This window comes from Lepisosteus platostomus, chromosome 5 (genome assembly GCF_059453375.1).
Source record: "Lepisosteus platostomus isolate fLepPlt1 chromosome 5, fLepPlt1.hap1, whole genome shotgun sequence".
NCBI lineage: Eukaryota > Metazoa > Chordata > Actinopteri > Semionotiformes > Lepisosteidae > Lepisosteus > Lepisosteus platostomus.
Window position 1 is genome coordinate 46792011 of NC_142615.1, and position 136752 is coordinate 46928762.

At 42.8% G+C, this 136752-nt stretch overlaps 1 protein-coding gene, 13 non-coding genes and 11 pseudogenes across 15 annotated transcripts; 10 read left to right on the forward strand and 15 right to left on the reverse strand.

The window, feature by feature from the left end:
- The first annotated feature begins 339 nt into the window (after window positions 1-339).
- On the forward strand, window positions 340-458 carry LOC148667521 (5S ribosomal RNA). The gene has a single exon (XR_015937410.1). It is a non-coding gene; the product is annotated as a 5S ribosomal RNA (ribosomal RNA).
- A 537-nt stretch (window positions 459-995) lies between these two features.
- Window positions 996-1114, forward strand: LOC148667522 (5S ribosomal RNA; annotated as a pseudogene).
- Window positions 1115-2164: 1050 nt separating this feature from the next.
- LOC148667523 (5S ribosomal RNA) lies at window positions 2165-2273 on the forward strand (annotated as a pseudogene).
- A 537-nt stretch (window positions 2274-2810) lies between these two features.
- Window positions 2811-2929, forward strand: LOC148667524 (5S ribosomal RNA; annotated as a pseudogene).
- A 20963-nt stretch (window positions 2930-23892) lies between these two features.
- Window positions 23893-24011, reverse strand: LOC148667525 (5S ribosomal RNA; annotated as a pseudogene).
- A 537-nt stretch (window positions 24012-24548) lies between these two features.
- Window positions 24549-24667, reverse strand: LOC148667526 (5S ribosomal RNA; annotated as a pseudogene).
- A 535-nt stretch (window positions 24668-25202) lies between these two features.
- LOC148667527 (5S ribosomal RNA) lies at window positions 25203-25321 on the reverse strand (annotated as a pseudogene).
- Window positions 25322-25856: 535 nt separating this feature from the next.
- On the reverse strand, window positions 25857-25975 carry LOC148667528 (5S ribosomal RNA; annotated as a pseudogene).
- Window positions 25976-26512: 537 nt separating this feature from the next.
- LOC148667529 (5S ribosomal RNA) lies at window positions 26513-26631 on the reverse strand (annotated as a pseudogene).
- Window positions 26632-27168: 537 nt separating this feature from the next.
- LOC148667530 (5S ribosomal RNA) lies at window positions 27169-27287 on the reverse strand. Its single transcript, XR_015937411.1, has one exon. It is a non-coding gene; the product is annotated as a 5S ribosomal RNA (ribosomal RNA).
- A 537-nt stretch (window positions 27288-27824) lies between these two features.
- LOC148667531 (5S ribosomal RNA) lies at window positions 27825-27943 on the reverse strand (annotated as a pseudogene).
- A 535-nt stretch (window positions 27944-28478) lies between these two features.
- LOC148667532 (5S ribosomal RNA) lies at window positions 28479-28597 on the reverse strand (annotated as a pseudogene).
- A 535-nt stretch (window positions 28598-29132) lies between these two features.
- LOC148667533 (5S ribosomal RNA) lies at window positions 29133-29251 on the reverse strand (annotated as a pseudogene).
- Window positions 29252-30755: 1504 nt separating this feature from the next.
- On the forward strand, window positions 30756-30920 carry LOC148667534 (U1 spliceosomal RNA). Its single transcript, XR_015937182.1, has one exon. It is a non-coding gene; the product is annotated as a U1 spliceosomal RNA (small nuclear RNA).
- Window positions 30921-31542: 622 nt separating this feature from the next.
- On the reverse strand, window positions 31543-31661 carry LOC148667535 (5S ribosomal RNA). Its single transcript, XR_015938851.1, has one exon. It is a non-coding gene; the product is annotated as a 5S ribosomal RNA (ribosomal RNA).
- A 2335-nt stretch (window positions 31662-33996) lies between these two features.
- On the reverse strand, window positions 33997-34167 carry LOC148667536 (U1 spliceosomal RNA). Its single transcript, XR_015937477.1, has one exon. It is a non-coding gene; the product is annotated as a U1 spliceosomal RNA (small nuclear RNA).
- A 6478-nt stretch (window positions 34168-40645) lies between these two features.
- trnaa-ugc (transfer RNA alanine (anticodon UGC)) lies at window positions 40646-40717 on the forward strand. The gene has a single exon. It is a non-coding gene; the product is annotated as a tRNA-Ala (tRNA).
- A 2968-nt stretch (window positions 40718-43685) lies between these two features.
- Window positions 43686-43757, forward strand: trnat-cgu (transfer RNA threonine (anticodon CGU)). The gene has a single exon. It is a non-coding gene; the product is annotated as a tRNA-Thr (tRNA).
- A 12874-nt stretch (window positions 43758-56631) lies between these two features.
- On the forward strand, window positions 56632-56703 carry trnam-cau (transfer RNA methionine (anticodon CAU)). The gene has a single exon. It is a non-coding gene; the product is annotated as a tRNA-Met (tRNA).
- Window positions 56704-67622: 10919 nt separating this feature from the next.
- On the reverse strand, window positions 67623-67695 carry trnak-uuu (transfer RNA lysine (anticodon UUU)). The gene has a single exon. It is a non-coding gene; the product is annotated as a tRNA-Lys (tRNA).
- Window positions 67696-72887: 5192 nt separating this feature from the next.
- Window positions 72888-72959, reverse strand: trnam-cau (transfer RNA methionine (anticodon CAU)). The gene has a single exon. It is a non-coding gene; the product is annotated as a tRNA-Met (tRNA).
- Window positions 72960-76032: 3073 nt separating this feature from the next.
- trnak-uuu (transfer RNA lysine (anticodon UUU)) lies at window positions 76033-76105 on the forward strand. The gene has a single exon. It is a non-coding gene; the product is annotated as a tRNA-Lys (tRNA).
- Window positions 76106-103838: 27733 nt separating this feature from the next.
- On the forward strand, window positions 103839-118077 carry LOC148667543 (uncharacterized). Of its 2 annotated transcripts, none has more exons than XM_088632623.1 (3): window positions 103839-104899; window positions 107497-107624; window positions 117409-118077. In XM_088632623.1, exons 1-3 carry the CDS (start codon window positions 104530-104532, stop codon window positions 117466-117468), a joined length of 558 nt encoding a protein of 185 aa, XP_088488749.1. In that variant the 5' UTR covers window positions 103839-104529; the 3' UTR covers window positions 117469-118077. The 2 variants fall into 2 exon arrangements, 1 of the variants encoding a protein (XP_088488749.1); XR_015936939.1 differs by lacking the exon at window positions 117409-118077 and adding an exon at window positions 115161-115409 and having other exon boundaries at window positions 103853-104899.
- Window positions 118078-135203: 17126 nt separating this feature from the next.
- trnak-uuu (transfer RNA lysine (anticodon UUU)) lies at window positions 135204-135276 on the reverse strand. Its single transcript has one exon. It is a non-coding gene; the product is annotated as a tRNA-Lys (tRNA).
- A 1091-nt stretch (window positions 135277-136367) lies between these two features.
- On the reverse strand, window positions 136368-136439 carry trnaa-ugc (transfer RNA alanine (anticodon UGC)). Its single transcript has one exon. It is a non-coding gene; the product is annotated as a tRNA-Ala (tRNA).
- Between the last annotated feature and the right edge of the window lie 313 nt (window positions 136440-136752).

Below are 136752 nucleotides of genomic sequence, written 5' to 3' on the forward strand. Positions count from 1 at the left end.
AAAGAGACACAGCGCTTCGGCTGTGGAGACTTGTTCGGCTGGCGTTCGGAGAGTCGCGTTTTTCAGAATTGTATTGAGATCGTTTTCCACAGAGCTCAGATGTCAAAGCACAGCAGCAGCTCTCCACAGCGATCCTCTATAGCGCCCTTTCTCCCGCAGCTCCGTCCTCATTGGAAGGAAGCAAGAGTGAAAGGCTGAAGTGAAATAGAGCGGGGACGAAGGCAGTGAAGAGAGAGAACGTGGGAAGAAGAGAAAAATGCAAGGGAAAAAAAGCAGCGTCGTTAAAGAGGTGACGGAGCTGTCCTCTCAATAAGAAGGGTGCCAGCGAGCCTTGCTCTCGCTTACGGCCACACCCCCTTGAGCACGCCTGATCTCGTCTGATCTCGGAAGCTAAACAGGGATGGGCCTGGTTAGTACTTGGATGGGAGACCGCCTGGGAATACCAGGTGCTGTAAGCTTTTAAGCGCAGGAGGCGCCCTATCCCCGCTCGCTCGCTCATTCCCCTGTTCACACGTGCAGTGCGGCTTGTCCGTCTGTTTATTTGTCAGCTTTGGCGTGACACGGGTGCTTGTGTATTAGCGTGAGCGTTTTTTATTCTGCTCAGGAACAGTTTTACAAGTCCGCAAAGGATCGAGGAAAGGTTTATCGCCAGCTGAAAAGAGACACAGCGCTTCGGCTGTGGAGACTTGTTCGGCTGGCGTTCGGAGAGTCGCGTTTTTCAGAATTGTATTGAGATCGTTTTCCACAGAGCTCAGATGTCAAAGCACAGCAGCAGCTCTCCACAGCGATCCTCTATAGCGCCCTTTCTCCCGCAGCTCCGTCCTCATTGTTAAAAAGCAAGAGTGAAAGGCTGAAGTGAAATAGAGTGGGGACGAAGGCAGTGAAGAGAGAGAACGTGGGAAGAAGAGAAAAACGCAAGGGAAAAAAAGCAGCGTCGTAAAAGAGGTGACGGAGCTGTCCTCTCAATAAGAAGGGTGCCAGTGAGCCTTGCTCTCGCTTACGGCCACATCCTCTTGAGCACGCCTGATCTCGTCTGATCTCGGAAGCTAAACAGCGATGGGCCTGGTTAGTACTTGGATGGGAGACCGCCTGGGAATACGAGGTGCTGTAAGCTTTTAAGCGCAGGAGGCGCCCTATCCCCGCTCGCTCGCTCATTCCCCTGTTCACACGTGCAGTGCGGCTTGTCCGTCTGTTTATTTGTCAGCTTTGGCGAGACACGGGTGCTTGTGTATTAGCGTGAGCGTTTTTTATTCTGATCAGGAACAGTTTAACAAGTCCGCAAAGGATCGAGGAAAGGTTTATCGCCAGCTGAAAAGAGACACAGCGCTTCGGCTGTGGAGACTGTCGTGGAAATTTAACTATCAAGGAAGCCACAAGAGAGAGTTCTCACCTGAGTAAGGTCTTTATTTCAATATTGCAATATTGGGAGCCCTGCTGGCACTTCGCAAAGTGCAACCAGAGACTCAATTTGTTACAAGCAGTACAGGGTTTTTATAAGACGTTGCGCTGTAAAAAAGTTCAGCACTTGGTCCCTTCTAAAACTTCCCCTTTCTCTAAGAGAAAACAGATTACATCATAGAGCGAGAGAAGAAAAACTAGATTTGTTATTCAAAGCTTATCAGTTACTTTCAGCTAATTCTAATGACCCAGACAGCATATATTGTTTTGGTACATTGTCTTCTAAACTAACCTAAACAGTGTACTTTGTTGACGAACTGTTTTCTAAAATTCTGCACGTACTGTAGCATAGCAGTTATATCCTTGAAATATTATCTAAAAGCACCAATATATTTTTTTTGCAAAGCTCTCTACATTTTTAAGAATCAATTAACTCATTAGATTTCCACTACAAGACTTGTTCGGCTGGCGTTCGGAGAGTCACGTTTTTCAGAATTGTATTGAGATCGTTTTCCACAGAGCTCAGATGTCAAAGCACAGCAGCAGCTCTCCACAGCGATCCTCTATAGCGCCCTTTCTCCCGCAGCTCCGTCCTCATTGGAAGGAAGCAAGAGTGAAAGGCTGAAGTGAAATAGAGCGGGGACGAAGGCAGTGAAGAGAGAGAATGTGGGAAGAAGAGAAAAACGCAAGGGAAAAAAAGCAGCGTCGTAAAAGAGGTGACGGAGCTGTCCTCTCAATAAGAAGGGTGCCAGTGAGCCTTGCTCTTGCTTACGGCCACACCCCCTTGAGCACGCCTGATCTTGGAAGCTAAACAGGGATGGGCCTGGTTAGTACTTGGATGGGAGACCGCCTGGGAATACCAGGTGCTGTAAGATTTTAAGCGCAGGAGGCGCCCTATCCCCGCTCGCTCGCTCATTCCCCTGTTCACACGTGCAGTGCGGCTTGTCCGTCTGTTTATTTGACAGCTTTGGCGAGACACGGGTGCTTGTGTATTAGCGTGAGCGTTTTTTATTCTGATCAGGAACAGTTTTACAAGTCCGCAAAGGATCGAGGAAAGGTTTATCGCCAGCTGAAAAGAGACACAGCGCTTCGGCTGTGGAGACTTGTTCGGCTGGCGTTCGGAGAGTCGCGTTTTTCAGAATTGTATTGAGATCGTTTTCCACAGAGCTCAGATGTCAAAGCACAGCAGCAGCTCTCCACAGCGATCCTCTATAGCGCCCTTTCTCCCGCAGCTCCGTCCTCATTGGAAAAAAGCAAGAGTGAAAGGCTGAAGTGAAATAGAGTGGGGACGAAGGCAGTGAAGAGAGAGAACGTGGGAAGAAGAGAAAAACGCAAGGGAAAAAAAGCAGCGTCGTAAAAGAGGTGACGGAGCTGTCCTCTCAATAAGAAGGGTGCCAGTGAGCCTTGCTCTCGCTTACGGCCACATCCCCTTGAGCACGCCTGATCTCGTCTGATCTCGGAAGCTAAACAGCGATGGGCCTGGTTAGTACTTGGATGGGAGACCGCCTGGGAATACGAGGTGCTGTAAGCTTTTAAGCGCAGGAGGCGCCCTATCCCCGCTCGCTCGCTCATTCCCCTGTTCACACGTGCAGTGCGGCTTGTCCGTCTGTTTATTTGTCAGCTTTGGCGAGACACGGGTGCTTGTGTATTAGCGTGAGCGTTTTTTATTCTGATCATGAACAGTTTAACAAGTCCGCAAAGGATCGAGGAAAGGTTTATCGCCAGCTGAAAAGAGACACAGCGCTTCGGCTGTGGAGACTTTATTAATAAGGCCCCTCAGTAGTTGAGATCTCTGTTATACCCATCTAGAAACATGCAATCAGCATGTTATTGCTGAAGCAATAGTCACAACATTATTCCACACCTGGGTGAGATGCGGGTTATGATGACAGTCATGCTTTCTACACCTTATACTGAGCTCAGAAATGGACCAAGCGGACATCTCACGAGTAGATCCCTCCGCGTATAAGAAAGGCAACTTGTCTCAGCAAAAATACCACGGATTCACATCCAAAATATGATAAAAAGGCAAAAACCCCACACTTGGAATGCAAACGTACCCTAAAAAGGAAACACGGTTTTAAAACGAACTTGATTTTCCCCTGGAGAAACCTTTTTATGGACACACATCGCATCTATTACACATGTAGAACTAAATATAAAGATAAAACTTAATATAAGAAGTCATGACATATCACACACGACGAAGTCTGGTCCAGAATAAACAGTTTACACTGACCCACCTTTATTTACCCTGGTCACTCACTTCTATTAACTGTTTAACTGGGTAACAAATTAATATTTGTTTCAATTTGGGATCTACACCTGGGAGCCCTGAAATGTTGGCCAGAGGGGAGAAGCTGATATTCAGACGTGAGAATATATTAAAAAAAAGGATCTGATGTTGTTTTTCACCTGTCTAATCAAAGCTTGTTCAAAAATTATCTGATTATAGGACACACGAGTGTATAATCACACTCATTCCACTTTTTAACCCCGTATATATGCACAATATGAAACGTATATACACTAAATCTCACGTGTGACTCCCATAATATACATTTCTTTACGAAAATTAGGAACACTTACTACAATTATCAACCCCCCATGACGAGGCAATATTTCATACCTTTGTTTCTTTGTGGGTTCAAAGTTCTGTCCTGTCGTTTCACACGTAATGTTTTGGTAGTTATCTCAATTTTCCTTTGCAATTATCTCCAAGATCATCATCAACTTTTTGTAAAACGCTATGCACAACTGATATTTAAAGAAAGTCCTGTACCAAAACGTCTTCGTAGGGAAAGACAACTTTTTTTTCCTTACGTTAGTCGCTACACGGTTACTCAGAAAATCCATTCACCGCCTTTAAAAAAAAAGTTTCGTTTTTGATTGTGGTTCACTGACATTTCTGTCACAATTCTGAGGGACCCCAAATAAAATTCACTTGCCGGTATAAAGACGCCGGCGAGGATAAGACGGGTATCGAGCCACCTGCGTATCTAGCGGACGTTTAAAATAAAAAAAAATGGCGTGTAATGTTGCGAAGGGCTACTGTTTTTTTTATAGTTTGTCGATTGTAAGGGACGTGGGCCGCGACAGAAATACTGGACGGGGTGGGAAAAGGTTTATTGATGGTTTATTGTACCGCAACGGTCACAATTGACTCACCAGCAAAGATGGCGCCGAGGCCACATCGACTCCCTCCCGCCCTGCCTCGCACCGACGCTCGAGCTGCGGAGCGCGACGCCAAACCGCCGGTCCACGGGCGCGGGCGCCGGACATAGACGTCATAAACCCTTCCGAGGCGCAGGAATTATAGATCACTGTAGTTTCTTCTGGACCCGGGTTAGGGACAGTGTGCCCTCCATGAGAGTCTTCTGAGGAAGCCAGTGTCTCATGGGTGTCCAGGCTTGGTACCATCTGTCCATCACAGGACACAGACACACACACTCACACACCCTGGACAGGACACCAGTCCATCACAGGACACACACACACTCACTCACACACCCTGGACAGGACACCAGTCCATCACAGGACATACACACACCCTAGATAGGACACCAGTCCATCACAGGACACACACATACTCACACACCCTGGACAGGACACCAGTCACTCACAGGAGACACACACACTCACACACCCTGAACAGGACACCAGTCCCTCACAGGACACACACACACAACCTGGATAGGACACCAGTCCCTCACAGGACACTCAGACACACACACTCACACACCCTGGACAGGAACCAGTCCATCACATGACAAACACACACTCACTCACATACCCTGGACAGGACAGCACTCCATCATAGGACACACACACACCAGGGCCAGTTTTCGCAGAAGCCAATTAGCCCAAAAGCCTGTCTTTGGACCCGAAGAACACAGGGAGAACATGCAGACTCCACACAGACAGTCCCCCCCCCCCCCCCGGGTCCAGACCCGAGCCCGGAGCCCCCCCGCGCTGAACCCCTCCATACAGACGGCCGCACACAGCTCCGTTGTTCCCGATTCCCGAGGTGATCTGTTAAAAGAAGCCGGTGTGTTGCCTCCAGGTGACATTTCCTACTGGAGTCAGGACAGGAGGCTCTTCTGTACACAGAAGGGGGTGGGGGTGGGGAACAAGCCGCCCAGCCCTGTGGTTGAAGCCGATACCCCGGCTTCTCTCCAGACACAGCTGGGTGAGCTCCTCCAGTCAGTACAGGGGGCTCTACTGTACACAGAGGGTGGCGGGGGTGTGGAACAACTCCTTTGATCGGGGCCTTGGGGCATTCTTGTTGTGAAAGGCGCTATATAAAAAACTGAATTGAAATTGAATCTTACAGGTTTGGGTTTTTCGGAGATCTTGTCAGAGATCTTGTCTGACGTGCCATTTCAAAAACATAACGACACTCCTCACGTCCGAGCGCCGCCGGTCTGTGACGTAACATATGCTTACACAACCATGACGGTTTCATCATGGACAGCACGAAAGCCCGAAAAGTGGTTGACGTTTTAATTTGGCAACGCCACGATGGATCCCAGTTTTTTTTTTTATTTTGGGGGCCAAAGAGGACAAAAAAGGAAACGTCTGGAGGTGGATCGATGGTCATCTCTGCGGTTGTTCTGATGTTCTGAAAAAACAAAACAAAAAAAAAAACGGCTCGCTTGCCCGGTCGTGTAGTGTTTCCACACCCCACGCAAATCAACTTCTCTTCGCCCCCGGGGGCTCGTCGCCCGCCGCACCCCTCTCACGTGATAGGGGCTTCCCCCGGCTGTGACGTACTTACCCCACCCCCTTTTCCGCCAACGTCATACCGAAGGTCGCGCTTCGGGCCGCGGCGATGTTGACGGACTGTCTTGTAGCGTGAGAAGGGTTTAAATTTCGACTTAAGGAGTTGGCCATCGTTATATTTCGCGAGGTATCATACGGGGGGAAAAAGAACATTTATATTTATCAACCTACTAGTAATACTGGGTGGATGTCACGTTCCCCAAAGTTCAGTGCCTCTCTCTAATAAAGTAGAAACGCGACATTAAACTGAGTTCGAAACGGGAGAAATCACTAGGACACGATACAACTGACGTCCGGAAAAGAAAAAAAGAACTCCTATTCCCATTTGTAATGACCCTGTCGTGTTTTTCCCGGTGTGCGCTTATCTTTCGGAGACCGTTTCTCTCTGGTGTTGTTTTGCTGTTGCCGAGGTGACCCTTCTGTGTGGAGTCTGCGTGTTCTCTCCAGCGGGTCGTTTCCTCCACTGCAGGGGCTGGTCGAACCGGGGTCTCCCAATCGTCACAGAAGTGTGTGTCGTTTTGGGTGGTGGTGGGGGGGTGCATCGGGGATACTGCACCCCGAGGGGGTGACCTCTCACCTTACTCCGGACGAAGGGAGAAGACCTGTACCTTCACGAGTCCGGGTTGTGAAAACTTCTTCTGGCAGTTCAAAACGTTTCGAAGGGACTACAGCGCTACCCTGTTTTCCATTTGTATCGTGTATTATTAGACAGTCATAAGTATCTGTACTGATCACAGAGTCCCCCTCTCACTGCCAGGACTGAAGCCCAGTGCAGCACGAATAATAATAATAATTAATAAGTCTGGACTCTCCACTCAGAGCTCCTCCCAGGTCAGGGGGATCCCCTCCAGCCCCCCCAGTATGCAGCCCCTACCTGGATGATGCTACAGTCCGCTCAGCACACAGCAGCTCTCAGTGGGGAGGAGAGCAGAGGGATGGAGCCAGTTCAGAGAGGGGGGTGATAAGGAGGCCATGATGGGTCAAGACCAGGGGGGGAATCAGGCCAGGACACTGGGGTAACACCCCTACTCTTCTCCAGAAACACCCCGGGATTGTTAACGAGCACAGAGAGTCAGGACCTCGGTTTTACGTCTCATCCGAAGGACGGCGCCTGTTTACAGTCCAGTGTCCCCCGTCATTATACTGGGGCATCAGGACCCACACAGACTGCAGGGTGAGAGCGCCCCCTGCTGGCCCCACTCACACCTCTCCCAGCAGCAACCTTAGGGGGGGGGGGAGGGAAAAAAACAAAAGCTAAACAGATTTTTTTTAAAAAAAATTTATTGATGCTTAACAAAAGGTCATCAGTCCAGTCTGGGGCCCCTCAGCTTCAGTCCAGTCTGGGGCCCCTCAGCTTCAGTCCAGTGCAGTCTGGGGTCCCTCAGCTTCAGTCCAGACTGGGGTCCCTCAGCATCGGTCCAGCACAGTTTGGGGTCCCTCAGCTTCGGTCCAGCACAGACTGGGGTCCCTCAGCTTCGGTCCAGACTGGGGTCCCTAAGCTTCGGTCCAGCACAGTCTGGGGTCCCTCAGCTTCGGTATAGCACAGCCTGAGGTCCCTCAGCTTTGGTCCAGTCCAGTCTGGGGCCTCTCAGCTCCAGTCTAGTCCAGTCTGGGGCCCCTCAGCTCCAGTCCAGTCCAGTCTGGTGTCCCTCAGCTTCAGACCAGCACAGTCTGGGGTCCCTCAACTTCGGTCCAGCACAGTCTGGTGTCCCTCAGCTTCGGCCCAGCACAGACTGGGGTCCCTCAGCTTCGGTCCAGCATAGACTGGGGTCCCTCAGCTTCGGTCCAGCACAGTCTGATGTCCCTCAGCTTCAGTCCAGACTGGGGTCCCTCAGCTTCGGTCCAGCACAGTCTGGTGTCCCTCAGCTCCTGTCCAGTCCAGTCTGGGGTCCCTCAGCTTCGGTCCAGCACAGTCTGGGGTCCCTCAGCTTCGGTCCAGTCTGGTGTCTCTCAGCTCCGGTCCAGTCCAGTCTGGTGTCCCTAGGCTGCAGTCCAGTCGTCTGGTGTCCCTCAGCTCCGGTCCAGTCCAATTCAGTCCAGTCCAGTCCAGTCCAGATCTTAGCAGGCATAGAACCAGGAAAGGAACCTGGAAAGAATATTGTTATTGCAGGTGTGAGGGACACAGACACAGACGTCACCATGACATCAAACAGCAAGAGGAGACTCCTCCTTGAATCACAGACACGACCGGGCGGCGCCCCCCTGTCTGCTCACCTGCACCTCCTCTTCCTCTTCTTGTCCTTCCCGGCAGCCTGCTCCTCCTCTCCCTCGCTCTTCCTCTCCTGAGCTACGGTCTCCGCCGCCTCCATCGGCTCGTCCTGATCTTCTGTCTCCACTGACACGCAGCTCAGGGACTTCAAAAAGACGCATCGGCGCTTCTGAAGCAGAGACAGGAGAGTCACGTTAAGAGTCGGACTGGACACTCCAGTACATGAACACTGCACTGAGAGAGAGAGGGGTTGATACAGACACACTGACTGGACACTCCAGGACATGAACACTGCACTGAGAGAGAGAGGGGTTCATACAGACACACTGACTGGACACTCCAGGACATGAACACTGCACTGAGAGAGAGAGGGGTTCATACAGACACACTGACTGGACACTCCAGTACATGAACACTGCACTGAGAGAGAGAGGGGTTCATACAGACACACTGACTGGACACTGGACAGGAGTAAAGAGAGGATCAGAGCATTACCCACCTTCTTTTTCTTCTGTCTCACAGGAGGTGGTGATTGGACCTCCTCCAGCTGGAGTCCGTGGAGGGAGAGAGGGGGCAGGAGAGGGACAGCACAGGGAGAGAAAGAGAGAGACAGGTGAGTCAAGTGTCCCAAGAGCACAGAGACTCTGCTGAGATCACACTCGCAGTGAGTGAGCCTGGGTGTAGCCCACTAATACTGACCCACTGGACACCACAGGACAGAGAGGAGGAGGAGGAGAGAGACACACTGCCTGGACACCACAGGACAGAGAGGAGGAGAGAGACACACTGAGGACAGAGAGGAGGAGGAGAGAGACACTGACAGACAGTGCTGAAAGAGAGAGAGACAGAGAGGCAGGGACAGGCAGACAGCAGGCCGAGAGAGACACTGACAGACAGGGCTGAAAGAGAGAGAGACAATTAGACCCAGGGACAGACAAGACGGCAAAACGCCACCACAGACAGGACAGGGGGCAGGGTGGGACCAGCACTGACCTCCTTCCTCTCTCCTGCCGGTAGAGCTGTCTCCACCTCCTCTTCCTCCTGCAAGTCAAGAGACAGGCTGAGAGAGTGACGGGCTGGCGGGACATCGGCGAACAGAGAAGGCAGAGAGCAGAGGAGACAGGCCCAGCTGGGACAACGCAGGACAGACAGAGAGACAGACAGGGAGACACACGGAGAGACACAGGGAGACAGGCCCAGCTGGGACAACGCAGGACAGACAGAGAGCAGGGAGACACAAGGAGAGACACAGGGAGAGAGACCCATTTGGGATAACGCAGGACAGACAGAGAGCAGGGAGACACATGGAGAGAGAGAGGAGGGAGGGAGACACAGCTGGGACAACGCAGGACAGACAGAGAGACAGGCAGGGAGACACACGGAGAGACACAGGGAGAGAGACCCAGCTGGGACAACGCAGGACAGACAGAGAGCAGGGAGACACACGGAGAGACACAGGGAGACAGGCCCAGCTGGGACAACGCAGGACAGACAGAGAGCAGGGAGACACACGGAGAGACACAGGGAGAGAGACCCAGCTGGGACAACGCAGGACAGACAGAGAGCAGGGAGACATGGAGAGACTCAGACAGAAGGACAGAAAGACAGAAAGAGAGAAGTACAGACGGACAAAAAGACAGAGAAAAGGACAGATGGACTGATGGACAGAAAGGCAGAGAAAAGGACAGAAAGACAGATGGACAGATGGACAGAGAAAAGAACAGAATGACAGAGGGACAGATGGACAGAGGGACAGATGGACTGAAGGATAGATGGACAGAAGGACAGATGGACAGACAGACGGACAGACGGACAGACTCTGCCCCACTTGCCTCGTCAGACATCTCAGCCTCTCTCCTTGCCCTCCGCACTGGGGAGCCCCAGGCGGGGCCTGGCGGGGCCGGGCGAGCAATGGGGGGCAGGACGGGCGGGGGCAGGGGCAGGGGCACCGCCCCGGGCAGCAGGGGGGGCTCGAGGGGCATGGCGGGGAGGAAGGGGGGGCGGCGGGGCGGCGGGGCGGGGCGGTCAGGGGCCTGAGGGGGCCGGAGGGGGGGGCCGGGGCCGGGGAGCGGAGGGGGCTCTCGGGCAAGGAGGGGGGGGACACCGAGCCGAACGAGCTGGGCGAGCCCGAGCGGGACGAGCCGGGCGACCCCGGGAGCTCCAGCTGCAGCTCGGCCGCCCTCTCAAGCTTCTAGACGAGCTCGGGGAAACACGAAGACACCACGGGATTCTGTCCAGCATGGAGAGGGGGAGACACAACGCAGGGGGGATGAGGAGCAGAGACTACGCCTGGACAGGTGAGTGTGTACAGTGTGTCCAGTAAGAGTCTGGACAGGTGAGTGTGTACAGTGTGTCCAGTAAGAGTCTGGACAGGTGAGTGTGTCCAGTGTGTCCAGTGAGAGTGTGGACAGGTGAGTGTGTACAGTGTGTCCAGTAAGAGTCTGGACAGGTGAGTGTGGACAGTGTGTCCAATAAGAGCCCAGACAGGTGAGTGTGGACAGTGTGTCCAGTGAGAGTCTGGACAGGTGGGTGTGTACAGTGTGTCCAATAAGAGCCCAGACAGGTGAGTGTGGACAGTGTGTCCAGTGAGAGTCTGGACAGGTGGTTGTGTACAGTGTGTCCAGTAAGAGTCTGGACAGGTGGATGTGTACAGTGTGTCCAGTAAGAGTCCGGACAGGCGAGTGTGTCCAGTGTGTCCAGTAAGAGTCCGGACAGGCGAGTGTGTCCAGTGTGTCCAGAAAGAGTGTGGACAGGTGTGTCCAACAGTAAGAAGCTGTCTTACCCTGTAACCTAGCTCAGGGGTGTTAGGGGGTGCTCTGTCTCCTCCCCAGATCTCACCTTCAGCTCTGGTGAAATGACGGACCACTAGGAGACGCTGGAAACGAGGACACAAGACAGAGGTTAGGTCCACAGAGCTCACTCAATCACTACAGCAAGCAGAGACCTCTCGGCCATCAGGACTGTGGGGGTCAGATTTGGGAGCTGTAGGGTATCGGGAGTTTAGGGGTCAGTGTGGGGAGCTGTAGGGTATTGGGAGTTTAGGGGTCAGTGTGGGGAGCTGTAGGGTATCGGGAGTTTAGGGGTCAGTGTGGGGAGCTGTAGGGTATCGGGAGTTTAGGGGTCAGTGGGGGAGCTGTAGGGTATCGGGAGTTTAGGGGTCAGTGTGGGGAGCTGTAGGGTATCGGGAGTTTAGGGGTCAGAGTGTGGAGCCGTAGGGTATCGGGAGTTTAGGGGTCAGTGTGGGGAGCTGTAGGGTATTGGGAGTTTAGGGGCCAGAGTGGGGAGCTGTAGGGTATCGGGAGTTTAGGGGTCAGTGGGGGGAGCTGTAGGGTATCGGGAGTTTAGGGGTCAGTGGGGGAGCTGTAGGGTAGATGTGGTGCACCGGGCCCACCACAGGGCGGCCGGTCCAGTCTCGCGGAAGGCGACCGGGTCAGACTTACGGAAAAGCACCGGGACTTGGGCCAGGACCTCTCCCGCTGCCAGTCCGGGTTCGGCCTGACCGGTGTGACCTGTGAAGACGCCAAACAGCCCATCTCCGAGACAGCTCTGACCAAATAGCCCAGCCCAGTCGTGTCGAGACTAGGGGCCTTGGGCAGTCTCTACAGTGTGTCCAGTGAGAGTTTGGACAGGTGAGTCTCTACAGTGTGTCCAGTGAGAGTGTGGACAGGTGAGTGTGTACAGTGTGTCCAGTGAGAGTCTGGACAGGTGAGTCTGACCAGTGTGTCCAGTAAGAGTCTGGACAGGTGAGTCTCTACAGTGTGTCCAGTAAGAGTCTGGACAGGTGAGTGTGTACAGTGTGTCCAGTAAGAGTCTGGACAGGTGAGTCTCTACAGTGTGTCCAGTGAGAGTCTGGACAGGTGGGTGTGTACAGTGTGTCCAGTAAGAGTCTGGACAGGTGAGTCTCTACAGTGTGTCCAGTGAGAGTCCGGACAGGTGAGTCTCTACAGTGTGTCCAGGAAGAGTGTAGGACTTCCAGAGGCAATCTGTGCTCTCAGAAGGCCATAATGGACCTGCAGCTTGGTTTTCCTCGGACCCGCAACCCTGTCTCTTGAGCCGAGGCGTGTCCTCAGTCAAGATCACCACTGGAAGTGTCTCTCCTCGTCTGGAGGTGTTACCTTGAGACCTGGTCTGTCAAGCGCTTTGCGCTGCTATGTGTGTGAAAGGTGCTCTATCAGTGAAGTTTATTATTATTAATATAATACATTATTATTATAAGTTGCTGCTGAGAGAGGTGTGAGTGGGGCCAGCAGGGGGCGCTCTCAACCTGCGGTCTGTGTGGGTCCTGATGCCCCAGTGTAGTGACAGGGGACACTGGACTGTAAACAGCCGCCATCCTTCGGATGAGACGTCAAACCAAGGTCCTGACTCTCTGTGCTCATTAACAATCCCGGGGTGTTTCTGGAGAAGAGTAGGGGTGTTACCCCAGTATCCTGGCCTGATTCCCCCCCTGGTCTTGACCCATCATGGCCTCCTAATCACCCCCCTCTCTGAACTGGCTCCATCCCTCTGCTCTCCTCCCCACTGGATCCCCCTGACCTGGGAAGAGCTCTGAGTGGAGAGTCCAGACTTATTAATTATTATTATTATCCGTGCTGCACTGGGCTTCAGTCCTGGCAGTGAGAGGGGGACTCTGTGATCAGTACAGATACATATGACTGTATAATAATACACGATAGAAATGGAAAACAGGGTAGCGCTGTAGTCTCTTCGAAACGTTTTGAACTGCCAGAAGAAGTTTTCACAACCCGGACTCGTGAAGGTACAGGTCTTCTCCCATCGTCCGGAGCAAGGTGTATGGTGTCCTGGTGATTTCTCCCGTTTTGAACGGAGTTTAATGTTAAGTTTGTAATTTATTAGAGAGAGGCACTGAACATCCTGTGATGGACTGGTGTCCTGTCCGGGGTGTGTGAGTGTGTGTGTGTCCTGTGATGGACTGCTGTCCTGTCCAGGAGGTGTGAGTGTGTGTGTGTCCTGTGATGGACTGGTGGATCACAATATTAATTCTCCTCCTTGATTCCCTCCTTCATCGCCAGAGTGAAAGCGGGACACGGCAGTAAAAGCTCAGCCCTGCGGGTGGTGGTCCTCTCGGCCACACGGGGGCGCTGTGGCTCCACGGGGGGGTTATGTTCAAGTCCCGCTGGGAATCGCACCGACGCGGCGGAGTTCGTGAACGTCCCAGACACCAAGAAAACGAGAGAGAGAAAAAAGGTCGTTTTCGGGGTTCAAGAAGCAACCCCGAGATTCAGGGAGTTTTCCCGCTGAGCTTACTCTGCCGAAAACACGCAGGTTTTATTTTTTTCCCGTGCCCCCCCTCACACAGGCCGTTTCTGTAGCGTGAAGTTGTGTTTTTTTGCACGGCAGTCGGTGAGGGGCGAAATTGTATTTATTTTTTTCCCACGGTCTGAAACAGAAACGGCCGGGTGGTGTTGTAGAGAGGTCGACGTGCCTGGTTTTCCTCGTCTCCGAAGCCCGTTTTTTTGGGGGGGGGTCGTGAGGTCCCACGCAGCGCTCGGAAAAGAAAATGCCGTCTCTTTTCCCCGCAGGACGGGGGGGAACCCGTGTTTTTTGGACGTGGCGTGGCCCGAAATTTCCGCCCTTGGCCGCTAGAGGGGTGTGGAGGTTGGTCTTTCTTTGACTTGGGGGTAGGGGGGGTACTAATTTCACTGAACCCCACCCCACGGAAACCCGTGTTGGACGTGGGGGTGCTGAATGCGCCCTCGACGTGATTTTGTCTTTAAATTCAAGTGCAGCTTTTGTAACCTTTGGGCCGGAAACAGCTGGACCCGTTTCCCCTGCCTGTCCGAGGTGGCGAATACCGGGGTCGTACAGGGACACCCGGCTGGCCGCTGAGAGTTGGAAAAATAAAATGTCCACCCAAAAAAAAAACAACAACCGTGAAAAATGTCGGCCATTTTTGTTTCGCGGCCGAGCCGTGAGCGCGTCGGGGGCGACGTCACGGAGGCGTCACAATGAGCCGCCTGACGTCACAGAGCGGCGGATTCTAGCGGGGGGCGGCGCCGGAGCCCCATGAGCTCAGAGGAGTGAAGAGAGAAGAGGAGGAAAGCGCTATATAGTCCTTTCTAAACACGTGTTTCTTCCAATAAAGTTACTTCGACTTCAATCATTAGTTTCAGCTTCAGAATCGCTCTTCAGTATCCCCGTGAAATCGGTAAGTCAGTCAAAAGTGCCGCTGGCGAGAAATAACAAAATAAGTGGAGAAATAAATTGTTTTTTTACCGTTACTCCACTCTTATGGGTGTGATCGTGCTGTAAAAAGATATTGAGAGGAGGTGCACCTCTACATAGAGAGTGGCGGGGGTGTGGAACAAGCTGCCCAGCCCTGTGGTTGAAGCCGATACCCTGGCTTCTCTCCAGACACAGCTGGGTGAGCTCCTCCAGTCAGGACAGGAGGCTCTTCTGTACACAGAGGGGGGCGGGGGTGGGGAACAAGCCGCCCAGCTGTGTGGCTCCGCCCCCTCCCCTCCCCACTGTGACTCTGCTTGTCTCGGCAGGACGATGCACCGACAGAGATGCCGCATGGCCGTGCGCGGTCGCAGCAGGACGAGGGCCTGGCGAGGCGTCGTAAGTCCACCCCTCCCGCCCGCCGTCCAGCGTCCAGCATCCAGCCCTCCTCCAACTGACCTCTCCGCCCCCAGTAGCGCTCGCTGTATTATAATAACAATAATAATAATAAACTTCACTGATAGGGCACCTTTCACACACATAGCAGCGCAAAGCGCTTGACAGACCAGGTCTCACGGTAACACCTCCAGACGAGGAGAGACACTTCCAGTGGTGATCTTGACTGAGGACACGCCCTCGGCTCAAGAGACAGGGTCACGTGTCCAGTATGGCCTTCTGAGAGCACAGATTGCCTCTGGATGACCCAGACTCTTCCTGGACACACTGTACACACTCACCTGTCCAGACTCTCACTAGACACACTGTAGAGACTCACCTGTCCAGACTCTTACTGGACACACTGTACACACTCACCTGTCCAGACTCTTACTGGACACACTGGTCAGACTCACCTGTCCAGACTCTCACTGGACACATTGTAGAGACTCACCTGTCCAGACTCTTACTGGACACACTGGTCAGACTCACCTGTCCAGACTCTCACTGGACACACTGTACACACTCACCTGTCCACACTCTCACTGGGCACACTGTAGAGACTGCCCAAGGCCCCTAGTCTCGACACGACTGGGCTGGGCTATTTGGTCAGAGCTGTCTCGGAGATGGGCTGTTTGGTGTCTTCACAGGTCACACCGGTCAGGCCGAACCCGGACTGGCAGCGGGAGAGGTCCCGGCCCAAGTCCCGGTGCTTTTCCGTAAGTCTGACCCGGTCGCCTTCCGCGAGACTGGACCGGCCGCCCTGTGGTGGGCCCGGTGCCCCACATCTACCCTACAGCTCCCCCCACTGACCCCTAAACTCCCGATACCCTACAGCTCCCCTCACTGACCCCTAAACTCCCGATACCCTACAGCTCCCCCACTGACCCCTAAACTCCCAATACCCTACAGCTCCCCCCACTGACCCCTAAACTCCCGATACCCTACAGCTCCCCCCACTGACCCCTAAACTCCCGATACCCTACAGCTCCACACTCTGACCCCTAAACTCCCGATACCCTACAGCTCCCCTCACTGACCCCTAAACTCCCGATACCCTACAGCTCCCCACACTGACCCCTAAACTCCCGATACCCTACAGCTCCACACTCTGACCCCTAAACTCCCGATACCCTACAGCTCCCCCCACTGACCCCTAAACTCCTGATACCCTACAGCTCCCCCACTGACCCCTAAACTCCCGATACCCTACAGCTCCCCCCACTGACCCCTAAACTCCCGATACCCTACAGCTCCCCACTCTGACCCCTAAACTCCCGATACCCTACAGCTCCCCACACTGACCCCTAAACTCCCGATACCCTACAGCTCCCCCCACTGACCCCTAAACTCCCGATACCCTACAGCTCCCCACACTGACCCCTAAACTCCCGATACCCTACAGCTCCACACTCTGACCCCTAAACTCCCGATACCCTACAGCTCCCCACTCTGACCCCCACAGTCCTGATGGCCGAGAGGTCTCTGCTTGCTGTAGTGATTGAGTGAGCTCTGTGGACCTAACCTCTGTCTTGTGTCCTCGTTTCCAGCATCTCCTAGTGGTCCGTCATTTCACCAGAGCTGAAGGTGAGATCTGGGGAGGAGACAGAGCACCCCCTAACACCCCTGAGCTAGGTTACAGGGTAAGACAGCTTCTTACTGTTGGACACACCTGTCCACACTCTTTCTGGACACACTGGACACACTCGCCTGTCCGGACTCTTACTGGACACACTGTACACACCCACCTGTCCAGACTCTTACTGGACACACTGTACACAACCACCTGTCCAGACTCTCACTGGACACACTGTCCACACTCACCTGTCTGGGCTCTTATTGGACACACTGTACACACCCACCTGTCCAGACTCTCACTGGACACACTGTCCACACTCACCTGTCTGGGCTCTTATTGGACACACTGTCCACACTCACCTGTCCAGACTCTCACTGGACACACTGTACACACTCACCTGTCCACACTCTCACTGGACACACTGGACACACTCACCTGTCCAGACTCTTACTGGACACACTGTACACACTCACCTGTCCAGACTCTTACTGGACACACTGTACACACTCACCTGTCCAGTGCGGAGGGCAAGGAGAGAGGCTGAGATGTCTGACGAGGCAAGTGGGGCAGAGTCTGTCCGTCTGTCTGTCCATCTGTCCTTCTGTCCGTCTATCCTTCAGTCCATCTGTCCCTCTGTCCATCTGTCCCTCTGTCCTTCTGTTCTTTTCTCTGTCCATCTGTCTTTCTGTCCTTTTCTCTGCCTTTCTGTCCATCAGTCCATCTGTCCTTTTCTCTGTCTTTTTGTCCGTCTGTACTTCTCTCTTTCTGTCTTTCTGTCCTTCTGTCTGAGTCTCTCCATGTCTCCCTGCTCTCTGTCTGTCCTGCGTTGTCCCAGCTGGGCCTGTCTCCCTGTGTCTCTCCGTGTGTCTCCCTGCTCTCTGTCTGTCCTGCGTTGTCCCAGCTGGGCCTGTCTCCCTGTGTCTCTCCGTGTGTCTCCCTGCTCTCTGTCTGTCCTGCGTTGTCCCAGCTGGGCCTGTCTCCCTGTGTCTCTCCGTGTGTCTCCCTGCTCTCTGTCTGTCCTGCGTTGTCCCAGCTGGGTCTCTCTCCCTGTGTCTCTCCGTGTGTCTCCCTGCCTGTCTCTCTGTCTGTCCTGCGTTGTCCCAGCTGGGCCTGTCTCCCTGTGTCTCTCCGTGTGTCTCCCTGCTCTCTGTCTGTCCTGCGTTGTCCCAGCTGGGTCTCTCTCCCTGTGTCTCTCCGTGTGTCTCCCTGTCTGTCTCTCTGTCTGTCCTGCGTTGTCCCAGCTGGGCCTGTCTCCTCTGCTCTTTGCCTTCAGCTCTGTTCGCCGATGTCCCGCCAGCCCGTCACTCTCTCAGCCTGTCTCTTGACTTGCAGGAGGAAGAGGAGGTATAGACAGCTCTTCCGGCAGGAGAGAGTAAGGAGGTCAGTGCTGGTCCCACCCTGCCCCCTGTCCTGTCTGTGGTGGAGTTTTGCCGTCTTGTCTGTCCCTGGGTCTCAGTGTCTCTCTCTCTTTCAGCCCTGTCTGTCAGTGTCTCTCTCGGCCTGCTGTCTGCCTGTCCCTGCCTCTCTGTCTCTCTCTCTTTCAGCCCTGTCTGTCAGTGTCTCTCTCCTCCTCCTCTCTGTCCTCAGTGTGTCTCTCTCCTCCTCTCTGTCCTGTGGTGTCCAGGTGGTGTGTCTTTCTCCTCCTCCTCCTGTCTGTCATGTGGTGTCCAGTGGGTCAGTATTAGTGGGCTACACCCAGGCTCACTCACTGCGAGTGTGATCTCAGCAGAGTCTCTGTGCTCTTGGGACACTTGACTCACCTGTCTCTCTCTTTCTCTCCCTGTGCTGTCCCTCTCCTGCCCCCTCTCTCCCTCCACGGACTCCAGCTGGAGGAGGTCCAATCACCACCTCCTGTGAGACAGAAGAAAAAGAAGGTGGGTAATGCTCTGATCCTCTCTTTACTCCTGTCCAGTGTCAAGTCAGTGTCCAGTCAGTGTGTCTGTATGAACCCCTCTCTCTCTCAGTGCAGTGTTCATGTACTGGAGTGTCCAGTCAGTGTGTCTGTATGAACCCCTCTCTCTCTCAGTGCAGTGTTCATGTCCTGGAGTGTCCAGTCATGTGTCTGTATGAACCCCTCTCTCTCTCTCAGTGCAGTGTTCATGTCCTGGAGTGTCCAGTCATGTGTCTGTATGAACCCCTCTCTCTCTCTCAGTGCAGTGTTCATGTCCTGGAGTGTCCAGTCAGTGTGTCTGTATGAACCCCTCTCTCTCTCAGTGCAGTGTTCATGTCCTGGAGTGTCCAGTCAGTGTGTCTGTATGAACCCCTCTCTCTCTCAGTGCAGTGTTCATGTCCTGGAGTGTCTAGTCAGTGTGTCTGTATCAACCCCTCTCTCTCTCAGTGCAGTGTTCATGTACTGGAGTGTCCAGTCAGTGTGTCTGTATGAACCCCTCTCTCTCTCAGTGCAGTGTTCATGTCCTGGAGTGTCTAGTCAGTGTGTCTGTATCAACCCCTCTCTCTCTCAGTGCAGTGTTCATGTACTGGAGTGTCCAGTCCGACTCTTAACGTGACTCTCCTGTCTCTGCTTCAGAAGCGCCGATGCGTCTTTTTAAAGTCCCTGAGCTGCGTGTCAGTGGAGACAGAAGATCAGGACGAGCCGATGGAGGCGGCGGAGACCGTAGCTCAGGAGAGGAAGAGCGAGGGAGAGGAGGAGCAGGCTGCCGGGAAGGACAAGAAGAGGAAGAGGAGGTGCAGGTGAGCAGACAGGGGGGCGCCGCCCGGTCGTGTCTGTGATTCAAGGAGGAGTCTCCTCTTGCTGTTTGATGTCATGGTGACGTCTGTGTCTGTGTCCCTCACACCTGCAATAACAATATCTTTCCAGGTTCCTTTCCTGGTTCTGTGCCTGCTAAGATCTGGACTGGACTGGACTGGACTGAATTGGACTGGACCGGAGCTGAGAGACACCAGACTGGACCGAAGCTGAGGGACCCCAGACTGTGCTGGACCGAAGCTGAGGGACCCCAGTCTATGCTGGACCGAAGCTGAGGGACCCCAGTCTGTGCTGGGCCGAAGCTGAGGGACCCAAGACTGTGCTGGTCTGAAGCTGAGGGACCCCAGACTGGACAGCACTGGAGCTGAGGGACACCAGACTGGACTGGACTGGAGCTGAGGGGCCCCAGACTGGACTAGACTGGAGCTGAGAGGCCCCAGACTGGACTGGACCAAAGCTGAGGGACCTCAGGCTGTGCTGTACCGAAGCTGAGGGACACCAGACTGTGCCGGACCGAAGCTTAGGGACCCCAGTCTGGACCGAAGCTGAGGGACCCCAGTCTGTGCTGGACCGAAGCTGAGGGACCTCAGACTGGACCGAAGCTGAGGGACCCCAGTCTGTGCTGGACCGAAGCTGAGGGACCCCAGACTGTGCTGGACCGATGCTGAAGGACCCCAGTCTGGACTGAAGCTGAGGGACCCCAGACTGCACTGGACTGAAGCTGAGGGGCCCCAGACTGGTCTGAACTGAAGCTGAGGGGCCCCAGACTGGACTGATGACCTTTTGTTAAGCATCAATAAATTTTTTTTAAAAAAAATCTGTTTAGCTTTTGGTTTTTTCCCTCCCCCCCCCCCAAGGTTGCTGCTGGGAGAGGTGTGAGTGGGGCCAGCAGGGGGCGCTCTCACCCTGCAGTCTGTGTGGGTCCTGATTCCCCAGTATAGTGACGGGGGACACTGGACTGTAAACAGGCGCCGTCCTTCGGATGAGACGTAAAACCGAGGTCCTGACTCTCTGTGCTCGTTAACAATCCCGGGGTGTTTCTGGAGAAGAGTAGGGGTGTTACCCCAGTGTCCTGGCCTGATTCCCCCCCTGGTCTTGACCCATCATGGCCTCCTTATCACCCCCCTCTCTGAACTGGCTCCATCCCTCTGCTCTCCTCCCCACTGAGAGCTGCTGTGTGCTGAGCGGACTGGAGCATCATCCAGGTAGGGGCTGCACACTGGGGGGGCTGGAGGGGATCCCCCTGACCTGGGAGGAGCTCTGAGTGGAGAGTCCAGACTTATTAATTATTATTATTATTCGTGCTGCACTGGTCTTCAGTCCTGGCAGTGAGAGGGGGACTCATACTCATACTCATACTTATGACTGTCTAATAATACACGATACAAATGGAAAGCAGGGTAGCGCTGTAGTCCCTTCGAAACGTTTTGAACTGCCAGAAGAAGTTTTCACAACCCGGACTCGTGAAGGTACAGGTCTTCTCCCTTTGTCCGGAGTAAGGTGAGAGGTCACCCCCTCGGGGCGCAGTATCCCCGATGCACCCCCCCACCACCACCCAAAACGACACACACTTCTGTGACGATTGGGAGACCCCGGTTCGACCAGCCCCTGCGGTGGAGGAAACGACCCGCTGGAGAGAACACGCAGACTCCACACAGAAGGGTCACCTCGGCATTTATTCCAACAGCAAAACAACACCAGAGAGAAACGGTCTCCGAAAGATAAGCGCACACCGGGAAAAACACGATGGGGTCATTACAAATGGGAATAGGAGTTCTTTTTTTTAATGTCGCGTTTCTACTTTATTAGAGAGAGGCACTGAACTTTGGGGAACGTGACATCCACCCAGTATTACTAGTAGGTTGATAAATATAAATGTTCTTTTTCCCCCCGTATGATACCTCGCGAAATATAACGATGGCCAACTCCTTAAGTTGAAATTTAAACCCTTCTCACGCTACAAGACAGTCCGTCAACATCGCCGCGGCCCGAAGCGCGACCTTCGGTATGACGTTGGCCGAAGGGGGTGGGGTAAGTACGTCACAGCCGGGGGAAGCCCCTATCACGTGAGAGGGGTGCGGCGGGCGACGAGCCCCAGGGGGCGAAGAGAAGTTGATTTGCGTGGGGTGTGGAAACACTACACGACCGGGCAAGCGAGCCGTTTTTTTTTTTTGTTTTGTTTTTTCCAGAACATCAGAACAACCGCAGAGATGACCATCGATCCACCTCCAGACGTTTCCTTTTTTGTCCTCTTTGGCCCCCAAAATAAAAAAAAAACTGGGATCCATCGTGGCGTTGCCAAATTAAAACGTCAACCATTTTTCGGGCTTTCGTGCTGTCCATGATGAAACCGTCATGGTTGTGTAAGCATACGTTACGTCACAGACAGGCGGCGCTCGGACGTGAGGAGTGTCGTTATGTTTTTGAAATGGCATGTCAGACAAGATCTCTGACAAGATCTCCGAAAAACCCAAACCTGTAAGATTCAATTTCAATTCAGTTTTTTTATATAGCGCCTTTACAACAAGAATGCCCCAAGGCCCCGAACAAAGGAGTTGTTCCACACCCCCGCCACCCTCTGTGTACAGAAGAGCCTCCTGTCCTGACTCCAGTAGGAAATGTCACCTGGAGGCAACACACCGGCTTCTTTTAACAGATCACCTCGGGAATCGGGAACAACGGAGCTGTGTGCGGACGTCTGTACGGAGGGGTTCAGCGCGGGGGGGCTCCGGGCTCGGGTCTGGACCCGGGGGGACTGTCTGTGTGGAGTCTGCATGTTCTCCCTGTGTTCTTCGGGTCCAAAGACAGGCTTTTGGGCTAATTGGCTTCTGGGAAAACTGGCCCTGGTGTGTGTGTGTTCTGTGATGGAGTGCTGTCCTGTCCAGGGTGTGTGAGTGAGTGTGTGTTTGTCATGTGATGGACTGGTTCCTGTCCAGGTTGTGTGAGTGTGTGTGTCTGAGTGTCCTGTGAGGGACTGGTGTCCTATCCAGGTTGTGTGTGTGTGTCCTGTGAGGGACTGGTGTCCTGTCCAGGGTGTGTGAGTGTGTGTGTGTCCTGTGATGGACTGGTGTCCTATCTACGGTGTGTGTATGTCCTGTGATGGACTGGTGTCCTGTCCAGGGTGTGTGAGTGAGTGTGTGTGTCTGTGTGTCCTGTGATGGACAGATGGTACCAAGCCTGGACACCCATGAGACACTGGCTTCCTCAGAAGACTCTCACGGAGGGCACACTGTCCCTAACCCGGGTCCAGAAGAAACTACCGTGATCTATAATTCCTGCGCCTCGGAAGGGTTTATGACGTCTATGTCCGGCGCCCGCGCCCGTGGACCGGCGGTTTGGCGTCGCGCTCCGCAGCTCGAGCTTCGGTGCGAGGCAGGGCGGGAGGGAGTCGATGTGGCCTCGGCGCCATCTTTGCTGGTGAGTCAATTGTGACCGTTGCGGTACAACAAACCATCAATCAAGCTTTTCCCACCCCGTCCAGTATTTCTGTCGCGGCCCACGTCCCTTACAATCGACAAACTATAAAAAAAACAGTAGCCCTTCGCAACATTACACGCCATTTTTTTATTTTAAACGTCCGCTAGATACGCAGGTGGCTCGATACCTGTCTTATCCTCGCCGGCGTCTTTATACCGGCAAGTGAATTTTATTTGGGGTCCCTCAGAATTGTGACAGAAATGTCAGTGAACCACAATAAAAAACGAAACTTTTTTTTTAAAGGCGGTGAATGGATTTTTTGAGTAACCGTGTAGCGACTAACGTAAGGAAAAAAAAGTTGTCTTTCCCTACGAAGACGTTTTGGTACAGGACTTTCTTTAAATATCAGTTGTGCATAGCGTTTTACAAAAAGTTGATGATGATCTTGGAGATAATTGCAAAGGAAAATTGAGATAACTACCAAAACATTACGTGTGAAACGACAGGACAGAACTTTGAACCCACAAAGAAACAAAGGTATGAAATATTGCCTCGTCATGGGGGGTTGATAATTGTAGTAAGTGTTCCTAATTTTCGTAAAGAAATGTATATTATGTGACTCACACGTGAGATTTAGTGTATATACGTTTCATATTGTGCATATATACGGGGGTGGGGTTTTTGCCTTTTTATCATATTTTGGATGTGAATCCGTGGTATTTTTGCTGAGACAAGTTGCCTTTCTTATACGCGGAGGAATCTGCTCGTGAGATGTCCGCTTGGTCCATTTCTGAGCTCAGTATAAGGTGTAGAAAGCATGACTGTCATCATAACCCGCATCTCACCCAGGTGTGGAATAATGTTGTGACTATTGCTTCAGCAATAACATGCTGATTGCATGTTTCTAGATGGGTATAACAGAGATCTCAACTACTGAGGGGCCTTATTAATAAAGTCTCCACAGCCGAAGCGCTGTGTCTCTTTTCAGCTGGCGATAAACCTTTCCTCGATCCTTTGCGGACTTGTAAAACTGTTCATGATCAGAATAAAAAACGCTCACGCTAATACACAAGCACCCGTGTCTCGCCAAAGCTGACAAATAAACAGAAGGACAAGCCGCACTGCACGTGTGAACAGGGGAATGAGCGAGCGAGCGGGGATAGGGCGCCTCCTGCGCTTAAAAGCTTACAGCACCTGGTATTCCCAGGCGGTATCCCATCCAAGTACTAACCAGGCCCATCCCTGTTTAGCTTCCGAGATCAGACAAGATCAGGCGTGCTCAAGGGGGTGTGGCCGTAAGCGAGAGCAAGGCTCGCTGGCACCCTTCTTATTGAGAGGACAGCTCCGTCACCTCTTTTACGACGCTGCTTTTTTTCCCTTGCGTTTTTCTCTTCTTCCCACGTTCTCTCTCTTCACTGCCTTCGTCCCCGCTCTATTTCACTTCAGCCTTTCACTCTTGCTTCCTTCCAATGAGGACGGAGCTGCGGGAGAAAGGGCGCTATAGAGGATCGCTGTGGAGAGCTGCTGCTGTGCTTTGACATCTGAGCTCTGTGGAAAACGATCTCAATACAATTCTGAAAAACGCGACTCTCCGAACGCCAGCCGAACAAGTCTCCACAGCCGAAGCGCTGTGTCTCTTTTCAGCTGGCGATAAACCTTTCCTCGATCCTTTGCGGACTTGTAAAACTGTTCCTGATCAGAATAAAAAACGCTCACGCTAATACACAAGCAACCGTGTCTCGCCAAAGCTGACAAATAAACAGACGGACAAGCCGCACTGCACGTGTGAACAGGGGAATGAGCGAGCGAGCGGGGATAGGGCGCCTCCTGCGCTTAAAAGCTTACAGCACCTGGTATTCCCAGGCGGTCTCCCATCCAAGTACTAACCAGGCCCATCCCTGTTTAGCTTCCAAAATCAGACGAAATCAGGCATGCTCAAGGGGGTGTGGCCATAAGCGAGAGCAAGGCTCGCTGGCACCCTTCTTATTGAGAGGACAGCTCCGTCACCTCTTTTACGACGCTGCTTTTTTTCCCTTGCGTTTTTCTCTTCTTCCCACGTTCTCTCTCTTCACTGCCTTCGTCCCCGCTCTATTTCACTTCAGCCTTTCACTCTTGCTTCCTTCCAATGAGGACGGAGCTGCGGGAGAAAGGGCGCTATAGAGGATCGCTGTGGAGAGCTGCTGCTGTGCTTTGACATCTGAGCTCTGTGGAAAACGATCTCAATACAATTCTGAAAAACGCGACTCTCCGAACGCCAGCCGAACAAGTCTCCACAGCCGAAGCGCTGTGTCTCTTCAGCTGGCGATAAACCTTTCCTCGATCCTTTGCGGACTTGTAAAACTGTTCCTGATCAGAATAAAAAACGCTCACGCTAATACACAAGCACCCGTGTCTCGCCAAAGCTGACAAATAAACAGACGGACAAGCCGCACTGCACGTGTGAACAGGGGAATGAGCGAGCGAGCGGGGATAGGGCGCCTCCTGCGCTTAAAAGCTTACAGCACCTGGTATTCCCAGGCGGTCTCCCATCCAAGTACTAACCAGGCCCATCCCTGTTTAGCTTCCAAAATCAGACGAAATCAGGCATGCTCAAGGGGGTGTGGCCATAAGCGAGAGCAAGGCTCGCTGGCACCCTTCTTATTGAGAGGACAGCTCCGTCACCTCTTTTACGACGCTGCTTTTTTTCCCTTGCGTTTTTCTCTTCTTCCCACGTTCTCTCTCTTCACTGCCTTCGTCCCCGCTCTATTTCACTTCAGCCTTTCACTCTTGCTTCCTTCCAATGAGGACGGAGCTGCGGGAGAAAGGGCGCTATAGAGGATCGCTGTGGAGAGCTGCTGCTGTGCTTTGACATCTGAGCTCTGTGGAAAACGATCTCAATACAATTCTGAAAAACGCGACTCTCCGAACGCCAGCCGAACAAGTCTCCACAGCCGAAGCGCTGTGTCTCTTCAGCTGGCGATAAACCTTTCCTCGATCCTTTGCGGACTTGTAAAACTGTTCCTGATCAGAATAAAAAACGCTCACGCTAATACACAAGCACCCGTGTCTCGCCAAAGCTGACAAATAAACAGACGGACAAGCCGCACTGCACGTGTGAACAGGGGAATGAGCGAGCGAGCGGGGATAGGGCGCCTCCTGCGCTTAAAAGCTGACAGCACCTGGTATTCCCAGGCGGTCTCCCATCCAAGTACTAACCAGAACCATCCCTGTTTGGCTTCCGAGATCAGACGAGATCAGGTGTGCTCAAGGGGGTGTGGCCGTAAGCGAGAGCAAGTCTCGCTGGCACCCTTCTTATTGAGAGGACAGCTCCGTCACCTCTTTTACGACGCTGCTTTTTTTCCCTTGCGTTTTTCTCTTCTTCCCACGTTCTCTCTCTTCACTGCCTTCGTCCCCGCTCTATTTCACTTCAGCCTTTCACTCTTGCTTCCTTCCAATGAGGACGGAGCTGCGGGAGAAAGGGCGCTATAGAGGATCGCTGTGGAGAGCTGCTGCTGTGCTTTGACATCTGAGCTCTGTGGAAAACGATCTCAATACAATTCTGAAAAACGCGACTCTCCGAACGCCAGCCGAACAAGTCTCCACAGCCGAAGCGCTGTGTCTCTTTTCAGCTGGCGATAAACCTTTCCTCGATCCTTTGCGGTCTTGTTAAACTGTTCATGATCAGAATAAAAAACGCTCACGCTAATACACAAGCACCCGTGTCTCGCCAAAGCTGACAAATAAACAGACGGACAAGCCGCACTGCACGTGTGAACAGGGGAATGAGCGAGCGAGCGGGGATAGGGCGCCTCCTGCGCTTAAAAGCTTACAGCACTTGGTATTCCCAGGCGGTCTCCCATTCAAGTACTAACCAGGCCCATCCCTGTTTAGCTTCCGAGATCAGACGAGATCAGGCGTGCTCAAGGGGGTGTGGCCGTAAGCAAGAGCAAGGCTCGCTGGCACCCTTCTTATTGAGAGGACAGCTCCGTCACCTCTTTTACGACGCTGCTTTTTTTCCCTTGCGTTTTTCTCTTCTTCCCACGTTCTCTCTCTTCACTGCCTTCGTCCCCGCTCTATTTCACTTCAGCCTTTCACTCTTGCTTCCTTCCAATGAGGACGGAGCTGCGGGAGAAAGGGCGCTATAGAGGATCGCTGTGGAGAGCTGCTGCTGTGCTTTGACATCTGAGCTCTGTGGAAAACGATCTCAATACAATTCTGAAAAACGCGACTCTCCGAACGCCAGCCGAACAAGTCTCCGCAGCCGAAGCGCTGTGTCTCTTTTCAGCTGGCGATAAACCTTTCCTCGATCCTTTGCGGACTTGTAAAACTGTTCCTGATCAGAATAAAAAACGCTCACGCTAATACACAAGCACTCGTGTCTCGCCAAAGCTGACAAATAAACAGACGGACAAGCCGCACTGCACGTGTGAACAGGGGAATGAGCGAGCGAGCGGGGATAGGGCGCCTCCTGCGCTTAAAAGCTTACAGCACCTGGTATTCCCAGGCGGTCTCCCATCCAAGTACTAACCAGGCCCATCCCTGTTTAGCTTCCGAGATCAGACGAGATCAGGCGTGCTCAAGGGGGTGTGGCCGTAAGCAAGAGCAAGGCTCGCTGGCACCCTTCTTATTGAGAGGACAGCTCCGTCACCTCTTTTACGACGCTGCTTTTTTTCCCTTGCGTTTTTCTCTTCTTCCCACGTTCTCTCTCTTCACTGCCTTCGTCCCCGCTCTATTTCACTTCAGCCTTTCACTCTTGCTTCCTTCCAATGAGGACGGAGCTGCGGGAGAAAGGGCGCTATAGAGGATCGCTGTGGAGAGCTGCTGCTGTGCTTTGACATCTGAGCTCTGTGGAAAACGATCTCAATACAATTCTGAAAAACGCGACTCTCCGAACGCCAGCCGAACAAGTCTCCACAGCCGAAGCGCTGTGTCTCTTTTCAGCTGGCGATAAACCTTTCCTCGATCCTTTGCGGACTTGTAAAACTGTTCCTGATCAGAATAAAAAACGCTCACGCTAATACACAAGCACCCGTGTCTCGCCAAAGCTGACAAATAAACAGACGGACAAGCCGCACTGCACGTGTGAACAGGGGAATGAGCGAGCGAGCGGGGATAGGGCGCCTCCTGCGGTTAAAAGCTTACAGCACCTGGTATTCCCAGGCGGTCTCCCATCCAAGTACTAACCAGGCCCATCCCTGTTTAGCTTCCAAGATCAGACGATATCAGGCGTGCGCAAGGGGGTGTGGCCGTAAGCGAGAGCAAGTCTCGCTGGCACCCTTCTTATTGAGAGGACAGCTCCTTCACCTCTTTTACGAAGCTGCTTTTTTTCCCTTGCGTTTTTCTCTTCTTCCCACGTTCTCTCTCTTCACTGCCTTCGTCCCCGCTCTATTTCACTTCAGCCTTTCACTCTTGCTTCCTTCCAATGAGGACGGAGCTGCGGGAGAAAGGGCGCTATAGAGGATCGCTGTGGAGAGCTGCTGCTGTGCTTTGAGATCTGAGCTCTGTGGAAAACGATCTCAATACAATTCTGAAAAACGCGACTCTCCGAACGCCAGCCGAACAAGTCTCCACAGCCGAAGCGCTGTCTCTTTTCAGCTGGCGATAAACCTTTCCTCGATCCTTTGCGGACTTGTTAAACTGTTCATGATCAGAATAAAAAACGCTCACGCTAATACACAAGCACCCGTGTCTCGCCAAAGCTGACAAATAAACAGACGGACAAGCCGCACTGCACGTGTGAACAGGGGAATGAGCGAGCGAGCGGGGATAGGGCGCCTCCTGCGCTTAAAAGCTTACAGCACCTGGTATTCCCAGGCGGTCTCCCATCCAAGTACTAACCAGGCCCATCCCTGTTTAGCTTTCGAGATCAGACGAGATCAGGCGTGCTCAAGGGGGTGTGGCCGTAAGCAAGAGCAAGGCTCGCTGGCACCCTTCTTATTGAGAGGACAGCTCCGTCACCTCTTTTACGACGCTGCTTTTTTTCCCTTGCGTTTTTCTCTTCTTCCCACGTTCTCTCTCTTCACTGCCTTCGTCCCCGCTCTATTTCACTTCAGCCTTTCACTCTTGCTTCCTTCCAATGAGGACGGAGCAGCGGGAGAAAGGGCGCTATAGAGGATCGCTGTGGAGAGCTGCTGCTGTGCTTTGACATCTGAGCTCTGTGGAAAACGATCTCAATACAATTCTGAAAAACGCGACTCTCCGAACTCCAGCCGAACAAGTCTCCACAGCCGAAGCGCTGTCTCTTTTCAGCTGGCGATAAACCTTTCCTCGATCCTTTGCGGACTTGTTAAACTGTTCATGATCAGAATAAAAAACGCTCACGCTAATACACAAGCACCCGTGTCTCGCCAAAGCTGACAAATAAACAGACGGACAAGCCGCACTGCACGTGTGAACAGGAGAATGAGCGAGCGAGCGGGGATAGGGCGCCTCCTGCGCTTAAAAGCTTACAGCACCTTGTATTCCCAGGCGGTCTCCCATCCAAGTACTAACCAGGCCCATCCCTGTTTAACTCCCGAGATCAGACGAGATCAGGCGTGCTCAAGGGGGTGTGGCCGTAAGCGAGAGCAAGGCTCGCTGGCACCCTTCTTATTGAGAGGACAGCTCCGTCACCTCTTTTACGACGCTGCTTTTTTCCCTTGTGTTTTTCTCTTCTTTCCACGTTCTCTCTCTTCACTGCCTTCGTCCCCGCTCTATTTCACTTCAGCCTTTCACTCTTGCTTCCTTCCAATGAGGACGGAGCTGCGGGAGAAAGGGCGCTATAGAGGATCGCTGTGGAGAGCTGCTGCTGTGCTTTGACATCTGAGCTCTGTGGAAAACGATCTCAATACAATTCTGAAAAACGCGACTCTCCGAACGCCAGCCGAACAAGTCTCCACAGCCGAAGCGCTGTGTCTCTTTTCAGCTGGCGATAAACCTTTCCTCGATCCTTTGCGGACTTGTAAAACTGTTCCTGATCAGAATAAAAAACGCTCACGCTAATACACAAGCACCCGTGTCTCGCCAAAGCTGACAAATAAACAGACGGACAAGCCGCACTGCACGTGTGAACAGGGGAATGAGCAAGCGAGCGGGGATAGGGCGCCTCCTGCGCTTAAAAGCTTTTTGAATTCTGAGTACGTACGGGATCCTCGGCCTTGCGCTTATAACAAAGTCCAAGTCCCTTTGCAGACAACAGCAGTTGTCACATGATTGTCTCTGAGGATGTGCGACAATGGCCAAGGAGAGCCCCGATCTGAGCTTGCTCTCACTTTTTGACCAAGACACAGATGTGTGCTGATTGGTTGAGAGTTTGGCGGGCATTGGAGACCCACGTGGTATTACCACACCCTGCCAGTCCCTGATTGGTTGATCAAGGTGAGATATGAGTCACTTACTCTTGACACTTAGGAATGCAGTCCAGATGTCCATTTGGCACTCCCTAGACAGATAGGCGCCAATGGATGACCATTGATCATGATAGCCAGGCTTAGCTAAGTGCATCCCCATCTGGGAGCTGTCCCTTATCAAAAGAAAACATCTTAAATCAGCCTGCATGAATACTTTCTCTGTGGCTGCACCACAGAGATGGAAGGTGAGATGGGGCCTCATTTAGGACAGCATACCACCGCTTAATTCTGTCTTATTAACAAGCATTGCCACTACAACGGCATCTCTCCTGTCAAACTTCCTCCTGACTTGTTTGACAGAATCTGGCCCATGGTGAACAGTGGGAAAGACGCCCTGTGGAGAGTGAGGAACATGGGGCTGTTCAAAGGCATCGAGGTCCCAGTCAAGGCAGCAGGTAGCCTGGCCCTGTTCATCACCCAAGAGAACTATTACCTCAGAGATCTGTGGAGAGAAAGGAGGGAAGAAGCAGAAAATCTGTGGGAAATAGAGAGCATAGGTCAATATCTCAAGAAACTGTGAAAAACATTATCATGTTTAAGTAAAGAATGTGATTTACACCAGAAAAAAAGAAATTGTTGCTATGTAACTGGTACCGTGTCAAAATGTAATGAGATGTGATCATATATACTGTTTTAAGTATGTATATTAATGTAAAGCTTTCTAATTTGTGATGTCCTGTATTTTTTTGTGAAAAGAAAATAAAGTTCTTAAAAAATCGATTCACCCAGGGCGAGGCTCGGCCATTGCACTCCGGCTGTGCTGACCCCTGCGAATTCCCCAAATGTGGGAATCTCGACTGCATAATTTCTGGTAGTGGGGGACTGCGTTCGCGCTCTCCCCTGATGTGCTTGGTCCAATATCGGATACGGAAGAGTTACGACACCACGTGCTGCGATAGGATCCCAGTTCGAAAGGAGTCGATGCCACTGCTGGTTCCCGGTTTCTTTTAGTTAGAGGTCCGGAGAAACATTTCAAGCTGGTTACACTACTCCTTCCGGACATTCATTCCCTTTTCAAAGTCAGTCGTTTTGCTGTAGTCTGCATTATTTAGGCTGATTATCGAGGTTAGCCTTTATTTGGTCATGGGGGCCTCGGTACTGTATGCTAATTCTCAAGACAGTTTCACCCGTTTTCTGATTGCTAGGTTCTGTACCAGTGCAGACATGTCAAACAGTGAATGGCTGTACCTCTATTGTATCCGTGTTCAATGAATGAAATCAGTAATAAATGAATATATGTATAGTTATACGATAAACAAGTGGTTTATCGACTCATCTTCATTTGCAGATTTAGAGGCAGCTTCGATATTCGTTTTACAAACTTTTTTTTTTTATATGGGTCACACACATGCCATAGCAACAAAACATCTCTAGAGATGAGGCTATAGATCACCTTTCCATCCTCCAGGTTTTCCTCCCAAAGCCTACGGCACCAACGGCGACCCCTGCTGGCCGAGAGAGCAAAAGCTTGCAGCACCTGGTATTCCCAGGAAGTCTCCCATCCAAGTATTAACCAGGCCCAACCCTGCTTAGCTTCCAAGATCAGATGAGATTGGGCACATTCAGGGTGGTGTGGCCACAAGCGAAAACCATGGCGCCTAACTTGCTACTTGAAGCTGTGTGTGGCTGGGGCTCTGTGCCCCCCGAGTTGGACTGAAGGATCGTTCGTGTGCAACTCTTTGGAAAGGAGCCTCTTTCCAAATTGCATTGCGTACCTGGATGTTGGCGAATGTGTTCCCTTGTGTTGGCTTGTCCTGCACTGGAGGAGAACAAACAAACTGCACGGAGGAGCACAAGGCAAGTCTTCACAAGACAAAAACCTCCAGTGCACAGCACTCTGAAAACATTTCTGGGCTGTCGCGTGTTTATTTCAGCACATAAAGCACACCAGTCCAACACGTCGGCCGGGCGCGCGGCGCCTCCGCCCTCTTGTGGCTTGCGGCGTCAGAGCAAGAGGCTCCTTCTCGCTGCCTTTCCGCTGTGTTGCAGAGCCCCGAGAGGGAACCTGGAGCGCACACTTTGTGGGGGGCGCTCTGCCCCCGGTCTCTTGCGCGAGTACTAAATCTCACGGCGCCAGCCAGCGGCCAGGAGACAAATACAATATCGCGGGACAGGGGGGCCTCGTCATTGATTGTTACATATGAGACGGGGATTAGGAGGAGACCCCGACTGATTGGTAAAGGGGAACACTAAAAGACCGACAAATGACTCGTTCCCACCGGAGCTGAATGTACCTGCATGTGTCGTGTCGTCTACTTCCCCCGCCCCGCTGTGTTTGCTGTATTGTCTTTGAAGCCGGCCCCCGAGACGAGACGGGCTGTTCCTGTGCCCCAATTAACACTTTACAGGTGCCATTCCCCGGCATTGTGGCCATTGTCGGTGGTCACACGCGATAAGATGAGGTGGAGAAGAGCGGGGCATGCCCAGCGCGAGACATTCAAGGAGGGGGCTGTGCGAGGTGAGGTGCGACACCCCGGAGCCCCGACGCTGCTAATGCGGAGCACTTGTTGAACTGGCATTGAAAGGACGTGTGCGCACGGAGCGAGCCTTCCCTGCGGCGGAGCGTGGAAACTTTCTCCCCGCGCTACAGGAGTTGTGTGCGCTGCAGCGGTGCCGAGAGAACAGCACAGAAGACAGCAGGCTCTGGAGAGCGGGTAAGAGATGGAGCCTTGTGGGCAGGCGAGCAGGCCCGTTTTTTGGAAATTGCTGAAAAGGCTCCGGTGTTTGTTCGGTGTATGGCAGGTGCACGACGCGAGCTTGCGTAGCGATCTGCCGGTCTGGTGTTATGCAAATGAGGCCAAATTGCGTCCCGGGAAATGCTGCGAATGTGCATTGGTGACTGCAGATGTGTAGGAAACGGCGCGCTCGTTTTCTCGTTTTGCCCACCCAAATTGAGCACGGATACAATAGAGGTACAGCCATTCACTGTTTGACATGTGTGCACTGGAGGTTTTTGTCTTGTGAAGACTTGCCTTGTGCTCCTCCGAGCAGTTTGTTTGTTCTCCTCCAGTGCGGGACAAGCCAACACAAGGGAGCACATTCGCCAACATCCAGGTACGCAATGCAATTTGGAAAGCAGCTCCTTTCCAAAGAGTTGTACACGAACGATACTTCAGTCAAGCTCGGGGGGCACGGAACCCCAGCCACACACAGCTTCAAGTAGCGAGTCAGGTGCTATTACTTTCGCCTGCGGCCACACCACCCTGAACGCGTCTGATCTCTGAAGCCAAGTAGGGTCAGGCCTGGTTAGTGCTTGCATGGGAGACTGCCTGGGAATACCAGGTGCTGCAAGCTTTTGCTCTCTCTCGGCCAGCAGGGGTCACCGTTGGTGCCTTAGGCTTTGGGAAGAAAACCTGGAGGATGGAAAGGTGATCTATAGCCTCATTTCTAGAGATGTTTTGTTGCTATGGCATGAGTGTGACCCATATAAAAAAAAACCCATTTGTAAAACGAATATCGAATCTGCCTCTAAATCTGCAAATGAAGATGAGTCGATAAACCACTTGTTTTTCGTATAACTATACATATATTCATTTATTACTGATTTCATTAATTGAGCAGGGATACAATAGAGGTACAGCCATTCACTGTTTGACATGTCTGCTCTGGTACAGAACCTAGCAATCAGAAAACGGGTGAAACTGTCTTGAGAATTAGCATACAGTACCGAGGCCCCCATGACCAAATAAAGGCTAACCTCGATAATCAGCCTAAATAATGCAGACTACAGCAAAACGACTGACTTTGAAAAGGGAATGAATGTCTGGAAGGAGTAGTGCAACGAGCTTGAAATGCTTCTCCGGACCTCTAATTAAAAGAAACCGAGAACCAGCAGTGGAATTGACTCCCTTCGAACTGGGATCGTATCGCAGCTCATGGTGTCGTAACTCTTCCGTATCCGATATTGGACCAAGCACATCAGGGGAGAGCGCGAACGCAGTCCCCCACTACCAGAAATTATGCAGTCGAGATTCCCACATTTGGGGAATTCGCAGGGGTCAGCACAGCCGGAGTGCAATGGCCGAGCCTCGCCCTGGGTGAACCGATTTCGATTTTTATTAACTTTATTTTCTTTTCACAAAAAAAATACAGGACATCACAAATTAGAAAGCTTTACATTAATATACATACTTAAAACAGTATATATGATCACATCTCATTACATTTTGACACGGTACCAGTTAAATAGCAACAATTTCTTTTTTTCTGGTTCAAATCACATTCTTTACTTAAACATGATAATGTTTTTCACAGTTTCTTGAGATATTGACCTATGCTCTCTATTTCCCACAGATTTTCTGCTTCGTAGCTTCGTAGCAATATCTGGGACAGACTTCCCCCCTGAGGGTAGCGGCCTGTACATTATTTCCCTTCTGAGTCTTTCCTGCTTCCCACCCCATAGAAATTGAAACATCAATCTCCTCAGCGCCGCCGCAACACAGTGTTGGATTGGGAAGGTAGAAGCCAGAAAATTCAAGACAGGCAAGAGCTCGGCTTTGATGACCAGCACCTTCCCTGTCATGGTGAGGTCTCGGTCCTTCCATTGCATCAGTTTTTTGTTTAAGATTGGCAAATTGTTCTGCCAATTTACTGTTCCTATCTCTTCTCCAAAATACACCCCCAGGACCTTAATTCTCTTCTCTTGCAGCCTGAGATCATGTCCTTCTTTTGGCTCCCTCCAGTTCTGATAAAAAATCTCACTCTTAGATTTGTTAATTTTTGCAGAGGAAGCCAAAGAGAACTGATCACAACACTGCAGTGCTCTGCTAATTGAGGCATTGTCAGAGAGGAGGAGGGTGACGTCATCCATGTATAGAGACGTCTTTACCTCCGTTTCTTTCACAGCGCCGTGCACCTTTTCATTGCTCTCGCTTTCAGAGCCTCCGCACGGCACACGAAAAAAAATCAATATCAGGACGCGCATTGAAGTGAAAGCAGGAAACATGCACTGTGCAGATCCCTCCACATTAAGAGGTGAGTGGGTCTGTTTGATGCACAAAGAATGCTTTGAAAAGCGTCAAAAGCAAGTCATTCCAAGTTGGTCGTTTGTGTTTTCCATTCACATGCGAAATGCTGAAATGATCTCTCGGCTCCTCGGTTTTCATTTCTGCTCCATAAAGGAATCACAGCACGCGTCGGCTTCCAGCATGGTGGGTCGGGATATGATGCCGGGGGTCGGAGAGAGCGATGTCTTCCTCGTTAGTATAGTGGTGATTATCCCCACCTGTCACGCGGGAGACCGGGGTACATCAGGACGCGCATTGAAGTGAAAGCAGGAAGCGCTGCGACATGCACTGTGCACACTAAGAGGTGAGTGGGTCTGTTCATTGGTGTATTGGAGTAATTTTTTTTACAGCAGCTGCATCCGGAAAATTGTGCTTTTTACTTTTTATTTGTACAACAAAAATACATACAATACAAACAAGAGCACATATAACGTATCAAGAAAATCGCCAGGGGTTCATGCTATAATACAATTACATTTTATGAAACACGATTGCACAAGGTAAATAAGAAAAGGTCCGCACACCCAGTGGGCAGTGATTCGTCGAATATACTATATATCACATCTTTGAAAAAATAAAACATTTCCCTGGGTCGCACCAAACAAATTTATATTTCTAAATATCACAACATGATCGAATTTAAGTCATTTTAATAACAATGAATAGTCACCTATGCATTGCAATATAAACATTTATATTGATTTAAATCGCGTTTAAATCGCCTTTATTTAAAACCCATAAATAAAGCTGATAGTGTTTAGACTTTTAATTATTTAAAACTGTATTATAGCAGCACAATGCACAATGCAACGTAAATCGCTATCTTTGTCTTCTGCGTAATAATGTTCACCTCTCTGTCCAGCAAATTAACAATAGTAATAATAATGAACTTTATTGTATATGGCGCCTTTAAAGGTGGCTCCTCAAAGCGCTTTACAGGATAAAAACAATAACAACATTACTGTTAGGCTGGGCAAACGATTTTTTTTTTAAAGAAATACAAAATGAGATATAATGATGTGTTCCGGCTTAGACATTAACGAAGAGCATAACAAAGGTCATAAAGGTCATAAACTATATTAATTTTGGAACATCAACATATTATGTAAACTGTATGTTGCTGTTATTGGTATTTTAAAGAAAAAAATACTGTAAAATCCTGGGTTCAGTACAATGATTCAGGCATTCATGTGAAGGACAACAGAGCTTTCACTGGCTCAAAAAGACAAAAAGAATAACGGACACAGCGCGAGCCTGCATTCTCTCCTCAGCCGTCCACACCACACTTTTCCCTGGGTCAGATTTTAAATAAAACTTCACTTGCACCAAACAAATTACCACACACTGAACACTGAACATGTTAACCCAAATATGTCTCACAATACTTTTATGGTACATTACTTTGCTAAAATGTATTTAAAAATAAAAACGATTACAAACGCCAGCAGAGAGAGAGACACACACACAGTTCTTCATTGTCAAAAAGTAATTGTTTTTTACATTTTCAGCACCCAGACAAACGCAAACGCGTTATTAATGAAATGTTTTTATTCATTCTTAATCAAACTCACAAGTTGTCATCTGCTGTTGAAGCTCTGTGAGACTAGACTCACACATGGCTAGACTTGACTCGGCTCTGGCTTTCCCATCTATACCGATGCACTGCAAGTACAACCCCCCTCTCTGCGGGAGTGCTGGCTGTGACGAATTAAACCTGTTTCACAGGTATTTTCAAAGTAGAAGGGGGCGAGATTTCCAGCAAAAGACACCTCCCCCCCTTCAAAACCCAGTAAGTACAGTACTTACTAGTTAAGAAAGCTAGGCTCCTCAATGAAATCGCTTTAACATGCTAATGCATTGGTGTATTGGAGTAAGTAAAAAGACAAGGGACATTCTTCCTCCCCCTACATTCTCAGAGTAGAATAGAATTTTCCTTTGACAAAACAAGGCTCGCCAGATAATGTGAATCGAAACCTGTTTTTCTAGCTTTTAAAGTCGTGCAATGTGTAAGCAGGAACACATCATTATTTCTTACATATGAAAAATACATAATATAGCTCCCAAACAAACACAAACGTGTTTTTAATAAAATGCTTTTGTTCACTCATAATCTGACAATTTCAGGAAGACTAAGGAAGGACTAAGGAAATTGTCATCTGTTGTTGAAGCTCTGTGAGCTCGGTGACTTTGAGACCACTTGTTATCCCAGGTTGTTTGAATCGCCACAATTCAGATAGAGAAAAAAGAGCTGACTGACAAGATTTAAGATGTGGCTGTCAATGTTGGATTAAAAAAAACACGTTGCCCGATGTTAGTTGCATTGATTGAAAAATAATTTTAGTTCGAGAGACTGGATAAGTAATTCAAGTGTTTTTTTTAACTTCCTGAAAAACAAGTAATAAAACTAAATTCAATTTAAAGGTCTTTATTAACATGACAGATGGGTGCAATCAGTGTTGGGTATTTACTTTGTAATCTGTATTGCTTGGTGATGCCACTTTTAAAGGTGATATATAAAATCAAGGCTTTAACTTGCTTTAACTCTGTGTCCGTCCTATCTGAGACCGAAAGTATTACAATATGTATCTTTATAGCAGGTGGTGTACAGCTTTTTAGTATAGATTACACTTTTCTAAAATGTATTTAAAAAATAAAAACGATTACAATCTAATCTTTCCACGTTTGATCCCAAGATCCCAAGAAAAATAAATCTAAATGGGGAGAAAGCTATGCTGAAAGTTTATTAAGATACTTAGAAGACTACACAGCCCAATTTATGTTGCATTTGTCTGATTGTGAGGCGAAACAGCCCTACACAGCCCTGTCGCAGTACACAAATATAATCATATCGTTATTAATTTCTTTAGATACGCAATTCCATATTATATTAGCAGAAAAGCTTAAAACTGCCACTATTTCACATGTTAGTTAAAGACTTCGATGCTTAAAATGTTTAGGGAGAAATCGAATTTTCTTTAAAGTACTGATTCCTGGAATCTGACTGGCTGACAGCCTTCTGAAGTAGTTCCATAATATCTGGTATACGGAAAAGAAAGTGCTGAGAAAAAAAGCCTGGATTCTCATGTATCTGATACAAGTATCTTTTAATACAGTCTTTGATGTGCTCTTGAGGATCCTTGTGATATTTTGAGCCCTGGTTGAATGATAAGTGTTGCAGTTTAAATAATTTTCGTAGTTAGAAATTATGAAACGCTCTGTTAAAAGCAAGGGAGTTTTTATGTCCGTTGCAGTAAAAGAAAATGCCTGACAAAGTAGGGCTTGGACAGATTCCAAGTGCTTGTACAAATGTGCTTAAGAAATTATCCACGAAATGCTGTGGTGTTTGTCAAAGAAAAAACTAAAAGTATTTTCGTTTAAAATGACGGTTAGAAAGAATGTGGACCAGCATAATACTTTGAGTTTACAGCTTGTCCAAAGTCATTCATTATTAATACTATTAGTAATATCTTCGGTAAAGGCTTTGATGCATAAATATTTCTGATAAAGGTAGGTTGTGTACTTTTGTCCAACTTTTGTCCAAGCTCAAATGCTGTACATGAGAGGTTCCAGCATGACCTCAAATGACGCAATACACTGCGTGATACTGCATGATACTGCGTTTTAATGTGACACGCCCACCGGGGTATACCACGAAATACCCCACCCATTTTGAATGGCTGCATCTGTGTATACGTCGCTGCGACGTATTATCAACATCTAATTGCAACCGTAAAATCGACAACATTAATAAACGCATATATAACGTCGAAAACACATCTAACACAGTGCCTGAGGCTTTTTACTGTATATATCGTGGGTGCTGCAACTAGGAGTATACAGCCATCTGCACAGTGTACGAAGTAAATTATTTACGTAGTAATTAATTAATTTACTATATTTATTACTGTATTTTCTATATTTATTACTATATGTACTATATTTATTTTACACGTGTAAATAAATTAATGTTTGGCCATTGACAAAGTACAACTATTTTTTTATTACAAGTTAAGTAAATCCTTTTGCCCAAAACTGAAGGGGCGACACTCCTCCCTCCCCCCGTGACACCAGGCCTGTCCCCATCCTATTCCATAATGTCATTATATATAATACCTTACAACAGTGACCGTTTCCTTACTAACTGCATGCGTTAAAATTGCACATCAGCTCATAGTACGGGGCACATAGCTGCGATGTATTATCAATGTTAAATTTCAACCATAATATCGACAACATTAATAAACGCATACGTTGTGGTATATTTTCCGGTTATATACCACAATGCATTGCTAGTATTCGTTGGTCACCATTTTGGACACGTTTTTCAATCGTAGAAGAAATCCGCAAATATCTCAGCAATCCTCTTTTGACGAGTAAGTATAAATAATAATAATAATACTATCTGAATACATACAGATCTTACTTAATATTATTTTGATTAAAATAGTACGTTAATAAGCAAAAAATGGCACATAAAAATAGTGTGAAGGGGAAGATGACACAAAATCGTTTTGCCGTTTCTCTAATTATTCTTATTCTATGTTGTACTTTCAAACTTTGGGTACTCTTTAATTAGGACAGACTTTATTGCTCAACTGCTATGATGCAAGCCAAATTTTATACGTTTATTATAGCTTTGAGCTTAGTTAACCTTAATGGTTCATTTTTGAGATTATACTAAAGAAGATATTAATCATCATTTATTTGGGTAGTAATATTATATAATTTTCTCCTAGCTGCGGTGCTGAAGTCCCACCCTACCTTTAAAGAAATAAAGGAACACACAATGTGTTACTTGAAGAATGCATATGCAAGGCAGGGGGCCAGGAGATCTGGACACTGAAAATAATAGGTTTCTGGTTCTAACTGTTAGGACAATTAGACAGGGTTTGCAAATGGTGGACAAAAATCGTCTTAACTTTCATTGTAATATTTTTTTTCTTGGAAATATAGAAGTTGTACATTTTAAAATCTGTATTGTAATGTATAATAGGCCTCTACCCATATACGTATAATAGTCCTCTAAAATTATCCGTATAATAGACTTCTAACCATATACGTATAATAGACCTCTAAAGTTATCCGTATAATAGACCTCTAACCATATACGTATAATAGTCCTCTAAAGTTATCCTGAACTCCAATCATATATGTATAATAGTGCTCTAAATTTATCCGTATAATAGAACTCCAACCATTTATGTATAATGAACACCTTATCATAGACGTATAACAATAGACATATATTAGAATTTCATTCTAGACGAATTGCGGACCACATTTAGACGTCTAAGGTATGCGTTTAATAGACGTATATTATACGTCTTTTGCCCACTGGGCCGTCATCCATGTGACTGGACTAAAAATAACTGATTCATTTTTAACCGGTCTCTGGAAGCTTAGATGTGACTATTTTTCCTTCCTTATTTCTTCATTCCCATGAATTTACTCTGTATTAGAGGAAACGCGAAAGTGGGAAACTGCAGACATTCTTCGTGAGTGGTGGATTGTGGTCAGTGAGCATCTGCACATCTCTAAGTCAGTTCCACAAGCTGTTCTGTTGGGGATGTAGCTCAATGGTAGAGTGCATGCTTTGCATGTATGAGGTCCTGTGTTCAATCCCTGGCATCTCCAAGTGTTTCATATTACTGTGCTCACATCGCAATCTTCTGTTGTGTGAGAACTCCTTGTCTGTGTTTATAGACAGCTAGGTTTACACAATTAAATTTAGACACACTCGAAGTGCTACAGTGTTCTCTCCTGTTTTAAATGTAACTCCAAAACATTTCGTTCTGTTCTTCACACTTGTCATGGCTTTTGCAGAAAACACCCTTTGAATTTCTTGAGAGATCATTCAGCGAGTGAGTCCTTCCTCTGGACTCCGCACTAAGCTGAAAGCTGCACAAACTCCTCATTGCATGTCCTGTACTCTTACAAGCGCTCTCGTGTAGATGTGGAGCACAGTTATAAGGACACTTTGAACTTTTTCCGTTTGAAACGGAAAATGCAAATGATCATGAAAAGTATTGATCGTATAAAATATCCATGGTACAACTCGAGAAAGAACTGAAGGACTACACAACAACTTTTGATGATTACAAGTTACTTTAAGAAATACAACCATCCGCACATGGGCTTGGATCCTGAACGCTTAAGTTGAAAGAGCAAAAGCGAAGGATGACCTGTAAACTCTCTTCATTGTCTTAAAGTTTATAAAATAAAACAATATCTTACTTAATAATTTCTTACTGTTTATAGACGATTTATTGAATTTTTGCAAAATCTCATTTACAAACTTTTTTCTGTTAAATTGTTATTCACATACTCGAATGTAGATAAACGTTATTGTCTTCCGGGTGTGTGCCCATTTCTCAAAAAAAATATTTGTTAGTCTGTTGGGAGGCTGCACAAGGTGTTTAGAGATAGAACATCTAAAAGGCTTTCTAAGCTTAACATCAAGGCAGTTTTCTCAACAGAAATGCTCTTTGGCACTTTCAGCTTTACTTTGGGAACATTGCCGAGATCACTTCTGAGCCAATGCACGTGATAGTGTGCCGGCAAGTACATTTAATATTGGCTGTGTTAGCGAGCTGCTTTTCCCTTTGAAACTTTTACTTCTTCATGCTGAATCATTGGCAGGGGTAAAGCTAATTAAATCTTTTCGCATAGCGCTCCATCAGAAAATACTTTCTCCTTGGTCAAAACGGGCACAGAAAGTTTTATAAGGGCAGCCTGTTTTGCACCATCTAAATAACCGACAGTATGCGAATAAGCTTTTTAATAACAGTATTTACAATATAACCCATGTTCAAAAATGCTTTTAGCTTCTTTTAGTCTAAGAAACAGGGGTGTTTTAGCGGATTGTGGTCTTCAATTAGTAAACGCTGAAGTGTTTCCCCGCTTGTGAACAGATCTGGCTCCATTTAAACAGAATCCTGCTCAGCTCCTGCTTTCACTGCAACTTTTGAATTGAGCCCAAAGCGATAAGCAAGCTGAATTATCAAAGCTCATTAGGTACTAGAGATCATGGTATGTTATCAGGTAAATGCAGTCCCATGTATCCTCCGTAATTTCGAGTAAATACCAAAACACACCATCCACGACCCACAGCGGGAATAAGCAGGACTTGGTTGTTCAGAGCGTGAGGCAACTATCGCCAAGAGGGGGGTTTGATCCTCGCTCTCGCTACTATTTGAAATGCCAAAGACGCGTAATAGAGATTTTTGCAGATGTTTTTTTATGCTCCACTATACATTACAATAATGAAAACAAATCAATTAGAAATATGCAATACAACGTCGGTTCCCGAAAATAAAATCTGTTTTACACAGACATCATTGCTTTTGAGATAATCCAGATTGTGAAGACAACTGCGCCCTAGCTCTGGAAAATATTACTCAAAGGTTGGAAAGTACAACACGTTTGTACGTTTGACGTTTACAACATGTAACATGGCACTTCTCCAGCAAAGCAACTCAGGTTGGTGAACTACTGGTGTATTCAATACACCTCCATTCATCCATCACTTGTCAGGATGGTTGAGTGTTCTAAAGCACCATTCAAAGCGCTTTACAGGTAATGGGGACTCCCCTCCACCACCACCAAAGCACCATGATCAAAGACTTGTGTTTTTCTAGCTCTCACGGGTATTCTTGTCTCCAGATCGAGGTGTGGGTTCAAATCCCACTCCTACCAGTTGCTTGTCAGGATGGTTGAGTGTTCTAACGCACCCTGATTAAGGACTTCTGTTTTTCTAGCTCTCATGGGTATTCTTGTCTCTAGATCGAGGTTTTGGTTCAAATCCCACTCCTACCAGCTACTCTTTTTCCCTGTTACATTTTCCCATCTTGATGTGCTTGCTGACAATGACAGGAGGAGGAAAATGGAGAAACTGCTTAGCAGACATGATGGGCAGGAAGATTCATGAACTATTAGATGTGATTAGCAGAAAGTCAACTATAAATAGACTTTGTGCATTAAGAACTGTTTGTGTTGCCTGTAATCTAGGTAAGATTTTCGGTAAGGTATGCATTCAAATGTGAAAGACTATAATAATATAAAACCAGGAGAAGACTTATTAAAACATACTGTTTTCCTTGCGGTTTCTAATGTATTTTATTAAATGGGGGCTTTGTGAAATCAACTTTTAGCCTCTTGGAATGCAGTCACTCTCCCCGGTCTAAATACCATTATGTAAAATTAGGAAGCAGCAGTATTTTGATAAAGTGCGGTGTTCCTTTATCACAGTAACACAACAGTAAACAGTAAACGCTCAGGTGTTTATAATTACTCGGGAGCAGATCACCCTCAATCTAGAAAAAACCTTTCACAGCGATATTTGAATCGAGCCCCATAGCGTTAAGAAAGCTAAATTACACAAAGCTCATATGACATTGGGAGTCACTGTACCCTATCACGTCCTGCTTGCACTGTCCTACTAAAAGATTAGAGGGATCAGAAAGGACACAAACAACCCATGAATCAACGATTTTGAACTTAAGGGTCGCAAGCTCTACCGACTGCGCCTCTTGTTCCTCTATTACAACAGTAAAATTACTAGGGTTGATTCAACATATAGTAAGCTGACCCAGTTCCCAGCGACGGCACGGTGGCCAAGTGGTAAGGCGTCGGTCTCGTAAACCGAAGATCGCGGGTCCGAATCCCGTCTGTGCCTCTTTCATTCACCGTCACGTTCCTTTATCTAAGTCTACAAGTAACATGGAAACGTCTCCTCTTGTTACTCTTTCTGTGGAAGCGCACAGTTTCCTGTTAAAGCCAGAACGTATTGCGGAAGTCTAATATATGAAATTTGTTAAGAACTTGATTGTCTTTTCACAGAGAAAAACGAGAAAACCTTTTTTTCAGAAGTGGGATTCGAACAAAAAACCCGAGGGGAAACTGTGACCTGAACGTAACGCCTTAGACCCCCAGCCAACTCGCCTGTGGCTTTTATATTGAATTATATGTAATTTATTTATTTATTTCTACTCGTTGATAAGAAAAAAAGTGAAATCATGTAATTTTTTTTCATGTAGAAAACTAGCACAAGCAAATGTAAAGTTCAGAGCAGCGCTCAATAAAAACGATCAGAAACCGAAAGCGCGAATTATGCAGATCAGTACATTCCCATACCAGTTGTTCTGCAGAAGAAATAAGAATAGCCGAACTCAAAGAGGTTGTATTGCATATTTCTAATTGGTTTATTTTCCTGATTGCAATGTATTGTGAAGCATAAAAGCCAGCTGCATCAATCTCTATTACGCGTCATTTCTAAAGGCGTTTCAAATAGCAGCCAGTGCAGTATTAATGCTTTTGGAGCATGTATTACATTGTAAATAATCTTATTTAAATAAGTTTAAATTTGCACACTGTTATTTAGACAGCGCAAACCTGTCTGACTTCATACAACTTTCTGTGCCCGCTGAGTAGATCTTAAAGCAGCTGCAGCCAAAGTACCCGTAATGGCAACACAGTGCTTTGAGTTCGGCTTTTCTTATTTCTTCTGCAGAACCACCGGCATCGGAATATACTGATCCGCATAAGAAGCGCTTTCGGCTTTGATGGTTTTTATTGAGCGCTGCTCTTAACTTTACATTTGCTCAGGCTAGTTTTCCCCATGAAAAAAATACATTTCCCAAATTACACGATTTCACTTTTTTTTCCTATCAACAAGTAGAAATAAATAAAACATATAATGCAATATAAGAGCCACAGACAGGCTGCCTGGTGGTCTAAGGCGTTGCATTGAGGTCGCAGTTTCCCCTGGAGACGTTTGTTCAAATCTTACTTCCGACAAAGAGCCTCTCTCGTTAGAGTAGAAACGACAGAATCTCTAAGTAGAAAACATTTCCACAACATCTCGCATTTCACGTGTTTAATGTTATTTGTCTTAGTGGCTGTTTCGGTGAATGATGGCTCTCTTTTCTTGCAGGGTGACGGCAAACTTCTTCAGAGAGGGAGTCTCCCACGCACGGCTTTTCTTTATCAGGACCGAAGGTAACAGAGACAGACTTCAAACTCAAATGAATTACTTCTTGAGCATTTATGACCGGTAAAAAGCTGAGAGCAGAAGAAAACGTCATTGGAAATGAAGAAATGTCTGCTGACAGTAATCAGAGCTCACGCTCAACTGCGGACAACCGCTCCTTGTTAGTACAGTGTTGAGTACCCCCGCTTGTCGAGCGGAAGACCGGGGTAAGTTTCGGTGACAGGGTGCTGGTTTAATTTTTTAACAACCTGACTTCAGTTAAAAACTGTGTACTATTTACTAAGTTTCAGACTACTTATTGCGGTAGAATATGGAGATCATATCTAGCTCTGAGCTCAACTGCAACAAGAAGTCGTGCTTAACAAAGTCAGAGCCCAGCTGAACGTGTGCTCAGTGTAGTGCCCAGGACTCAGGAGCATTGTTGTGGTTCTAATTAGCACGAACTGCAGGGGCTCTGAATCAGAGCATTTCAATTTATCTGTTCAGTAAATTAAAATGCAAGACACCTTAAAATGGGATTATTACTTTGTCTCTGTCCCGTTTGTATATAATCGAATGTTTAAAAGATACCAGTAAGGACACACAACTACTAATGGGATACTTATTGGAAATAATCCCAAAACAAGCACGTGCGGCAGCTGGTAAACCCCTGTAATAATATTTGCAGTGACAAAACACTTTGAAGATTTGCAATCTATTTAAATATGGATTTACTAAATTTCAGTTCTCCGGCATAACTGAACTCTCACTGTCGCATACTAAAGGCTTTACATGCATTAGCTGTGATACAGATTCTAATAAACACAGAATGAAACTTAGTTTTGTTCCTCATGGTGATCCTCTTGTAGATCCAAATGAAATGTTTAATATGATCCCCCAAGAAAAAAAAGGAGTCCATTTCCGAATAATTGATACCCCATCAAACATTTTTTAATATCCCTGCAAGTTTATACAGAGAATGCTGGTTCGCGGCTTAAATTCAAATTAAAAAAAAGGAAACGAGTTGGAAACTATGTCAATCTGGGATTTAAATCACCCAGAACATTTCACTACATTGGGCAGTATGTGACAGAGAGCAGCTCCTGACATCCTGACATCCCTTTGATAGATCAGTTAGTAAAGTGGAGGACTGTAGTGGGTAATAGCAGGGAATCCTTAGGTTGCTGGTTCCATTCCGGCTCAAAGGATGGCACCTTTTGTGTACTTTGTTTAATCAAAAAGTTAAAATAGTGAATCTGTTTCATTCATGCGTTGAACAAAAGCTCAATAAACGACGAAGCAGAGGCTCCTGTTCTGAATTCACCTCACGTCTGATTGTCTTGTTTTGGTCAAGATCTGATCTTTGAATTAAGGGACTACACTGTCTGCTTTTTAATTAAAAAATACATACAAATGTCAAGTTTTTTGTAGATATAAAGGTGTTCTCTGTTTTCAAAGGATAGCTACTTAATTGGCTTTATGATTTGGTATTGATTTTGTATTGTTGTATTATTAAGTTTGTGCTTTCTGTGTTTTTATCGTATTGTGAACTACTTTTTTAAACAAATGCTTACAAAGGCAGACACGGCACACATCTGTTTATACCAGCGGTGAATTGTACATTTTTATTAAGTACAATCTACTGTGCACTTTTGGGAGTATAACAGGTTCGATATAAAGTGGCAAAAATATAAAAGGGAAAAATACCCCAGACTGCGTGTAAAGGCTTCGTTGTGACTGTTGTTTTATTTTTAGATAAAGATGGCGTACTGTGCACAAAATGTTGCAGAAACACAATCTTATATTTTAATAACTATTATTTTAATAATTTGATAAGTATGAGGTCCCGGATCCAAATCTTCAGTCCTGATATTTTTAAAAATGATATCTTCCCTTCCTCTCGTTGAAGTCACACGATGTGAACAATTGTTTTTTTTTTCACGTTGCGATCCAAAGAGCCTCAGATGCACAGTCTAACAGTAACCAAACCAGGATGGATTCTGCTGGGAGCCGGACTGAGCTCATTCTCACTCCCTGTGCTGAAAATAGAATTATCTCTTCTCCGAACATCGTCTACAGCTGCTAGATACTGTTCTGTGTCCTACTGCTCCAGCAATTCCTTTGACCAAAGACAGATCACTTGTGCGCTTTTAACCTTCTTGCAGCTACAGGCGAGACTGAAGCTGGAGATGTGAAGGCACCCGCTGGTGCATGTTCTCCAAATTTCACAATCGCGACAGACTTTAGCCCTGAAAAAAGCATTAGCTTTATCAGTTTTTACATTATTCAAACATGATATTTTTATTGCATTTTACATAATAATAATAATAATTATAATTATTATTGTTTAAACTTATATAGCGCTTTTCTGGACACTCCACTCAAAGCCCTTTACAGGTAATGGGGACTCCCCTCCACCACCACCAATGTGTAGCCCCACCTGGATGATGCAACTGCAGCCATAGTGCGCCAGAACGCTCACCACACATCAGCTATTAGTGGGGAGGAGAGCAGAGGGATGAAGTCAGTTCAGAGATGGGGATTATTAGGAGGCCATGACTGGTAAGGGTCAATGGGAAATTTGGCCAGGATGCCGGGGTTACACCCCTACTCTTTCAAGAGACGACCTGGGATTTTTAATGACCACAGAGTCAGGACCTCGGTTTTACGTCTCAGCCGAAGGACGGCACCTGTTTACAGTTTAGTGTCCCCGTCATAATACTGGGGCATTAGAACCAACACAGACCCGCCCAGTGACAGAAACCAGACAGTATCGTGTGTCGGGCTCGGCTGCGAGCAGGACAATGACGTCACGGGGACAAAGTAGAGAAAATCAAAACGGTTCTATAAAAGACCTGTGTCAGCTGTCGGTTCGCAGTCTGGACTCTAAATCCACCGATCCGATTTCAAATCTCTCTAACACCTGAGCTACGGCTTCTTTCGAGTAGTTATTCAGGAGAACATTATGTTAATCATATAGATGAAACGTTTAATATATTCAGGTGGGTAGCTACGTCAGCATTCGTATCTGCAAAGGAACAAGTAATACTGTAGGTTTATTCCACGCTGAAAAGAGAAGAGAGAAAACAAACCTGAAGAAGGTTTCACAGCTATGTTTTCTCTCTTCTCTTTTCAGCATGGAATAAACCTATTCCCAGTGGGCAGTGATTCGTCGAATATACGTATATATTTATATCGTCGAATATACGTATATTCATGGCGAAATACGGCTATACGTATATATACGTCGCCGCGACGTATAATCAATGTCGAATTGCAACTGTAAAATCGACGACATTAATAAACGCATATATAATGTTGAAAACACATCTAACACAGTGCCTGAGGCTTTTTACTGTATATATCGTGTGTGCCGAAACTAGGAGTATACGGCACTCTGCACAGTGTACGAAGTAAATTATTTTCGCAGTAATTAATTAATTTATTATATTTATTACTATATTTAGTATACACGTGTAAATAAATTAATTACTGCGAAAATAATTTACTTCGTACACTGTGCAGAGTGCCGTATACTCCTAGTTTTAAAACTGACAAAAATGTAGAAAACACGTTTCTCACTTAGAAATTTAAGATGGGGGTGGGGTATTACTAGTAGCGGCACTGAACTCACCATGGTGCAATTCATTTACGTGACGGGCTAGTGGTTTAATGGATAACGCGTCTTATTTCGGTTTACAAGATTATCGATTCGACTTCTTCCGGGGTTGTGTGATTTAAATCAGGCTCCTCAGAAATAGATGTCCGGTATGTAAATGAACTGCACCTGAAAGCAAACGTTGGGTCTGGGTTCCTTTCTTTCCTGCATGAAATAGCAAATCATTACAAAAAAAGACACCAACTAATGTCCAATAGCGTTAGTCATTTAAGTAAACATGAATATACTGTAAGGTCTTGGTACATAGGAGTGGATTTCAACCACAATTAAAAAAGGGCGAATTATAATTACAGGCTTCAGACACGTTTTCATACAAAAGTGACCAAACACTCCCTAACTTTCAGGTTTGCTTGAACCTGTAACAAAAACATGGTCTGAAACTTCCATTCTCTGATGTTACTGTCTCTAAAGTCGGACATGATGTTACGCAGATGGGCAGTTTTCTCTCGTCGTGTTCAAGATTATTCGCTGCATAAGCTCCTTATTGCGTGTTCTGTACTGCTCTGTTATTTTGTTCAGATTACCTAAGTGGTGTACAGATAAAACCCAACCGCGTGGTGTAATTTCCGGGTTCGGCACCAGCAGCACCTGCAAACACATCAGCTGACCTCAACATGACTTGAACTCACAACTTTCTGATCTGAAGTTAGACATGCTACCATTGCGCCACGAGGTCACACATTAATTCCCCCAAAGAGAAAAATCAGCGTCCCTGAAAAATATTTTTTTCATTCTCTTCCGTGAGGAGCGCCGCTCTTCAAAAGAGGGTCTCTTCTTCCCAGACCACAGATTATTCTTTCCGCCCGGCTCTCTCACAGAGAGCAGACACACCGTCTCCACTGATGTGTTTACTACATCTATAGATCTGACCCCCTACAGCCCCTTTATACAGCCCCGATACTCGATATTCCCCGATAAAGAACAAAAAATATTCCTGGATAGGATATTTACCACCAGCCTCGTGAACATCTCATCTTGACCTCTTCCAGGAGGAGCACAATTAACACAGAATCCTCTCTCCATTTAGCAAATAACACAAAACACTGTTTACCTGTCAAGACAGAAAACCAGGCTGCTCCAGGTGAGGCTTAAACTCACAACCTCGGCATGACTCCACTGATGATGTCATTTTACATGGCCTGAACCAGGAAAGAGTTTGGAAGTCAAGAAGTTATGGTGTTGTTTTAATACTTGCCTACTCATTTAATTTTTCGGTCAAATCTTTTATTTGCGAGTTCTTTCAATTGATGTTAATCCTTGTCCCGATGCACGATTCTGGGCCATGGTGCATCTTGAATAATGTTCTTATAGACTTCAGTTTGGAAAAGTGCGCTCTTCAGAAGCTACCGAAACCGGTAATTGTTATGTAACACTTAATGCAAAAGCAACGTTCGGGTTTGAAAAAGAATATTACTTGCTATGAATACAAACACTGTTACAGGAGGCGTGATAGGGCTATTTTAACTTAGATCATCAATTCATCTTACATTTCTTCTCCATCTATATCAACAGTGTAATCGCTACTGAGCGCTAAAGGCAGGTCCTGGCAATACAATCTTCTTTAGAAAACATTTTAAAAACTATTTCCACTACCATCTGTAAAGTAAAAGATACCGATTGCACACAACTAATAAAATATTTTTTCCAGGGACGTTGTAGCTAGATGCAAATTACAATCGAAAATGCATCAGCTTTAAAATTTTCTTTTGGATCCAGAGGACGATCAGCATGAGCCATCAAAGAGCCTGTAGCTACAAGAAGGTTAAAAGCACACAAGTGATCTGTCTTTGGTCAAAGGAATTGCTGGAGCAGTAGGACGCAGAGCAATATCTAGCAGCTGTAGACGATGTTCGGAGAAGAGATAATTCTGTTTTCAGCACAGGGAGTGAGAATGAGCTCAGTCTGGCCTCCAGCAGAATCCATTCTGGTTTGGTTTCTGTCAGACTGTGTGTCTGAGGCTCTTTGGATTGCAACGTGAAAAAAAAGAACAAAAAACATTTGCTCACATCTTGTGATTTCCAAGAGAGGAAGAGAAGATATCACTTTAAAAAAAATCAGAACTGAAGATTTGGATCCTGGACCTCATACTTGTCAAATGATTAAAATAATAATTATGAAAATATCAGGTTGTGTTTCTGCAACATATCGTGCACAGTACGCCATTTTTTTCTAAAAATACAGTAGATTGTACTTAATAAAAATGTACAATTCACCGCTGGTATAAACAGATGTGTGCTGTGTTTGCCTTTGTAAGCATTTGTTTAAAAAAGTAGTTCACAATACGATGGAAAACACAGAAAGCACAAACTTAATAATATAACGATACAAAATCAATACCAAATCATAAAGCCAATTAAGTACCTATCCTTTGAAAACAGTGACATTTGTATCTACTTTTGAATTACAAATCAGACAGAGTAGTCCCTTAATTCAAAGATCAGATCTTGGCCTAAACAAGACAATCAGATGTTAGCTGAATTCGGAACAAGAGCCTCTGCTTCATCGTTTATTGAGCTTTTGATCAACGTCTGAGTGAAAAAGATTCGCTATTTTAACTCTTTGATTAAAGTTCACAAAAAGCACCTTCCTTCCAGCTGGAGTCAAAACAGCAACTTAAGGATTCCTTACTGTTCCCACTACAGTTTTCCGCTCTACCAACTGAGCTGTCAAACGGATCTAAAGAACTCCACTCTGGCACATACTACCCAAAGTAGTGAAATATTCTGGGTGATTAAATTCCAGTTCGACATCAAGTTTCCAACTTGTTTCCTTAGTCTTGGTTACCTTGAATTTAAGCCACAAACCAGGATTCTACTTTATAAACTTCCGGGGATGTTACAAAATGTTTGATGGGGCATCAATCATTACAGGCGGAAATTCACTCCTTTTTTTTTCTTGAGGCATCATATTAAACATTTCATTTGGATCGAGAAGAGGATCACCATGAGAAACAGAACAAACTGTTTGATTCCGTCTTTATTGGGGAGCTGTATCACAGCTAATGCATGTAAAGCCTTCAGTATGCGATAGTGAGAGTTCAGTTATGCCAGGGAGTGGGAGTGAAGAGAACTGAACTGAAATTTAGTAAATTCATATTTAAATAGAGTGCAAATCATCAAAGTGTTCTGTCACTTAAAACTTATTACAACACTACCAAGAGTGGGGATTGAACCCACGTGGACACTGTGCCCTGTCACAGAAACATACCCTGGTCTCCCGCGCAACAAGCAGGGGTACTCAGCACTACACTAACGAGGAGCGCTTGTCCGGTGCTCTGTTTACGGTCAGCAGTCATTTCCTCTTTTCCAAAGACATTTTCGCCTGCTCTCAGTAATTAATGTCGGTTTGAAGTCTGTTCCTTTTGTCTCCGCTCTTGACGAAGAGCAGCCTTACGTAGGAGACTCCCTTTCTCAAGAAGTTTGCCATCACCCTGCAAGAGAGAAGAGCCATCAACCACCGAGGCAACCACTAAGACACTTAACATTAAACACATGAAATGTGAGATGTTTTCTACTTAGGGATGTTATCGTTTCTACTCTAACTTCTTTGTCAGAAGTGGGATTTGAACAAACATCTCTAGGGGAAACTACAACCTGAACGCAACGCCTTGGACCACCAGCCATCCTGCATGTGGCTCTTAAATGGAACGATATGTTTTATTTATTTCTACTTGATGATAAGGGAAAAAAAAGTTAAATGTAATTAAGGAAATGTCTTTTTTCATGGGGAAAACAAGCCTGAGCAAATGTAAAGTTTAGAGCAGCGCTCAATAAAAACTATCTGAAACAGGTAGCGCTTCTTATGCGGATCAGTATATTCCGATACCAGTGGTTCTGCAGAAGAAATAAGAAAAGCTGAACTCCAAGCACTGTGTTGCCATTACTGCTACTCTGGCTGAAGCTGCTTTAAGATCTACTCAGCGGGCACAGAATGTTGTATGAGGTCAGACTGGTTTGCAATGTCTAAATAACAGTATGCGAATTTAAGCTTATTTAAATAAGAGTATTTAGAACATAATACATGCTCCAAAAGCGTTAATCCTTCACTGGCTGCTATTTGAAACGCCTTCATAAATGACACGTAATAGAGATTTATGCAGCTAGATTTTATGCTTCACCATACATTGCAGTCAGGAAAATAAATCAATTTTCTTTAACACCTCTGGATAAAGTTCTTCTGTGGAGCAGGTTTCAGACCTCTGCATACAGCGCCCTTGATGTCATTTTATTTTTACAGCAGCAACCATCCTGAAAGTTTTTTTAAAATATTTCTTATTTGAACAACAAAAATACATATAATACAAAAAAGAGCACATATGACGTATCAACAACATCGTCAGGGGCACGTGCTATAATCCAATTACACTTTCTGAAAAATCTACTGTCTATGCAAATGTACATGCTAATCTACAGGGTTCTTTTCTGCACTGAGCTGCTCATTTGAAATCCAGAAGGCAACACAGACGCGCTCCTATACCAAGAGTCTTATCTGGACCACCTGGATAAAAAAACAGGAAACCTAAGCACTAATCTATACTGACAGCTTTTGAAAAGGAGCTCTGTAATATGCACAAATACAAAGACAAGGTATAAATACTCCATAGGTTTAAAATTCAGGAATATGAATGGTCAATTGTTTACAATTGGAGTTTTTATGTTTCGTATGATTTAGCGACTTTTTTACATGTAAAAAAAACAGCACACCTAAATGACAAAGCCTTAGAGCTACAGAGAAAAACAAATTGCATTTAAAGTAATTTTAAAGGCTCGAGATAACATTGCACTATAAACGCAAATGTTTGTCTTCTTTGTCGCACTTACGTTTTGTTGCTTTAGCAAATTTCATGCAGTTTATTTCTGACACAAGACATAACAAGCTTGTGTATTTATGACAAAAAAGCAGGGAAACAATTTTCATTGACCTTGAAACTAAAATTGTTAAAAAGTAAGTTAAATGCACATATAGTAAATATATTTTCTCATATAACGGTGTGTTTTTTTGTCTAAGAATCCTTCATGAATGGTTTAACAGACACTTTGCATGATTAAAAAAAATATTTACGAATTTTTACGTTTTATACAATAAAGTTTTATTGTGAACATGAGCCCTGTTTATCGATATCACCAATACAGTTCTGGATTTTATTCTGCCTTCCTACGCACATATGAATTTTCTTTCACACAACAGCTCGCATGTGTGGTAGCGTATTTGCGCCAGTGAGAAAAAGAATGATGTTGGCTTTTAAATGATGAACCGTTTGCGTTTATACAAAATGACAAAACGTTGTCGCAGACATTGGGACATACTCTGTTTAAACACCTGTCGTTTTCTCTAATATTGGCTCCTGTGCTTCGGTCCATTTGAGAGAGGAGAAGACACTGAAAAAGTCCTGTGAAAGTCGATTTTGCACCTGCGCCAGTGCTGTAGTGGTATCATACAGACGCCCATCCAAATCCATCACACGCTGGAAGCTCTGGAAGGCAACGTAAAATATTGCTCTGTCCGTTGGTGGATTAGGTATGCACGTTTTTTTTTTTCAACGTAAAATGCAATGTAAAAAGATCAAATTACATTCAAAATCGATTAATGTAAAAACCTATAAAGCTAATTTTTTTATCTAGTTATATATTTCTATATCTAGTTCTTCAAAGGTCTTTTTTTAAAAAAAAATGTTTATCGCGATTGTGAAAGTTAGAGAAGGTGTACCAGCGGTTGCCTTCATATCGCCAGCTTCGGTATCGTCTGTAGCTGCGAGAAAGTTAAAAGCGCACAAGTGATCTGTCTTTCGTCAAAATATTTGCTGGAGCAGCAGGACGCAGAGTACCATCCAGCAGCTGTAGATGGTGCTCGGGGAAGAGCCGATTCTCTTTTCAGCACAGGGAGTGAGAATGAGCTCAGTCCGACTCCCAACAGAATCCATTCTGGTTCGGTTACTGTCAGACTGTGCGTCTCAGGCTCTTTGGATCACAACGTGAAAAAAAAAACAAAAAAAATTGCTCACATCGTGTGATTTCCACTAGAGGAAGAGAAGATATCACCTTTAAAAAAATTAGAACTTAATATTTGGATCCGAGAGCACTTGGTGGTGGTAGAGGGGAGACCCCATTACCTGTAAAGCGCTTTGAGTGGAGTGTCCAGAAAAGCGCTATATAAGTGTAAGAAATTATTATTATTATAAATTATTAAAATATCAGATTGTGTTTCTGTAACATTTCGTGCACAGTACGCCATATTTAACAAGAGAACAACAGTCTCAACGAGGCCTTTACACACAGTCTGGGGTATTTTCCCCCTTTATATTTTTGCCACTTTATATCGAACCTACAGTATTATACTCCCAAAAGTGCACAGTAGATTTTACTTAAAAAAATGCACAATCCAGCGCTGGTATAAACAGATGTGTGCCATGTTTGCCTTTGTCAGCATTTGTTTCAAAAATAAGTTCACGATACGTTAAAAACACAAAAAGCACAAACTTAATAACACAACGATACAAAATCAAAACCAAATCATAAAGCCAATTAAGTACCTATCCTTTGAAAACAGAGAACACCTTTATATCTACAAAAAAACCGTGACATTTGTATCTACATTTGAATTACAAAGCAGACCAAGTAGTCGCTGAATTCAAAGTTCAGATCTTGGCCAAAACAAGAAAATCAGACGTGAGCCGTTTACTGAGCTTTTGATCAACGTCTGAGTGAAAAAGCCACTCTCTGGCACATACTGCCCAATGTAGCGTAATGTTTCGGGTGATCTAAATCCCAGTTCGACATCAAGTTTCCAACTCGTTTCCTTAGTCTTGTTTACCCACGAACCAGGATTCTACTGTATGAACTTCCGGGGATATTACAAAATGTTTGATGGGGCATCAATCATTCCAGGCGGAAATTGACTCTTTTTTTTTCTCGAGGGATCATATTAAACATTTCATTCATATCGAGAGGAGGATCACCATGAGACACAAAACAAACAGTTTAATTCTGTCTTTTTTAGAAAGTAGCGTTTGTGATACATTAATAATATTTTCGTGGAAATATAGAAGTTGTATATTTTTAAATTTATATTTGAATCGAAATGTGGTTTTGAGTCAAATATTAGCGTGTTCATGTAATTAGTTTGTGTTTGTCATTACTATATATATATTGCCATGTTACTAGAATTTGTAACTAAAGTTTACTAGTTGTGTTTTTTTTTATGATGATTAGCCATTTGTTGATTACAATTTAAAAGGTATGGGTTTAATAGTCGTATATTCTACATCTTTTGCCCACTGGGATGTGCCAGTTTTATTTGAACAAAGCTAGATACACATTTTCTAATGCAGCCTTCATTACAAGACAGTTTATTTCTCGAAAGCGTGATATGTAAAAAAGAGAAAAACGAAAATATATGGATGACAATATTTCAAAGATGAAGATATTACTTTTGAGAAATTGTCATTTTATGTATCAAGACGCTTTTCAACCACTGGTTTTAGACCTTTGCTATGCTTCCTGAATCATTTTCAGTGTTATAAACTGGGTGTGGAGGTAGCGATCACTTTGAAGAGCAGTTGACAGGCTGGAGCTGTTCAGACTACTCGTTATTTCTCAAATGCTTCCATCTTTTTTCTTTCACGCTAGGACGCGAGTGTGTACATGTGTTTGGTTTTCATTTCACTGATTCTCATTGAAGATTTGGGAATTAACGACGAAAGAATCAGTTGCCTTGGAAAGCAGAAGTTTTGGTTCACAACGATCTTGAAGACACGCCCATGTAGTGCAGCGTGTGATATTTGTACTATAAAAGACCAAGTGCTCAAAGTGACGTCTGCATTTACCGTTTAGACTTTTCATCTCGGGCGCACTTTTAGAAAGCAAAGATAGAGCAGTTGTGTTGAATCACGCTACAGCAGCTGTCAGCAGAGTGGCGCAGCGGAAGCGTGCTGGGCCCATAACCCAGAGGTCGATGGATCGAAACCATCCTCTGCTATACACACCGTCAGTTTAATGAAGTGAATTAAAACTGATTTTTTTCTCTCGTGTGTGTGCAAACTTCACACTTACTGTATTCGTTAATCTTTACCAATAGCAGATGCCCAAATGTATCTTTGGTTGTTCTGAGATCCTTGATAGTTTCCTCAAATCCTTCCAATGAACATCCATATCAAAGCACAGTGTACGAAGTTAATTTATTATATTTATTACTATATTTATTATACACGTGTAAATTAATTACTTTTTCGCAGTAATTAATTTATTATATTTATTACTATATTTATTATACACGTGTAAATTAATTACTGCGAAAATAATTTACTTCGTACACTGTGCAGAGTGCCGTATACTCCTAGTTGCGGCACACACGATACATACTGTAAAAAGCCTCAGGCACTGTGTTAGATGTGTTTTCGACGTTATATATGCGTTTATTAATGTCGTCGATTTTACGGTTGCAATTCGACGTTGATTATACGTCGAGGCGACGTATATATACGTATAGCCGTATTTTCGCCGTGAATATACGTATATTCGACGAATCAATGCCCACAGCTTGGCATACAAGGGTTTTGCTGAGGGGGTCTTGCCACCTGCCTGAAAAAAAAACAGTAAAATGTTTGAGTGCCTATAGAGTTTCTATTTTTATTTTCTTGACAAAAGTTGATACCATTTCCTGGACACCCCGTCCCCCATCAGTGCGCGGTGCCCGGGGAAAAATCTTTAGGGGGGCGTCTGAAATTCTGAGGGGGGGTGATATTTCGGTTGAAACGGAGCTGTATGGTGCAGCTACCCAAATGAAATCTCGCAGCTATGCCATGATAGAAGATTACGACTAGCAATCTGGTATTTGCGATGAAGTTCAGTTTCACATTTTTCGTCACTCTCACGGTTTGTATTGCCTGGAGCGAAAAGTACCATAAGCGTTCATTTTTGCAGCTACATGGACGTTCTGAATCGTTAAGAAAAAAATGTTGTAAAACCAACAGAAAGCACAGACTGCTATAACTAGTCCTAGTTATATAACGATTTTAAGTATAATGATAAACTACTGCAAGGAATCGGTCCACCTGAGCAAACAGGATCGTAATGTTGACACTCAATAACGACACTGATATGTGCAGTTCCTGGACGGATAGCCCTCCTGCCCATCAAACAGACTGAGTGACTGTTCGTGTCATTTAGTGTTGTCTGACCATTGACAAAGTACAACTATTTTTTTAGGGTGCAAATTAAGTTAGGTAAATCTTTTTGCCCAAAACTGAAGGGGCGACATTTCTCCCTCCCCCCGTGATGCCAGGCCTGTCCCCATCCTATTCCATAATGTCATTATATATAATACCATACAACAGTGACCGATCCTTACTAACTGTATGCGTTATAATTGCACATCAGCTCATAGCAGGGGGCACATAGCCGCGATGTATTATCAATGTTAAATTCCAACCATAATATCGACAGCATTAATAAACGCATACGTTGAGAAAATATCGAACCCAGCATATTTTCCAGTTATATACCACAATGCATTGCTAGTATTCGTTGGTCACCATTTTGGACACGTTTTTCAAACGTAGAAGTATATCCGCAAATATCTCAGCAATCCTCTTTTGACGAGTAAGTATGAACAATAATAATACTATCTGAATACATACAGATCTTTCTTAATATTATTTTGATTAAAATAGTACGTGAATAAGCAGAAAATGGCACATAAAAATAGTGTGAATGGGGAAGATGACACAAAATCGTTTTGCCATTTCTCTATTCTTATTCTATGTTGTACTTTCAAACTTTGGGTACTCTTTGATTAGGACAGACTTTATTGCTCAACTGCTATGATGCAAGCCAAATTTTATACATTTATTTCAGCTTTGAGCTTAGTAAACCGTTCATTTTTTAGATTATACTAAAGAAGATATTAATCATCATTTATTTGGGAAGTAATATTATATAATTTTCTCCTAGCTGCGGTGCTGAAGTCCCACCCTACATCAACGGAAAAAGAAATAAAGGAGCACGCAATGTGTTACGTGAAGAATGTATATGCAAGGCAGGGGGCCAGGAGATCTGGACACTGAAAATAATAGGTTTTTGGTTCTAACTGTTAGGACAATTAGACAGGGTTTGCAAATAGTGGACAAAAATCGTCTTAACTTCCATTGTAATATTTTTTTTTCTTGGAAATATAGAAGTTGTACATTTTAAAATGTATATTTGAATCAAAATGTGGTTTTGAGTTAGTGTGTTAATGTAATTAGTTTTGTGTTTGTCATTACTATACTGTATATTGCCATGTTGCCAGAATTTGTAGCTGAAGTTTAAGACTAGTTGTGTTTTTTATGATTATTGCCCATATGTTGATTGTTGATTGATTGTATACAATGTATAATTTGAAATACATATGTTTCAGGTGTGAATGTGTATTTTCAGAATAAATTTCTAAACCTAATCATTGGCTTGGTTTACTTGTTTCTACACCTATAAAACCTATCTTTGATGTATAATAGACCTCTACCCATATACGTATAATAGACCTCTAATGTTATCCGTATAATAGACCTCTAACCATATACATATAATAGACCTCTAACCATATACGTATAATAGACCTCTAATGTTATCCGTATAATAGACCTCTAACCATATACATATAATAGACCTCTAACCATATACGTATAATAGACGTCTAAAGTTATCCGTATAATAGACCTCTAACCATATACGTATAATAGACCTCTAAAGTTATACGTATAATAGACCTCTAACCATATACATATAATAGTCCTCTAAAGTTATCCGGAACTCCAACCATATATGTACAGTATAATAGTCCTCTAAATTTATCCGTATAATAGAACTCCAACCATTTATGTATAATGAACGTCTAAACATAGACGTATAATTGACGTATAACTTTAGACGTATATTAGAATTTCATTCTAGACGAATTGTAGACCACATTTAGACGTCTAAGGTATGCGTTTAATAGACGTATATTATACGTCTTTTGCCCACTGTGTTGGTTCACAACGATCTTGAAGACACGGCCATGTAGAGCACAGTGTGATATTTGTACTATAAAAGACCAAGTGCTCAAAGTGACGTCTGCGTTTACCTTTGAAACTTGCTTCAAAGTAAATCAAGACGTATGTCTGTCTCGCTGTGTGTGCTCTTATCTGTCCATCTCTCTCTCCTCTTCTCTCACTCTGTGCAGTCTGTGCAGAGTATCTGAAGGGGATGCAACACCACTTGGCAAAGAAGAAAAATTATCAGAGGCAGAATAAAAAATCATTATTCTCTTCTCAGTCAGATTCACAGCTCAGACTCACACTCAGACAGAAGCTCAATGCTGTACTGCTCTCTATCCTCACAATCCAGAACCAGAAGATATTCAGACAATCAGTGCTGCTACATGAACAATATCAGACAGAACAGCCTGGACTCAAGTCACATTTCCCCCTTTTCCCCTTTCTCCCAGCCCTCTTAGAGACATAAAAGAGCTCCTGATTCTCCTCTCTGTGAACTGGGCTCAGGGGTCACTGATCTGGCAGCTGTGGGCTCTGTTCCAGGGCAGAAGCAAGAAACTTCAATAAACCCTTTCCAGGACTTCCAGCCCTTCAGTATTACTTTCTTTAATGTATATCAGCCTCCAAACATGTTTTTTAAGTGTTTTATAACACAAGTGAGTGTGGAATTATTTTTGTATTTATGTAATAAACACCAGTATTGACACTCTGATCAGTATATTGATTATTAGTAGCCAAAGGCCGATGGTCGTGACTAAAATAGTGACCAGTTGACCAGTCTGTAGCTCTGAGCAGTGGGACTCAGATCACACAGAAGAAGATCTGTCTGTGTGTGATTCCACACCAGCCCTGGGATTCAGCTGCTCTCACAAGTGTCTCACAGACAGTCTTATAAATGTACAATTAGGTGAAGTCTAGTTACAATTATAAAGTTAAGTGAAATCATCAGACTACCTATAGAAGTGAGAGCTTGGTGGAAATAAAACCAGTATACACCTCCAGGATCAGGAGTCTGATCCTCCTGGCTCTTTTACTCTGAAGATTCGTGTAAAACCCTTAAAAGCGCTTATTTCAGGGACTCGTGCTCGTTCTCTACTGCTCCACACGGGTACGCTTTGTAAGGCATTAATCTGTGAAGTAAACTATTTTTTTTCTGTTTAATGATTTTCATTCCTCGGTTTGTCGCTCTCCTTCTCCAACTGTTATAAATCGCCTCTCTTCACAGCCCGGTTTAGTTTTTTGGAGATGTTATATTTGTATGAAAACCAGGAGTCTCCTCCAGCAGAGATGCACTACTTTTTAAAACTTTTTTTATTAAACGTATAGAATTTACAAATTTAACTACAACCAGAAGATTAAGAAACATGTACAAGAGAAAAAAACACAACAGAAAAAAAAACATATAACCACCAGAGGTAATGAAGTAAATTATGTGATCAAATTGTATTTTTACATATATCATGTTTTCCTTGCTTTATTATTTCTCAGTTATTTATAGAATTTAAATAGTGTTTCAACATGCATGCGTTTCCTGTATAAAATAAAAATCAGCACTCACTTTTTTTCAAAACAAAAAAAAACGCTTTTCTTTTTGCAACATTGTACCTCTGGCATTCATGAAAAAGACACACAAAAGCAGCAGAGACGCGCTCTGCTCTGTCAGAATAAGCGCTTTGATGTCACAGACACCAGCCAGAGCACCGGGATCAGAGAGAGAAAGAGCGTGGGAGGTGCACGGAGCGCACGGAGAAGAACCGTAGAAAAATTGATTAACTTCACCGATTGGTGAGTACTGATTCTTTTCTTGACCCTGTTTAAGTATCTAGAGAACAGTTAATAAAGACTGTATCGACCAATTACCATAGTGCGTTTAGGGTTAATAATGTTCAATCCGAAATTAAACAATGATTATTCATATTATTATTTAGGTAACTGTATCCTAGAGCTAGAAAATGATATTTCAAGTTCATAAATGTATGTAACAGTTTAAATGCATTTTTCCAGTGTTTGTAAATCATAAGAATGGTAACCACGGCGACAGGCGCCTCGTCACTGCACGCGTCTAAGTGTCTCGCATTTGTCACAGAGAGCGGTGTGACGTCACGAGCAACGAGCAGCAACTAATCCTAATATCAGTGTCTTCATGTTAATATTACTGAGATTACAACTGGTAGTTTTAATGCTAGTGTTCATGTGAGTATTAATGACAGTGGCACTACTGATTGTTTTAGTTTTAATGTTCATATTCATGTTAATATTAATTATAATTATAGTGTTACTGTTGTAGTATTAGTAGTATTTATATTTGTGTTATAGTGTATCTGTAGGTAAGTGAGTTTGTAGTATCTGTGCGTGTGTGGGTGCGTGTCTGGAAGTGTGTGGTGTCTGTGTGTGTGGGCTGTGTGTCTGTGAGTGTGTAGGTATTTGTCTGTGAGCTTGTTGTGTCTGTTAGTGTGTGAGCGTGTGGGGTCTCTGAGTGTTTGGTGTCTATAAGTGTGTGTCTATGAGTATGCATAGTGTCTATTTGTTTCTGTGAATGCATGCCTGAGAATGTGTGTGTATGGTTTGTGTCCGTGAGTGTGTGGTGTTTGTCAGTGTGTAGTTTTATATTTGTAAGTGTATGTGTGGGCATGTCTGTCAGTGTGTGTAGTGACTATGTGAGTATTAATGATGATAGCATTACTGATAGTTTTAGTTTTAATGCTAGTATTTATGTAATATTAGTGATACTTATAGTGTTAGTGTCAGAGTATTAACACTCATCATCATCATGTTAGTTTTCATGAGAGTATTACTGTTATTATAAGTATTATTAGTCTAGTAGTAGTTTTTGTCAGTGTTAGTAACAATGATAGTGTAAGTTTTGGTGATTGTGTTACTGTTGTAATATTAGCAGTATCTGCATTAGTGTTAGTTATAGTGTGTCTGTACCTAAGAGTGTATGTAGGTGTCTTTGTGCGTATATAGTGTCTATTTGTGTATCTGTGAGTCTGTGAGTGTATATATGTGAGTGTGTGAGTGTCTTATTGTGTGTATAAATGTGTGATGTGTCTGTGAGTGTAAATGTGTGTGAGAGTGTAGGTGTACAGTATATCTGTTAGTGTGTGTGAATGTGTGTGTAGGTGGGCTTGGGTTCCACTGATGTGTCTGACAGAAGTGACCCATCAACAGGTGTTGAGTTCCAGAGCCGCTTGCAAATAAAAACACTTTCTAGAGTCCAGGCCAACTTCCAGAGAGCTGTGAGTTTTCTGTTTTTATCAGTATTAGTAATAATGACAGAAGTAATTCCCACGCAAATGATTATTAACCAAGACAGACATCAGAAAATATCGCCTTTGCAATGATGTCACTCCTCTTCTTCATGAATTTTCTTTAATGACAGGACATTTCTCTGTCTGAGTGCCTGCTGCAAATAGTGTGACTAGCCATTTCTCTCCAATATTTTCTAGTTCAGTTATTTATCGCATATGAAATATTATTCTCATTAAGAATATTTTACCTGCAAAGTCACAGTGAAACTACTACAGCGAATGAACGTTTTTTGGGTGGAAAACGTTCAAAAGACTTAATGCTCCAGGGAAGGCTTGAACACACAACCTCATTATAACTCCACTGTGCACAGCTACATGCATACCACACACTGACCAACTGTGCTACTGGACTTCTGTAAGGCAGGCTCCTACACCGATTGTAAAACTGGCACAAACGTAGGGCGAAACACGGGGTTTTCGCTGTGGATACATCTCCACATGGGTGAAAGGGACAGTAAAATAGTAAGGTAAATAAAAGATACTGAAATATACAGTATGTGCTCACTGTAATGTAGGAAGAGGTGGTCAGACAAGCAAATCAGCTTTGTGGATAAGGTGAAGTGACATTGTTTTGTGTCAATTAGCCCACGAATTGTGCTTCATGTGCCTTAAGCTGTGCAATTTGTATGGTTGTTGAATGAGATTGGTTTCTTCACAAGCCCGGTCAATTGCCAGAGGAGAGCTTGCCGACACACTCCTTCATGAAGACTCTCTTTAAGATGATTACACCTTTCATTGTCAAGTCGCCTCCTTTGCATACAGTAGTAGCACCAACACTAAGAGAAAGGATGAGAAATGGCATTTATCAAATGATTGCAGTGTTTGTTTGAATGAGGATCCTTGTGTGCTGAACTGGCCTCTGGAGAAGTGTAGTGCAGTAAAGGAGAAGATTTGTGTCACTCAAGGCTGTAACGGAACAGAACAATACAATTACAATATTTTTATGAGAGTAAATAATACTGGTGCATCACAGTTCTTATAATGGTGAAAACAGGAGCAACTTCTCTACAGTTTTGACTGAAGTATTTAAACGGCAAGAAATAATATCACTATGCAATTAATTAATGCAATTGAGCTCCTCTAAATGTTCTAGTCTGATGAAACAATGTATAGAATTAGGTGACAATATCAGAATTCATTCAAATACACAAGATTAATTTTCAGCAGCAAAAATACGCTCGAAAATATTTTACAAGAAAGAAACCTTACATTCACCTAAATCAACATTCACCCTCTACGTTAGCAGAGAACAGTAGGACAGTTAGTTAGTGTCACTGGACACTCTGTCACAGAGGCTGATCTCTTCAGACTTCAATGAGTCTTCCAACTTGTCATAGCTGTTGAAGAAGCACCTGTTGAATCTCAACCGAAATTTCCTGAGAAATCGTTCAGCGAGCGATTCCTCCCTCTGGACTCTGCACTGAGCTGAAAGCTGCGCGAATTCCTCACTGTATGTCCTTTACTGTTACATGCGCTCTTGTGTAGATTATCTACTTGGAGAAATGTGACAAGAACACATCAAACTTTTTCCATATGTGAAGGAAAATGCTAAAGAGCCTGAAAACTTTGAACATTTAGGTTTGCGTGCTTTATATACTGTATATTCTTTACTATACTTTACTTTCCATATTTAGGGTGGAGCAGTGGCTCTGTGGCTAAGGATCTGCGCCTGTGGTTGTAAGGTTGCTCGTTCAAATCCCTCTGCCAGCAGAGGAATCCTACTCCACTGGGCTCCTGAGCAAGGCCCTTAACCCCAACTGCTCCAGGGCACCATACAATGGCAGATCCTGTGCTCTGACCCCAGGCTCTCTCCTTATCTGTGTGTCTCATGGAGAGCAAGCTGGGGTATGCAAAAAGATCATTCCTAATGCAATAAATTGTAAAGGGTTAATAAAGTGATGTTATTATTATTATTCCTTACAGCAGAGCAAACAAATTGTTACAAAAAACACCAGCTAATGTCCACCAGCGGAATTAACATTAATATACTGTAAAGTGCTGTTACTTGGGAGTGTTAATCTACAAATAAATTAAAAAAAATGGCATTTATAGCTCTAAAGAGGTTGACATAGATGTCTGTAACAGATCTTTTCAGTTCATTGCTGTTCCTCTGACTTGGTGAGCCTTTGGAATTTTAAAAGCGTTTTGCTTGCCTCTCATGTGGTCTGTGTACCAGTCCATTAAGAGCCGCACTATCACTGTGTCGTGTGTGGTCCTACAGAACTACACAGCTATCTACTGGAGTCGTCTTCTGTCCGTTGCAGTTGAGAACAGATTTAATACAGAGCTGCGCAGAAATTTCTGCGGCAAATATCGCTGCAGAACTAGCCCGTGCACAACAACGAAGAGAAAAAGAAATACCACAGGGTCGCCCATAAGAGGGAAAAATAGAAATCAATTGTTCAAACAATTACAACACTCGTCCTCTTACAGTGGTCTCATGTTATTTTTCTTGCCATAAGAACAGTGGGATTATTCAACTGTATTGTTCCCCAAATGGTTGAATAATAATAATAATGATGATAATAATAGTGGTGGTAGCTGATCGTTCTTGTCTGTGGCCGAGTGACCTGTGTGAATACAGTATGTTGATTTATTCTCCTCAAGGCATCGCTTTAGCAATTCAAAGAGTGTGGGTTTTAACCCATTCAGTGCTTATTTCAACTAACGCCATGTTCCTTTTTCTAGGTCTTCAAATAGTTTACAATGTAGAGGTATCTTTAGTAATAAGAAAAAAGCTGCACCTCGGAGATCCATCTCACAAAAGCAGACTTCTTAAAGTGCACTTGAGCTGTAGAACCTGAAGGAGTTCTCTCTCCTGGATATTAAACATGCAGATAATGAAATCAGTGATTTATGATTTCTGCAACCTTCCAGTAAATACATCTAAGACATGTAACAAGCCCATTGCACAGCTCCAGTGGCACAGTTGGTCAGTGCCTTGTACTTATATAGCAGTACATAGTGAAGTCATGCTGAGGTTGTGAGTTCAAGCTTGTGGCAGTTTTGCCTGTGATTTCAGCTGCAGAAACTTTCTGTTGGATTTAGGTTGGTTCTTCTGTTACTTTTTCCGCTCGGTGGAGCTTTATTAATGCAGGCACACCTGCTTCCTCGGCATTTTATTTTATCGCTGCTCACAAACCAACATACTGCAGACACCTCTGATACTGTCACTGCTTGTGGGCCACATGTTCCTGCTGTCAGCCTGCTATACCATGCTCATGCGCATCTAGAAACATTACTGCTCTAGTAAAAGAGCGAAAGACTAAACGAAATCTCACCCACTTTGAAAAAATCACGTTTGACAAACCATAGGATGACAAGAATGGGATTCTTTGGTTGTTTGAGTACATAAATCAAAGACACTGCGTTCAGCATATTCACATCAGGCACTCGGACAGAGATAAACCCAGAGAAAATCTTCTCACATTTTAATCTGTAACTGCAGGATTCAACAAATTGTTAATTATCTCAACTTCACTTACAATTTTTAAACAATTTACAAAGCCCACAGTGGATGACATTTGGTTCCGGCACACATCAGTTGCTTGGAATATCATTGTAATATTTAATTTGCTTTCCCGTCACACCACTTTTATTAATAATGAAGATTATCAATACACGTTTGTTTAAAACATATCATTTATTATTGATACAGTTTCATTCTGTCTTTATTAGGAGCTGTATCACAGCTAATGCATGTAAAGCCTTAAGTACGTGATAGTGTGAGTTCAGTAATCCCAGGGTGTGAGGAGAACTGAAATTTAGTAAATACATATTTTAATAGAGTGTAAATCTTCAAAGTGTTCTGTCACTTCAAAAGCAAATTACAGGAGCAGGGATTGAACCCACATAGACATTTGCTTATTGAGCTTAAGTCCAACACCTTAACCACTCAGCCATCCCGAAAAACAGTTGCAGCTCTGTGTTACACAGTTCATTGACTATATTTGTTCATTGAATATATTAATTTAATATATTTGTTATATTTTTGAATGGAATGGGACTGTACACTGGTGGTTCCCAGGGGAAAACAGGGTTATTGAGCCATTGGGTATTCTGAGAATAGATTGGGTGGGTGAATGTAACCGTGTGGTAAAGTAAAACAGTCTTCTTTGATGAAGCGCTACAGATGCAGCCCCTGAAAGTGTATAAGACTTACATTTATAGTACTGCTGACACACATGGAGCCTCTACATCAGACCAAAATAGCGATGTGTTCGCTTAGTTGCGCGTAGGATCTCCTCATGAATCTGTCTCATTCATCAGTGGAAATAGAAGCTGTCACTGTAAACTCGGATGTGATGTTCTGCAGATGTACAGTGTGCCTTTCCTCTTGTTGTATTCAACAGTACTCACTGTGTGAGCTCCTCACTGCGTTTCCTTTTCTTTTCCTGTGATTATCTACGTGGAGTGTGGTGACAAAATAGTCTTGAACATTTTCGGTTTGTGAAAGGAAACACTAAAGAAAATACAAGTGATTAACTTTTAAAATATTGACAGTACAGCTAGAAGAGTGGAAGATAAAATACGATTAATAATGAAATTCACAATACACTTAAGGAAAACACAAACGCCTGAACAGGGACTTGAACCCTGGACACTCAGATTAAAAGTCTGATGCTCTACCGACTGAGCTATCCGGGCTCTGAACAGTGAATGATACTGCTGTGATCCTCGCAAGTCACATGTCTCTTCTTGTGCCGAAGCGCAGTCATACCTGACCCGTCTGGAATGACCACTGACAGACTTTATCATGAAGCGACGGCACCACTCCCAGTAGAATGAGTGAGAAATACAGCATGACATGGAGGGTCAAGGGTCTCCCACAATTCATCTTTCCTCACATTACTGATTTTTTCAATAGCATTTTGACCTTTTTTCACATTCAGATTTTTTCGCATTTAATAAGATCTTTTAATCAACAACATTAAGAACGAAAACAAATGGAACATTTTTTGGAACAACAATTAAAAAAAAACTTTCAATGCCTTCGTTGTATATGTCTGCACACCCTTTACAAAGGGAGTTGTAACTATGCTGAAATTTAAAGAGCATTTCTGTAGAGAAAAAACATTTTTTTATGCCTTGATGTTAAGCTCAGGGAGCCTGCCTTTTAGAAATTCTATCTCTAAACACCTTGCGCAGCCTCCCGAGAGACTAACAAATATTGTTTTGAGAAATTGGCTCACACACCGGAAGGCACTAACGTTTCTCTTCGTTAAAGTATGTCAGTAACTGTTTAACCCAAAATGTTTGCAATTGTGAATTTCTTAAAATTCAATAAATAGTCTATCAGCAGCAAGAAATTATTATGAAAGTAAGTTTTTTTTATATCATAAACTGTAAGACACGAAGAGAGTTTACAGGTCGTATCCTTCGCTTTGTCTTTTAAATTAAGCGTTCGGGATTCAAACCTGTGTTCGGACTGTTGTGTTTCTTGAATTTCTTGTAATCATCAAATGTCGTTGTTTGGTCCATCAGTTTTTTTCTCGGTTGTACAATGGAATTCGCGCAGTTTTCAGCTCAGTGCGGAGTCCAGAGAGAGGACTCGCTCACTGAATGATCTCTCAAGAAATCCCGGGTGAGATTCAACAGGTGTCTTCTTCAACAGCCACGACACGTCTGAAGACCTCTGGATTTCCTGAATATGACATAAAATTAGTTCAAATCATTTGGTAGTTAACAGAACTAAATGCATTAGAGGTACATTTAAAACAGCAGAGCAACACCGTAGCACTTCGAGTGTGCCTGAGTTTAATTGTGTGAACTTGGCTCTCTATGAACACGAGCAAAGAGTTCACATTCAACAGAAGATTGCAATGTGAGCACAGAAATATAAAGCACCTGGAGCTGCCGGGACCTCATACATGCGAAGCATGCGCTCTACCACTGAGGTATATCCCCAACAGACTTATTAACGTAACTGAGATGTGCTGATGCTCCCTGAACACAATCCACCACTAACGAAGGATGCCTGCAGTTTTCCACTTTTGCGTTTCCTCTACTACAGAGTAAATTCATAGGAATGAAGAAATAAGGAAGGAAAAATAACCGCATCGAAGCTTCCAGAGATTGGTTAAAATGAATCCGTTATTTTTATATCCAGTCACACGGGCGACGATGATTGATTTATCGACGGGGAGTGCTTTTTTACCTCCTCACTCGACTACCTTGATTAAACTACGCATAGAACAACAGCAGTACTGATGATTTTCATGGACTGACTTGTTTTGTTCAACTCGAGTGAAAAAGTCCTGTCTGCAAATATTGTAGAAGAACGAAAAACGGCGAAACAACGCTCCAACCACAGGAATGGTAACAGGAAGGATCATGTTATTTAATATGTCCTTTGGAGATGCCTTGTCAACGCACACAGGCGTTAGAGCTGGACAAATAATTGATAGTGATGTTTGTAAACAATCATGGAACATTATTTCTAAACCAGGAAGAAAGGAGCAGACTTAAACTTTAAGAGACAGAAACGACACCTTATCACAGCTAACATTAATTCAAATGACATAACAACAAAAGAGCGGAGCCTTGAGTGAATCAAATTAGTTTTCATTGGACGTCTGTCTCTTCATAACTTTGTAGGTGAGAGGGAGGATTGCAGAAATGTGCCGGTGTTTCTCAGAAGTGCGTTGGTGGTATAAGTGCCTTCTAAATAATTGAGCCGGGTTTGAATCCCGGTAAGCGTATCCCCAAATCTTTTCAAGAAAATCTGTGATCCGGTAACATATCTTTTGAAACTAGCATTCAAGGTAGGATACGTGTTCTTAAACACCAAAACACTCTATAAGGAAAAGGCAGATCTCTGTACACAAGACGGCAGTGCGATCTTAGAATTCCTGTATTGTTGACGGATTCAGACTCCTTCTCAGAGTTCTTTGCTCGCCAAATAACTTTGCAGCTGAGGAAGAGCACCACGGAAAATACCAAACACAACCAGCAAGCGTGTTGGTTGCTCTTGCTCTTAATGCAAGGAGCTGTTTTTTTTTTAATCATTATTAACCAAAAATAATGATAGGTCGCATTTGTGATTATGTCACTTCTCTGCTTCAGCAAGGTCAATAAAAGACTCTGAAAGCAGTAAAGCAAAACCGAACTCAAAATCATATTAGGAATTCTGAGCGATATATCCATACAGGTAATCCAATAAGAATGTTGAAATATTTGAATATCATCTCTCTATATATTTTGCTGCTTTTTACCAGAAGTAAAACTATTGGATTGAAGGAATGCTAACCGCTGGGTTAAAATGTATAGTTGTTATTTAGAGAAATCTGTAAACTCGTGATCTTATATGTTTTAAAAGACAGCACAGGAAAAAACGACAGTGCTGATTATTTTCCGGAGACGGAGCACTGATGACTTATCCGAGCTGATTGATAAAGCCCACCCAGTGGATACTCTAGCAGAACTTTAAAGAACATTCACCTTTGTATCCAAAGAAACCACAGGAACAACATCAGGAAGCACAATCAATTCCCCTTTTAAATCTTTCCTGTAAGGTATGCTTTGTGAGTTCATGAAGTTAATCCTCTGATCTCTTTTGAGCACGAACAAAGTATTTCTGATGAAGCGCTATGTTCAAAGATTTAATAAGCTTTACCCCTGCCAACGATTCGGTGTGAAGAATTAAAAGTTTCACAGACAAAAGCAGCTCACCACCACAGCCAATATTAAATGTACTTGCCGGTACACTATCATGTGCACTGCCTCAAAAGTGATCTCGGCAGACGTTGTTCCCTACATAAAGCTGAACGTGCCAAAGAGAATTTCTGTTGAGAAAACATAATATTTTTTCTGCCTTGATGTTAAGCCTGTCTTTTAGAAAGTCTATCTCTAAACACCTCCCGCAGCCTAACAAAAAGCGCTTTTACTGATCGTATTGCAGGTCTTAAAACACTAACATTTGGCAGCAGTGGGATTCAAACCAACGCCCCCAGAGAGACTGGAGCCTAAAATCCAGCGCCTTAGACCGCTCAGCCACGCTACCTTCCTTCAAATCCATCTTCCTCACATTGCTGGCTTGGAAAATGCCGGGGGCTTCAGCTCTTGTCGTCGGATCTAATGATATCATGACGTGGAAGTGACTGCACCTTCATCTTCCAAGATGCTTTCAATAGCACAAATGCTACTTTCACCGGCACAAACATAGCAATAACGAAAGAGGTGGGTTTCATCCTTTGTGCTGTTTGTAGGGGCGCAACTCTATGGTGATCTACTGACTTGAAGAGCAAAAATCAAAATCCTCTGCTATTACTGTTGCTTTTTTCATAGTTTCTTTAAATCCTTCATTTGAACATAGATTTTGAAGGATATTGATGATAATACCACATAAATTCTGGTTTTCTTGTGATCTTGTGTTTACAGTTCCTTGCGTGTTTCACAAGGTATAATAGCCCCCCTCGCATCCTCAGCTAACATATTTTAAAATTACAATAGATTATACAGCATGCATGTTTACATTTATATTAAAATTAAAGTAAATATACCAGAATACATACAGTGCTAACCCAATAATTCTTGTCAGGTTCTCCAACAAATCTGCATTGTTATTTTAACATGTTTCAGCTGAGGGTGCAACAGGAGTATAAATGAATTTTCCCGCCAGCCGTTCAAAGACCAAATTCCATGAGTGAACATTATTTTCTCAGAAGTTGCCGGCATTGGACTTTGCTGGTGGTAATGAATTATGTCCACAACTGTTGTAGTAGTTCCTTCTTGAAATTCGACACGTGCAAAGCACTCGTAATATCATAGGTGTTAGAGTTCGCTGAGTCTATTCGAGTCATGGTGTGTATCCCTGCCTTTCATTGGGAGATGGGTAGCTTTTTTACACTCAGATTCCAATCTTCAATGCTTTGTGTGAGAGCTTACATAACTTTTTCTCACATTTTCTGACGACTGTTCCAAAGGGGCACCCTGTCAATTCCGAATACTTTTCAAAAATCTGCCTCCATGTTTGATTATTGTCTTTTCTTTTAGAAAAAGTTCAATATTGATCACAACTAAAGAAAATAATGATCACGAACAAAAAAGGGATAAAGATGTGAGTCGATCTTGAATCACAGCTGGGTGACACGGGCTTCTGTTCTGATATGGTTGTATGAGAAACAGGAGGAATTGCCAATCTCCAATAGAACATGAGCTGAATCAGGAGTGAGACATTTCGCATACTCGTGCATATGTCAACGCCTGACCTACATCGTAAAACTAACATTAAGTTGTCAGAGACATTCATTTATATACAAACAAGAGACAGACCAAGTAATAATTCTACATTAGTTCAGGTGGGTAAACCTGAACTAACTAACTAATAAACCTATTAATAATTCTACATTAACGTGTCCTACACTGATCAGACTAATTGACATGGTCTAATTCAGAGCCTGTGCAGTTCGTGCTAATTACAACAAGGACAGTTCTGAACCCTCATCACCGAACTGAGCACAAGTTCAGCTGTTCTCCAGTTTTGTTACGCATGGTTTTTCATTGCAATTGAGTTCAAAGCTGGAGCTGAATTCCAGACAGTACAGTGTTTTGGGTAAGTTGTCGAAATTCGCATGAGGCTGCAGACAACTTACCAAAGTGTTTTCTATAGCTTTCAGGTGCAGTTCATTTATATAATAGAATGTAAGTGGTATAATCGCAACAAGCCACATGGCAGTCGAACCTATAATTCTCTGACGCAAGGCCTGACGTGTTATTCATTACGTCACTGACCCTGCTATTGTAGGGCTAAAAAAACACTTTTTCTACATTTTTGTCTGTTTAAAAATCACAGTTTTTTGAAGACTTTGAAACTAAAGGAAAGCGGTGACAAATGAAACAGGCACGGGTGGGGTTTGAACCCACAATCTTTGGTTCATGAGACCGACGCCTTACCACTTGGCCACCACACCTTCGTGTAAACATGGGAATAATGTTGTTCAAATTTTTTTTTTCTGAATCTGGTTTACATCACCTGGAGGTAGCAACAGCAATAAAAGGGACATTTAACAAGGAGATACGCTGTAGCAGTGTGACTCCAACAGATGCTCCTGAAGAGACTGGAGGTTTAAGCCAGCTCCTGCTTAGAACGATCGGCCGCGTTACTCTGAACAGCGGCTCTTCAGCTCTTGTTGTTTGACCTAGTGGTTTTATAATGCGTGGAAACAACCGCAACTTCGTTTTCTGAGATGCTTTCTCTCACGTGGTGAAATCTCTACCTCTTTGGCATCTCTGGCTATAGTTCTTCTGTAGAGCAGGCTTTCACACCTCTGCTTATAGTGCCCTTGAAGTTATTTTAGTTTTACAGGTAGACGCATTCCCTAACGATCTCTCCTGTTTTAGAAATGCTTTATAAGGCGTGTTTGATTCAACGGACAAACAGTATACTAATTGTACAATGCAGATCTATGCGGCATTCGTACTGGATTTGACTGGGATTCTGAAATACTTCTTGCAAAGGTATTCAGACTTTCTTGAACCTATAATAAAAACACAGACCTGAAACTCCCTAGCTTCCAATCTCTGATGTTGCTGTCCTTAAACTCGGACGTGATGTTCTGCAGACGTGCAGTGTCCCTTTACTCTCGTTGTTTTCAAAACGACCTCCGTTGTCGGGCGCAGTTAAAGTGGAACTGGCCTGACTGCACAGGAAATTACTGAATGATAAAATGTTTCTACGGCTCAAAATGGCCCTTTAGACCCTCGTCATGTCTCTGCTAGGAACGGGCAGGTAGAGAGGTTTAACAGATGCTCATGATGTTTCTCACGGGGTGTTACCTGTTGTAGTGTTTCAAAAGATGTGTTAGCGGACCACAGATTATCTTGAAAAGATTTGGGTTTGCACTGGCTGGGATTCAAACCTGACTCAATTATTTGGAAGGCGCCTGTACCACCAACGCACTTCCGAGAAGCACCTGCAAATTATCACAATCCTCTCTCTCACCTACAAAGTTATGGAGACACAGACGTCCAATGAAAGCTCAAGGCTCCACTCAAGGCTTTATTCACTCAAGGCTCCACTCTTTTGTTGTGATGTCATTTTAATTAATATTAGCTTTGACAAGGTGTCATTTTTGCCTCTTAAAGTTAAAGTCTGCTCCTTTCTTCCTGGTATAGAAAGAACGTGTTACATCTTTGTTTAAAAACACCACTAAAAGTAAATTATTCAGCTCTACCGCCTGTGTGCATTGATAAGACATCTCAAAAGGACATATTAAATAAGAACACAATCCTTCCTGTTACCATTCCTGTGATTGGGGGCGTTGTTTCACCCTTTTACGTTAAATCACCAGTACTGCTGTTTTTCTATGCATAGTTTAATCAAGAGCACTTAAAAGATGCAAAAAGCTTTCAAATAAAATAGAATTGAAAGACAGTCGAGTAAGGAGGTAGAAAAAAAGCAATCCTCCGTCTGGGAATCAACCACCGTCGCCCATGTAACTGGATACAAAAATAACAGATTAATTTGTGCCCAGTCTCTTTAAGCATCGATGCGATTATTTTTCCTTCCTTTATTCTTAATTCCTATGAATTTACTCTGTAGTAGAAGAAACGCGAAAGTGGGAAACTGCAGGCATTCTTCGTGAGTGGTGCGATCAGTGAGCATTTGCACATCTCTAAATCTGTTCCATAACCTTACCCCTCAGGGATGTAGCTCAGTTGTAGAGCGCATGTTTCGCATGTATGAGGTCCCGGGTTCAATCCTCGGCATCTCCAGGTGCTTTATATTACAGTACTCACATCTCAATCTTCTGTTGAGTGAGAACTCTTTGCTCGTGTTCAAAGAGAGCCAGGTTTACACAATTAAATGCAGGCACCCTCGACGTGCTGCAGAGTTGCGCTGCTGTTCTAAATGTACCTCATTTAGTTCTGTTAAATCCTAAATTATTTGAACTAATAATTTAGTTCAAATTCAGGAAATCCAGAGATTGCTTCACACTTGTCGTGGCTGTTGCAGAAAACACCTGTTGAATCTCACCCGGGATTTCTTGAGAGATCATTCAGCGAGCGAGTCCTCCTTCTGATCTCCGCACTAAACTGAAAGCTTCACGAACTCCTCACTGCGTGTCCTGTACTGTTACAGGTGCTCTCGTGTAGATGTGAAGCACAGCCATAAACACACTTTGAACTTTTTCCGTTTAAGGAAAATGCAAAAGAGCATGACAAGTATTGATCGTATAAAATATCCATGGCACAACTCGAGAAAGTACTGAAGGACTACACATCGACTTTTGATGATTACAAGAGATTCAAGAAACACAATCATAAGCGACGGATATGACCTATAAACTCTCTTAATTGTCTTATAGTTTATGAAATAAAACAATTTCTTAATAATTTTCTTACTGTTCATAGACGATTTATTGAATTTGAACAAAATCACAATTACAAACTTTTTCGGTTAAACTGTTAAACTGTTATTCACATACTCTAACGTAAATAAACGTTAGTGTCTTCCGGTGTGTGAGCCAATTTCTCCAAAAAATATTTGTTAGTCTGTCGGGAGGCTGTGCAGGGTGTTAAGAAATAGAATTTCTAAAAGACTAAGCTTAACATCAAGGCTGTTTTCTCTACAGAAATGCTCTTTAAATTTCAGCACTGTTGCAACTCCCTTTATAAACGGTGTGCACACGTATACAACCAAGGCATTTAAAGTTTTTTTTAATTATTGTTCCAAAAATGTTCCATTTGTTTTCTTTTTAATGTTGTTGATTAAAAGATTTTATTAAATGTGAAAAAAATCTGAATGTGAAAAAAGGTCAAAATGCTATTGAAAAAAATCAGTAATGTGAGGAAAGATGGATTGTGGGAGCCCCTTAACTGCCCATGTCATGCTGTATTTCTCACTCATTCTACTGGGAGTGGTGCCGTCGCTTCATGATAAAGTCTGTCAGTGGTCATTCCAGACGGGTCAGGTATGACTGGTCTTCGGCACAAGAGACACGTGACTTGCGAGGATCCCGACAGTGTCGCCTTTCTTTCAGAGCCCGGATAGCTCAGTTGGTAGAGCATCAGACTTTTAATCTGAGGGCCCAGGGTTCGAGTCCCTGTTCGGGCGGTTGTACTGTTCTTAAGTCTATTGTGAATGTCATTCTAAATAGTCTTTTATCTTTCACTCTTGTAGCTTTATTGTGGTTATTTTAAATGTCCATTACTTGTATTAACAGAAGTGTACTTAGTGTTTCATTTCACAAACCGAAAATGTTCAAGTAGATCTTGTCACTCTACTCCACTTAATCATCTAAATTAAATCACAGTAGAGTACAGAACACACAGTGAGGAGCTCACACAGTGAATACTCTTGAATACGACAAGAGGAAAGACACACTGCACATCAGCAGAACATCACGTCCGAGTTTACAGTGACAGCAGAGGTTGGAAGCGAAGTAGTTTTTTATAACTCGCTCGCTGAAAGATCTCTCAAGAAACCTCGGTTGAGATTTAATGGGTGTCTAATAATCACGTTCAAAAAGGTGACGATACGTTTTTTTTTAACTAGGTAGCCTTAATGGCAACACGGTGTGAGTAGATCTTAAAGCAGCTGCAGACAGAGTACCCGTAATGGCAACACAGTGCTTTGAGTTCGGCTTTTCTTATTTCTTCTGCAGAACCAGTGGTATCGGAATATACTGATCCGCATAAGAAGCGCTTTCGGTTTCTGATCATTTTTATTGAGCGCTCATTAGAGTAGAAACGATAGAAACATCTCGCATTTCACGTGTTTAATGTTAACTGTCTCAGTGGTTGCCTCGGTGATTGATGGCTCTTCTCCCTCGCAGGGTGACGGCAAACTTCTTCAGAGAGGGAGTCTCCCACGCACGGCTTTTCTTTATCAAGAGCTGAGACAACAGAAACAGACTTCAAACTGACATGAATTACTTCTTGAGCGTTTATGACCGTCTTTAAAAGCTGAGAGCAGGTGAAAAAGTCTTTGGAAATGAGGACATGACTGCTGACAGTAAACAGAGCTGACGCTCAGCAGCAGACAAGCGCTCCTCGTTAGTATAGTGCTGAGTACCCCCGCTTGTTGCGCGGGAGACCGGCGTACGATACTATGGAAGCCCGTTTCCGCCAGGGAGAAAAAAAATCGCACTATGCTATCTCAGAATTCCGACTTAGCAACTCAGAATTGCGACTTAGTAAGTCAGAAATCTGACTTAGTATCTCAGAATTGTGACTTAGCAACTCAGAATTGCGACTTTATATCTCACATTTGTGACTTCGAAATAGCCGTATTCCATTGTCTGTCCTTTTGTTATTGTAACGGATTCGGGTTCTAGGGATTGTGCCCTCACCACCCCACCCATATGATCATGAGTAGATCTCCCTCGATTCAGACAAACTCTTGCTTGCCCAATACTTTCAGAGCAATATCTGAATCGAGGCTCAAAGTGGAAAGAAAGCTGAAATACGCAAAAGGTCATACAGATGCAGCCATGCACCCATGCAACCATTCAAAGTGCGCTGTACACACACGTACCGGAGGTAATTGGCTACGGCGTCGAGCAATTGTGACGCACGATGACGCGCGGTACCGCGGTACGTGATTGGTTGACCGACAGGGGCACTTGTGGTCCGTTGGTCTGTCGTAGAAAGATTTACAGTAAACGTCTTTACTGTGCCCGTTGTAGTATTGAATATTTATATGGAATTTTACCACTGAAGGGAAATCTTAGTGCCTGAGCATAAAAAGAATAGGAGCATACTTCAACGCGTGTGAAGGCCATAAACGATATTAATTTTGGAACTTAAACATACAGTATATGGCTGGTCTCGGTACTTTAAAGAAAACATACACACCAGTATTCCATTTCTCCCTAAAGATTTTAAGCATTGAAGTCTTTAACTAACGTGATACCGGAGTCAACAAGCATACTTTTAGAATTTGATTAAAAGGGAATATAATATGGAATCGCGTATCTAAAGAATTTAATAACGATATGATTATATTCGTGTACTGCGACAGGGCTGTGTAGGGCTGCTTCGCCTCTCCAAGCACCTTCCTTTGTAGCCCACTGGTCTATGTGCCTGATTACCAACTCACGGGTTGTGTGTTCAAATCCAGCTGGTGCTGGACTTTTCTTTTAACAAACATTTCTTCAAAAAATAGAATAGCAATAGTATGGACAATCAATTGACTTTTATATTTCAAAATGTCACAACATGATCGATTCTAAGTCATTTTTGATAGCAATGAATAGTCGCCTTCTTCCCTTCTGACAACGGTCCCTGCGTCCGCTTCCTGCTTCTATTGTCTGTGTGTGTGGGGGGGGATTCCTTCAGATCTCCCTTCAGATTTAAAAGGTTATTAATCATATCTTCGGTGTCGCATCTTACAAGTGCAGCTGATCATTTGCTGCCTGGGTGGGTCAACTATCACAAAGCTTTAGAGAACCTAACATTTCTATTATCAACAAATTGTAAATTTGTAATAGAGTAAATCTTTATAGAGAAATGGAGGCTGGACAGTATGCGTTGCAATATAAACATTTGTATTGATTTAAATCGTGTTTTGATTTAAATCGCAAACACGTGTTTAATTATATGTGTTTTTTTAATCATAATCAGACTAAGGCAACATAAATTGATACAGTATCTTTGTCTTCTAAGTATCTTAATAAACTTTCAGCATAGCTTTCTACCCGTTTAGATTTATTTTTCTTGGGATTTTGGGATCAAACGTGGAAGGATTAGATTGTAATCGTTTTTATTTTTCAAATACGTTTTAGAAAAGTGTAATCTATACCTGCCCAGACTGTACGCCTTCCTAAATCCCACCCTGACCACTTTCACTCCTGTTCTGCTCTTCCCCGCGCACCCCAGCCGGGCACTCTTCGGCCTCTTCCCGGGACGAATGTATATTTAGATATTTACACCCGGCGCGGCACCGAGGGAGCATATGCATTTATAACTTAGTTTTTAAAATTAGTCAAGCAATATGAAGCATCTCCTTTTACTTTTAAGTCCCTTAAATACATTGAGCACAGCTTTCTCACCACTTAGATTACTTTTTGATACCATTGTTACACAAAGCAGAAACTTCTTGTATTTTCCGATGACATACAGTACAAGTGGAAAGATTACAGATTTTAATCATCTTTAATTTTGTTACGTTATACGTTTTAGGAACGTTTCATCTATACAAACACCACAAAACTATTCTCGATTGTATTTCTGAATGTTATGTTACACCTACAGTAGTTCACTGCTTTAAATACATCGAATTAAGAAAGTTAGGTGTAGCACTTTAGATCTTTTTTTCTGAACCGGGGAAAATCGGATCATGTTTCTCTATAACAATAATAAAAGACATTATTTTACATATCACTTTTAAAACTGGCATCTCAAAGCAATAAAGAAGATGGAAAAACAGTTAAAAGGGACCAAAGTAAATACCAGACAAACGCAAACGCGTTTTTAATAAAATGCTTTTATTCATTCAGCAGAGAGTGAGAGGGACATCCAGCAGAGAGAGACACACACACCGGTTTCCATCGACAAAAGTCTGCATTTTCAGGAGTGTCTCTAGCCTCCCAATCCTCCCCAGTAATGCATCATACTGCTCCCGCTGCTGCCGAAAAGTCTCCACACAGGTGCCTTTTGCCGAAGTCGGGAGACATTAGAGGCTTGCCACATCCAGACTGTTAAACCAACGCATTAGCACGTCAAAGCCCATTGAGGATCCGGGCACAATAACTGTTTTGTCCCTTGATTTACTGATCTGCATTAATTACAGAAATCGAGTTCCTGCTATTTGCAGACGACCTGGTCCTGCTGTCGCCCACAGAACAGAGGCTGCCGCAGAACCTGGCGCTGCTGGAGAAGCACTGTCAGACCTGAGCGCTGACAGTCAATCTGGACAAGACCAGAGTTATGGTTTTCCAGAAAAAAAGCCAGACCCCCATTAGTCTTCCTGAGATTGTCAGATTATGAACGAATAAAAGCATCTTATTAAAAAACGCGTTTGTGTTTGTCTGGGTATTTACTTTGTAATCTGTGGTTTACATCTACTGTATTGTTTTGAGATGCCACTTTTAAAGGTGATATGTAAAATAAAGTTTTTTATTATTGTTATAGAGAAACATGATCAGATTTTCCCTGGTTCAGAAAAAGGACAATTAAAATCTGTAATCTTTCCACTTGTATGTCATCGGAAAATACAAGAAGTTTCTGCTTTGTGCTAAGACATTAACGAGTACAACCCCCCTCTCTGCGGGAGTGCTGGCTGTGACGAATTAAACCGGTTTCACAGGTATTTTCAAAGTAGGAAGTACAGTACTTACTAGTTAAAAAAGCTAGGCTCCTCAATGAAATCGCTTTAACATGCTAATGCGTTGGTGTAACAGTCCGGGCGTGGCAAACTTCTAATGTCAACTCGACTCGATTGGAAGACAATGAACATATTCTAGCCCTAAATGAATTAATAGCAAACATGGTTTACATAAAAAACATTTTTCCAAGAAAGTTTATAATAATACGATCTATAGTTGAAATCTGAGCCTAAATATAAAGAAAAAGCATTTTCAGAGAGCAATCACGCTGTGTTTATGTAGAAAAAGTGATTAGGTTTATGAGCAATCTAATTACTTATTCGTTTAAAACGCTATATAAAAGTCTATTTAAAGTTGAATGATAAGTGTCGCAGTTTAAATAAATTTCGTAGTTGGCAATTATGAAACGCTCTGTTAAAAGGAAGGGAGTTTTTATGTCCGTTACAGTTTTTTTTAAATTGAACTTGTTTGAATTGACTGAGCTCCGTGCTGTACCACACAATGTCTGTTTTTTTTGTTCTGTCCTACTGTACACTTTTCTAAAACGTATTTGAAAAATAAAAACGATTACAATCTAATCCTTCCACGTTTGATCCCAAAATCCCAAGAAAAATAAATCTAAACGGGTAGAAAGCTATGCTGAAAGTTTATTAAGATACTTAGAAGACAAAGATACTGTATCAATTTATGTTGCATTAGTCTGATTATGATTAAAAAAACACATATAATTAAACACGCATTTGCGATTTAAATCAAAACACAATTTAAATCAATACAAATGTTTATATTGTAACGCATACTGTCCAGCCTCCATTTCTCTATAAAGATTTACTCTATTACAAATTTACAATTTGTTGATAATAGAAATGTTAGGTTCTCTAAAGCTTTGTGATAGTTGACCCACCCAGGCAGCAAATGATCAGCTGCACTTGTAAGATGCGACACCGAAGATATGATTAATAACCTTTTAAATCTGAAGGGAGATCTGAAGGAATTCCCCCCCACACACACACACAATAGAAGCAGGAAGCGGACGCAGGGACCGTTGTCAGAAGGGAAGAAGCCGACTATTCATTGCTATCAAAAATGACTTAGAATTGATCATGTTGTGATATTTTGAAATATAAAAGTCAATTGATTGTCCATAATATTGCTATTCTATTTTTTGAAGAAATGTTTGTTAAAAGAAAAGTCCAGCACCAGCTGGATTCGAACACACAACCTGTGAGTTGGCAATCAGGCACGTAGACCAGTGGGCTACAAAGGAAGTTGCATGAAGAAAGAGACGAAACAGCCCTACACAGCCCTGTCGCAGTACACGAATATAATCATATCGTTATTAATTTCTTGAAATACACAATTCCATATTAAATTCCCTTTTAATCAAATTCTAAAAGTATGCTTGTTGACTCCGGTATCACGTTAGTTAAAGACTTGGTTAAAGAAGATGGAATACTGGTGTGTATGTTTTCTTTAAAGTACCGAGACCAGCCATATACTGTATGTTTAAGTTCCAAAATTAATATCGTTTATGGCCTTCACATGCGTTGCAGTATGCTCCCATTCTTTTTAAGCTCAGGCACTAAGATTTCCCTTCAGTGGTAAAATTCCATATAAATATTCAATACTTAAACGGGCACAGTTAAGACATTAAATATACATATACATACTGTATACAGTGCAGTTTGCATACGGTAATATATTTATGTTCCTAAGTCAATCTCTTTTATGAGCATGTGAAAGGCATGGTGAATCGATTCTCAAAAATTACTGTACTTTGCATGATTGGAAACAAATGCATGATTGCGAAATGCTGTGGTGTTACTTTTACAAAGACGGTCAATGAAAAAAAGAATGTGGACCAGGGCAATACTTTGAGTTTACACTTACAGCTTGTCCAAGGTCATTCATTATTAATACTATTAGTAATATCTTCGTTAAAGACTTTGATGGCGACAGCTCAAACATGAGAGGTTGAGCTTTATTAGCTCCACCTTGCGGAAATTCCGGATACTATTATTTTTATTGCCGTATTATAGGAGAATTTACGGTAACTAGCGGTATTTACCGGTAACTCGATGTAGACTGCGTACAGCGCACCCGAAAATAATGCGGTATCGCCCGCACATTTTGAATGGCTGCATCTGTAAGGCACTGGGGATCACTGTAAGCCATCAGGTCATGCTAGGAGGATTGGGAGGATCAAATTGACACAGAGGGACCCAACATGGGGGCTGAACCCACAGTTCTGAGATTAAGAGATTCAAACTCTATCGACTGCGCCTATTTAACTCCTGTGCTACAGCAGTAACGTTTCGGGCTGTTGGTGAACATGGCATAATATAACAGCAGGAACACGTGGCCCAAAAGCAGTGACAGTATCGCTGTCACATTTGGCTGTAGACAGAGTAACAGGAACCGACCTAAAGTTTCGGCTGTGGATCTGTCTCATGTGAGAAAGAGACAGTAAAATAGCATGGAAAATACACGAGAAGATACCGAAAAAATTTGTGCTCACTGCAAAGTAGGAAAGAAAGATGATCAGACATGTAAAACAGCTTGGTGATAATTTGCAGGGACAGTTTTATGTTATTTAGAACACGGATTTCTGTTCATGTTCCTTAAAATGTGTAATCTGTATGTTGGTTTTATGAGAACAGTTTCTTCTAAAGTCCTATCAATTGACAGTTGAGAGGTAGATAGTGCACGTCTTCAAGAAGACTCTTTAAGGTGATTACAAGTTTCTGCGTCATAGTTTTAAAATAGTTTAGCTAAAGAGCAACGGGAGTATAAATGAATTCCCCCACCCTCTATTCGAAGATAAAACTCCATGTGCGAGTCTAAGTTTCCTTGAAGCTACTGATGTTCGTCTTTATTGGACATCCCCGGTGATATTGACTCAGGAGCTCAATGTTTATGTGTATAGTTCGACATGTGCAAAACACACATATTCCCTACAAATATCGGCAAGGTCATGATTTTCTAAACAGTTTGTGTCATTGCAATTTGAACCGTACTTTTTTCCTAATGTATGCTTACCTGCCATGTTCAGAGGGTCATATTTAAAAAACGGTACATTAAAATTTCTTATACTTCAGGATTTCGATAGTGTGTTACATTGTCTTTCACACCTTGGTGTCAGAATTGTGAGACGTTCTTATAATCGGGGGGGGGGGGGGGGTGGCGTAGCAATAGGCAGAAAGTGCAATCCCCTTTTTCCAGGGTAAGTCCATGTTATGGTGAGTTTTTAAAATTGGCTTTCGATTTTCTGAAATACATTCCATACAAAAATATAATTTGGACAGTTGCTATTTATTTGGATACTCCCTCACTGAGGATGTCCACAGTATTCCAGCCGGATTAGTACTGATCGAAGAGAGCCATCTACAGGCGAAAGGCGACATAACATCACAGCAGCAGCATTTAAGGTGGAACAAATAATAATAATAATAATAATAATAATAATAATTAATAATAATTATTATTATTAATAATAATAATTGCTTACACTTATATAGCGCTTTTTCTGGACACTCCACTCAAAGCGCTTTACAGGTAATGGGGACTCCCCTCCATCACCACCAGTGTGCAGCCCCACCTGGATGATGCGACGGCAGCCATTGTGCGCCAGAACACTCACCATACATCAGCTATCAGTGGGGAGGAGAGCAGAGTAATGAAGCCAATTCACAGAGGGGGATTGTTAGGAGGCCATGATTGATAACGGCTGATGGGGAAATTTGGTCAGGATGCCGGGGTTACACCCCTACTCTTTTCGAGAAACACCCTGGGATTTTTAATGACCACAGAGAGTCAGGACCTCGGTTTTACGTCTCATCCGAAAGGACAGCGCCTGTTTACAGTATAGTGTCCCCGTCACTATACTGGGGCATTAGGACCCACATGAGCCGCAGGGTGAGCGCCGAATAAGGCGAATAAGAAGCCAACTTCAGCCTCGTAGCAGACCCTGGGAGGCACGCTCAAAATAATCATCTTTCCCAGTACTTCAGAGTCATATTTAGATCGCTTTACTGCACTTTTATGTGATCGATGGAAGATGTGAAGCCATCGAGCCTGTACTGTGCTTCACATTGAACTTTTATCTGGCACATGCAAAGTACCAGATAAAAGCCATTTCTTATGCTTTCTTTTTAGAATTTTTTATTAAATGTATGAAGAATTTACAAATACAAATACAACCAGAGGATCAAAACAGGTACAAGAGAACAAACACAAACAGAAAAAAACATTTAACCGCCAGAGGTAATGAAGCAAATTATGTGATCAAATTGTATTTTGTATATATATCATATGTTTTCCTTGCTTTCGACAGTAGAACCCGACCTGCCTACGATAGGTCCCTCATTAACCAAGACTGAAATCTTTTTGTAGTTTTATCTAAAATAGGTGTAAAGTTCAATTTACATCTTTCATCTTGGTCTTTACTGACTATAATACCCAAATAACGAACCACTTTCTTCACAGGTATATTCACTATTGCATCTAAATTAGAATCCTTAAGAGAAAACAGTTCACACTTGTCAATATTCAAAGACAATCCCGAGACTGCTGAAAACACATTTAAAACCTCAATTGCTTTAGAGACCTCTTTACTATTCTTAAGAAAAATAGTAGTTTCACCAAAACCATAAAATTCTAAACACTTAAACATAAATGTATGTTCTACTGTATCAAAAGCTGTATAAAAGTTATAAATAAATAAAATATAACTATCATCTTCTAAAAGATCACTATAATCTATCAGATCCAGAATTAAACGGATATTATTACAAATATGTCTGCCTTACATAAAACCAGATTGTGTCTCATCAAGAATCTGATCCAAACCTTTCTTTAATCTATTTGCAAATATCAAAGCTAATAATTTTGCATCATTATTCAACAAAGTTATAAGCCTCCAATTTTCTAATATTAATTTATCCTTGTCAGGTTTGGGAATAAGAGAGATCAATCCCTGTTTCAGAGAAGGTGGCATTTCTTTTTTTTTGTATAGCTTCTTCAAAAACACAAAATAAAAAATCAATTAACAAATCTTGAAAAATATTATAAAATTCACTACATAAACCATAATTCCCAGGGGATTTATTGTCTTTTTTTATAATATTTTTTATAATTTTTTTTAATATTTACCTTTATTTTGTTCTTAGTAATTTGTTGATCACACTGTATACGGAATTCCTTATCTATAAATCTAGCGTCTCTCCTTATGGAATGCAGGAATACATCTATATCCGACTTGTTCTGTCTTGCTGAATATAATGTTTTGTAAAAATCAGTAACATATAAAGCTATATCCATTCATTTTTAACTTGTCAATCAATTTATATTCTAAACTTCTTTTTTCTAAACTATAAAAATATTTAGTATTTTTTCCCCTTCTTCCATCCACTTTCTTCTTGATCGAATAAATGCACCTTTAGCTTTTTCTTCATAAATCTGATCTACTGTAATTGCAATTGGAAAAGATTCAATTTTTCTTTTTCTTACTGACTGTAATCAGTAATCTGAGTTAATTCAATTATATCTTTAATAAGAGTATCTTCTTTATTTCTTTTCGACATAACTAGGATTTTGCTCCCTTTAATAGCTACAGATGCAGCCATTAGTATATACTGCTATAACAAATAAAACCAAACACAATCATTAACTGAGCAGTCACTGGGAGCGGATCTCCTTCCCGTCAACAGAGGCCCTCGCTCCCACAAAGCAGGCTCTCCTCCCCTCTCACTGCAGCTTCAACCTGGGGCCACAGCTGGCTCCTGGTGCTCCTGTCTGCGGCGGACAGGTCCTATGCAAATCTCAGTTTGTTCTCATTCAAATACTCATTCCCTCTCGCCCCTCGCCACAGCATGTCCCTCGCCGTCCTCTTGGTGAACTGTATTTTAATCGATCTGGGGCGCACTTGCCCAGACATGTTTGCTCTCCCAAGCCTGTGAACTATGTCAATGGCCAATATCACGTCCTCCTGGTCCGGCAGGGTCCTTTTACAGATACCCTTCACTGTTGCAACAATGTCCTCATTGCGTTCCTCCTTAACTCCAAGTAATTTTAAATTCCATCGTCGACGGTATCTTTCTGCATCGTTCGCTTTCAATTCAAGTTCTTTAATATGTTTTTCTTGCACGATATTCACTCGTTTAAGAGCTTTCACTTCACTCTTTAAGTCTTCAACCTCTTTGAATACAAAGCCCATGGACTTTTTAAGACCTTCAATACTGACTGTATTAAATCTAATCATTTCCTTCAGCTCAGCCAGGCCCTGTGCCATCATGTTGAACATGTTGGTCTGGAGCTCCTCCAGCGTCAGCTCGCTCCTTCCTCTCTTGGTCACCGGGCAGGGACTCCAGCTCTTCCTCCGGCAGCTGAGTCTCACTCGCGTACGAGCGCATCTCCAGTACTCGTTCCACATCCCCTCCAGCTGCTTCACTTTTCTCTTTAGTTGCTATCGATTTTTTGTAGTACCATATATATACAATTGAGGTATCTTAGATTTCTCCTTCAAAGACCCAGCACTCTCTTTTCTGTTCTCAGTGCTACTCATATAGAAATTCTTAAACCTCAAAAAATATATTTTTTTCAATTATAACCAAAGTTTAAACAACTAGTGTTAAGTCCTAATTTTTCTGCAGTCAAAAAAGCAAAAAAATAACATTCAGGTCATGAAAAATTCAAAGCAACTCCTCAGCCTCTAAACTTTACCTCCCACCTGAATGCCATCTTGAATGCTGCGCCTCTGTTTCTCTCTGGGTTTCTGGATGTGTTATTTCTGGTTTAAATTGAATACTTTGGATATTTCTTCACATTTTCAAAGTGTGAAGGTTTTCTTATATTTTAGCAAGATTTTGCTTTTGTAATTATATTGTTTTTGTGTAAAAATGGGCATTATACAGTCTTTGAATTCAGCACTGTTTTATTTATTAAGTCATCAGGAAAATGGTCTTAGAGAAGATGAACAAGCTGCTAAACTGGGATTTGAAATAAACCATTTTAACAGACAGGTTGTCCAGTTTCTTACAGTATACAGGTCGTTGTGGTGGGTTTTGAAGTTTTTGAAAGCGAGTGGTCGGGCTGTAGTTTCTCTTGCAGTCCGGTCGGTCCTGTGTTTATTAATAATGTTGTTTAAAAAACAAAGTTTAATCGCTGTGAAAACAAATGTTTAATGTTTGTATTTAGAGGATAATGGGGATCACTTGCGTGTGTAATACTTAGTGAAACAATGACAGAATATGTTGTTTCTCTGGAAGGGAAGAGAAGTAATTAGTAATTGACTTGTTTTTCTCTCTCGGTGTGTTTGGGGGACAAAGACATTTCACAGTCTAATGGAGTTAAGTTGGAATGTAATCGGCAGGAGCCTGTTGTGATGTTTGCTGTTTTATTCCCCAGCTGCTGTGACTCTGGACCCTGATACAGCTCACTGTGAGCTCAGCCTGTCTGAGGATGGGAAGAGAGTGAGACTGGGATAGAGGAAGAGTATTACTGGTCCTGTGTCATGAGCAGGGAGGCCTTCACCTCAGGGAGACACTACTGGGAGGTGGAGGTGAATAACTGGTGGACAATAGGAGTGACCAGAGAATCTGCAGAGATGAGAGGAAAGTTCAGCTTCTCTCCCCAGCAGGGTTACTGGTGTCTGGGCTCTCACCCTTTCTCTGCTCTAACTGACCCTGTGACCTCTCTCCCCCTCAGTCTGAAGCCCAGGAAGCTGGGGGTGTGTGGATATTGAGGAGAGGAAGGTCTCCTTTTACACAGTGGAGTCCAGTGCTCATCTCTACACTTTCACTGACATGGTCTTCACTCAGGGAGAGAAGATCTATCCTGTCTTCTGGACTGGGGATAGTTTTAAAGACCTTGAGTTGCTGCCTGCTGACAGTGTGGAGATTAAACCGTCACTGACTCATGAGCACAGGCTGACTCTCTCCCAGCTCTCTGTCTTACTTCTTATACTGTGAGACGGGTTTATTGATGGGTAGTGAGATGATGACATAAATATAAAAATAATTTTAGAAATTACGATGTTGTTTCGTGTTCAAACGTGTTAAATTACAGTAAGAGTTTTAAAGTAACATGTAGGAGAGAGGGAGATATACCTCGCTACCAGCCTGCTGTACTCCTGACTTGTAAATATCTCTGGAAACCCTCCGGTGTGTTTTTCTAATTTTTGAGAAAATAAACTTTTAAAAAAGAAATCCCGTGTGAGTCTCTCCTGCAAGCGCCGGTGACTGTGAAGCTGCCAGAACGGGGAGGGACCCGCTGACGTCACTACAGCCAGGAGGAATAGGGACTGTGACGCTGTCAGGAAGTGGCTCAGGGTGTTTATGGGAGTTGTAGTTTGTATCCAGTGCTACATCTGTGAGCAGCTACAGCCAGTCTAATACCTGGCTCCTCTTAGACAGGGTCACATCATCATATTCAGTATTGGTGTTTTATGCTCTTATTGGGTTCATTTTTCCTGTGGTGGTTTGTTTAGTGTGAGAGCAGTTCTATTTGATCTCTGACCCAGGGGGGAGTGCGGTGTGGACACGCTGTGTCCATTACTCTTTTTTTCTGGTCTTTTCTGTAGTTTGGTTCCCATTAAAGTGTGATAATCGGCCAGTGAAAGCTCCGTTTTCCTTCATATGAAAGACCAAAACCCTAAACCGAGCCCAGGGTTTTGGTGGCAGTGGGGGGTGTTTTTCTTCAAGGACAGAAACGTGGGCTTGTAAAAAGCGACGAAGAAGTATGAAGAAATGTCGACCCAGGTTTATAGCCAACAGAACTAAGCTTTACTGTGGGAGCTTCTTTCTTGCAACTGAACAGAGTATTTGTTGTGTCCAACACAGGACACACGATCTGTGTGTGTCTGAAGCAGGAATCACCTTTATTACATGTGCACACGGGAGCCACAGCTGATGAAGCACTGACTCAACTCACTGATACAAAAGGAGGCTTTTTCTATAAATCACAAACAAAAAACCCACCCAGAACAGTTCCAGTACAGTTCCATGCTAAATGATATGACTAGGACAAAAATAACAAACATTACCAATCCCATCAATACATATTGAGCAAGAGTATCCCACGAGCCAAACACTGACATCAACCATGAGCCGATGCCCCAATCATCAAGATTATAAGTGTGATACTTCTGTCCTTCATCATAGATGCGCTGTGCTAAATCCGGGATGTGTTCCGAATTGTCAGGGGTGTCAGTACAACACTCAGCTCCAATTACTGCACACGTCCCCTCTTGAGAGGCTAACAAGTCATGTAAAGCCAATCGAATTTGCATTGCGACAGTCCTCATGGCCACCATCTCGTCATTGTTGGTTCTTAACCCTTCGGACGTTTCGTTAGCGAGTTTTTCTAAGGACACAGACATGTGAATAGATTCTCTAGCAAGTTTCCCTGTTCCAAACCAAGGGAAAGCTATAGCAAAGAATCGCTCTACTTCAGTAATTGCTCGGGGTGCATTTTGGAGCGATCTGGGTAGAATGGACTATGTGCCAATATCCAGGCGCGTGGCACCACGCAGCCTAGATAGCGTGTTCCTGACCACTCTGCAGGAAGCCAGGGGTGGGCATTCTAACGGGTACTTCCCCACTCCCCAAGTATTATTGTCTCCTTTCATCATAAAGAACGGAGCTCAGCTGTTTTCTGTTCGATTACAATTTTCTTCCCATGAACTGTGTATTCTGATTATGTGTCCTGTTAAAACATAACCAGCCCCTGTATGGCCTGGCAAGGCGCAAGGCAGGTGGACGTTTACTGTGATTATAACGAGGTGCGTACCAGCCCTCGAAATCTGTGGGATACCATCTCTGCCCTTTAGCTATTTCTCTATACGGTTGCTTTAAGTTACCTCCCTTTACATTGGCAGATATGTTCAGAGTAGTTCTACAGTATGTGTCCAATCTAGTCTACCTACATGGTGGTTCATATTAAAAGGAATGACCCCCAAGGGCAGCCCTCCTTGTAACGTGTGACGTGGTTTGGCAATACATACCCAGCACGAGCTCTGATTATTCCTTACTGACAGAAACAACTTTTCTCCCTGATCCCAATGTTGTTCCTGGTCCCCCGTTGGACCCGCTTCTCTTACATCAAACAGCAAAATGGCAAAATACAACATTTTTAGCTGGTTAAATCTGCTTCTCTTGGAGAAGCTCGCCGACAGAGAGTGACGTGGTCCAGCGGTCTTTCCCCTCCAGCCTAACGGCCGATCCAGTGGTCAGCAGCACCTGGAACAGTCCTTCCCAACGGGGCTGCAAGGTGCTTGAAGGAAACCTCTTGACCCAAACCCACTCGCCAGGGAGCAGATCATGTCCTCCTTCTGGTTGTGTCCCCAGGCCTCCAGCACCTGGTCTCTGTCAAGAGCTGTATGTACTGCAACAGACAATCAGTAATTAAACTCAAATTTCCTTTGGTTAAGTCTGGGCTGCCCAGCAGCCTCATGGGCTGCCCTGTGTCCTGACAGCACTAGAGACCATCGTCTCACAGGCCCGAGGAGCCTCCTGTAATTTCTGCAGCCGTTTGCCAGCTTGCACCATCCTGACGTAGGCCTCACCTTCTCTGTCCTGTTCTCCAGACCTTAAGACCGCCTGTCTTCGGCTAGGGCGTTCCCCTTAGCCACCAGTGAATCACTTTTACAATGTCCCTAACATTTCATTTTTAAAGCACAATGTTTTTGCTAAATTTATAATGGTTTTCTGTGGCTGGCAATGGCATTTCTGTAGTTAGCAATCAGCTGACAACTGTATTTACTGCACAGGTGCGCGGATCGGAAAATCCGATAGAAAGAGAGGAGGAGGGCTGGCAGTGTTTGTGAATAACAGATGGTGTAATTCTGGTCACATTACTGTAAAAGAACAGCTTTGCACCCCGGACGTTGAGCTACTAGCAGTTAGCCTGCTGCCATTTTACCTACCTAGGGTGTTCTAGCGTGTTACTGTTGTGTTGGTGTATGTCTCGCCCTCTGCCGACGCAGCCTCAGCGTGTGACACATCATACACACTGTTACAGCTGGACTACACACTCGTCACCCACAAGCCCTGGTCCTGATAACTGGTGATTTTAATTATGCTTCGCTCTCCTCTATTCTGCCTACTTTTAGTCAGTTTGTTAAATGCCCTACTAGACATAATAAGACTTTGGGCTTGTTGTATGTGTCACAGAACCTATACGTGGAATAGAAGGATCCTTATGCATGACCGGAATCCCACAGGACACAGAGTAGCAAAGGGACAAACCAAAAGACAAAATCCAAAGGCTGGGTCGATAAGGGAGGCAGAGGGTCCGGTAACGAGAGAAATCCAAAACAAGCAATGTGAGAGAAGTGTGGAATGGCATGAGGAAGATCTCTGGATACAAGCTGTCTGGCAGCCAACAGAGTGAGGGAGGCCTGGAGAGGGCTTTTCTTTAACAGATTCAATACAGGGTCCACTGTCCATTCACCCCAGACACCCTCTTCATGTCCTCAGCCACCCCATCATGAGATCCCTCCTACTCCTACTCCATCTTCCCCTGCCCTCCTCGGCCTTTCCATCACAGCTGACCAGGTCAGGAGGGAGCTGAGGAGACTCCATGCAGGGAAGGCAGCGGGTCCTGATGGTGTCAGCTCCAGGGTGCTAAAGATCTGCACAGACCAACTGGGTTCAGTGCTGCAGTACATCTTCAACCTGAGCTTGAGATTAGAAAGGGATCCGGTCCTCTGGAAGACATCTTGCCTGGTGCCAGTGCCCAAAAAGGGGCACCCTAAAGTCTTGAATGACTACAGACCAGTGGCACTGACATCACACCTAATGAAAACTCTGGAAAGCCTTGTACTGGACCACCTCAGAACCCTGGTGAGTACAGACCTGGACCCCCTGCAGTTCGCTTACTGGTCACACTTTGGAGTGGAGGATGCAGTCATCTATCTGCTACACAGAGCTAACTCTCACCTGGAGAAGACAGGGAGCATTGTTCTTTGACTTTTCCAGTGCCTTTAACACCATCCATCCACCATTACTGAGAGATAAGCTAAGGGCGGCGCAGGTGGATACTCCCCTGGTGTCCTGGATTATAGACTATCTGACCTGCAGGCCACAGTATGTATGGCTACAGAGCTGTGTGTCTGAACAGGTTGTTAGCAGTACTGGATCTCCACAGGGGACTGTCCTTGCTTCATTCCTGTTCACCTTTTACACCTCTGACTTCAGGTACAACTCTGAGGCATGTCATCTGCAGAAGTTTCAGATGACTCTGCAATTTTGGGGTATATTAGAGAGGGGAGGGAGGAGGAATATAGGAGCTTGATTACCAACTCTGTGGAGTGGTGTCATCTTAACCATCTCCAGCTAAACACCAGCAAGACAAAAGAAATGGTCATGGACTTTCGAAGGAATAAGTCTCCGCTGAATCCTGTTTCCATCCAGGGTGAGGACATAGAGGGGGTGCAGTCCTACAAGTACTTAGGGGAACACCTGGATGATCAGCTGGAGTGGTGTGGTAACACTGACGCCCTGTACAAGAAAGGTCAGAGCCGACTCTATTTTCTTAGGAGGCTCAGGTCCTTTGGTGTGTGTGGAACACTGCTACACATTTTTTATGAATCAGAGGTGGCAGCGGCCATCTTCTACGCTGTTGTGTGCTGGGGCTGCAGCATCATGACTAGAGATGCAAATAGGCTCAATAAACTCACCAAGAAGGCTGGCTCTGTGTTGGGGCTGAGTCTTGACCCCCTGGAGATGGTGGCTGAGAGGAGAATGCTGACCAAGCTCACAGCCATCATGAACAGCACCTCTCATCCGCTTCATGGGACTGTTATTGGGGAGTGGATCACCTTTAGCACCAGACTGCTCCAGCTACAGTGTTCTAGGGAACATTTCCGCAGGTCTTTCCTCCCGGTGGCTGTCAGGATGTATAACACTGTCCTAGGCTAAGACTATTAGCCCTTCATCTGCTCGTCTATGGATAGCATGTTGCTCCATTGTACTTTTTGGACACTCAATCTGTATATACCTATGCATATTTTGCATACACCTATATATTTCTTTTATATTTATGTTGTATTACTGTACGTATTTTTATTTTTTGTCTATTCTGATGTCTGTTTTTGCTTGTTTCTGTTTTCTTGGGCTGGACTGCTGTAACATCAGTTTCCCTTTGGGATCAATAAAGTCTTTATCTATTTATCTCTCTATCTATCTTTACCTCCTCTCTCCCTCTCACTGTATCTCCTGTCCTGTTGTTGGTGTTTATTACATGGAGATTCTGTGTTTTCTTCTTTCAGTGTATCTTCTGACCTCTCTCCCTGGTGAGACTCTTGGCTCTGTTCTGCCTGCTGTGACGGATCACTCCTTAAAAACTCAATAAAGCTCCAAGCATTCAAACTCCTGGTCTGCAGTAATTACTGATCTGTAGTTTATTTCAGTCTTTTAACTGGCTATCATGAGGTTCAGAATTGCAGAAGAGACTCTGAAGAAGTTTTTTAATGACTTTTGTAAATAAACTTTTATATCATCAAGATTATACTGAATTTTAGATTATAATACAGATTTGGCCCACGACTCTACATCTGTTTTGTGAGTCACTGGAGAATATGATGTGGACACGACTTAAACTCTTCAAAATGCAGAATTAGAGATTAAATTTGTCCCTGACCGATCACGTCAAATATTGTGGCCATGTACAGTATTGATGCGCTGATCACTGCTGGGGGCTTTTTGTTAAAGTGTAGTAAGAAGCTACAGTTTTTTAGGGAGTCAAACAAAATCTGTAAAATGATTGAGCTTTATCTTAATTTCCATACTATTAAACCAAGTTCAGGGGAGCGCAGTGGCGCAGTGTTCAGTGTTGCTGCTGCCAGAGCTGTTGCTGGGCCTGTGTGTCCGTCTGTCTTGAGCTGGACTGGCGTCCTGCCATGGGGTGCCCTGCCTGGGGCCCTTTCTTGCTGAAACAGGCTTGGCTGCACCCACAGCCCTGGACTGGATAAAGCAGACTGCAAATGGATGGATGAAACAAGTAACATGTTTTTTTTCTTTTTTAATGTAGTTTAATATTGTACTGTAGGAAAAAAAATATTGAAATTAAAGTTGCTTGTATATTTTTAATTTGTGATTCATAGTTTTTATTGCAGTAAAAGCATCACATGGAACGTGAGACTGGGCTCTTGTGGTGCTGCGGCCCTGGACCACTAGGTGTCGCTGTGCCCAAACCCTGTCTTTTTAAAGTCTTTACAGGACAATCTTGATTATAGTTTAAACAATAACCGTGCAGCTCTTTAAGAGTTTTAAGATGCGGCAATCTTTTTTTCTTTGCATTTAGATATGTGAAACAAGCACATTTATTTGAAAGGAATCGCATTAACACTTGGTAAAAATCTTAAATTCAGCCCAGAGCCGGACACCGGGGTAAAGTTAGCTTGAAGTTCGAAAACAATTTTGGCACGCTTGTAGCGTTTACACAAAACCTCTTAGAGTTGCGAGAATACTTCCTTTGTGTATAAAATATATTGTGAATGCTTTCTCAGCATTTACTTTTAGTTTTTATGACATTTTTTTGACCAAGCACGAATATTCTTTTGTCGATATCTTCGCAGTGGAAGCACAGAACGCCTTCAAACCAAATGCATTTTAAAGACCACGACTTGTGGATATTTTCACAGCCTTTACATCAAACTATCAGTGAGCTAATTATCTTTTTTAAAACCTCTGGTTTTTCACTGATGCTTAATTACGCACTAACTGTAACTCCGGGGGACCGCTGTGTACAGACGTTCACAACGCGAGAAATACTGTTCAACACAGCTTTGTGCGAAAAACCCGTATATGACCTTAGAAAGCAGAACAGCCCTGTCTCCAATTACCCAGACTGTAAGCACGGGAATAAAGCTTTGTTTGATTTCTGAAACCCTTCCTTTACGCCCTGTTTTCATTCAGGTAAGGGTCAACTATATTGACAATACTACTGACAGCAGGAAGATGAAAATATTCCTTACTCAGCAGCTTATTAAAAACAGGGGTTAGGGGTATTCTGTTCAGAAACCATTAGCATTTAAACCACAGCAGCCACAATGCTGCACGTAAGTGTTTTGCACACTAAGCAGGTCCTCTGACTTTTCCCAGCTTTGTTTTGGGTTGTGGAACCTTTCTTTATTTGTTTATGATTTTTTGAAGATAACACTACAGGTAATACACTGGGACAGGTGGGTCGTCTTCATGGCTCAATAGAATTTCAAATACAACAGCCACAGTGCTGCAACCAGGTGTTTTACACACCAGACAGCTCCCCTAACCTTATACAACCTCGCTTTGAGTTGTGGAACATTTCTTTCAAATCACTTGGGTTCATCAATCATTTGATCATTTTTCAGCATGGAATAAACCTATTACTTATGAACTTGAACTTGAACTTGAACTTTATTGCCATATGTAACCGGTACTGGTACAATGGAATTCTTACTTACAGAAAGTCTCTCGATTGTAAAACAAGTGTAAAAAACAAAACAAAGTGCAAGCAGTGCATCAAGACAATGTACAAACAAACAATAGACAATGTGCAAGTAAACATGTAGACAGTTTGAATGTAAACAATACAGACGTGTAAACAATGACTGGAGATGTGCAATAGATAAGAAATCATAAAGAGGTAGATGGTGTAGGTGTGGTCCGAATGGGATGGCTAAATGTGTTCGCCAGTCTCACTGCGTGTGGATAGAAGCTATTGAAGAATCTAGTGGTAAGTGTCCGTATGCTCTTATATCTCTTGCCTGAGGGCAGTGGGGTGAAGAGCTCATGCCCGGGGTGGTGACTGTCCTCTGTGATGGCCAGAGATTGTTCCTTAGAGATTACCATCTGCTGATAAGATATGATCACTATATTGACCATATACAATTTCTTGCAAAAGGAATTCATATTTTGCATATACCGATCCCCCCGGAGTCCCAAGTGATTCTGGTTTTGGTAAGCTAAAGGACAATGAGCTTCACGATACCAGTATGAATAATGTTGTTCAGGTTGATTCTGTTGGTTCTGTCACGAATCTCCTTCACGCAGGCAAGCGCTCCCCCATTCCCTCGAGCTCTCCCCATACCAAACGTGCACGCGTCAATCAGTCCTCTACTTAAACCCTCATCTGTCCCCCGGTCATTGCTCACGATTGAGATTCTCTCCAGGAGCTTACCTACTAACTACGCCTTTGCCTTACTATGACTTCTCCCCTGGACCTCGACCCCACTTTTCCGACTACCGCTTTAGCCACTCGATTTTGTACCTTCGCCTGTTTTACGCTTTCTCGGATCCTGACCCCAGCCTGTCTCTTTGTTTACGCCTCTGCCTTCTGAATCCACACCGACGCAACTTCTACGCCTTCCCGGACTCCGACCCCTGCCAGTCCCTCGACTACGCCTTCGCCTGTCGATTCTGTGTGACAGGTTCTGAGTGTCTTGGTTACATCCGTTTGTGTGTATAGATGAAAAAGCTATTAAAGAGCACCCCCACACCCCCCACCCATCTCGCTGGAAGTTGCCATGTTAAAAAAATAATAAAAAGATAATTAAAGTTGCACACAACAAAGCATGACTGTGAAAGGTCAGGAGGCCTGCCTAGTGAGCACAACACTTGATTACAGTCAAAAAATCATTAAAAAATAAAGAAATGTTCCACAACTCAAAGCAAGGTTGTATGAGGTTAGGGGAGCTGTCTGGTGTGTAAAACACCTGGTTGCAGGACTGTGGCTGTTGTATTTGAAATGCTATTGAGCCATGAAGACGACCCACCTATCCCAGTGTATTACCTGTAGTATCTTCAAAAAATCATAAACAAATAAAGAAAGGTTCCACAACCCAAAACAAAGCTCGGAAAAGTCAGAGGACCTGCTAAGTGTGCAAAACACTTACGTGCCATGGATATTTTATACACTCAATACTTTTCATGCTCTTTTGCCTTTTCCTTCACATACGGAAAAAGTTCAAGGTGTAGGTGTTTCGTGTAGGTGTGGTTGCTGTGCTCCACACCTACACGAAAGCACATGTAACAGTACAGGACACACAGTGAGGAATTCGCAAAGCTTTCAGCTTTCAGCTCAGTGCGGAGTCCAGAGGGAGGACTCGCTCGCTGAATGATCTCTCAAGAAATCCCTAGCGAGATTCAACAAGTGTTTTCTTCAACAGCCACGACACGTCTGATGACCTCTGGATTTCCTGAATATGACATAAAATTAGTTCAAATCATTTGGTAGTTAACAGAGCTAAATGCTTTAGAGGTACATTTAAAACAGCAGAGCAACACCATAGCACTTCGAGTGTGCCTGAATTTAATTGTGTAAATCTGGCTCTCTATGAACATGAGCAAAGAGTTCTCACTCAACAGAAGACTGTGATGTGAGCACAGTAATATAAAGCACCTGGAGATGCCGGGATCTCATACATGCAAAGCAGGCCTTCTATCACTGAGCTATATCCCCAACAGACCTATCAATGGAACTGACTTAGAGATGTGCTGATGCTCTCTGATCACAATCCACCACTCACGAAGAATGTCTGCAGTTTCCTGCTTCCGCGTTTCCTTTACTACAGAGTAAATTCATAGGAATGAAGAAATAAGGAAGGAAAAATAATCGCATCGAAACTTCCAGAGTCTGGGTAAAAATGAATCTGTTATTTTTATATCCAGTCACACCGGCGACGATGATTGATTTATCGATGAGGGATTGCTTTTTTGCCTCCTCACTCGACTACCTTGATTAAACTACGCATAGAACAACAGCAGTACAGATGATTTTCATGGACCGACTTGTTTTGTACAACTCGAGTGATAAAGTCCTGTCTGCAAATATTGTAGAAGAACGAAAAAGGGCGAAACAATGCTCCAACCACAGGAATGGTAACAGGAAGGATCATGTTATTTAATATGTCCTTTGGAGATGCCTTGTCAACGCACACAGGCGTTAGAGCTGGACAAATAATTTACAGTGGTGTTTGTAAACAATCATGGAACATGTTACTTCTAAACCAGGAAGAAAGGAACAGACTTAAACTTTAAGAGACAGAAAAGACACCTTTAAAATGACATCACAACAAAAGAGCGGAGTCTTGAGTGAATCAAATTAGTTTGCATTGGACGTCTGTCTCTTCATAAATTTGTAGGTGAGAGGGAGGATTGTGGAATTTCGCAGGTGTTTCTCAGAAGTGCGTTGGTGGTATAGGTGCCTTCTAAATAATTGAGCCGGGTTTGAATCCCGGTAAGTGCATCCCCAAATCTTTTCAAGAAAATCTGTGATCCGGTAACATCTTTTGAAACTAGCATTCAAGGTAGGATACGTGTTCTTAAACACCAAAACACTCAATAAGGAAGAAGCAGATCTCTGTACACAAAACGGCAGTGCGATCTTAGAATTCCTGTCTTCTTGACAGATTCAGACTCTTTCATAGTGGTCATTGCTCGCCAAATAACTTTGCAGCTGAGGAAGAGCACCACGGAAAATACCCAACACAACCAGTGAGCGTGTTGGTTGCTCTAGCTCTTAATCCAAGGAGCTGTTTTTTTTTTCCTCGCAATAATCATTATTAATCCGAAACAGCAGCACAACTGGTTGCATTTGTGATTGTGATAAAAGATCTAAATGGGGAATTGAATCTGTTTCTTGATGTTGTTCCTGTGGTTGCGTTGGTTACAAAGCTGAATGTTTTTCCATGTTCTGCTAGAGTATCCACTGGCTTGCCTTTATCAGCTGTCTTGGAAAGATAAGCTGTGCTTCGTCTCAGGAAAAATCATCAGTACTTTCATTTTATTCTGTGCGTATGGCCGTTATTTAAAGTATATAAAAATCATGAGTTCATAGATTTATCCAAATATCAACGGCACCTTGTAAACCTGTGGTAATAATTCCTTCAATCTAATAGTTTCACTCCAGGGAAAAGGCAGGGAAACATAGAGAGTTCTTATTTAAAGACAACATCAGTATTAGATTGCATGTCAGCAGGCATCACTCAGAATTCCTAATATGATTTTGAATTCAGTTTTGCAGTTCTTTAGTGTTTTACTACTTTCAGGGAGTCCTTTATTGACCTTGCTGAAGCAGAGAAGCGACATAATCACAAATGTGACCAGTTTTTTTGCTGTTTCTGGTTATTAATGATTATTAATAATGATTATTATTTTGTATTTTGATTAGTATTTTTCGTAGCGTTCTTCCTCAGCTTTTAAGTTATTTGGTGAGCAAGAACCACTGAGAACGAGTCTGAATCAATCAAGAACACATACGGTACTGCTGTCCTGTGTACAACTGCTTCGTCCTAATTGAGCTTTTTAGTGTTGAAGAAGATGTTTCTAATTTCGATTGCTGGTTTCAGAGGATGTGCTGCAAGATCACAGATTAATTTGAAAAAATTTGGAGATGCATTGGCTGGGATTCAAACCTGGCTCAATTGCATGAAAGCACCTATACTCAGCAATGTGAGGAAAGGAGAGGAGACCAGAGGTAGCGTGGCTGAATGGTCTAATATGCTGGATTTTAGGCTCCACTCTCTCAGGAGCGTGTGTTTAAATTCCACTACTACCCAATGTTTTAAGACCTTACTTCCTGTGATTTGTAATATGGTCAGTAAAAGCACTTTATGTAAGTATCTCTTATGTCAGCGCTACAAGTCACTTACTGCTCCACAAGTCCGGGGTTCAATCCCCGGCATCTTCAGGTGTTTTATATTACTGTAATCACATCTCAATCTTCTGTTGAGTGAGAACTCTTTGCTCGTGTTCATAGAGAGCCAGGTTTACCTTTTGAATCTCACCCGGGATTTCCTGAGAGATCATTCAGCGAGCGAGTCCTCCCTCTGGACTCCGCACTGAGCTGAAAGCTGCACGAATTCCTCACTGCGTGTCCTGTACTGTTACAGGTGGTCCAGCGTAAATGTGCAGCACAGTGACATGAACACCTTGAACTTTTTCTGTATGTGAAGGAAAATGCAAAAGAGCATGAAAAGTATTGATCATATAAAATATCCATGGTACAACTCAAGAAAAAACTGAAGCCCAAAACAACGACTTTTGATGATTACAAGAGATTCAAGAAACACAACCGTCCGCAGATGGATTTGGATCCTGAACGCTTAAGTTAAAAGAACAAAAGCGAAGTAAACTCTCTTCATTGTCTTATAGTTTATCAAATAAAACAATTTCTTACTTTCTTAATAATTTCTTACTATAGATAGATGATTTATTGAATTTTAACAAAATCACAATTACAAACATTTGGGGTTAAACTGTTATTCACATTCTCTAATAAAGAGAAACGTTAGTGTTTTCCAGTGTGTGAGTCAAAAAATGTGTCAAAAAATAACAAATAAAAGTTATATGAATTGAACTGTTCTACTTTTTAGGCTTGCATAGTCTTATTGATATTTCAGTTAAATCTTTTCTTCTGTAGTAATTTCAGTTGATATTATATTAATCCTGATTTACAATTTTTGGACATGGTTCATCTTAAATAATTTGTAATACAATTTTCAGTTTTGGAAAATTGCGCCCAGAAGCTACTAAAACTGGTAATGTTTTCATAATGTGTAATGTAATAGTAGCATTTGGGTGGAAAACAAAGAGTATTTCTTGGTATGAATCCCAAAACTTCAGATAAAGCTGTCAATACATCATAGATTTCTACTCCATCAATATCAGCAGTGTTATCACTACCGAATGCTAAATATAGATCCTGGCAATACTTTGTGAGATCTTCAAAAGAAAATCCAAAATTCTACTGAAGCAATCAAATTTATATGTTTCTTTTCGATCCAGAAGAGGATCGTTCCTCTCAAAACTCAAAACATGCCTGTCTTTTCTTTTTTTCAAGGACAAATGGATTATTGAGGTGTAAAGATGGGTTCAAAAACCAAAATCATCTGCTATTGCTGCTGTTTCTTTGATAGTTTCATCAAATCCTTCAACTGATAATCAATATCAAGGAATAATATCATACAAATTGTGGTTTTCTGTTAATTGCCAATTTTATTGTAATTACATCTTCATTTACAGATGTCTTGCATGTATCACAAGGTATAATAGTCGCCGTGCATCCTCAGCATCCTTTGTGACAAAAGTACAAAATAACAACATTTATGGTTACTTCTATATTAAAATGAAGGTAAATATACCAAGATATTAAAATACAATTGTACAGTGCTAACCTAATAATGCCTGTGAAGTTTTCCAACACATTTGAACTGTAATTCTGAAATATTATATCTGAGAATGCAAAGAGAGTACAAAGATCAAATTCAATCAGTGAAAATACAACAGTAGTTCACTAAACTAAGTTTCTTCCCTGAAATGATTTGTTTGCGAAGCACCAAGCACCCTTGAATGGATGACGGAAATCAAATATACAGATGGATTGAGAGTGTGCTTTCCAACTTTTGTGTAATATTTTCCTTTGTCTTCACAATCTGGATAATATTAAAAGGAGTAATGTCAGTGTAAAACAGCATTCCTTCTTGGGGAACAACGGTTGTGTTCCATATTTCTAATTATTTTGGTTTCAAGATCGCAATTTAGTGTGAAACATAAAAGCCAGCTGGAAAATCTGTTACACGTCATTTACAATGGCCTTTCAACTAATAGCCCGTGCAGGGATCAAACCCCAGCTGTTGGTACGAGTTTCGTAAGGCTCTGCAACATGCAGATGAGAAACTAACCTCTGCTTCTTCATTATATACACAGCGAGCTATATTTACGAGCTTACTGCCCCCTACAGGCTCTGTATTTGATTGTGGTACAAGACCGCCTGTGGAGAAATGAAGTGAGGAGGGTGTGTTCATTAAAAGGCTCAGCGTCCCTGGGAGGGCTCAAAACACCACCTTTTTGGTTAACACCCGAGCCACAAAGACTCATGTACAGCTTAACACGTCTCGGTCTCAGTGCAAGTGATACACTCCGTAAAAGTTTTGGAGATCCATTTGTTTTTAAAGGAAAATCACCAACAGCGGCCGAAATTTATTGGAGTTTTTTCATTCTATACTGCGATTTCTGAAGGGTACCCTGTGAAAATACAAATTTGACGAGAAGGGATGGACATATAAGGTCAGAAGGCTGGGGAATTGGACCTTATGGTGAAGGCTGCAGGTTCAGCAGCAGAACCTGTTCAGTATCAGTTGACTCCCATGTACTTAAAACACTCAGACGTGCTACCGTTGCACCATGGGGTACTTAATGAAAAAAAAAAAACAATCAGTGTTCCTGGATCTGTTGTCGAGAACAATACCTGCTCAAGAGCTGCGCAGCAAGAATAAAATGTGGTCTGGGAAGAAGAAAGTCATTTTGGAAGAGCGGCGCACCTCACAAGAGGGAAAAAAAATTCGCGACGCTGATGGGGGCTTAAAAGTAGCCCCCGTGATCTCGTGGCGCAACGGAAGCGCGTCTGACTTCATATCAAAAGGCTGCGTGTTCAAATCACGTCGAGGTTTTTCAGGTTCTGTTTGTGCTGAACACAGAATTCACACCATGTAGTTGAGTTCTATCTGTACACCACATAGATAATCTACACAAAATAGAGTAATAAAGATCACGCATTTAGGAGCTCACGCAGCGAATACCATTGAATACAAGATGTGAACACAACTCACATCTGCTAAACATCACCTCCGTCTTTAGGGACAGCTACATCAGAGATTGGAATCCTGGAGGTTTCAGATCTCCACTGTTTTATTACAGAGTAAAACAAACCTAAAAGTTGGAGATTTTAAGGACACTTGTGTTTTGTTAAAAAGTGTCTTAAACCTGAAAATGTAATTTGAAAAAAAAAACAGCTATTGGACATTAGCTGGTGCTTTTTGTAACGATTTGCTATTTCATGCTGGAAAACAAAGAAAACAGACCCAACGTTCGCTTTCAGGTCCGGTTCATTAAATAATCTATTACTGAAGAGCCTGATTAAAATTTACACGAACCAGCTAGAAGTCGAACCTACAATCTTATGATTCGAAATCAGATGCGTTATTTATTAAAACTCTAGTATATCACATAACCTGAATTCCCCCGTAGTGTGCTCAGCGCCGCTACTAGTAATACACCGCTCCGTCTAAAATTTCAAAGTGAGAAACGTGTTTTCTGAATTTTTATGAGTTTTAAAATATAATCTCTTTAAATCAGACAAAGGGTTTATGTTTTGCACTGAAATTCCGATTGATTGAGAATTCAAAGAAAGACTGTTTTCTTCCACAATACCGTGAAATTATCACATCCACCAGACTCTCCAAGTTCTCCAGACCTTGCTGGGTGAGCATTTGCTCCGGTAAATAAGGTCACCTATCGTGTTAAATCATTTCTTCTCAACACAACAGTTCCTGGTGCACGTTTTCTCTATGAAAAAATACATTTTTCCCCTTGCACGATTTCTCGTTTTTTTTATCAAAGCGTACAGAAAGAAGATAAAAGTAGAAACAGTGTCACAAAAGAACTCTGTCGCTGTTGGGATATGTCAGACGCATTGAACATATAAAATGCTAGATAAAAGCCATTTTCACTTCGTTTCTCAGTGTCGGGGCTGCTACAGTACATCAGGAAAAGTAAGTATATGCTCAGTAGAGGGGTTGTCATATTTTGTCTGTTAATCAAACATAAACAACAATTAGGGACAATGGACAAATTCAAACAATTTGTGAAATATGAAATAGAAATCCTGCTTATCAGTGCAGAAGAAATACTGCCAGTTGGCAAGAAACGACAGCATTTTTTTTCTTTAAACAAAAACCTGCATAGGGAGATCAAAATCCACTTGAAAAAATCCACTTGAGACGTTTTCGTTGGGGAGGAGGGTTGTGGAAGGGCAAAAAAGTAAATCTGTTCCGTCACGAACGGCGAAGGTCGCAGGTGATTCACTCCTCTTGACTAGGTGGCGCTAGGAGGTGCAGAGAAGTTTATATCCGGTTGAAGAAACTCCTCTTTCTCAGCTCTGCTTCTCGATTGTTTTGAAGCTGCGACCGCGCAAACGAATGACGTCATTATATTGCGCGACCCTGCATGTATTTCACCCACGTGTGGGTTGACTGAATCATTTTCTTTAGATAAAGGAAGTTGTTGTTTTTCTTTAAAATAACTTCAGGTTCTGAATACGTAACGTCTTGTCGACTGTGTTTATGCTTGAACAGAGCACAGCCCTGACAACAGGATCTGTGAAGAATAAAAAATAAGTTGTTCTGTTTAAACTCCGGAAGTCAGCCTTTGTTTCTGACCGACTCTGAAGAAGGATGGCGGAGTGCTTGTTAAATCTGCAAACCAAGCTTGCCTCTTTCATGCACGTTTTGCTCAAATCGTTCGTGTATGAAGTGTCAGAAGTTTTTGGAAACAGGATGTCTGACTCTGAGAACGCGTTTCAAGACAAACTCCTCAGCGTCTCCCAGATCCTGGTGAGACGGGCCGTGTTTAAAATCACACAGTGTGTGGAGGACAGTGTCGGGAGTGAAATGGCGCAGCTGAAGAAGGAAAACGAGAGCCTGAAGTGGAGATTGCAGCTGTGGGAGAAGGAGTTTGGAGGAGGAGGAGATCAGTGTACCCAGACGCTTCCCTGTGTAGTGACTGCAGGAATAAAAGAAGAAATGGACATGAAACGATTGTCAGGTCAGTGTGGTGACTTGTATGAAGTCAGAGTGTGTGTTTGTTAAAAACCAGTGTCTATAACTAACTCACTGCTGAGATTTTTTAAATAACAAACTTTATTTTAAAGAAAACATCTCACAATAGTAAACATTCTCATTATCAGTACGCGTTCTAACAAAGTATCAAACTGTCATCAAATAAACTTTCCGAAAGAGGTGAGAATATAGTGGAGAGATGCAGAGTGACGTGGGAAAGACATGTGTGTGCAATGGGATTCTTTATTGGAAACTGAACTGTTTTGTCCGGTTACGGTGCTGAAAACACCTTGTTCAGATTCAACAGTTGTTTCACTGAATCAATTTGTAATCCAACGTCATTAGGAAACAACATTTATTAATATTGTATTTACATTGTATTGGTCTAGATTTTTATATGTCTATGTCTACTAATGATTGTGTATATAAAAATATTTTAATTAGTTTAAGTATTACAGTCCTCCAGGGTCTGTGTCTGTGTCTGAAATATTAATCCAGTATGTCTGTATTAACCCCCCTCTCTCTCAGTGCAGTGTTAATGTACAGGAGTGTCTAGTCATTGTGTCTGTTTTAACCCCCTTCTATCAGTGCAGTGTTGATGTACTGTAGTGTCCAGTCAGTGTGTCTATATTAACCCCTCTCTCTCTCAGTGCAAAGTACTGTTAAAGTACTGTAGTGTCCAGGCAGTCTGTCTGTATTCACCCCTCTCTCTCAGTGTAGTGTTAATGTACTGTAGTGTCCAGTCAGTGTTAACACCTATCTCTCAGTGCAGTGTTGATGTACTGTAGTGTCCAGTCAATGTGTCTATATTAACCCCTCTCTCTCTCAGTGCAATGTTAATGTACTGTAGTGTGCAGTCAATGCTTCTGTACTCACCCCCTCTCTCAGTGCAGTCTTTATGTCCTGTTGTGTCCAGTCAGTGTCTGTATTAACCCCTCTCTCTCAGTGCAGTGTTCAAGTACTGTAGTGTCCAGTCAGTTTGTCTGTATTAACCCCTCTCTCTGTGCAGAATTAATGTACTGTAGTGTCCAGTCAGTGTGTCTATATTAACCCCTCTCTCTCTCAGTGCAAAGTACTGTTAAAGTACTGTAGTGTCCAGTCAGTGTGTCTGTATAAACTCCTTTCAGTGCAGTGCTGATATGCTGCAGTGTCCAGTTGGTATGTATCTATTAACCCCTTTCTCTCAGTGCAGTGTTAATGTACTGTTATGTCCAGTCAGTGTGTCTGTATTTACCCCTCTCTGTCAGTGCAGTGTTAATATGCTTTTATTTCCAGTTTGTTGTCTGTTTAAACCCTCTCTCTCAGTGTAGTGTTAATGTACTGTAGTGTCCAGTCAATGTGTCTGTATTAACCACTCTCTTTCTATCTGCAGTGTTAATGTAAATGTAATGTAATTATGATATTATTACAGTAGACTTACTTTTTACATGGTAGTTAGGTTTCTGACAAAGCTAAATCAGAACACCCCCTTATACCAACTTATTCCGCTATGTTTAAACAACCCAAATTGATTGTGGGTGTACTAGTATGTGTGTGTAGTTTAAAGTTTTTAAGATCACATGGCCTCAGTTATCACTACTATGCTGATGATACTCAAATATAAATCCATACCAAACCTGACGTTGATGTGGATGTATTTAGTTGTATCTCCGATATAAAATCTTGGATGATTCAAAATGTCCTTCATCTTAACTGTGACAAGACTGAAGTCATGCTTATTGGCACCACCCATCAACTTTATAAAACCAGTGCTGTAACCCTATCTGTAGATGGTCTTGTACTTGAGCTTCAGTCTATATTGGAAACACTTGAGGATGATATTTGATGTTCGACCCACATGTGCAGCATGTTGTCTGAACATCTTTCATTCCCCTCAGAAATATTGCTTGACTATGCCCTATGTTATCACTAACTGTGGCTGAAAAGTGTTGTCTAATCTTGAATCGAATACTGTAAAGCTCTACTCTCTTCTAAATCCACATTGAACAAACTCCAGTATGTCCAAAATTTGGCAGCCAGAATCCTGACCAGGTCTAGTGCAAGTGTTCAGATTACTCCTATTCTGGAGTCCTTGCACTGGCTTCCTGTCAAGTTTCTTATCGACTGAACAATCCTCCTGCTCGCCTATAAGGCTCTCCATGGCTTGACACCTCAGTACCTGTCTGAGTTATCGCCCTACTCCCCACCTCCCAACCTTCGCTCTTCTAATTGTGTACAACTATTTGTCCCCCAGTCCTTCTACACCCTATGGGTGACATGGCCTTCTCCTGTTATGCCCCCAAGCTCTGGAACTCTCTCCCTAAGGATATCGGAGAGTCATCTTCTCTAAACTTCTTCAAATCCAGACTCAAAACCTTCTTCTTCAGAAGAGCCTTTATTTAACTGTTCTTTACCCTTCTGCTCCTACTGGACTTAGTACCACCATCTACTGTTTCCTTTAACTGTGCATTCTCACCGTGCTTATATTATGTATTTTTTGTTGTTGGCCTTTTTTAAAGTGCTTTGAGAAGCCACCTTTAAAAGTGCTATATAAAATAAAGTTTATTATTATAAAGGTCTCGTCCTCTTGTCCTGTGCTTACAGGCTCAGAGGCCAGTGCTCTCTCTGACGCTGGGGACAGGGCTCCTCTTGAACAGCAGCGCAGTGAGGAGGAGTGGGTCTCCATTCTGATACAGGAGACAGAGCTCACTGCTGCAGAAGGGAAAGAGACAGTAAGTGAGCAGCACACAGAGAGGAGACAGAGTGTCAAGGATCTGGACTCTGTGCCCATGATGAAGACAGAGCCTGAGAGTGAGACATCTGGGCTCTTAGTATGTGATAATTTTACAGAGAAGATTAATAATCTGGACACGAACAATATTACACAAGGTTGTAATGAACTGGGCTGTGTCTCTGTACAAGAGCACAGTAAAGAACTGGATGTTTTAAATCTCACAGAACAGGACACAGAGCCCCAGTTGATTGACCCTGAAGAGCAGCAGACTGATGTACCTGGTGAAGAGAACAGTACTGAGTCACAGCACACAGAGAAGAGTCAGTACAGGGAGGAGCAACAGCAGCTCCTACAGGGCTTGATAATTAGGCATTGTTCTGTTCAAGTGGAGAGACTGTCATTGCAGAGTCTCAAACAATCATATGATCCCTTTGTATCTAATGACTTTACACACAGGTTTAATAATCTGATTACTGAGAAAATTGTTGAAAGTTTTAATGAACTGGAGACTATGTCTGTTCTTGGGCAAAGAGAGGAACAACTGAATGAACTGGACGGTTTAAGTCTCAGAGAGCTGAAGAAGGAGCCCCAGATGATTCACACTGCTGAGAAGCACACTGAGGGACATGGTGGAGAAAACAGATCTCAGTTTCAGCACAAAGAGCAAGACCATTCCATGGAGCATTGGCAGAATAAGAGTCCCCAGCATGATCAGGGGATGAGGAAGAATCAGTCAAGGCCTTGCTCAGATGGAGTGGATAAACTGCCATTATGGCACAGGGAGAAGCAGCGTTTCTGTCATTCTAGTATTTCAAAACCCTACCAGCACATTCACACAGGAGCGAGACCATTCAGCTGAAGTCAGTGTGAGAAGAGTTTTATTCAGTCAAGTGACTTAAAAAGACACCAGCGTATTCACACAGGAGAGAGACCATTCAGCTGCAGTCAGTGTGGGAGGAGTTTTAGTTGGTCAAGTAGCTTAATAGCCCACCAGCGCATTCACAGAGGAGAGAGACCATTCAGCTGCAGTCAGTGTGGGAAGAGTTTTAGTCAGTCAAGTACCTTAATAGCCCACCAGCGCATTCACACAGGAGAGAGACCATTCAGCTGTTGTCAGTGTGGGAAGAGTTTTAGTCAGTCAAGTAACTTAATAGCCCACCAGCGCATTCACACAGGAGAGAGACCATTCAGCTGCAGCCAGTGTGGGAAGAGTTTTAGTCACTCACACCTCTTAAAACTACATCAGCGCATTCACACAAGAGAGAGACCATTCAACTACAGTCAGTGTGGGAAGAGTTTTATCCAGTTAGGTGACTTAAAAACATCAATTTAGTCACCAGGTTTTTATTTAATCATAGTCTTAGTCAAGTCAAGGTAGATATGTAGGTAGATGCGTCAGCATGTGACATCCGAAGAAGGCTTCACAGCCGAAACATTTAATTTCTTCCCTTTTCAGCATGGAACAAAACTTTACTTGTTCCCAAAATGTCTATTAGTCATAGTCACTTTGAAGTCACCCACTTTTGAGTTCATCTGGTCAGTTAAATTTTGACTATACTCTTATTTACAGTTGACTAAAACAGAAATAGTTCTTGTCATGGAGTTTAATTTATGTGGATAAGAGAGGATATATATCAAATACAATAAATATTTATGCAATAAGGGGTAAATAATAAAGAATTAGATACTGTATGAATCTCTTTTAATAGGAAAATCTATTTTGGCACCATTTGTAATAATTCCATATATATATTTTTTTTCCAATGCAACTGTTTTTTTAAACAAGACAGGACAAGCAATATATACAGTGCCTTCAGAAAGTATTCATGCCCCATTGTTTATTTCTCCTTCTGCTGTGTTGCAAAGTCAAATTATTTAAATGTTTTTTTTCCACTCCTGTAGAAGCAATTCTCTATAATGTTAAAATGAAATTAAGTATTTATAATTCTGAAGACATATTTAAAATAAAAATGGAAAATTACTTAATTGATAAGTATTCACCCCCTTTGTTTTAACAACCTAATTTGGGTCAATTATCTTGAGAGATCACACTAAATACGTTGACAAGGTACACCTGTGTTCATTTCAAATTCACCAGTGTTCAATTGCTTGATTGCACAGTAAATATCACTGTCAGGTCTCGCAACTGAAACAGCAGATCAGATCAGTCCTGCTGTCATGAAGACTGAGGAGCTGCCTTTGGAACTTTGAGATGAAGTTGTTAGGATGAAAAAACCTGGAGAAGGTTATAAAAAGATTGGCAAAGTTTTGAACCTTCCTAGAAGCACCGTTAAAAACCCATTGTAACAAAATAGGAAAAACATGGCACAACCCAGACACTACTAAGATCAGGCCCTCCTACCAAATTGAGCAACCGGACAAGAATGGTGATTGTCAGAAAAGTGACCAAGAGTCACTGATAGTTGCAGAGCTCTTTGGCTGAAATGGGAGAAACTGTGCAGACATGAAAAATCTCTTCAGCAGTTTACAGATTCGGTCTCTTTGGGAGAGTGGCTAGAAGGAAGCCGCTTCTGAAAAGGCCAACATTAAGTCATGCTTTGAGTTTGCTAGAAGCCATGTGACAGAAGCTGAAAGATATACTTGTATTTTAATAAAATAAATATTATGAATCAGGAAAGCAGTTTTTCTGTTTTTCTCCTCCTGTCACTGTCAGCGAGCACAAGAAGACTGGAACAACGTAAGACAGGGAAAAAAATGCTTGTGGTAGGAGGGGGATTTGAGCTCCTTTTAGAGACCAGAACACCTAAATGAGCTGGAAAGACACAAGTCCTTGAGTCTGGCGCCATTGAGCACTTGGCCAGCTGCATGAGTGATACAGGGAGCTGTGCTGAATACACCAGTAAACTGAACTAAACTGAGGTTCCTCCCTGAAACACATTGCTGGAGAAGCACCAAGTTGCCTATTGTATCCTACACGGATCACAGAAATCAAATATATGGACCATTCGGAGTGTGTTTCCCAACTTTAGCATAATATTTTCCTTCACTGATGCCTTGGAGGAACAGAAACAACAGATTGTCTTCACAACCTTGGTTTCCTAATAAGGAATGAGGTCAGTGTAAGACAGTTTTTCTCTTTGGGGAACTGAGGTTGTGTTCCAGTTTTCCAGTTTAATTTCAAGATGGTCTGTGATGTGATGTGTAAAATATTAAAGTATAAAAAGAATAAAAAATAAAAGCATAAAAAGGCTAAATTTGTTGAAACAATACTGTTTCTTACTTTGATAAGTTACGTTTTTTTAACTAACTTTATTGTAAAGACTATTATTAAAATAATTTTAAAAAGCTCAAATTCGCATACTGGTATCTAGAAAGTGCAAAGCAGTCTAGCCCTTATACAACTTTCTGTGCTCACTGAATAGATCTTGAAACAATATAGTGGGTAGTCTATTATATTGTGGCAATAATAACCCTGTTTTGAAACCAGGTCTTGACAACATAAATTTCACGGAATTGATCTGCTGCCACATGTAATCGACTTTACAGTTTACACAGATGAGCACTACCCGAGCTTATTGGGACCGACATATTTCAAGCCAAAACGTAAAGGTCAGGGACTGTAGTATTTAATTTGAAGCGGAAATGTCAGTTTTCTTTAGGGGGACTGGCTTGAGACTTTTACTCATTGTGCTGTTCGGGTGTTCTTATTTAAAGTCGTATCCTTTACATCCTTGAATATTTGGCACCACAATGGTACCTTGAAGAACATGATAATGAACGTATTTGATTAAAATGAATTTCTTTCCTTTTTTGCGTAGATAATCCCAAGAGTGCATTCAACATATTCGCACCATTCACTAGGACTTAGAAAAACCCAGAGCCAATCTTCCCACATTATAAGTTGTTATTGCAAGAGAATACAGATTGATCAGTTCAAAACTGTTATTATTATTATTATTATTATTATTCATAGCGTCAAAGACTTCTTTATTAGCATTTTTTCTATACCAAAAAAAAATTCAAGGTGTTCTTCTCGTTGTACTCCACCTAGATAATCTAAACAAAATCGAATGTCATAGTACAGGCTCGCACAGTGAGAATTCTTGAAGAATAAAACCACATTGCACATCTTCGGAACATCATGTCCAAGTTTAGTAACCGCAACATCAGAGATTTTAAGCTAAGAAATTTCAAATAGCTTTTTTATTAAAGTTTCAAGCAAACTTGAATAACTTTGCAAGAAACATTTCAAAATCTCAATTAAATCCAGTACGATCCCAATGGATTAATCTGGACTTTCTTCCTGCGATCCCGACAAGTTGGGAAACAATCTTATGGTTCTTATGGTAAGAAATATAACACGAGACCACACAGATTCTTAAATGCATCATATTGTTATTGACTAGGACACCGATGTGAATATGTGTTTGGGTTTTGATTTGCCGATTCTTGTTCAGAATTGGTGATTCACGATTAAAGTATCAGTAGCGTCGGAAAGCAGGAGCTCTGTTTCTCAGCGATCTTGAGATCTACCATGTAAAGCACAGTGTGAAGATCTGTACTAAAAAACACCAAGTGCTTAAGGTGACATCTTTTACCGTTGCAACTTTTCATCTCAGGTGTGCTTTTAGAAGGCATAGAAAGAACGGCTGTGTTAACACCTTCATCACACAGCAGAGTGGTGCAGCTGAAGTGTGCTGGGCTCATAACCTAGAATTTGATGCACCAAAACCATCCTCTGCTATGAATGTTTTATGGAAGACTGAAACACACCATTGGGTCAATGAAGTATAAGAAAAAAAACCTAGCCAAAGTCTCTTTGTTTAAGTCCCGTTCTAAGTTTCTTGCTTTTGTGAGCAAACTTACCCAGATCTGCAATATTTTAAAATATATGTAATAATTAATTGGAAATTGACAATATCCAGTTATATACTTGGACAGACAAAAAAAGTAACAATTATGATATTACATATACCCATATACCTCATAACCTACATATTAACACACTGACCAGAATAATTGAAAAGCTTTGAATCAGAGCTCCTGCAGTTAGTGTTAATTAGAAAAACAACAATGCTGAAACCTGAGCACAAGTTCAGCTGCTCTCCAGCTTTGTTCCGCAGAGTTTTTCGTTGCAATTGAGCTCAGAGCTGGAGATGATCTCAAGATATAATCGTGTTAACTAGTCTGCAGCTGTGTGCTCCTTTTGAAAGTTTGTTGCAATTGACCCAAAGTATGTTTTATAGCTGTCAGGTGCAGTTCACTTACATAAAGGACATTTATTACTGAGGAGCTCGATAGTTTTAAAAGCAATATGAGTCAGACAGGAGATGAACCTACAATCTTTTGATCTGCGTTATCCATTGCATTACTGCCTTTCCTCACATTGCAGAACTGCACCAGAGTGAGCTCAGCGCCGTCGTACTATCTAAGGTATATGGGGTTGTGTGGTGGCTGTGCCTGTGGTTGGAAGGTTGTCAGCTCGTGTCTCGTGGCCATCAGAGAAATCCTCTTCTGTTGGGTTTCTGAACAAGGCCCTTAAACCCAAGTGCTCCAGGGACACTGTATAAATGGTTCACCCTGTGCTATGAGAGCAAGTTGTGGGTTTTTTTAAAAGACAAAATCCTAATACCTGAAATTGTATATGGCCAATAAAGTGGTCTTATATGTGTGTTATTTTATCTATATATATTATTATAATAGTTCAGGTGGGTAGCTGCGTCAGCATGTGTAGGCTGCAAAAGAAGTAGTAATAGGTTTATTCCATGCTGAAAAAAAGGGAGAAAGAAAACACAACGTTTCAGCCATGAAGCCCTCTTCAGGTGTGAGAAAGACAAGGCAGTAAGCAAAGGTAATGTAGCAGGAGAACAAAGGCATGGAGAGAGGAGGAGCGAGAGGCGGGAGCAGGGGACAGAAAGAGAGGCCAGTCAAGAGGTGTGAAGTCAGAATAGCTGTAGAGAGGTGTGAAATGAAACATTTCAATGAATGGAGAAAATTTAGAAGAAGAGTAGTCTGTTGTTAAGAGAAGGGGGAAGGTGTGATCATAGCTGCAGGATAATTTTGGTTTCGGTAGTCTTTCTGATGTTTGAGTTCGGAAAACCATCTTTGAAAACACAGACAGAGAAATTAGTGTGGTCATGGCCGTCAGAGGTGAAATGAGAAACAATGGGCTTGGAGAGATCTTTAATCTTCACATCCCTAACACGTTCTCTGAAGCAATCTCTGAGTTGCCTTCCTGTTTCCACAATGTGGACAGCATGTCCTGTACTGCTCTGTTATTTCATTTAGATGTGTACAGATAAAGCTCAACTGCATGGGGAGCCTTTCAGGTTCAGCAGCAGCAACACCTGAAAACACACTAGCTAACCTCAACATGACTTGAACACTCAACTTTCAGATCCAGGGTCAGACACGCTACCATGGTGCCATGAGGTCAGTCACTCCAAGTGCTTTTAATTCCCCAAAGAGAAAAATTAGCGTCACTGAAAAATATATTTTTTAATTCTCTCCTGTGAGGAGCGCTGCCGAAGAGGGTCTCTTCTTCCCAGACCACAGATTATTCTTCATGCCTGGCTCTCACACAGAGAGCAGACACAGCGTCTCCACTTATGTGTTTACTACATCTATAGATCTGACCCCCTACAGCCCCGATACTCCTGGACAGGATATTTACCACCAGCCTCGTGAACTTCTCATCTTGACCTCTCCTAGGAGGAGCACAATTAACACAGAATCCTCTCTCCATTTAGCAAATAACACAAAACACTGTTTACCTGTCAAGACAGAAAACCAGGCTGCTCCAGGTGAGGCTTAAACTCACAACCTCGGCATGACTCCACTGATGTCATTTTACATGGCCTGAACCAGGAAAGAGATTGGAAGTCAAGAAGTTATGGTGTTGTTTTAATACTTGCCTACTCTTATAATTTTTCGTTCAAATTTTTTATTATGGAGTACTTTCAATTGATGTTAATCCTTGTCCCAATGAACAATTCTGAGCCATGGTGTATCTTGAATAATGTTCTTATAGGCTTCAGTTTGGAAAAGTGAGCTCTCCAGAAGCTACCAAAACCGCTAATGGTTACATAACACTTCATGCAAAAGCAATGTTCGGGTTTAAAAAAGAATATTACTTGCTACGAATAAGAAAACTGTTACAGGAGGTGTGTTAGGGCTATTTTAGCTTAGATCTTCAACTCATCGCTACTGAGCGCTAAAGGCAGGTCCTGGCAATACTTCATGAGATCTTCTTTAGAAAACATTTAAGAAAAATATTTCCACTACCATACATAAAGTAAAAGACTTTTGAAGAAACTGTTCTCATACAACCAACATACAAATTACACATCTTAATGAACATGAAGAGAAATCCGTGTTGTGAATAACATAAAACTGTCACTACACATGATTGAGTTTTTGAGTCTATCCCCTTAGACCACTCAGCCATCCTGACAAGCAGTGGAGACTGGTGTGTTGAATGCACCTGTTGCTTTGTCGACTTAAAAGCAGGGCAGATTATGCTAGAACAACAGAACGATTATTAACTACTACTGTTCTTTTCTTCTTAATACAGAGATTTCTACATTGCAAGACAATTGATGACTTACATAAAGGAAAGCCTTGGTAAACGAAACAGGAACGGACAGGGATCAAACCCATGATCTTCAGTTTACGAGACTGACGCCTTTCAACTTGCCCAACACACCTCCTGTTCTGTTTTTCTTTCCCATCAAGGCTAACATGTTTTTAAAATAAAAAAATTAAATCTTTGTGCACAAATTGCAATGGTAGGAGAAATAAAACAAATATGATTATGATATAATTGTTCAAATTAATTCTACTGAAACTGATTAAATCACATGGAAGCAACAACAACAGAACCGTGATTCTTAACAAGGAGATATGGGGCAGCAGCGGGATACCAACTCATGCCCCCGAAGAGACTGGAGCTTTAATCCAGCTCCTTAGAGCGCTCAGCCGGGTTACCCTTGAGTGGCTTTTCAGCACTTGTAGTCTGACTTTGTGGTGTTGTGATGCGTGGAAGCAACTACACCTACTTTTTCTGAGATGCTTCCTCTCACTTGGTGAAATATTCAATTCTTTGGCCCTCTGAATATAGTTCTTCTGTTAAGCAGGCTTTAGACTCTGCTTATAGCGCCCGTGTAGAGATTTTATTTTTACAGGAAGATGCATTCCAAAACGTATCTCTGTAGTTTTAGAAAAGCTTTGAACGGCGGATTTATACAACGCACAAACAGTATTCTAACTGCAGACTGCAGATCTGTGCAGCAATCGTACTCGATTTGACTGTGATTCTGAATTACTTTAGCAAACATATTCAGGTTTCCTTGAACCTTTAATAAAAAAAACGACATCGTTTCCAATCTCCAATGTCACTGTAAACTCAGAGGTGATGTTCTGCAGATGTGCAGTGTGCCTTTCCTCTTGTTGTATTCAAGAGTACTCACTGCGTGTCCTGTACGCTACTGTGATTTCATTTAGATTATCTACGTGGAGTAGAGTGACAAATCACTTTGAACACTTTCGGTTTGTTAAATGAAACACCAAAGAAAATACAAGTGATGAACATTTGAAATAACCACTGACAGCTAGAAGAGTGAAAGATAAAAGACAATTTATAATGACATTCACAATAGATTTAAGCAAAGGACAACCACCCAGACAGGCATTTGAACCCTGGACCCTCAGATTAAAAGTCAGGTGCTCTACCAACTGAGCTATCTGGGCTCTGGAAGAATGGAGACACTGTCAGGGTAATAGCAAGTCACATGTCTGTTCTTGTGCCGAAGCGCAGTCATACCTGACCTGTCTGGAATGACCACTGACAGACTTTATCCAGAAGCGACGGCACCACTCCCAGTAGAATGAGAGAGAAATACAGCATGACATGGAGGGTCAAGGGTCTCCCACAATCCATCTTTCCTCACATTACTGATTTTTTCACTAACATGTTGTTACTTTTCACAGTCAGATTTTTTCACATTTAATAAGATCTTTTAATCAACAATATTTAAGAAAAAAAAACAAATGGAATATTTTTTGGAACAATAATTAAAAAAAAAACTTTCCATGCCTTGGTTGTATTAGTGTGCACACCCTTATAAAGGAGGTTGTATCTGTGCTGAAATTTAACCAGTCACATTCCAGATCATGTACAAAGGTTATTTGCCTTCGCCAGACATCAATTGTATTGATTCTGATTAGTCCTAATTTATATCAGCTTATCTTATATAACCACCCAATCTGGGAGAACAAACGTTCAAACTGCACATGAAGAGAAATCCATTTGCTGATTGTAACCAAAGAATGTCGTTACAAATTATCCGCCGAGCTGTTTTACGTATCCGGTCACCTCTTTCCTTCCTAGTTTGCAGTGAGCACAATTCTTTCAGTTTCTTATCTAGTATTTTCCTTGCTATTTTACTGTCCCTTTCCACCAAGTGGAGATGGATCCGCAACCGAAACCCTGTTTTCGCCCTGTGTTTCTGCAGCTCAAGTCTGTATGAGGAGAGGTAGTTACACAGCTCCAGTGGCGCAATTGGTCTGCTTCTACAGCAGAGTCATGCTGAGGGTGTGAGTTTAAATCTCACCTGAAGTAGTGTAGCCTGTGTCTTAAACTACTGAAAGCAACTGACGAGTTTAGGTGCTCTTAGGTATTTGCTGGAGATTGGGTCTAAATTAACATGAAATAAACAAGTAAAGGTTTATTCTGTATCACACCCAAAGAAGGCTCCACAGCCAAACTGCTGTGTTTTCTTCTCGTTTCAACATGGAATAAACATTTTCTCGTTCCTTTGCAGCCCATGCATGCTGACACAGCTACTTACTTAAATTACCATCAGCTGTGGACCTCCAACTGACCTGAGAGATATCTACTTAGACGAGAGGAGCACGATGGAGTACCGAAAACTTGAAAAAGCTCTCGCACTTAGATTCTGTGTTTTTGTTGTTCCCCCGATATTTTTTAATGTTCTTTTTCTTTATGTTTTGAAGTTGTTTCATTTGTTTATTTGTTTTTATAGTTGTTAGACCACTACAGGGATTTTCCTATGTTCCCAGAAGACTTCTCCTTTTGTGGTTGTTGTGTTTTCGGGTTATTTTTTTTTTTCTATTGATAGGACCCCACGCATTACTGTTGGACTAGTTAACTTTAGTTCTTACATTCTACCTGAAATTACCTCAATAACTACAACTCTTTTTTCTATATTTAACTACAGTTGCTTTCCAGACACCACAACTATTCACGATGAATCTTATGAATACACGTCTTTATGAATGATAGTATTATTTATTAATAATTAACTTTAATGTTATTTAATGTAATGCATGTACAGCCTTTAATATGTGATAGTGAATTTGCAGGTATCTTGGGGAGGGAAGAGAACTGAAATTAAGGAAATACATATTTAAAGGGGGTGCAAGTTACCTCTGTCACATCTGGGTGTTAACTGAATAGATTTGTGGTATTATTTATTGTGTTTTAACTCTATACTTGTGTTTCTCAGGAGACAGCAGAAATATTGGGGACTTGCGGCTACAGAAAATAGTGTGAACTTTATAGGCAAATGTAAGGTTACGTTAAAGAAAAAAAACATATTGTCACCTTTTTCAACTTGATTATTTAAGACAGTTGTTCAGAACAGTACCTCTTCTCGTATCTGTGGCCGTGGTCCAACAATAACAGTGGTGAAACAGGCGGAATGTGTGGAATGAACTGGAACAGAAAACTCATCCAGTCGATAGTAAGGTTGTGTAGGACTGCACACACTAGGTGACAGTGTTGAATAGCATGGTCTCAAAGCTTCACGAGCCAGGCAGGAATCGAACCTACAATCTTCTGATCTGAAGTCAGACACGTTATCCACCACTGGCCCTACTAGCACCTTGCTCAACTGCGCTATAGTGAGCTCAGAGCCGCTACTAGAAATTCATCGCCCCGGTCCACATGTTCTCAATTAGATTCATGTGTTTTGTACGTGTCTATAATTACCTCGTCTTTCATTTTGTCTGGTTTAAAAAAATGTCTCTTTTGTCTCTTCAGACAAAGGGTTTATGTGTCTCCCTGAAATTCACACACGAGGGAAGTCCTAAGAGGTAGGAAAGATATCACGTTTAAAAAGAAGTGGAGACGCCAGCGATTGAAAACGAAGCTTCATAGAGTACATGCGCGCTACCACTGAACTAAACTCCTGATAGCGAGTCTTTTCCGCAGGTCTTTAATTGTGTTAGGAAGAGTGAACCGTCAACAGTGCACATTTTAAAGGTCAAAGCAAGACAATCAGACGTGAGGATAGATCAGAACAGGAGCCTCTGCTTCTCTGTTTGCTGAGCTTTCGGTGAACGTAAAAGTGAAAGACAAATTCGCTATTTTCACTTTTTAATTTTTAAGGAACAAGAAAACACCATCCTTCGAGCGGGATTCAAAACAGTAACATAACAATCACCCGCTGCTTTTTGAAACAGTTTTACGCTATAGCAACTGAGCTATGGAAAGGTCAACTCAAAATGCATACGTTTTGTCATACGCGTAGCCCAATGTAGTGTAGTGTTTCTATCTATTTAAATCCCAGTTCAACATCAAAATACTCACCCCCATAGTCTCTTTTAGTAGAAGAAATGGACCAGGATTCTACTGTATATTCTACCAGAAATCTTACAAAACGTTTGAAGGGATATCAGTGCAGGCAGAAATTGACTCTTTTTCTAGTGGGATCAGGATCATACAAAATCTTTCTTTTGGATTGAGAAGAGGATCATGGTGACACTCAAAACATCCCTGCCTTTGCTTCTTTCGAGGACTAATGGATTATTGAGGTGCAAACATCGGTTCAAATCAAAACTCTGCTACTGCAGTTGCTTCTTGGAGAGTTTCTTCAAATCTTTCAACTGAACATCGATATCTTGGTATATTAAAGATAATATCATACAGATTGTGGTTTTATTTTGATCGAAAATTTTATTAAAATATGAGCCTCTTTTACCTTTTCTTGGATGTTTCACAAGGTATAATACTTTCCCATGCATCCTCAGATAAACATTCTAAATACCACAAAGTTACAATATATGGAATAGCATTTATTTTTACATATATTTTAAATTTTACTCTTATTTAAAGCTACATTTAGTGCTAGGTAAAGATAACATTGCTAATTCTGATGTAGTAGAAATTTAAGATGAATTGATAGTTGTATCTGAGCTAAAAAAGTCCTATAACACCTCCTGTAACAGGTAAGGACTCATAGTAAGATTCAAATCCAAACGTTGCTATTGCATTGCGCATTATGTAAACACAACCTGTTTCAGCTTCTGGTGAGTGCAATTTTTCCAAATTGAAATTAACAAGAACATTTTTCAAGATGCACCATGTCCCTAAATCGTTCATCAGGACTACTATTAATGTCAGGTGAAAGCAGTACAAAACATAAATATAACCTAAATATTAAGAGACTATTGTCTGTCCCCTACTGCTGTAAGCCATGTTCAGCCAACGCTAGAAATATTACTGCTCTACTACAGTAGCAAAAGTACACAAACCCGACTTAGAAATGGATCACAAGTCAAAAGCTCACAACGATGAGGATGGGATTCAAACCCACACGTGCAGTCCATCGCCTTAACCACTCGGCCACCTCAACAAGAAAGCCCGCCCCTTCGGTTGTGAGTTGGCACACTCAAGATCATCTTAATTTCTTCATTCTTGATGGTCATTTTCCTCTTCCACCTGCCATTTCACTATTTTGTTGAGTGATGTCAATCCACCAGGCGTGTCCTGTGCTTCAGTGGCGATATAGAGGACACCCTGTTGTACACGGAAAGCACATTGATCTCCTTGGATATGAAAAGTGCCAGATAAAAGCCATTTCTCATCCTGTCTCTTAGTATCAGGGCTGCTAGTGCATGAAAAGGAGGCAACTTGCTCAGCGAGCAGGCTCAGCGCACACTGAACGCAGATGTCTCAGAGCATTGTGTCCAAGCGGCTGTAAGAATAGCGCTCTGCCGGTGCCGTGGTTTAGCTGCATAAAGCACCTGTTTAATAAAGAGGAAGTCCTGCATTCAAGTTCTAGCTGTACCTTTCTTCCTGTCTTGTTTTACAGAACAGATCATTCGGGACACTCACAGAGGGCTTGATTTGGTTTAATGCATGTATTAATTTCCTTTGTGGAACTTTTTAAAATCATATATCTTACGAAAGATGAAATGTGAGCGATTTTTTTGTTCACCAAAAGTATGTAAATGGAAAAAAAGCGCCGTGTAAGCGTTTCTGTGGTGCATTTGGTTAGCATGTTCGATTCTTAACCCAAAGGTGGGTGTTTTGAGCCCACCCAGGGACGCATTTCCTCCCATAGTAAACATCATCACCACAGATATTTAATTTGTCTGCAAAACCTTAACTATTTTGATATTTGCAGTAGTAAACAACTGAGGGTTGGTCAGAGGTAAAGACTGCGGTAGAGTCAACATTACCGGGAATTTCCAATAATTACCGACAAGGGCAACTTCCAAGCAGATAGTATTCACCCATGGAAATGTATGTTCCAATGGGTGGCGGGAGAATTCACTTATACTCCTGTTGCATCCTCAGCTAAAATAATTAAAAATACAATGCAAAATTATCTGAGAACTTGACAAGCATAAACGACAGATCGCCGGAGTTGTATTTTAATATTTTCGTATATTTACTTTAATTTGAATTCTAAATGTTAACCTAGTGCTGTTCAATATAATGTAATTTTGTTGTACTTTTAAAATATTTTAGCTGAGGATGCGAGGGAGGATATTACACCTTGCCAAACATCTAAAATAACTGTAAAAGAGGCTGGCATTTTAATAAAACAGGCGATCAAAAGAAAGCTACAAATAATACGGTATTATGCTCAATATCCCTCGATATTGAAGGTCAGATGAAGAACTTGAAGAAACTCTCAAAGAATCAACGGCAATAGCAGAGGATGTTGATTTTGAACCATGTTTGCACCTCAATTATCCAGCAGTCTTTGCTTGACAGACTTCCTCAAGATATTCGGTGTTCTATACAGAAAATCGAAAATTAAAGTGCTAATGTGCCAAGAGGGGTGGTCTGAGGCAAAGACTGAGAGGAAGAATAAGCTCCGCATGATAACGCGTGTCTAATACTCGGCCCCTGAAAGGCATCATATTCGTTCAACTGCCTGCCAGCTCTGACTCTTGCACAAATTTCGCGGTACGTGTGTACGAGCTTATAATTCAGGAATATCAATGGTCAGACGTTTATGGTGGGTTTGTGTTTTGTATTATTTAGTGAATGGAAAAAAACATTTTCAAAACTACAGCTCGAATGAAATAATAAAAAATGTTTATTTGCCTGTTTGTTGTAAGAGCTGTCCCAAAAATATTCATCTACATCAGAATAGTACCTGAACGTGACTGGACCTTCTTGGATTTTAGGAAATTTATTTTTGCACATCTTGGCCTACGATCAGGAATACCTTCCTGATTTCCCCGTGTTTATTGTTTCTACCTGTGATCTCGGAAAGAAAGACCCACTACCTGTGAAATAGGTAAAACTGAAATATTCCGGGAATTAGCTGTGGTTTTAGAGGAGTGTATGAAGGTATTAAAGGAGAGAAGAGACGCGCATTCCGCACGGGGAGCGCAGAACCATGAACCGTGCCTGTGTCTTTTCTTATATAACCGCTGAGCCCGGACACAGTGTCTCAAGCCAGTGAAATACAGGAGAAACTGAAAGGAAAACAGTGTTTCTTTTAATAAGTCTTCAGGTTTTATATTTCGGTCTTTCACATTTGAATGCATACTTTGCAGTTAATCTTTCCTCGATTACAGGCAGCCCAAAGAGTTCTTAAGGCAAAAATCGGAGCCTATTTGACTTTCTGCTAATCACATAAGTGTTCAAGAAGTATTTCCCTGCCCATCATGTGCCCCCAAGCTGGTTTCTGTTTTCCTCTTCCTGTCGTTGTCAGCGAGCACAAGAAGACAGGAAAAACGCAAGGCAGGGAAAAGACGGCAGCTTTTAGAAGCAATGGAAAAACATGAGCCCTTAAATCTGACACATGAGACCACCCGGCCATCCTGACAAGCTACAGATGGTGGTGGGTTGGAAGCACAAGTAATTCACAAAACTGAGAAATGGTTTGCTGGAGAGGCACCAAGTTGCCTGTTGTAGCCTAAACGGATCGCGGATATCAAATATTCAGATAAATTCAGTGTGCTTTACAGCCTTCGTGTAATACTTTGATCTGCTAGGGTGCAGTCGTCTTCACAATCTGGATTATCTCATAAAGAGCGACGTCAGTGTAAAACAGCTATCATTTTTAAGAACAGACGTTGTATTGCATATTAATAATTGATTTATTTTCCTGATTACAATACAGTATATTTTCCTGATTGCAATGTATTGTGAAGCATAAAAGCCAGCTGCATCAATCTCTATTACGCGTCATTTATGAAGGCGTTTCAAATAGCAGCCAGTGCAGTATTAACGCTTTTGGAGCATGTATTATATTGTAAATAGTCTTATTTAAATAGTTCAGGTGGATAGCTGCGTCAGCATGCGTAGGCTGCAAAGGAACAAGTAATAGGTTTATTCCATGCTGAAAAAAAGAAGAAAGAGAACACAACGTTTCGGCCGTGGAGCCTTCTTCAGGTGTGGCTCCACGGCCGAAATGTTGTGTTCTCTTTCTTCTTTTTTTCAGCATGGAATAAACCTATTACTTGTTCCTTATTTAAATAAGTTTAAATTCGCACACTGTTATTTAGACAGCGCCAACCAGTCTGACCTCCTACAACCTGTGCCCGCTGAGTAGATCTTAAAGCAGCTGCAGCCAGAGTAGCCGTAATGGCAACAGTGTTTGGAGTTCGGCTTATTTCTTCTGCAGAACCACCGGTATCGGAATATACTGATCCGCAAAAGAAGCGCTTTCGGTTTCTGATCGTTTTAATTGAGTGCTGCTCTAAACTTTACATTTGCTCGTACTAGTTTCCTCCATGAAAAAAAATACGTTTCCCTCATTACTTGATTTCACTTTTTTCGTATCAAATAAATAAAGGCAGGAAGGCTCGTTGTCTAAAGCGTTGCATTCAGTTAGCAGTTTCTCCTGGAGACGTTTGTTCAAATCCCACTTCTGATGAAAAGCTTTTCTCGTTAGAGTAGAAACGATAGAAGCCTTAAGTGGGAAAAAAATCACAACATCTCGCATTTCACCTGTTTAATGTTGTCTCAGTGATTGATAGCTCTTCTCCCTTGCAGGGTGACGGCAAACTTCTTCAGAAAGGGAGTCTCCCAGGTACGGCTTTTCTTCGTCAAGAGACAACAGAAACAGACTTCAAACTGACATGAATTACTTCATGAGCGTTTATGACCGTCTTTAAAAAGCTGAGAGCAGGCGAAAACGTCATTGGAAATGAGGAAATGTCTGCTGACTGTAAACAGAGCTCACGCTCACCTGCGAATAAGCGCTTCTCTTTAGTACAGTGTTGAGTACCTACGCTTGTTGCGCGGGAGACCGGGGTACTTTTCTGTGACAGGGTGCTGGTTGGTTTAATTTTTTAACAACCTGAAAGTGTGTACTGTGTACTAACTTTCGAACTACTTAGTGCGGTAGAATATGGAGATCATCTCTAGCTCTGAGCTCAACTGCAAGAAGAAGTCATGCTGAACAAAGTCAGAGCCCAGCTGAACGTGTGCTCAGTGTGGTGCTCAGGACACGGGAGCATTGTTGTGGTTCTAATTAGCACAAACTGCAGGGGCTCTGAATCAGAACGTTTCAATTTATCTGTTCAGTAAATTAAAATGCAGGACACGTTAAAAGCGGATTATGACTATATAACCGAATGTCCCTCACAGTTTAAAAGATACCAGTAAGGACACACAATTACTAATGCGATACGTATTGGAAATAGTCCCAAAACAAGCACGTATCGCAGTTGGTAGACCCCTGTAATAATTTTGCAGTGACAGAACACTTTGAAGATTTGCAATCTATTTAAATATGAATTTTCTAAATTTCAGTTCTCTTTACTCCCTGGCATAACTGAACTCTCACCTTCACATACTAAAGGCATTACATGCATTAGCTGTGATAATGCTTCTAAGAAACACAGAATGACATTTAGTTTTGTTCCTCATTTCCCCCAAGAAAAAAAAAGGAGTCAATTTCCGCCTGGAATGATTGATGCCCCATCAAACATGTTTTAATATCCACGGAAGTTTATACAGTAGAATCCCGGTTTGTGGCTTAAATTCAAGGTAAAAAAGACTGAGGAAACGAGTTGGAAACAATGTCGATCTGGGATTTTACTCATCTGGAACATTTCACTACATTGGGCAGTATGTGCCAGAGAGCAGCTCCTGATATCCCTTCGATAGCTCAGTTGGTAGAGTGGGGAGCTGTAATAAAAACACTTGGGAATCCTTTGGTTGTTGGTTCAACTCTGGCTTGAAGGAAGGTGCTTCTTGTGTATTTTAATCAAAGAGTTAAAATAGTGAATCTGTTTAATTCAGTCGTTGATCAAAAGCTCAATAAACGACGAAGCAGAGGCTCCTGTTCCGAATTCAGCTCCTGTCTGATTGTCTTGTTTTGGCCAAGATCTGATCTATGAATTAAAGGACTACTCTGTCTGCTTTGTAATTCAAAAATACATTTTGTAATGCAAATGTCAAGTTTTTTGTAGATATAAAGGTGTTCTCTGTTTTCAAAGGATAGCTACTTAATTGGCTTTATGATTTGGTATTGATTTTGTATCGTTGTATTATCAACTTTGTGCTTTCTGTGTTTTTATCGTATTGTGGACTTATTTTTTAAACAAATGCTTACAAAGGCAGACACAGCACACATCTGTTTATACCAGCGGTGAATTGTACATTTTTATTAAGTACAATCTACTGTGCATTTTTGGGAGTATAACAGGTTCGATATAAAGTGGCAAAAATCTAAAAGGGGAAAATACCCCAGACGGCGTGTAAAGCCCTTGTTGTGGCTGTTGTTTTATTTTTAGATAAAAATGGCGTAGTGTGCACGAAATGTTGCAGAAACACAATCTAATATTTTAATAACTGTTATTTTAATAATTTGATAAGTATGAGGCCCCAGATCCAAATCTTCGGTTCTGATTTTTTAAACATGATATCTTCCCTTCCTCTCGATGTGAGCAATTGTTTTTTTTTCACGTTGCGATCCAAAGAGCCTCAGAGGCACAGTCTAACAGTAACCAAACCAGAATGGATTCTTCTGGGAGCCGGACTGAGCTCATTCTCACTCCCTGTGTTGAAAACAGAATTAGCTCTTCCCCAAACATCGTCTACAGATCACATGTGTGCTTTTAACCTTCTCGCAGCTACAGGCGAGACTGAAGCTGGAGATGTGAAGGCAACCGCTGGTGCATCTTCTCCAAATTTCACTTCTCTTTTTTTAAAAAAGTAGATATAGCCCTGAAAAAAGCCTTAGCTTTATCAGTTTTTACATGAATCGATTTTGAAACAAATATTATAATTTTATTGGAATTTACATAATAATAATTATTATTATTATCATCACTTACACTTATATAGCGCTTTTCTGGACACTCCACTCAAAGCGCTTTACAGGTAATGGGGAATCCCACTACCGCCACCAATGTGCAGCCCCACCTGGATGATGCAACGGCAGCCATACTGTGCCAAAATGCTCACCACACATCAACAATCAGTGGGGAGGAGAGCAGAGTAATGAAGCCAGTTCATAGATGGGGATTATTAGGAGGCCATGACTGGTAAGGACCATTGGAAAATTGGGCCAGGATGCTGGGGTTACACCCCTACTCTTTCAAGAGACGACCTGGGATTTTTAAAGGCCGGAGAGAGTCAGGACCTCAGTTTTACTTCTCAGCCGACGGACGGCACCTGTTTACAGTTTAGTGTCCCCGTCATTATACTGGGGCATTAGGACCCACATGGACCACAGGGTGAGCGCCCAGCGACAGAAACCAGATGGTACCGTGTGTCGGGCTCGGCTGTGAGCAGGACAATGATGTCACGGGACAAAGTAGAAAAAATCAAAACGGTTCTGTAAAAGACCTGTGTCAGCTGTCGGTTCGCATTCTGGACTCTAAATCCATCGATCTGATTTCAAATCTCTCTAACACCTGAGCTGTGGCTTCTTTTGAGTAGTTATTCAGGAGAACATTATGTTAATCCTATAGATGAAACGTTTAATATATTCAGGTGGATAGCTACTTCAGCATGCATATCTGCAAAGAAACAAGAAATATTGTAGGTTTAATCCATGCTGAAAAGAGAAGAGAGAAAACAAACCTGAAGAAGATTTCATAGCTGAAACATTGTGTTTTCTCTCTTCTCTTTTCAGCATGAAATAAACCTATTACTTGTTCCTTTAATATATTGTTCGGTTGAATTCAAAATGCTTTACTACTACAAGAGAGGATTATAGTATGGAGGATGAGACAAATTTATGATTTCTTGGAAGAAAATGGTTTTACTTTGCATTCGAAATGAATCAAAACTTTTCCGTGACACACAAACCCTTTGTCTTTTTTAAAGATATCATATTTTTAAACAGACAAGTATAGAAAAAGTTTTTTTTTTACTTAGAAATTTTGGATGGGGGTGATGCATTACTAGTAGTGGCACTGAGGTCACTATGGTGCTGTTGAGCACCATAAGGTTAGGGCCAGTGGTGTAATGTATAATGCATCTGACTTTGGATCAGAAGATTGTAGGTTTGACTCCTGTCTGACTCATGTTGCTTTTAAACCAGTAGTAGATTTTCTTTATGTAAATTAACTGCAGCTGAAAGCTATAGAAAACACGTTGGGTAAATTGCAATGAACTGTCGAACTGTTTTGCACGAAGCTGCAGACTACTTAACACGGTACTGTCTGAAGATCAGCTCCTGCTCTGAGCTCAATAGCAATGCAAAACTGTGCGTAACAAAGCTGGCGAGCAGCTGAACTTGTGCTAAGTAGTCAGTTCGGTGATGAGGGTTCAGTACTGGCGTTGTTCTAATTAGCACGAACTGCACAGGCTGAATCAGACCATTTCAAATAGTCTGATCAGTGTAGGACAAGTTAATGAAGAATTATTACTTAGTCTGTCTCTTGTTTGTATATAAATGAATGTCTCTGACAACTTAATGTTAGTTTTTAATTTAGTTTTAGTTTTACGATGTAGGTCAGGCGTTGACATATGCACAAGCACACGAAATGTCTCACTCCTGATTCAGCTCATGCTCCATACGAGTGAAGCGATTCCTCCTGCTTCTCGTACAACCATATCAGAACAGAAGCCCGTGTCACCCCGCTCTGATTCAAGAGCGACTCACATCTTGACAGGATGCCTGACATGAAGGGGGGGGGGGGGAAGGGTGCAGCCAGAGGGCGCTCCTTCTCTGTCCTGTCCCTAGTTTCCAGCCTGCTGTCCTTCCTGTCCCTCTCTTTCCCTTGGGCTATATATTTCCGGGTCTTGCACTCTGTCCTCGCTCAGCATTGACGTTCGGATGTCCTGAGACCCGCCTAGCACCAGGGCGCCCCACGTCCGCTCCCTGAGGGCACAGGTTTCTATACGGCATTCCTGAACTCTTTGCACTAATGAGCCCGGGCCTTTTTCCAGTCTCGCCTCTACGCATATGGGTCTTTTTCCGCTCTCCTACTCCCCATGGTTAGTCCCTTTGGACGTCCGTGACAGGTGCCCCTTTGGAATAGTTGTCAGAAAATGTGAGAAAAGGAAAGTTATGTACAGTAAGCTCTCACACACAGCTCTCAAACACAGCATTAGAGATTGGAATCTGTAAAAAAAAACTACCCGTCTCCCCTGCATTTAACGGTGCTGTTGTTTTTATTTTACATATTGTTAGCATTTTAATGAATTGTTAAAAGATTTATACACAAATAGCTAAATACGAAACGTAAAAAACCCAACTGTAAGCAATTGACCATTCATATTCCTGAATTTTAAATCCCTGTGTTTATCTGTGTCCAAGTGCCTGGTGCAGCTATTTTGAAAGCATACCTCAAGGAGGACTTTACACGCAGTCTGGGGGTATTTTCTCCTTTTACATTTTTGCGATTTTATATCGAACCTGGTATACTCCCAAAAGTGCACAGTAGCTTGTACTGTGTGCCCTGTTTGCCTTTGTAAGCATTTGTTTAAAAAATAAGTTCACAATACGATAAAACAGAGAAAGCACAAACTTAATAATATAACGATTCAAAATCAAAACCAAATCATAAAGTCAATTAAGTACCTAACTTTTGAAAACAGACAACACTTTATCTACAAAAAACTTGACATTTGTATCTATTTTTGAATTACAAAGCAGACAGAGCAGTCCCTGAAAGACCAGAAAGACCAGATTTGTTAAAATCCCTTGTACCAATTTAGATTGATCTTGATCAGAACACGACCATCAGACGTGAGGAGGAATTCGGAACAGGAGCCTCTGCTTCATCGTTTATTGAGCTTCTGATCAACGTCTGAGTGAAAGTTATTTATTGTCTTTGATTAAAGTACGCAAAAGGCACCTGCGTACAACTTTTAGCTCATAAATTCATCGTACATTTATATCCCATCAATATTAGCAATGTTATCTTTACCTAGCACTAAATGTAGCTCTAAATAAATGCAAATTTTAAAAAACATGTAAAAATAAATGCTATTCCGTATATTGTAACTTTGTGGTATTTAGAATTTTTATCTGAGGATGCAGGGGAAAGTATTATACAACTGTGAAAGAATCTCGAATTTTAATACAATTTCGATAAAAAGAAAACCAAAATCCGTAAGATGGAAAGATTTGATTTGAACCGATGTTCGCAGCTCAATAATCCATTCGTCCTCGAAAGAAGCAAAGGTTAGTATGTTTTGAGTGTCACCATGATCCTCTTCTCAATCCAAACGAAAGGTTTTATGTGATCCTGATCTCACTAGAAAAAGAGTCAATTTCCGCCTGCAATGACATCCTTCAAATGTTTTATAAGAACTCTGGACGTGTATAGAGTAGAAGCCTGGTCCATTTCTTCTACTAAACGAGACTATGGGAGTGAGTATTTTGATGTCGAACTGGGATTTAAATAAAGAGGAACACTACACTACATTGGGCTACGCGTGTGACAAAACGTTTATTTTCCGACCTCTCGATAGCTCAGTTGCTAGCTCTTAAGACTGTAGAAAAAAACAGCGAGTATTTCTTATTTCCCTGGTCTGAATCCAGTTTGAAGGATGGTGTTTTCTTGTTCCTTAATCAAAAAGTGAAAATTGCGAATTTGTCTTTCACTTTGACGTTCACCCGAAAGCTCAGTATACAAAGAAGTAGAGGCTCCTGTTCTGAATAATCCTCATGTTTGATTGTTTTGCTTAGACCTTTAAAATGTACACTGTGGTGTTTGCTCTTTCTAACACAATTAAAAAGCCGCCGACAAACTTACCGATCAGGAATTACCGGGGTAAAGTTAGCTCGAAGTTCGAAAACGATTTTGGCACGCCTGTAGCGCTTTCACGAAACCTCTTAGAGTTGCGAGAATGCTTGTTTTGTGTATAAAATACATTGTGGATGCTTTCTCAGCCTTTACTTTTTCGTTTTTATGACATTTTTTTGACCAAGCACGAATATGCTTTTGTCCATATCTTCGCAATGGAAGCACAGAACGCCGTCAAACCAAATGCATTTTAAAGACCACGACTTGTGGATATTTCCACACTCTTTACATCAAACTATCAGTGAGCTAATTATCTTTTTTTAAACCTCCGGTTTTTCATCGATGCGTAATTACGCACGAACTGGAACCCGGGGGACCGCTGTGTGCACACGTTCACAACGCGAGAAATACTGTTCAATACGGCTTCGTGCGAAAAACCCGTATATGACCATAGGAAGCAGAACAGCGCAGTCTCCCATTACCCAGACTGTAAGCACGGGAATAAAGCTTTGTTTGATTTCTGAAACCCTTCCTTTACGCCCTGTTTTCATTCAGGTAAGGGTCAACTATATTGAAAATACTACTGACAGCAGGAAGATTAAAATATTCTTTACTCAGCAGCTTATTAAAAACAGCTCCCATGATGTTCAAACCGATTTTTTACACAGAACACTGACACAGCTTTGCATTCTGAATCTCTTTGCTTTTATTTAATATGGCACAATGCACTGGGATAGGGGTATTCTGTTCACAAACCAATAGCATTTAAACCACAGCACCCACAATGCTGCAAGTGTTTTGCACACTAAGCAGGTCCTCTGACTTTTCCCAGCTTTGTTTTGGGTTGTGGAACCTTTCTTTATATTTTTTAGGATTTTCTGAAGATAACACTACAGGTAATACACTGGGACAGGTGGGTCATCTTCATGGCTCAATAGCATTTCAAATACAGCACCCACACTGCTGTACCCAAGTGTTTTACACACCAGACAGGCCCCCGAACCTCGTACAACCTTGCTGTGGCTGTGGCCCCTTTCTTTAATTTTTTTATGATTTTTTGAAGATAACACTACAGGTAATACACTGGGATAGGTGGGTCGTCTTCATGGCTCAAAAGCATTTCAAATACAGCACCCACACTGCTGAAACCAAGTGTTTTACACACCAGACAGGCCCCCTAACTTTATATAACCTTGCTGTGGCTGTGGCCCCTTTCTTTAATTTTTTATGATTTTTTGAAGATAACACTACAGGTAATACACTGGGATAGGTGGGTCATCTTCATGGCTCAATAGCATTTCAAATACAGCACCCACAGTGCTGAAACCAAGTGTTTTACACACCAGACAGGCCACCTAACTTTATATAACCTTGCTGTGGCTGTGGCCCCTTTCTTTAATTTTTTATGATTTTTTGAAGATAACACTACAGGTAATACACTGGGATAGTTGGGTCGTCTTCATGGCTCAATAGCATTTCAAATACAGCACCCACACTGCTGAAACCAAGTGTTTTACACACCAGACAGCCCCCAGAACCTTATACAACCTTTCTGTGGTTGTGGCCCCTTTCTTTATTTTTTTAATAAGAATTTTAGTTTTTCAATATGGCACCATTAGACAGGCGGTACATGGGGATTGGGGGGTGCTATTCATGAGTCAATAGCTCTTCAAGCACAACAGCCACAGTGCTGCAACCAGGTGTTTTACACCAGACATTTCCCCTAACCTTATACAACCTCGCTTTGAGTTGTGGAACATTTATTTATTTTTTAATTGTTTTTTTGACTGTAATCAAGTGTTGTGCTCACTAGGCAGGACTCCTGACCTTTCACAGTCATGCTTTGTTGTGTGCAACTTTAATTATCTTTTTAGGATTTTTTGAACATGGCAACTTCCACCGAGACGGGTGGGGGGTGTCGGGGTGCTCTTCAATAGCTTTTTCATCTATACACACAAATGGATGTAACCAAGACACTCAGAACCTGTCACGCAGGGGCTGACTGCTGAGGATAGGGATCCAATGCGGTGCCCTTGGTAGGGTTGGCGCGAGACGCAGGCGTAGTCGGAGTAAACAGGCAGGGGCCCGAGTCCGGGAAGGCGTAGTACAGGCGTAGGCACAGAATCGACAGGCGAAGGCGTAGTCGAGGGACTGGCAGGGGTCGGAGTCCGGGAAGGCGTAGAAGTTGCGTCGGTAGGTAGAGGCGTAAATGAAGAGACAGGCTGGGGTCAGGATCCGAGAAAGCGTAAAACAGGCGAAGGTACAAAATCGAGTGGCTAAAGCAGTTGTCGGAAAAGCGGGGTCGAGGTCCAGGGGAGAAGTCATAGTAAGGCAAAGGCGTAGTTAGTAGGTAAGCTCCGGGAGAGAATCTCAATCGTGAGCAATGACCGGGGGACAGATGAGGGTTTAAGTAGAGGACTGATTGACATGTGCACGTTTGGTATGGGGAGAGCTCGAGGGAATGCGGGAGCGCTTGCCTGCGTGAGGGAGATTCATGACAGAACCAACAGAATCAACCTGAACTCATAGAAAAACAAGAATGCCCCCGAGACACCTGAATCCCCCTCCTGGACCACTCTGGTATCAACACCCCCAAACCCATCCATACCAGCTTACAAGATTCAGAATCGGTGCAACCCTCCAACCTGGACCAAGAGCAGGATGGGACAAGAACCTGCACCACACTACGTACACAGGTTTGTATTTTTGGCTGAAGATGAAAATGTCTAACATAGATTGTTTTGGTTCTAGCAAACAATAAAAATAGTTGTTAAAATCCAAACACACATAATGAGATCACTCTCTGTCAGTATGTGTAACATTCTGGGTCTGGGCTCCTCTGTATTTGGGCTAAAGAGAGTTCAACAACATTTATTAAATGCACTGACATCATAATCTGACAAGATCCATTGTTTAGGGGAGACTTGACCACCCACTGTCCCCCTGGTATCGTGAAGCTCATTGTCCTTTAGCTTTCCAAAACCAGAATCACTTGGGACTCCGGGGGGATCGGTGTATGCAAAATATGAATTCCTTATGCAAGAAATTGTATATGGTCAATATAGCGATCATATCTTATCAGCAGATGGTAATCTCCAAGGAACAAGTAATAGGTTTATTCCACGCTGAAAAATGATCAAATGATTGATGAACCCAAGTGATTTGAAAGAAATGTTAAACAACTCAAAGCGAGGTTGTATAAGGTTAGGGGAGCTGTCTGGTGTGTAAAACACCTGGTTGCAGCACTGTGGCTGTTGTGCTTGAAGAGCTATTGACTCGTGAAGAGCATGATGTACTATCCCCATGTACCGCCTGTCTAATGGTGCCATATTGAAAAACTCATAAAAAATAAAGAAAGGGGCCATAACTACAGCAAGGTTGTATAAGGTTCTGGGGGCTGTCTGGTGTGTAAAACACCTGGTTTCAGTAGTGTGGCTGTTGTATTTGAAATGCTATTGAGCCATGAAGATGACCCACCTGTCCCAGTGTATTACATGTAGTGTTATCTTCAGAAAATCATAAAAAAATAAAGAAAGGGGCCACAGCCACAGCAAGGTTGTACGAGGTTCGGGGGCCTGTCTGGTGTGTAAAACACTTGGTTTCAGCAGTGTGGGTGCTGTATTTGAAATGCTATTGAGCCATGAAGACAACCCACCCATCCCACCTGTAGTGTTATCTTCAGAAAATCATAAAAAAATAAAGGTTCCATAACCCAAAACAAAGCTGGGAATAGTCAGATGACCTGCTTAGTGTGCGAAACACTTACCTGCAGCATTGTGGGTGCTGTGGTTTAAATGCTATTGGTTTGTGAACAGAATACCCCTATCCCAGTGCATTGTGCCACATTAAATAAAAGCAAGAGAAAAAGAGATTCAGAACACAAAGCTGTGTCAGTGTTCTGTGTAAAAAATCGGTTTGAACATCATGGGAGCTGTTTTTAATAAGCTGCTGAGTAAAGAATATTTTAATCTTCCTGCTGTCAGTAGTATTTTCAATATAGTTGACCCTTACCTGAATGAAAACAGGACGTAAAGGAAGGGTTTCAGAAATCAAACAAAGCTTTATTCCCGTGCTTACAGTCTGGGTAATGGGAGACTGCGCTGTTCTGCTTCCTATGGTCATATACGGGTTTTTCGCATGAAGCCGTATTGAACAGTATTTCTCGCGTTGTGAACGTGTGCGCACAGCGGTCCCCCGGGTTCCAGTTCGTGCGTAATTACGCATCGATGAAAAACCGGAGGTTTAAAAAAAGATAATTAGCTCACTGATAGTTTGATGTAAAGGCTGTGGAAATATCCACAAGTCGTGGTCTTTAAAATGCTTTTGGTTTGAAGGCGTTCTGTGCTTCCATTGCGGAGATATGGACAAAAGCATATTCGTGCTTGGTCAAAAAAATGTCATAAAAACGAAAAAGTAAAGGCTGAGAAATCATCCACAATGTATTTTATACACAAAGCAAGTGTTTTTGTAACTCTAAGAGATTTCGTGAAAGCGCTACAGGCGTGCCAAAATCGTTTTCGAACTTCAAGCTAACTTTACCCCGGTCAGCCACCTTGCCTGTGGTACTAAGAGCAGCGCTCAATAAAAATGATCAGAAACCGAAAGCGCTTCTTATGCGGATCAGTATATTCCGATTCCACTGGTTCTGCGGAAGAAATAAGAAAAGCCGAACTCAAAGCACTGTGTTGCCATTACGGGTACTCTGCAGCTGCTTTAAGATCTACTCACACCGTGTTGCCATTAAGGCTACATAGTTAAAAAAAAAACTTATCGTCATCTTTTTGAACGTGATTATTAGACACCCGTTAAATCTCCACCGAGGTTTCTTGAGAGATCTTCAGCGAGCGAGTATTAAAAAACTACGTCGCTTCCAACCTCTGCTGTCACTGTAAACTCGGACGTGATGTTCTGCAGAGTTGCAGTGTGCCTTTCCTCTTGTCGTATTCAAGAGTACTCACTGTGTGAGCTCCTCACTGCGTGTTCTGTACTCTACTGTGATTTAATTTAGATGATTACGTGGAATAGAGTGACAAGATCTACTTGAACATTTTCGGTTTGTGAAATGAAACACTAAATACACTACTGTAAATACAAGTAATGGACATTTAAAATAACCACAGTACAGCTAGAACAGTGAAAGATAAAAGACTATTTAGAATGACATTCACAATAGATTTAAGAACAACACATCCGCCCGAACAGGGACTTGAACCCTGGGCCCTCAGATTAAAAGTCTGATGGTCTACCGACTGAGCTATCCGGGCTCTGAAAGAAAATTGACACTGTCGGGATCCTCGCAAGTCACGTGTCTCTTGTGCCGAAGACCAGTCATACCTGACCCGTCTGGAATGACCACTGACAGACTTTATCATGAAGCGACGGCATCACTCCCAGTAGAATGAGTGAGAAATACAGCATGACATGGGTAGTTAAGGGGCTCCCACAATCCATCTTTCCTCACATTACTGATTTTTTTCAATAGCATTTGGACCTTTTTTCACATTCAGATTTTTTTCTCATTTAATAAAATCTTTTAATCAACAACATTAAAAAGAAAACAAATGGAACATTTTTTGAAACAATAATTTAAAAAAAAATCTTTCAATGCCTTGGTTGTATACGTGTGCACACCCTTTATAAAGGGAGTTGCAACAGTGCTGAAATGTAAAGAGCATTTCTGTAGAGAAAACAGCATTTTTTCTGCCTTGATGTTAAGCTTAGGGAGCCTGTCTTTTAGAAATTCTATTTCTTCACACCCTGCACAGCCTCCCGACAGACTAACGAATATTTTTGGGAGAAATTGGCTCACACACCGGAAGACACTAACGTTTATATACGTTAGAGTATGTGAATAACAGTTTAACCGAAAAAGTTTGTAATTGTGATTTTGTTAAAATTTAATAAATCGTCTATCATCAGTAAGTAATTATTAAGAAATTGTTTTATTTCATAAACTATAAGACAATTTAGAGAGTTTATAGGTCATAAACGTCGCTTATGTTCTTTTAACTCTAGCGTTCAGGATCCAAACCCAGGTGCGGACGGTTGTGTTTCTTGAATCTCTTGTAATCATCAAAAGTCGATGTGTAGTCCTTCAGTACTTTCTCGAGTTGTGCCATGGATATTTTATACGATCAATACTTGTCATGCTCTTTTGCATTTTCCTTAACTAAATTAGTTCAAATAATTTAGGATTTAACAGAACTAAATGAGGTACATTTAAAACAGCAGCGCAACTCTGCAGCACGTCGAGTGTGCCTGCATTTAATTGTGTAAACCTGGCTCTCTCTGAACACGAGCAAAGAGTTCTCACTCAACAGAAGATTGCAATGTGAGTACTGTAATATAAAGCACCTGGTGATGCCAGGGATTGAACCCGGGACCTCATACATGCAAAGCATGCACTCTATCACTGAGCTACATCCCCGATGAAAAAGTTTATGGAACAGACTTAGAGATGTGCAAATGCTCACTGCTCACACCACTCACGAAGAATGCCTGCAGTTTCCCACTTTCGCGTTTCTTCTACTACAGAGTAAATTCATAGGAATGAAAAAATAAGGAAGGAAAAATAATCGCATCGAAGCTTCAAGAGGCTGGGCACAAATTAATCTGTTATTTTTGCATCCAGTTACATGGGCGACGGTGGTTGATTCCCAGACGGGGGAGTGCTTTTTTTTCTACCTCCTTACTCGACTGTCCTTCAATTCTATTTTATTTGAAACCTATTTGCATCTTTT

Coding starts and splice junctions, on each gene's coding strand:
- LOC148667543 (XM_088632623.1), top strand. CDS start 104,530: ATGGCGGAGTGCTTGTTAAATCTGCAAACCAAGCTTGCCTCTTTCATG. Junction 104,900..107,496: donor GGACATGAAACGATTGTCAG/GTCAGTGTGGTG, acceptor CTGTGCTTACAG/GCTCAGAGGCCAGTGCTCTC. Junction 107,625..117,408: donor CTGCAGAAGGGAAAGAGACA/GTAAGTGAGCAG, acceptor GTTCCTTTGCAG/CCCATGCATGCTGACACAGC.